Here is a 116,912-nt window from a genome sequence, read left to right as displayed (position 1 = left end):
AAGGCATCACAGAATGGGATCCACCACCCCCCGTCCCATACCCCAAAAGTACATGCAGCCCCCGAACAAATGCATTTCTCCCTTTGGCAGATTGTCCTCTCCTTACCCCCTCTCCCCCGTCCATGCCCCGGGGGGAAAAGGGGCAGGGAAGGGGGGAAAGGGGCAGTGGAAGGGGGAAAGGGGGAGGGAAAGGAGGGAAGGGAAGGGTGGGAAGGGGGGGAAGGGAGGGGGGAAACAGGGGAGAGGGGACAAACATGCGGAAATGTCAAGTCCTTTAGCGCACTCCCACCAGCAACCACCCGGACCCCATAAATTTCAACTCCTCCCCTCCATGGTCACCACATCAAGATGAAAGAGGAGCAGCCCTGGTCGGTGCATGGAAAATCCGGCAGGCAAGGGGCTGGGGCCACCGTCCCTCCATCCAACGGAAGACTTCACCTGAGCAGCAGTCCTGGGGCCCGCCAATTAGTGTCTCTCCTGCATCGCCATCGGAGGCTGTGTAGAGCATCCAGAGGGAGGCTGGGACCGCCCCAAACAGTAAGGGGTAAATCCTCCAGGGGGGTCCAGAGTCACACTGGAGGGAAGCAGTGTCTCGTACCAAAAGGCTCAATAAATAAGTCATCCAGGGTCCCCGAAAGCTGCAGAAGGCAATGTCGGCAAAGAGTAGGTGGGGGCCAGAGGTGGGGGACGAGGGGCGCAACCAGGGGGAGGGGACACATATGCGGGAATGTCAAGCCCTTCCAGTACAGTGCACTAGGTATCACTCAGACCCCCGAAAGTGCAACTCCCCCCTCTAAGGTCAAGACTCCAGAAGGGAAGATGAGCCGCCCTGGTCTGTACATGAAAGAACCTGCTACCAAGGGGTTGGGGCCATCATCCCTTCCTCCAATGGGAGATGCCACCGGTTATGAATGGGTGGGGGCCAGGGAGCGCATAAAACTGCCACCAGATGACCGGGGCAGAGAGGGCAAAGGGATGAAAGTCAGATCTGGTAGGTGGGGGCGGGGGTGAGGAGTGTCCCTCATATTACTCACGTTGGCCATCCCTTGAAGCTGAGCGCTCTGCATACCCAGGACGTTCTTCTGTATAATCTAGCCTATCTGTATACATTAGCCAGTCTTTTGTACACATTAGCCTGTCTGTATCAACTAGCCGGTCCTCTGTATACACTAGTCCGTCTGTATACCCATGGTTGTCTTTTGTATACACTAGCCTAGATGAACTAGTGTATACAGTAGACTGGCTAGTTTATACAGAGAGGCTAATGTGTACAAAAGACAGGCTAGTGTATACAGATAGGCTAGATTATACAGAAGAACGTCCTGGGTATGCAGAGATGGAGGCTAGGGTATACAGAGAGAGAAGCTAGAGTATGCATACTTGCTAGTGTATACAGACGGACTAGTGTATACAGAAGACCGGCTAGTTTATGTAGAGAGGCTAATGTGTGCAAAAGACAGGCTAGTGTATACAAATAGGCTAGATTATACAGAAGAACATCTTGGGTATGCAGAGATGGAGGCTAGGGTATACAGAGAGAGAGGCTGGGTTACACAGACTTGCTAGTGTATACAGACGGACTAGTGTATACAGAAGGCCGGCTAGTTTATACAGAGAGGCTAATGTGTACAAAAGACAGGCTAGTGTATACAGATAGGCTAGATTATACAGGAAAACGTCCTGGGTATGCAGAGATGGAGGCTAGGGAGGAAGAGCTCACCAAGTGCAGTTGGTCATGTGGAATCAAGAAGAAGTCTATCCTCAAGTATGATTTGTGAGGGGAAGAGCAAAAAGAGTAGTCCCTTTCCCCAGAGTGTTGCAGACATCAACTAATTGGTCATTCAGTAAACACTTAGTAATCCGCTTTCTAGAGGAAATGAGGAGCGAGGAGCAAGAGGCAGAAGTGTCAACCGATGGCGAAAGGGGACATTAAAGTCCCCACCTAATATCAACTGGCCCTCCCGAAAGTCACATAATCTGTGCAGGGTAGTTCTAAGGAACGTGTCTTGGTGATCATTGGGAGCGTACACAGTGGCAAATGTAAAAAGGCGCTCTCCAATGTGGCCCCTAAGAAAAAGATATCGGCCTCCAGGGTCCACCAGAGAATCCTGGAGAACCCAGGGGAGCCTGCTAGAGATTAGAATGGAGACTCCCTTGGTCTTAGAGGAGGGGTTAGTAGAGTGGTAGACCTTAGGGAAGGATCTCGACCATAGAAAGGGGAGGCTAGTATTTTTAAAATGTGTTTCTTGTATAAAGGCCACATCAGTACAGGAAGTCTTCAGTTCTCACAGGAGGATCCACCGTTTTTCAGGGGAGTTCAGTCCCTTAACGTTTAGAGAGGTGACCTTGACTGAGTCTGCCATCGCTCCTCGGGGAGGGGGTGGGGGACGTCAGAGAAAAGCAAAGAAAGTTGAACCAAGGTAGGTTTTGGGTAGGTAATGGATGGCGGGAACTAAGGGGGAGAAAGGAAGGGCAAATGGAAGGAAAGGTAAGGGGAAAAATAGGCCGGGCACCTCAACCCCAGGGGGAGAGGGAAATTAAAGGTTGTCCGCACTCAATAGTACAGGAAGGGTATACTAAAACAGCACAATTATGCTATAGCGCTTACCAGATGTACACTGGGTTTAAAGAGCTGTCCTACTTGGGTTGGTGGGTAGACAGGTTGGAGAGGGAGCCCCCGAATCCTAGTCCCCCCAGTCCCGGCAGTGGTAAATGTCACGTCTGATACCGGTATGCAAATAAAAGACAATCAGTAACATCATAGAACCAAAAAACAATAGTATAATCAAAACAGAGGTAGAGCATATAACTGTCAGCACTGAGGGGTCTCCTCGGCTCCCCCTAAACGTAGGCATGCACGAGGGAGCCCATCACAACAGAAAAGGCATGACAGAATGGGATCCACCACCCCCGCCCCATACCCCAAAAGTACATGCAGTCCCCGAACAAATGCGTTCTCCCTTTGGCAGATTGTCCTCTCCTTACCGCACTCCCACCAGCAACCACCCGGACCCCATAAATTTCAACTCCTCCCCTCCATGGTCACCACATCAAGATGAAAGAGGAGCAGCCCTGGTCGGTGCATGGAAAATCTGGCAGGCAAGTGGCTGGGGCCACCATCCCTCCATCCAACGGGAGACTTCACCCGAGCAGCAGTCCTGGGGCCCGCCAATTAGTGTCTCTCCTGCATCTCCATCGGGGGCTGTGTAGAGCATCCAGAGGGAGACTGGGACTGCCCAAACAGTAAGGGGTAAATCCTCCAGGGGGGTCCAGAGTCACACTGGAGGGAAGCAGTGTCTCGTACCAAAAGGCTCAATAAATAAGTCATCCAGGGTCCCCGAAAGCTGCAGAAGGCAATGTCGGCAAAGAGTAGGTGGGGGCCAGAGGGGGGGGTGATGGGCGCAACCAGGGTGAGGGGACACATATGCGGGAATGTCAAGCCCTTCCAGTACAGCTCACTAGGTATAACTCAGACCCCCCCCAAAGTGCAACTCCCCCCTCTAAAGTCAAGACTCCAAAAGGGAAGATGAGCCGCCCTGGTCTGTACATGAAAGAACCTGCTGCCAAGGGGTTGGGGCCATCATCCCTTCCTCCAATGGGAGATGCCATCGGCATGACAGCCCCGTGTCCTGTCAAGTGGTGCCCCTCGGACAATGTCGTCGGGGTATATGTGGAGCATCCAGGGGGAGGCAGGGACCACCCAAACAGTGAGGGGTAAAGCCTCCAATGGGGACCGGTGTCAGACAGGAGGATAGCGGTGTCTTATACAAGTTGGTTAATTAGACAAGTCATCCAGTGTGTTCCTGTGAGCAGCGGAAGGAAAGGTCGGTAAGGATTATGAATGGGTGGGGGCCAGAGAGTGCATAAAACTGCCACCAGATGACCGGGGCAGAGAGGGCAAGGGGATGAAAGTCAGATCTGGTAGGTGGGGGCGGGGGTGAGGAGTGTCCCTCATATTACTCACGTTGGCCATACTTTGAAGCTGAGCGCTCTGCATACCCAGGACGTTCTTCTGTATAATCTAGCCTATCTGTATATATTAGCCTGTCTTTTGTACACATTAGCCTGTCTGTATCAACTAGCCGGTCCTCTGTATACACTAGTCCGTCTGTATACACTAGTGTATACAGATAGGCTAGATTATACAGGAGAACGTCCTGGGTATGCAGAGATGGAGGCTAGGGTATACAGAGAGAGAGGCTAGAGCAGTGATGGCGAACCTTGGCACCCCAGATGTTTTGGAACTACATGTCCCATGATGCTCATACACTCTGCGGTGTAGTGGAGCATCATGGTAAATGTAGTTACAAAACATCTGGGGTGCCAAGGTTCGCCATCACTGGGCTAGAGTATGCATACTTGCTAGTGTATACAGACGGACTAGTGTATACAGAAGACCGGCTAGTTTATATAGAGAGGCTAATGTGTGCAAAAGACAGGCTAGTGTATACAAATAGGCTAGATTATAGAGAAGAACATCTTGGGTATGCAGAGATGGAGGCTAGGGTATACAGAGAGAGAGGCTGGGTTACACAGAGAGGCTGGTGTATGCAGACTTGCTAGTGTATACAGACGGACTAGTGTATACAGAGAGGCTTGGGTATACAGAGAGCTAATGTATAAAGAGCAGCTAGTGTATACAAAAGACATCCAAGGGTATACAGAGAGACTTGTGTATGCAGAAGACCGGCTAGTTTATACAGAGAGGCTAAAGTGTACAAAACACAGGCTAGTGTATATAGATAGGCTAGATTATACAGAAGAACATCCTGGGTATGCAGAGATGGAGGCTATGGTTACACAGACTTGCTAGTGTATACAGACGGACTAGTGTATACAGAAGGCCGGCTAGTTTATACAGAGAGGCTAATGTGTACAAAAGACAGGCTAGTTTATACAGATAGGCTTGATTATACAGAAGAACGTCCTGGGTATGCAGAGATGGAGGCTAGGGTATACAGAAAGAGAGAGGCTGGGTTACACAGAGAGGCAGGAGTATGCAGACTTGCTAGTGTATACAGATGGACTAGTGTATACAGTAGACCGGCTAGTTTATACAGAGAGGCTAATGTGTACAAAAGACAGGCTAGTGTATACAGATAGGCTAGATTATACAGAAGAACGTCCTGGGTATGCAGAGATGGAGGCTAAGGTATACAGAGAGAGAGGCTAGAGTACGCATACTTGCTAGTGTATACAGATGGACTAGTGTATACAGAGGACCGGCTAGTTTATACAGAGAGGCAAATGTGTACAAAAGACAGGCTAGTGTATACAAATAGGCTAGATTATAGAGAAGAACGTCCTGGGTATGCAGAGATGGAGGCTAGGGTATACAGAGAGAGAGGCTGGGTTACACAGAGAGGCTAGTGTATGCAGACTTGCTAGTGTATCCAGACGGACTAGTGTATATAGTAGACCAGCTAGTTTATACAGGGAGGCTAATGTCTACAGAAGACCGGCTAGTGTATACAGATAGGCTAGATTATAGAGACGAACGTCCTGGGTATGCAGAGATGGAGGCTAGGGTATACAGAGAGAGAGGTTGGGTTACAAGAGAGGCTAGTGTATGCAGACTTGCTAGTGTATACAGGCGGACTAGTGTATACAGAGAGCCTTGGGTATACAGTGAGATAATGTATAAAGAGATGCTAGTGTATACAAAAGACAACCAAGAGTAGACAGTGAGGCTCGTGTATACAGAAGACCGGCTATAGAGAGGCTAATTTGTACAAAAGACAGGCTAGTGTATACAGATAGGCTAGATTATACAGAGGAAGGTCCTGGGTATGCAGAGATGGAGGCTAGGGAATCCAGAGAGAGACTGTGTTACACAGAGAGGCTAGAGTATGCAGAAGACCGGCTAGTTTATACAGAGAGGCTAATGAGTACAAAAGGCAGGCTATTTTTTACAGATAGGCTTGTGTATACAGAAGACAGTCCGGGGAATTCAGTGAGGCTAGTGTATGCAGAGAGGATATGAGCACGGCTTAAATACAGAACAAAAGTACATAATTTAAGAGTACAGTAGAATATAGTATAAATTATTTAAGATTAAATTGACTTAGCTTGAAAAAATCTAAGTTTAAATCGTTGAGTAAATCGTTGTGTAAATCGTACATTTATCAGCTAAGTTAACTCTGAGATTATGATTAATTTCACAGTTTCATTACGCGGTCCTTTTCCACTGGTATAGTCATAATGTAATATCACTGATAATAATCGGTAATTGCTATCAGTAAATGTTAAAATTGTAAGACGGTTCACGGTTATGTGGAATTGATATGGATTTAAAAGCGGTACATTAATTTTCTGAAGCATATGGCATATGGCTTACACTGCTTTTCTCACATTTTGCTGCGGTATAAAGAAATGTTTTGTCACTGTGTTTTAACGGTGACAGTTAAGGTGGAGAAAAAGAAGTAATACAGAAAATAGAGTCAAACAGTGGAAACGTTTATTATCTCTTTAAACTAGCCTCTCTGTGTACCCCAGCCTCATTGTTTACTCTAGCATCTCTGTATACTCAAGCCTATCTGAATACTCGAGTCTGTATTCTGTATTCACTAGCCTTTCTTCTGTATGCTGTAGTCTTCTATATATACTAGCTTCTCTGTACACCCTTGCATCTCTGTAAACACTGTGTGAACTAGCCAGTCTTATGTATACACTCGCCGACTGTATACACTAGACTCTCTGAATACACTAAACCCTCTGTATACCAACAGCCTGTCTTCTGTATACACTAGACTGTAAAAACTAGCTAGAATACACCAGCCTGTCTTCTGTACCCACTAGACTCTCTGTATACACTACCCAGTTTTCTGTATACACTGTCAGCTTTGATGTATTCCCAAGCCTGTCTTCTGTATACACTAGTCTCTCTATATGCTCTGTCCTATCTGTATACACTTGACTCTCTCTATACACTAACCTCTCTATATACACTAACATCTTTGTATATACTAGCCTCTCTTTAAACTAGCCTCTCTGTGTACCCCAGCCTCACTGTTTACTCTAGCATCTGTGTATACTCAAGCCTATCTGCATACACGAGTCTGTATTCTGTATACACTAGCCTCTCTTTAAACTAGCCTCTCTGTATACTCTAGCCTCTCTGTATACACTAGCATTTCTGTATACATCACCCTATCTGTATTCACTAGCCTCTCTGTATACCCCGGCCTGCCTCTCTATATACACTAGCTTTTCTTCTGAATATAATAGTCTCAGTCTCTCTCTATAACCAAGCCTGTTTTCTGTATACATTAGCATGTGTCCTGTATACACTAGCCTGTCTTCTTTATTCTCTAGCCTCTCTGTATACAATAGCCTGCCATCTAAATAAAATACATACTTTGTATTCCCAACCTGTTCTCTGTATAATCTAGCCTACCTTCTGTATACCTTAGCCTCTCTGTATAAACTAGCCTTCCTTCTATATACACTGCCATTTATGAGGTAAACAAAGAGTCTAGTGTACATAAACGACAGGCTGTGTCCTGTATACACTAGCCTGTCTTCTTTATTCTCTAGCCTCTCTGTATACAATAGCCTGCCATCTAAATAAAATACATACTTTGTATACCCAACCGGTTTTCTGTATAAACTAGCCTACCTTCTATATACACTGCCATTTATGAGGTAAACAAAGAGTCTAGTGTACATAAACGACAGGCGAGTATAAAGAGAGGCTAGGGTACACAGAAGAAAGCCTAGTGTATACAGAACACAGGCTAGTACCCTGAGCCTGGGTGAGAGAGGATGAGGAGCATTAGGAGGGCTTGGTCTTCCACATCCGACCAAGTGTTCGGCATGATGTGGCTCAACACGTCCAGCTGGCGAAAATAAGGACAAGCATGGGAGGCACACAACACCCACTGTAAAAGTGCTAGGTTCCTGTATTACAGAAACAGAACACCAGCAATAAGGGGTATCTTCGGGTGTATACTGTGCAGAAGGCACACAACACCCACTCTAACTTCTGCACTGCAGATGCCTGTATTGCAGAAATTGAACACCAGTAATAAAGGATAGCTTCAGGTGTGTACTGTGCAGGAGGCACACAACACACACTGTAAAAGTGCTAGGTTCCCAAGCAGTAAAGACACTGTCCCTGCCTATCGCCCTCTTTCCCTGACCGCCGCAACACACTATACAAGGCCGACGTACTGGCGGCCTTATATAGTGTGGGGTGTGTACTAAACCCCCCTGAGCTATAATTGGCCACAGGAATCCTGCCTGTGGTCAATTGTGCCTCTCCTCTCAGAGGATGTCACATTTGTTCTTATTATATAGAACTTATTATGCTCCTCGTAAACTTTTCTTCAATTTGGCCAAAAGGCCGGACGCAAGTTGCCCCGGTGCGGGAACATGGGGGGAGACATGATGCACATGTTTTGGAGATGCCCGAAGTTGATCCGCTACTGGACGGAGGTGACAGGAACCATTGATCGGGTGTTTGGAACCTCCGCCGGGATGGAGGCGAAGTATTGTCTCCTGGGATTAGTTGAAGGAGTTGGAAACCCGGGAAGCAGCCAGATGGCAGTTCTGAGATGCCTATTTCAGGCAAGGAAACTGATTGCCCAACCCTGCTTAGCCTCCAATGTTGGCAATTACTTGTTTTTTTTCGCTTGTTTCCCAAGATGACCATGTTGACGTTTGTCAAGATGGTTGAGAGTGCCCGAAGAGATTGCCTATGGCCCCATCACCTTGAAAGTGCCTGATCTTGTCTGATCTCGGAGGCTAAGCATTGTCGGGCCTGATTAGTAACTGGATGGGAGACCAACTGGGAATACCAGGTGCCGTAGGCTTCTTTTTATGTTGTTGGCATTGACATGGTTTTTTTTTCCGCTTGTTTCCCAAGGTGATCATCTTGGCATTTGTCAAGAGGGCTGAGAGAGCCCAAAGAAATCTCCTACGGCCACATCACCCTGAAAGCGCCCGATCTCATCTGATCTCAGAGGCTAAGCAGGGTCCGGCCTGGATAGTACCTAATTACAGGTGCCATAGGAATCTTTTTATATTGTTGGCTTTGACCTGTTTTTCTTTCGCTTGTTTCCCAAGGTGACCATTTTAGCATCTGTCAAGGGTTTTGAGTATGTCCCGAAGCGTTCGCCTAAGGTCACATCACCCTGAAAGTGCCCGATCTCAGAGGCTAAGCAGGGTCTGGGTCAGATGGCAAACCGCCAGGGTCTATGGTGTTGGCGTTGACCTGTTTTTTTTCACTTGTTTCCAAACATGACCATCTTGGCATTTGTCAAGAGGGTTGAGAGTGTCTAAATAGAACACCTATGGCCACATCACCCTGAAAGCACACAATCTCATCTGATCTCGGAGGCCTAGCAGTGTTCGGTCTGGTTAATTACCTATATGGGAGACCATCTGTGAATTCCAGGTGCCGTAGGCTTCTTTTTATGTTGTTGGCGTTGACCTGTTTATTTTCGCTTGTTTCCCAAGGTGACCATCTTGGCCTTTAACAAGAGGGTTGAGAGTGCACAAAGAGATCACCTACGGCCCCATCACCCTGAAAGCGCCCAATCTCGTCTGATCTCAGAGGCTAAACAGTGTCGGGCCTGGTTAGTACCTGGATGGGAGACCGCCTGGGAATACCAGGCGCCATAGGCTTCTTTTTATGTTGTTGGCTTTGACCTGTTTTTTTCACTTGTTTCTCAAGGCGACCATCTTGGCGTTTGTCAAGAGGGTTGGGCGTGTCTTGAAGAGAACGCTTACGGCCACATCACTCTGAAAGCACCCGATCTCGTCTGATTTCAGAGGCTAAGCAGCGTCAGGCCTAGTTAGTACCTGGATGGGAGACTGCCTGGGAAGACCAGGTGCCATAGAAGGATCTGGATCTTTAGTGTCTTGATTGGGAGATCGCCTGGGAATACCGGATGCCGTAGGATTCTTTTTATGTTGTTGGCTTTGACTGTTTTTTTTAGCTTGTTTCCCAAGGTGACCATCTTGGCCTTTGTCAAGAGGCTTCAGAGTGCCCAAAGAGAGTGCCTATGGCCAAATCACCCTGAAAGAGCCCAATCTCATCTGATCTCGGAGGCTAAGCAGCGATGGGCCTGGTTAGTACTTGGATGGGAGACAGACTGGGAATACCAGGTGCCGTAGGCTTCTCATTATGTTGTCGGCGTTGACCTGTTTTTTTCCCTTGTTTCCCAAGGTGACCATCTTGGCATTTGTCAAGAGGGTTGAGAGTGCACAAAGAAATTGCCTACGCGCACAACACCCTGAAAGCGCACAATCTCATCTGATCTCGGAGGCCTAGCAGTGTACGGCCTGGTTAATACCTGTGTGGGAGACCATCTGTGAATACCAGGTGCCGTAGGCTTCTTTTTATGTTGTTGGCGTTGACCTGTTTATTTTCGCTTGTTTCCCAAGGTAACCATTTTAGCATCTGTCAAGAGTTTTGAGTATGTCCCGAAGCGTTCGCCTAAGGCCACATCACCCTGAAAGCGCCCGATCTCAGAGGCTAAGCAGGGTCTGGGTCAGATGGGAGACCACCAGGGTCTATGTTGTTGGCGTTTACCTGTTTTTTTTCACTTGTTGTCTGAATAGAACACCTATGGCCACATCACCCTGAAAGCGCACAATCTCATCTGATCTTGGAGGCCTAGCAGTGTACGGCCTGGTTAATACCTGTATGGGAGACCATCTGTGAATACCAGGTGCCGTAGGGGTTCTATTTATGTTGTTGGCAGTGACCTGTTTATTTTCGCTTGTTTCCCAAGGTGACCATCTTGGCATTTAACAAGAGGGTTGAGAGTGCCCAAAGAGATCACCCTGAAAGCACCCGATCTTGTCTGACTCTCGGAGGCTAAGCAGTGTCGGGCCTGGTTAGTACCAGGATGGGAGAACGTCTGGGAATAACAGGTGCCGTAGGCTTCTTTTTTTTTAAAATCAGCACAAGTTTATTGAACATCAAAAGTAAAAAAACAAAGTACAAAGGGTACAGACATCAAACTCTTCATAAATGCAGTACATTAATAGATCATACAATAAAAGAAATTCCCTGACAGCTTTAGTCTTAACTCCAAGACAACTCATTCCACACACGTATGTAAATTCTCTGCCCACCTGTCCCAGATTTTGTGGTATTTGGCTGGACACCCCCGATGTCTATATACCAGTTTAACAAAGGGTAGCTTGCGGTTTATTTCTACCACCCACTCCTGAACGGTAGGTACTGCTGGACGCATCCAGTATTTAGCCACTAGCTTTCGTGCACTGAACAATGTAGAGTGCAGGAATGTGGCCAAAAAGTTATCAACAGTGGCATCAGGAAATATGCTGAGTATGCAACTTTTTGGGTCCAGTTGAAGGGGTGAACCCATATGATCGTGTAAGAACGTAATGATCTGCCCCCAAAACGCCTGGATTATTGGGCATTGCCATATGAGATGGTAGAACGTACCAGCCGTACTAGAGCATCTGGGGCAACCCAGGTTGTAATTAGGGTGGTATCTAGCAATCTGCACCGGGGTGAGATATGACTTATGTACAATGAAGATCTGCGTTAAACGGTCAGGTAGGGTAAGTGATGCCTGTTTAATATTCTCGAGTGCATCCTCCCATTCCTCACCGTCAAAGGGACCCATATCCTCTTCCCATCTCATCCTAGCCCGTTCGGTGATTTGCGCCACCAAGCGGGCACAGAGCAAGGTGTACAGGGTCGAAATCAATTTAGTCTGTTCGTCCCCCATTATTACGTCTGTTACCGCTAGTGGCTGTACACCCGGGAGGCCCTGAGCAAACTTTGCATGGAGCGCGTGCCACAATTGCAAGTATCGAAAGTGCATGTGATGGGGTATGTCAAATTCCGCTTGCAATGAAGGGAAATCCCTTATGCCCAGAGGAGTCACCACCTGGTGCAGGTAGATCACTCCCCTAGAAGCCCACAATTCTACAGCAGGTAAGCTATGTAGTTCACGAAGCAGTGGTTTGCGCCATAACGGAGTATGTGAGTGGTAGTAGTCTGCTCCCATTAAACTAAGGGCTAGTTTCCAAATACTCCGGTGGTGTGGTAGGATCCGGGCCCGGGCATCCCTTACCCCACCACCACGAAAAATCATCTGAAGGGGAGTATGAACGTGGGATTGAGCTCCCCTGCCTACCAAAGCCTGGTATCTGTGACTGTCTGCTTTATGAAGGTGGTAACAATGTGAGATTTGCGCTGCTATATAGTACATGCGAAAATCAGGGAGAGCTAAGCCCCCCATAGATGTTGGATTTTTAAGAGTGTTCCACGCCAACTTATGCCTAGAAGGGCCCCATATGAAGGTGTTCAGAACACCGTCCAGTGTTCTGAAGAACGCCACAGGGACCATGACAGGGGAATGCCAAAGTACATACAGGAGCTTAGGCAATAAGATCATTTTGGTAATATTGACCCGTCCCATGACCCCAATGGGGAGACGGGACCAAGCCTCTCTTTCACATACAGAAGCAACGGTTCGAGGTTGCAATGGACATATTTCCGAGGCTCTCTCGTAACCCGCACTCCCAGACACTGGATAGAGAGGCGGCACACCGGTCTGGAGGGGAAAGTCGAGAGGTAAAACCTGCGACTTGGTCCAATTAATACGTAGTACAATGACTGCCAAACTCCTCTATGACCTCCAGAGCAACTCGCAATGACTGGCCCGAGTCTTCCAAATACAGCAGAGTATCATCTGCGTACATACTTACAGATTCCTCTAGAGAGCCACATCGGAGGCCTACTACCTCCGGGTGTGCCCAGAGTGCAGCAGCCAGCGGTTCCGCCGCCAAAGCATAAAGCATAGGAGAGAGAGGACATCCCTGTCGTGTGCCACGGCCTAACTGGAAGGGGTCCGACACCCAACCATTAACCGCTACTCTAGCCATTGGGCGATAATACAGAAGAGTAATCCATTCAATAAAATTAGGGCCAAACCCAAATTTACCCAAGCACTCCCAGAGATAATTCCACTCAATGGAATCAAACGCCTTGGCTGCATCTAGTGACACCACCACCTTCGACCCCATTCTGTCATGTCCAGCCTGAATATTCATATATAAACGATGGATATTTATGGCCGTGTTTTTCCCGGGCATAAATCCCGTTTGATCAGGGTGAACAAGTGACAGGATAATGCCACTCAGACGGGTGGCAAGTACTTTAGCCAATATTTTTATATCTGCCTGGAGCAGCGAGATGGGACGGTAGGAATCCGGGGAGTGGGGATCCTTTCCTGGCTTGGGTATCACTATAATAACGGCCTGCCTTAGAGTATCTGGTAGGGATTCGGATTCAAATATGTGCGTATATAGTCTCAGTAATTCTGGCACTAGTATCTCAGAGTATTGGGCATAAAAATCTAGGGGAATGCCATCCAGTCCAGGGGCCTTAGCCGCGGCAAGGGAAGCTATTGCTAGGCTGATCTCGTCCGCCGACAACGGAGCCTCAAGAGCCCTAATCTGTGCTTCGGACAGGTGGGGAAGAGAGACATCCTGGAGGTATGCCCCTGTCTCATTTCTCGGTGTATGCACTTGTGACGCATAAAGGGCAGCGTAGTAGTCACGAAACATATTGGCTACTAACGGCGGATCAGTCACTTGCGCACCCCCATGGTCGGTCAACGAAACCACCACCGGGGGTTTGGAGTCCTGATGTGCCAAGTAGGCCAGCAGCTTTCCTGCCTTTTCCCCCCGCTCGAACACCCGTTGTTTAATAAAAAACAGCTTTTGTTTAGCCTGTTCAATCTGGAGGTGTTCAACTAACTTGGTGTGATGTCTTAGCTTCTGGGCCTTAGCGGGTGTGGGGTCAGTGGTAAAGTCAGTGGTCGCCGAGTCTAGCTCCCTCAGGGCAGTGGACATCAGAGTTTTGGAGGTACGCTTCAACCGGTTGATCCGGTGTGATAAAGTGACATTCAGTTTGAAGGCCTCACAGGTACAATCAAACAAAGCCGTATCCCGATTAGTATTAAAAAAAAAAACTGCCACTCGCCCCCTATATCTTCACACTCACTCAAGGCGGTTAACCAGAAAGGGTGAAGCCACCATGGTTTCGGTCCAGTGGGCCGGATCAGTGAGAACGTTGCCCAACAAGGGGCGTGGTCCGACAACGATCTGGCACAGTAGCACGTGTCAACTAGCCTGGGTAACAATTGGCTGGATACAGCAATGTAATCGATACGATGAGTTGCAGAGAAACAGGATTAAATGCGTTTAGACGGATATTTAAATCGCCATAGATCAGTAAGGGAGAATTCTTGAAACGTGCATGCTTAGGCCAGTGTCCCCCTGCTGAGGTCCCCCTTGACCAGGACACAGTTTATCAACCCCCGGATTCAGAACCATATTAAAATCCCCCAGCCAAATCGCTGGGACATTGGGATGCTGGGCCATAAAAAAGAGCCCCTCCGTAATTAGTCTATGATCATAGGGCGGGGGTATATAATAGGCGAGAATAATGTACTGTAAAAAACACAAATGTGTACAAATATATATCTGCCCTGTGGGTCTGTCTGCAATGAAACTAAAGTAAACTGTGCCGTCTTAGCCACCAACATAGACACCCCGCGTGAAAATGACGCATGGGTGGCGTGGTAGGCCCATCCAACCCATGGGCGACGCAAAGCCAGTTGCAATCTCCCAGTGACATGCGTCTCCACCAGAACCGTAATATCCGCCCTATAGGTTTTAAGACACCCAAATACTGCCGCCCGCTTAAGTTTATCCCGGATCCCTCGGACATTCCACGTCAGTAACTTAAGAGTGCCCATGGTATGGTCTCAGCTACTATCTCAAGGGGGAAAGTAGTACTCATATCCCAGAGCAGGGCTGCACCCATCCCCACAGTTATCAACATAGATACAGAGGAGAGACATTTGCCTGTACCATAGCCAATTAAATCTTGTGCCATAAACTAAACTTACAACATAAAAACCTGTAACGTAACACTTACATCCCATCCCCACCATCCCTGCTCTCAGCCACCCCAACTTAGCTGGAGCTCTCTTCCCAGAACAAAACATTAAACACTTGGCAATGTCAGTAACAATAAGCCACGGGGGTGGACTCTGCTAGGTATGTGCCCAGCGACAAAGCCAATGTCTTCCTCGTCATAACCCGACGGTTAGGCCGGAACCGGACCATGCGTCCATTCTCCACTCCTCTCCCAGTTGTGCGGTGCCCATCACAGCAGCATGATGTACAAAGCTAACAAAGGGCATGTAGCAGAAGAAGTTCAAAGTGCTGCAGTCTCATGTAGCAAATCAAGGTGTCCTGTGACCCCGCCATTCACCCAAGGAAAGGGCCCATATAGTTCCGCTGAGTGGGCCAATCAAACTGCAGGGGGAAAAAGGGGGTAATATGTAACGAAACGGGGGTAGGCGCAGAGTGTAGGAACAGTCATCATCAAGCTCCTCAGACAAAAAGGGTGGCATCCAGCAGGAGTAGGGGGGGGGACACGGGTAGTAGCTCATGGATTGCGTTCAGTTAATAACACACAAGATGTCTGACAGCGGCCTGCTTGCACATAAAAAGAGGGGGGCCAGATAAAGTACTCACAGATCCAGCATCAAATTTAGTCCCGAGGTGGCTGATTACGAGCCGCGTCTCTCTGATCCAACCAGGACACCGCCATCTCAGAATCTTCGAAAAAGTAGGCCCTATCCTCCCCCACAACGCGGAGTCTGGCCGGATACAGCATGGCATACTTGATGTGATGTGCCCTGAGGCGCCTCTTGATTTCCACAAAGCGGGAGCGACGTTTTTGAACTTCAGCCGAGAATTCAGGAAACACTGAGATATGCCCGTTCTGGAACGGGATATTGCCTCTATCACGGGTAAGGCGGAGGATGGCATCTCTATCACGGTAGTTAAGCAGCTTAGCAATGCACGTACGGGGGGGGGTGCTCCCTCCGGTGGGGGGCGGGCAGGCATCCTGTGAGCCCATTCAATCACAAAGGAGGTAGAAAAGGCCTCTCTACCATAAGCCTTAATCAGGAGAGATTCCAGAAATTTTGCCGGGTCAGCCCCCTCAGAGCCCTCGGGGAGACCGATGAACCGGAGGTTAGATCTGCGAGCCCTGTTCTTGAGGTCGTCTTGTTTCTGGGCTAGCTGCTGGAGCTGTCTCTGCACATCCTCCTGGGCATGCTGCAAGGCGAACAAGACATCTTTGGCCGGGTTTCAGTCTCCTTGACTCTGTCTCGCAGTTTAGCCATGTCCTGTCGGATAAGTGACACATCTACTTTAACCTCCTCAAGTTTAGATGTCAGCTTGGCCTGGCAGGTAGAAATCGCCTTGAACACTTTCGCCGTATCCGACGCGGCGGGTTCTGCAGGCGGAGAGGACTGTCCGCCATGTTGGCCCTCGTGGTCCCGCCGGAACTTATCAAGTGAAGCCGCTGCTGCAGATGGTTTCTTTGTGGGAGACATGACCCTGAGCTGCACAAGGGGACTAGCGGGTACAATACTGGTAAAAACGTGGGTAAAGTAGTTAGTGGGCACCCAAGATCACTGCAGGAGATCGCGGTAGGAGCGGAGCTCAGGTCACAAGCGTCCTACTACATCGCTGTCCAGGCCACGCCCCCCCCGTAGGCTTCTTTTTATGTTGTTGGCCTTGACCTGTTTTTTTTTTCACTTATTTCCCAAGGTGACCATCTTGGCGTTTGTCTACGGCGTTTGTCTACGGCGTTTGTCTATGGCCCCATCACCCTGAAAGCGCCCAATCTCATCTGATCTCGGAGGCTAAGCAGTGTCAGGCCTGGTTAGTACCTGGATGGGAGACCGCCTGGGAATACCAGGTGCCATAGGCTTCTTTTTATGTTGTTGGCTTTGACCTGTTTTTTTTTCCCTTGTTTCCCAAGGTGACCATCTTGGCAATTTGTCAAGAGGGTTGAGAGTGCACAAAGAAATTGCCTAGGGACACAACACCCTGAAAGCGCCCAATCTCGTTTGGTCTCAGAGGCTAAGCAGGGTTGGGCCTGGTTTGTACCTGGATGGGAGACCTGGGTTTTCCAGATGCCGCAGGCTTCTTTTTATGTTGTTGGTGTTGACCTGTTTTTTTCGCTTGTTTCCCAAAGTGATCATCTTGGCATTTGTCAAGAGGGTTGAGAGTGCCTAAAGAGATCGCTTACAGCCGCATCACCCTGAAAACACCCTATCTCTTCTGATCTCGGAGGCTAGGAGGCCTAGTTAGTACTTGAATGGGAGACGGCCTTGGAATACCAGGTGCCGTATTCTTCTTTTTATGTTGTTGGCGTTGACTTGTTTTTTTTGTTTGTTTCCCAAGGTGACCATCTTGGCGTTTGTCAAGAGGGTTGAGCGTGCCTGAAAAAATCTACTATGGCCGCATCACCCTGAAAAAGCCCAATCTCATTTGATCTCAGAGGCTAAGCAGGGTTGGGACCTGGTTAGTACCTGGATGGGAGACCGCCTGGGATTTCTCAATGGCATAGGCTTTTTTTAAGTTGTTGGCATTGACTTTTTTTTTTGCTTTTTTCCCAAGGTGACCATCTTGGCGTTTGTCAAGAGGGTTGAAAGTGCCTGAAGAGATTGCCTACAGGCACATCACCCTGAAAGCACCCGATCTTGATTGATGTTGGAGGCTAAGAAGAGTCGGGCCTTGTTAGTACCTGGATGGGAGACCGCCTGGGAATACCAGGTGTCGTAGACTTCTTTTTATGTTGTTGGCGTTGACCTGTTTTTTTTTTCGCTTGTTTCCCAAGGTGACCATCTTGGCATTTGTCAAGAGGGTTGAGAGTGCACAAAGAAATTGCCTAGGGACACAACACCCTGAAACCGCCCAATCTCGTTTGGTCTCAGAGGCTAAGCAGGGTTGGGCCTGGTTTGTACCTGGATGGGAGACCTGGGTTTTCCAGATGCCGCAGGCTTCTTTTTATGTTGTTGGTGTTGACCTGTTTTTTTCGCTTGTTTCCCAAAGTGATCATCTTGGCATTTGTCAAGAGGGTTGAGAGTGTCTAAAGAGATCGCTTACAGCCGCATCACCCTGAAAGCACCCTATCTCTTCTGATCTCTGAGGCTAGGAGGCCTAGTTAGTACTTGAATGGGAGACGGCCTTGGAATACCAGGTGCCGTATTCTTCTTTTTATGTTGTTGGCGTTGACCCCTTTTTTCGCTTGTTTCCCAGGGTGACTATCTTGGCATTTTTCAAGAGGGATGAGAGTGCCCAAAGAGATTGCCTATGGGCACATCACCCTGAAAGCGCCCAATCTCCTCTGATCTCAAAGGCTAGAAAGGGTCACGCCTTGTTAATACCTGGATGGGAGACCGCCTGGGAATACTAGGGCGTTTGTCAAGAGGGTTGAAAGTGCCTGAAGAGATTGCCTACAGGCACATCACCCTGAAAGCACCCGATCTCGTTTGATGTTGGAGGCTAAGAAGAGTCGGGCCTTGTTAGTACCTGGATGGGAGACCGCCTGGGAATACCAGGTGTCGTAGACTTCTTTTTATGTTGTTGGCGTTGACTTGTTTTTTTTTCGCTTGTTTCCCAAGGTGACCATCTTGGTGTTTGTCAAGAGGGTTGAGAGAGCCTGAAGAAATCTCCTACGGCCACATCACCCTGAAAGAGCCCAATCTCATCTGATCTCAGAGGCTAAGCAGGGTTGGGACCAGTTTAGTACCTGGATGGGAGACCACCTGGGTTTTCCAGATACCGTAGGCTTCTTTTTATGTTGTTGCCGTTGACCTATTTTTTTCCGCTTGTTCCCAAGGTGACCATCTTGGCGTTTGTCAAGAGAGTTGAGAGTGCCTGAAGATATTGGCTACGGCCACATCACCCAGAATCTGTTCCATCTCGTCTGATCTTGGAGGCTTAGCAGGGTCGGGCCTGGTTAATGCCTGGATGGGAGACCGCCTGGGAATACCAGGTGTCGTAGGCTTCTTTTTTTTTTCAAATATAATTTTTTCTCCAAACAGGGGAAGACAGTCCCCCGAGTACATAATGCAACAGAGAAATACAGAGCAAAAAGCAGCTGAACAATACTTGATACAGGAATATTCACAACTGTGAGTCTGCCTTCCATCAATCATAATGATTCGAGGCATGGATAAAGTACTGTACCAAGATCCTGGGTCACACAAACCCCAGGTCCCTCCGGCATAATCCATCCAGAGGGGGGTGTGGGGCCGTCATTCCCAATTTTCCACTTTTTCCAAAAGAGAGAGGGGGTGGAGGGGGTGAGAGATAGGGGAGGAAGGCAGAAAAGAGAAGGGGTGAAAGATCAGGAAAGGAGAAGAGGACACTATGGCAGCCACTGTCCAAGAGGCCAATCAAGGAAAGCTCAGAGCACTAAGGCGATAGCAGGCGACATCCTTCCAACAAGAATATAAAGGTATTCCAGATGTCCCAGGTTTGTTTAAAAAATTCCTGTTTACCTTGTGATGTGAGGATCAAGTCCTCCATTTTTTTTAATGTCCTCTATTTTCCTAAGCCAGTGAGTAATGAAAGGGGGGGAAATTTTTTTCCAATAGAGAGGGATGCAGGATTTTGCCGCATTTATCACATGCCGTAAAATTGTTATTTTTTACTTCTTAACTGGAATCTGTGAATGGTGCAAGAGAAAGAATGCAGCCTCTTCCGGGATGGAGAAATCTGTGAATTTTTGTGTTATGCATTGGGTCTCTGTCCAGAAGTCCACCAAGCTGGGGCAGGAACAAAAAATGTGGAGCAACGTGCCCTCTTCTTCTCAACACCTCCAGCATATGTTCGAGGAGGAGGAAGAGGGGAAATATTTATGCAGCTTTGATGGTGTCAAATACCACCTGGTGAGAAGTTTAAAATTTGTCTCCTGTATCTTCGTGCACAGCGAGGTTTTGAGAGCCAAAGTGATAATGCGTTGTCTCTGTGCTGGGGAAAACGAGCAATTAAGGTCTTTTTCCCAGTTGGACAGACAGGTTAAGTGTGGGTGATCTGTTTGAGAGAGAATGTGGGCCAAAGGGCCTTCGCTCCTGCATAGAGTCTCAAACTCCGTCTGAGGGCGGGTGAAAGTTTGAGGATTGGGAATGGAATGGAGAAAATGATGTTGTTGCGCCGCTCTCCAAAAAGGCAGTTGGAAAAGCCCTGTCGGATCTGTTAGGGTTGACAAAGAAGGCCATTTTCCACCAATGACGAATTTAGACGCATGGTCTAGGTTGGAATTTCTAAGTGGGTCCTCGGTTCGAAGTTTGGATGGCCACGTATAGGGAATAGGGGGGAAGTCAAAGACGTGATTGTGTTTTGGGTAGCGATCAGGTGACTGACTTTCAATGAAGTCCCTATAGTGGGATGTGACGTCAATTCTTTGGGTAAATCCTTATAGCACCACATGGCGCTTCTTAGCGGAATTCGGGAGTGAGATTGTTCTAGTTGCACCCAGAGCTTAGAAAGTTTGTTTTGATTCCAGTCCAATACACACCCCAGATGGGAGGCCAGGTAGTAGCGTCGCAAGTCAGGGAGAACCAACCCTCCCTGTTGTTTAGACAATGTCAGCTGTGACCGCTTAAGTCTGGGATTTTTGTGGGCCCAGTTAAATTGAGTGAGCAGGGATTGAGCTTGCTTAAAAAACGGGACTGGAATCTAGATCGGGAGAGCTTGGGCTCTGTCTGGTCCCATTTTCGATGTCAAGGGGAGATGAGAGCACCCCATTCGCTTTGACTTGAGCTGAAGGGCATGAGTATATCTTACTTATCCATGCCAGCATCCGTTCACTCAGACCTATATGGTGAGGGACAGAGAACATGAATGTCGATTTGACCCAATCAAAAGCCTTCTCAGCATCAGTACTCACGAAAAGACAAGGGGTCCCAAATGACTTTGCTTTATGGACCAGGGTAAGCAACTTAATGGTGTTGTCCCTATCTTCCCTGGTGGGAATAAAACCTAACTGGTCAATGTGTATAAGGGACTGCAAGTGCTGTGCCAATCGCGTGGCGAGGATTTTAGAGAATAGTTTTAGGACCGAATTTAGGAGGGAAATCCCACATAGGCCCGGGTCTTTGCCCTCCTTAGGTATCAACGAGATGTGGGCTCTAAGGGTATCCTCAGGAAAATCCCCATTCGAGCTCAGAGTATTAAATAAATTCACCAAGCGCGGGCCGAGAATAGGGAGGAAGGTCTTATAGTATTGTGCGGTATATCCGTCAGGGCCCGGAGCCTTACCCACCTTCGGAGGTCCCATGGCTGATTGGACTTCTTCCAGTGTGATCGGGTCCTCCAAGTACTCCCGTGATTCCGATGAGAGGGTTGGTAGACCAGAACCGGTTACATATCTGTCTATATTGTCCTGTCCGGACCCTGAATCGGGCAGGTTGTAGAGATCAGAGTAACATTTTTCAAAGACTTCGGCTATTTGGGTTGGGGTAGAGGCCCTCTGGCCATTCTCATCTATCAACTGTGGTATGTAAGAGGCAGATTTCAACTCCTTTACCGACCTGGCTAAGATTTTTCCGAATTTGTCCCCTGACTCCTACGTCAGTTTACGACAAAACTGGAGTACCTCTTTTGCTTTATAATGGAGTAGGTCAGTAATCTGGGTACGGAGTGTCCCCAATTCAATCTCTAAGGTCCGTGAGGGGGCATGTTTATGTTTCGCTTCCACAGAGGCAAGTTCACTAAACAGATTAGCAAGCTGTTCCTTCCGTGTTCGTTTGGTGCGCACCCCGTGCCTGATAAGTACCCTGTGGAGTACTGACTTGTGAGCCTCCCAAATTATCCCCGGGTCGCAGTCCTGCGTTTAGTTTTCTTGGAAATAAAGGTCCAATTCCCTGGTCACATCTGCTAAAACTTCCGGTATCTGTAGGAGGCTCTCATTAAGGTGCCAGAATAGAGACCTAGGTGAGGGGTTCCTAGAGAGGGTGTAGGTAAGGGCTACAGGAGCGTGGTCGGACCAAGTAATATGGCCGATGGAGGAAGAGCTCACCAAGTGCAGTTGGTCATGTGGAATCAAGAAGAAGTCTATCCTCAAGTATGATTTGTGAGGGGAAGAGCAAAAAGAGTAGTCTCTTTCCTCGGAGTGTTGCAGACGCCAGACATTAACTAATTGGTCATTCAGTAAACACTTAGTAATCCGCTTTCTAGAGGAAATGAGGAGCGAGGAGCAAGAGGCAGAAGTGTCAACCGATGGCGAAAGGGGACATTAAAGTCCCCACCTAATATCAACTGGTCCTACCGAAAGTCACATAATCTGTGCAGGGTAGTTCTGAGGAACATGTCTTGGTGATCATTGGGAGCGTACACAGTGGCAAATGTAAAAAGGAGCTCTCCAATGTGGCCCCTAAGAAAAAGATATCGGCCCCCAGGGTCCACCAGAGAATCCTGGAGAACCCAGGGGAGCCTGTTAGAGATCAGAATGGAGACTCCCTTGGTCTTAGAGGAGGGGTTAGTAGAGTGGTAGACCTTAGGGAAGGATCTCGACCGTAGAAAGGGGAGGCTAGTATTTTTAAAATGTGTTTCTTGTATAAAGGCCACATCAGTAAAGGAAGTCTTCAGTTCTCACAGGAGGATCCACCGTTTTTCAGGGGTGTTCAGTCCCTTAACGTTTAGAGGGGTGACCTTGACTGAGTCTGCCATCGCTCCTCGGGGAGGGGGACGTCAGAGAAAAGCAAAGAAAGTTGAACCAAGGTAGGTATTGGGTAAGTAATGGATGGCGGGAACTAAGGGGGAGAAAGGAAGGGCAAATGGAAGGAAAGGTAAGGGGAAAAAGAGGCCGGGCACCTCGACTCCAGGGGGAGAGGGAAATTAAGGGTTGTCCACACTCAACAGTACAGGAATGGTGTACTAAAACAGCACAATTATGCTTTGGCGCTTACCAGATGTACACTGGGTTTAAAGCGCCGTCCTACTTGGGTTGGTGGGTAGACAGGTCAGAGAGGGAGCCCCCGGATCCCAGTCCCCCCAGTCCTGGCAGTGGTAAATGTCACGTCTGATACCGGTATGCAAATAAAAGACAATCAGTAACATCATAGAACCAAAAAACAATAGTATAATCAAAACAGAGGTAGAGCATATAACTGTCAGCACTGAGTGGTCTCCACAGCTCGCACTAAACGTAGGCATGCACGAGGGAGCCCGTCACAACAGAAAAGGCATCACAGAATGGCATCCACCACCCCCCGTCCCATACCCCAAAAGGTGAAGCCCATGCAGCCCCCGAACAAATGCATTTCTCCCATTGGCAGTTTGTCCTCTCCTTACCCCCTCTCTCCCGTCCACACCCCGGGGGGAAAAGGGGAAGGGAAAGGGGGGAGGGAAGGGGGGAAAGGGGGGAGGGAAGGGAAGGGGGAAGGGGGGAGGGAAGCAAGGGAGAGGGGACAAACATGCGGAAATGTCAAGTCCTTTAGCGCACTCACACCAGCAACCACCCGGACGCCATAAATATCAACTCCTCCCCTCCATAGTCACCACATCAAGATGAAAGAGGAGCAGCCCTGGTCGATGCATTTAGAATCCGGCAGGCAAGGGGCTGGGGCCACCATCCCTCCATCCAACGGGAGACTTCACCCGAGCAGCAGTCCTGGGGCCCGCCAATTAGTGTCTCTCCTGCATTGCCATCGGGGGCCGTGTAGAGCAACCAGAGGGAGGCTGGGACCGCCCAAACAGTAAGGGGTAAATCCTCCAGGGGGGTCCAGAGTCACACTGGAGGGAAGCAGTGTCTCGTACCAAGAGGCTCAATAAATAAGTCACCCAGGGTGTCCCCGAAAGCTGCAGAAGGCAATGTCGGCAAAGAGTAGGTGGGGGCCAGAAGGGGGGGACGAGGGGCGCAACCAGGGGGAGGGGACACATATGCGGGAATGTCAAGCCCTTCCAGTACAGCGCACTAGTATCACTCAGGTGCAACTCCCCCCTCTAAGGTCAAGACTCCAGAAGGGAAGATGAGCCGCCCTGGTCTGTACATGAAAGAACCTGCTGCCAAGAGGTTGGGGCCATCATCCCTTCATCCAATGGGAGATGCCACCGGCAAGACAGCCCCGTGTCCTGTCAAGTGGTGCCCCTCCGACAATGTCGTCGGGGTATATGTGGAGCATCCAGGGATAGGCAGGGACCACCCAAACAGTGAGGGGTAAAGCCTCCAAGGGTGTCAAACAGGAGGATAGCGGTGTCTTGTACAAGTTGGATAATTAGACAAGTCATCCAGTGTGTTCCTGTGAGCAGCGGAAGGAAAGGTTGGTAAGGATTATGAATGGGTGGGGGCAAGGGAGTGCATAAAACTGCCACCAGATGACTGGGGCAGAGAGGGCAAGGGGATGAAAGTCAGATCTGGTAGGTGGGGGGGGGGGGGGGTGAGGAGTGTCGCTCATATTACTTACATTGGCCATCCCTTGAAGCTGAGCGCTCTGCATACCCAGGACGTTTTTCTGTATAATCTAGCCTATCTGTATACATTAGCCTGTCTTTTGTACACATAGCCTCTCTGTATCAACTAGCCGGTCCTCTGTATACACTAGTCCGTCTGTATACACTAGTGTATACAGATAGGCTAGATTATACAGAAGAACGTCCTGGGCATGCAGAGATGGAGGCTAGGGTATACAGAGAGAGAGGCTAGAGTATGCATACGGACTAGTGTATACAGAAGGCCGGCTAGTTTATACAGAGAGGCTAATGTGTACAAAAGACAGGCTATTGTATACAGATAGGCTAGATTATACAGAAGAATGAGAGAGGCTGGGTTACACAGAGAGGCTAGTGTATGCAGACTTGCTAGTGTATACAGACGGACTAGTGTATACAGAGAGGCTTGGGTATACAGAGAGGTAATGTATAAAGAAAAGCTAGTGTATACAAGACAACCAAGGGTATACAGAGAGGCTCGTGTATACAGAAGACCGGCAAGGGTATACAGAGAGAGAGGCTAGAGTATGCATACTTGCTAGTGTATACAGATGGACTAGTGTATACAGAAGACCGGCTAGTTTATACAGAGAGGCTAATGTGTACAAAAGACAGGCTAGTGTATACAGATAGGCTAGAATATACAGAAGAACGTCCTGGGTATGCAGAGATGGAGGCTAGGGTATACAGAGAGAGAGGCTGGGTTACACAGAGAGGCAGGAGTATGCAGACTTGCTAGTGTATACAGATGGACTAGTGTATACAGTAGACCGGTTAGTTTTTACAGAGAGGCTAATGTGTACAAAAGACAGGCTAGTGTATACAGATAGGCTAGATTATACAGAAGAAGGTTCTGGTTATGCAGAGATGGAGGCTATGGTATGCAGAGAGAGAGGCTTAGTTACACAGACTTGCTAGTGTATACAGATGGACTAGTGTATACAGAGGACCGGCTAGTTTATAGAGAGGCTAATGTGTACAAAAGAAAGGCTAGTGTATACAGATAGGCTAGATTATACAGAAAAACGTCCTGGGTATGCAGAGATGGAGGCAAGGGTACACAGAGAGAGAGGCTAGAGTATGCATACTTGCTAGTGTATACAGGCGGACTCGTGTATACAGAAGACCGGTTAGTTTATACAGAGAGGCTAATGTGTACAAAAGACAGGCTAGTGTATACAGATAGGCTAGTGTATACAGATAGGCTAGATTATACAGAGGAAGGTCCTGGGTATGCAGAGATGGAGGCTAGGGAGTCCAGAGAGAGACTGTGTTACACAGAGAGGCTAGAGTATGCAGAAGACCGGCTAGTTTATACAGAGAGGCTAATGAGTGGAAAAGGCAGGCTAGTGTAGATGACAAGCTATTGTTTACAGATAGGCTTGTGTATACAGAAGACAGTCTGGGGAATTCAGTGAGGCTAGTGAATGCAGAGAGGCTGGAACACCGAGACTATTGTAAAAAGAAGGCAGGCTAGTGTATATAGATTACGGGCACGTGTATACAGAAGACAGAGAGGGTAGTCTATATAGAGTGGCTGGTGTACACAGAGAGATTAATGTGTACAGAAAGGCTAGCGTGTACAGAAGACAGGACTTTATTTTCTGCTAATGCAACTACTTCTGAAACATGTAAAGAGTTACAGGGCTTTTTTCATATTTTGGTGCTGTTAAAAAGGGGTGTGTTGTCAGTGGTGATATCAATGTGACAGTTAATGAAGAGAACTACAAATATACAAAATAGAGCAAAAGAGTGCTAAGTTTATTTTGTTAAGTCATTGGCTGATAGACGTTAAGTAACTGGCCGTTATTGGTTTGGCAGTACATTCTTTATTTTGATGTTAGATAGTTTTATTCTCTACTTATAGCCGAGTTTTAGACGACTTTATTATTAGCATTATTCAAATTTATTATGCAGAGTGTAAATATTGCAGTGAGACGATCTTGCTTTTGAAAGATTTGTATTATTATACATAGCATTGTTAGCAGACAGGAAAGAGAGCCAAAGCGTTAGTTGCAAAAGCTTCATAAAACTGAGAAATCGTTGCATTACTCTAAATTTAAAAGTTGTTCCGGTAGCACTGAGAAGACTGATATTAGATGAGTGATCTACACATTTCGTTTACTATTTCAGAGCGATACCGGCTAATTGTTAATATCTTAATATGTGCTGCGTGTAAGGTAGAAATAAGATGGTTTTGTGTGAGTTGGTTTACCAGGATTCAGAGCTAGTAATCTGTTTATTCTAATAATAAATATAGCAAAATAGCTCAGATTAATATTGAGACAGTATATACAGGTCGGGTTTAAGTGGAAATACACGAAATAACAGCAACAACGTGTGTAGGTTTTCTCAATCAGGTTCATTACCTGTCTTTAATCATGTAGTGAATATACCCCAACTATAGCATAAGGATGAGAAAGATAATAACTGGCAGAGGATGACATGGCAAAAAGTCAAACTGCATTAGAAATGTCAATGGGAATTAGAGATGAAATATCAATCCCCATTGGTTACTTGCAGGTAACCATTAATACAGTTACACGTACAGCAAAGTGTGAGCTAAGCAGCTAAATATTCTGCAATAGCAGAGATTAAGCATTGCAGTTGAAAAGAGATCGGAAGCGTTAGTTGCAGTAGCTTCAAAATGACTGATAAATCATTTCATTACTCTAAATGTAAAAGTTATCCCGTTAGCTCTGAGTATTAGATGAGTGATCGTTGTAGTACAAATTCAGTTTCCTATAGCAGAGAGATACCAGCTAAATGTGAGAAGAGCTGGTCACATCGGTAGCATTGCATTACTCTTAATAAGTGCAGCGTGTAAAGAAGCAATAAGATGGTTTTGTATTATCCTAAAATTAGCAGTATACGTAATAAAGGTTAATAATGAGAAAGTATATAGAGGTCGAGTTTAAGGGGAAATACACAAAATATCAAGCTTACCTTTACATTGTTCAATAGAGCGTTGCAAAGTAATACCAAGGCAGAATGTCGGAATAGCAATTAGATGAGATGATTGCTGTAATCATGAAATATCAGTCACGACGTGACTAGGTTTCTATCGTTTTTCAGTATCCTTACGTGTCTTTAAGGATGAGAAAGTATAATTACTGGCAAAGTATGACATGACAAATTGCATTAGAGATGTGAGATAGACATGAAATATCAATCCCCAATGGTTACTTACTTAACCATTAATATAGTTAACGCGGCTACATACAGCAAAATGTGAGCTAAGCAGCTAAAGGGTATACATTATTTAAGAGTAAATTGACGTAGCTTGAAAATTCCATCGTGTAAATCGTTCCATTCATTTTGTTACGCACGAAGACGGCTTCCACAGATTATCGGCACAATGTATCAGTAACCCTGAACATTAATAGTGATAGACAATTTACATTAGGATGTATGCTTGATGTGAATGTAAAATAGTTGCATTATGTGTTATTAATGTAATCAAACTTTACTGCTATCCTTTGCTACTGCAACCACTTCTCAATCAAGTAAACCGTTCCACTGCTTTTCTCACATTTTGCTGCTGTTAAAAAAATGTTTTGCCAGTGTTATGTGTTACAAATGATTATCAGTGTGACAGTTAATGTGGAGAAGAAGGAATACACAAAATAGAGTCAGAAAGAGAATCCTATTGCATAGAGGTAGCGAGAGATGGTTGCATTACTCTTAATGTGTAAAAGGTTTTAAAAAGATGGTTTTGTGTGAATTTTGCTTTAACGTAAAATGAGCTGTAGACATTATAACTATGGTTAGGTTTACAATGATTTAGAGATAGTAATCTCTATAATATAATAATCTAAGTTTAAATCGTTGAGTAAATCGTAAATTTATCAGCTAAATTAACTCTGAGATTATGATTAATTTCACAGTTCCATTACGCGGTCCAATTCCACAGGTATAGTCATAATATAATATCAGTAATTGCTATCAGTAAATGTTAAAATTGTAAGACGGTTTACGGTTATGTGATATTGATATGGATTTAAAAGCAGTACATTAATTTTCTATAGCATATGGCAGAAAGACGGCTTACACTGCTTTTCTCACATTTTGCTGCGGTAAAAATAAATGTTTTGTCACTGTGTTTTAACTGTGACAGTTAAGGTGGAGAAAAAGAAGTCATACAGAAAATGGAGTCAAACAGTGGAAACGTTTATTTGCTTATGTCATGACAGCTGTTGAGCAATTTGAGCAATAAAAGCTTAGCTTGAAAATGGCCGAGAAATAGTTGCGTTAGTCTAAATTTAAAGGATATGCCGGTACCAATGAGAAAGCTAATATTAGACTAGTTGATCTTTGCATTACACAATCCTATTATTATTATTAAGATCCTAGTGCAGAGAGATACTCAGTTAATGTCAGAGATACTCGGTTAATGTCAGAAAAGCAATAAAACTGTTTACATCGTTAGCGAGCGATAGTTACATTACTCTTAGTATGTGCAGCATGTCTGGTAGCATATGGATGATTTTGTGAACATTTTGCATTACCGTACAATTAGCGGTAGACCTCATCGAAGTGAATAGATTTAACCGGATTTTGAGATAGTACTCTCTATTTCTAATAATAAATAAAGCAAAATAAGTCAGGATGGTGTGACAGTTGATGTGGAGAATTACAAATATGCAAAATAGAGCAAAAGAGTACATGGTTTATTTTGATGTGCTTGATGTGGATGATTAAAATCGTGTAGTGAGTATAATATTTAGCATAAGAATGAAAAGGCATAACATGGCAATGAGACAAACTCCATTAGAGATGTGAGCTAGAGGAAATGATGACATGTCTCTGTGTAGCCCAGATTATCTTCTGTTATCAGTTAGCCTACCCTCTAAATTCACTAGATACACTAGCATGTTTTCTGTTTTCTGTATACATTACTCGGTCTAGGTTTCTATCGTTTTTCAGGATCCTTACGTCGTGTCTTTAAGGATGAGAAAGTATAATTGCTGGCAAAGTATGACATGGCAAAGAGACAAATTGCATTAGAGATGTGAGATAGACATGAAATATCAATCCCCATTGGTTATTTACATTTAACCATTAATACAGTTAACGCGGCTACATACAGCAAAGTGTGAGCTAAGCAGCGAAAGGGTATACATTATTTAAGAGTAAATTGATGTTGCTTGAAAATTCCAACGTGTAAATGTGGAGAAGAAGAAATACACAAAATAGAGTCAGAAAGAGAATCCTATTGCATAGAGGTAGCGAGAGATGGTTGCATTACTCTTAATATTTAAAAGGTTTTAAAAAGATGGTTTTGTGTGAATTTTGCTTTAACGTAAAATTAGCTGTAGACATTATAACTATGGTTTGGTTTACAATGATTTAGAGATAGTAATCTCTATAATATAATAATCTAAGTTTAAATCTTTGAGTAAATCGTTGAGTAAATCGTAAATTTATCAGCTAAATTAACTCTGAGATTATGATTAATTTCACAGTTCCATTACGCGGTCCAATTCCACAGGTATAGTCATAATGTAATATCAGTAATTGTTATCAGTAAATGTTAAAATTGTAAGACGGTTTACGGTTATGTGAAATTGATATGGAAGCGGTACATTCATTTTCTATAGCATATGGCAGAAAGACGGCTTACACTGCTTTTCTCACATTTTGCTGCGGTAAAAATAAATGTTTTCTCACTGTGTTTTAACTGTGACAGTTAAGGTGGAGAAAAAGAACTAATACAGAAAATAGAGTCAAACAGTGGAAACGTTTATTTGCTTATGTCATGACAGCTGATACTGGTTGAGCATTAAAACTGTTTTATTAAGATGTACGACTCATTTTATTCTCTACATATATGCTTTTCAGAGAGTTGTATAATATAGGCGACCAATAAGACATTTAAATGGCTTAATATTGCAGGGAGGAAGTATCGCTGTAAAACGGTAAGAGATTGAAAGCTTAGCTTGAAAATGGCCTAGAAATAGCTGCGTTTGTCTAAATTTAAAGGATATGCCGGTACCAATGAGAAAGCTTATATTAGACTAGTTGATCTTTGCATTACACAATTCTATTATTATTATTATTAAGATCATAGTGCAGAGAGATACTCAGTTAATGTCAGAGATACTCGGTTAATGTCAGAAAAGCAATAAAACTGTTTACATCGTTAGCGAGCGATAGTTACATTACTCTTAGTATGTGCAGCATATGGATGATTTTGTGAACATTTTGCTTTACCGTACAATTAGCGGTAGAACTCATCGAAGTGAATAGATTTAACCGGATTTTGAGATAGTACTCTCTATTTCTAATAAGAAATAAAACAAAATAAATCAGGATGGTGTGTCAGGACTGTCACATACTCAATGTGACAGTTGATGTGGAGAATTACAAATATGCAAAATAGAGCAAAAGAGTACATTTTACTTTGATGTGTGACATTTTTATTGCATGCTTGATGTGGATGATTAAAATCGTGTAGTGAGTGTAATCTATATTTAGCATAAGAATAAAAAAGCATAACATGGCAATGAGACAAACTCCATTAGAGATGTGAGCTAGATGAAATGTCTTTGTATAGCCCAGATTGTCTTCTGTTATCACTTAGCCTACCCTCTAAATTCACTAGCCTCTCTATATACACCAGCATGTTTACACTAGCCGGTCTTCTGCATACAATAGCCTGTCTTCGATATACACTAGCCTATGTTCTGAATACACTAGCCCGTCTTCTGTCTTCTGTATGCCCTAGCCTGCTTTCTGTAGACATTAGTCTCTCTGTATAAACTAGCATCTCTGTATACCCCAAACTGTCTTCTGTAAACACTTGTCTCTCTTTATAGCCTGTCTAGCCTTTCTTCTGTACACACTAGCTTCTCTGTATACACTAACCAGGCTTCTATATACAATAGCTTCACTGTATGCACTAGCCTCTCTTTATGCACTAGCCTCTCTGTATACCCTAAATAGTGTTCTGCATACACCAGCCTCTCCGTAGAAGCCAGCCTTTATTCTGTATTCACTAGCCTTTCTTCTGTATGCTGTAGTCTTCTATATATACTAGCTTCTCTGTACACCCTTGCATCTCTGTAAACACTGTGTAAACTAGCCAGTCTTATGTATACACTCGCCAACTGTATACACTAGACTCCCTGAATACACTAAACCCTCTGTATACCACAGCCTGTCTTCTGTATACACTAGACTGTAAAAACTAGCTAGAATACACCAGCCTGTCTTCTGTACCCACTAGACTCTCTGTATACACTATCCAGTCTTCTGTATACACTGTCAGCTTTGATGTATACCCAAGCCTGTCTTCTGTATACACTAGTTTCTCTGTATGCACTGTCCTTTCTGTATACACTAGACTCTCTCTATACACTAACCTCTCTATATACACTAACATCTTTGTATATACTAGCCTCTCTTTAAACTAGCCTCTCTGTGTACCCCAGCCTCACTGTTTACTCTAGCATCTCTGTATACTCAAGCCTATACACGAGTCTGTATTCTGTATACACCAGCCTCTCTTTAAACTAGCCTCTCTGTATACTCTAGCCTCTCTGTATACATCCCCCTATCTGTATTCACTAGCCTCTCTGTATACCCCAGCCTGCCTCTCTATATACACTAGCTTTTCCTCTGAATATAATAGTCTCAGTCTCTCTCTATAACCAAGCCTGTTTTCTGTATACATTAGCATGTGTCCTGTATACACTAGCCTGTCTTCTTTATTCTCTAGCCTCTCTGTATACAATAGCCTGCCATCTAAATAAAATACATACTTTGTATTCCCAACCTGTTTTCTCTATAATCTAGCCTACCTTCTGTATACCTTAGCCTCTCTGTATAAACTAGCCTTCCTTCTATATACACTGCCATTTATGAGGTAAACAAAGAGTCTAGTGTACATAAACGACAGGCAAGAGTATAAAGAGAGGATAGGGTATACAGAAGAAAGCCTAGTGTATACAGAACACAGGCTAGTACCCTGAGCCTGGGTGAGAGAGGATGAGGAGCATTAGGAGGGCTTGGTCTTCCACATCCGACCAAGTGTTCAGCATGATGTGGCTCAACACGTCCAGCTGCCGAAAATAAGGACAAGCGTGGGAGGCACACAACACCCACTGTAAAAGTGCTAGGTTCCTGTATTACAGAAACAGAACACCAGCAATAAGGTGTATACTGTGCAGGAGGCACACAACCCCCACTCTAGCTTCTGCACTGCAGATGCCTGTATTGCAGAAATTGAACACCAGTAATAAAGGGTAGCTTCAGGTGTGTACTGTGCAGGAGGCACATAACACCCTCTGTAACAGTGCTAGGTTCCCAAGCAGTAAAGACACTGTCCCCTGCCTATCGTCCGCTTTCCCTGACCGCCGCAACACACTATACAAGGCCGCCGCGCTTGTTTCCCAAGGTGACCATTTTAGCATCTGTCAAGAGTTCTGAGTATGTCCCGAAGTGTTCGCCTAAGGTCACATCAGCCTGAAAGCGCCCGATCTCAGAGGCTAAGCAGGGTCTGGGTCAGATGGGAGACCGCCAGGGTCTATGTTGTTGGCGTTGACCTGTTTTTTTTACTTGTTTCCCAAGATGAGCATCTTGGCATTTGTCAAGAGGGTTGAGAGTGTCTAAATAGAACACCTATGGCCACATCACCCTGAAAGTGTACAATCTCATCTGATCTCGGAGGCCTAGCAGTGTACGGCCTGGTTAATACCTGTATGGGAGACCATCTGTGAATACCAGGTGCCGTAGGCTTCTTTTTATGTTGTTGTGTTGACCTGTTTATTTTCGCTTGTTTCCCAAGGTGACCATCTTGGCATTTAACAAGAGGGTTGAGAGTGTCCAAAGAGATCACCTACGGCCCCATCAACCTGAAAGCGCCCAATCTCGTCTGATCTCAGAGGCTAAACAGTGTCGGGCCTGGTTAGTACCTGGATGGGAGACCGCCTGGGAATACCAGGTGTCATAGGCTTCTTTTTATGTTGTTGGCTTTGACCTGTTTTTTTCGCTTGTTTCTCAAGACGACCATCTTGGCGTTTGTCAAGAGGGTTGGGCGTGTCTTGAAGAGAACGCTTACGGCCACATCACCCTGAAAGCACCCGATCTCGTCTGATTTCAGAGGCTAAGCAGCGTCAGGCCTGGTTAGTACCTGGATGGGAGACTGCCTGGGAAGACCAGGTGCCACAGAAGGATCTGGCCTGGTTAGTGTCTTGATTGGGAGATCGCCTGGGAATACCGGATGCCGTAGGTTTCTTTTTATGTTGTTAGCTTTGACCTGTTTTTTTCGCTTGTTTCTCAAGGCGACCATCTTGGCGTTTGTCAAAAGGGTTGGGCGTGTCTTGAAGAGAACGCTTACGGCCACATCACCCTGAAAGCACCCGATCTCGTCTGATTTCAGAGGCTAAGCAGCATCAGGCCTGGTTAGTACCTGGATGGGAGACTGCCTGGGAAGACCAGAAGGATCTGGCCTGGTTAGTGTCTTGATTGGGAGATCGCCTGGGAATACCGGATGCCATAGGCTTCTTTTTATGTTGTTGGCTTTGACCTGTTTTTTTTAGCTTGTTTCCCAAGGTGACCATCTTGGCCTTTGTCAAGAGGCTTCAGAGTGCCCAAAGAGAGTGCCTACGGCCAAATCACCCTGAAAGAGCCCAATCTCATCTGATCTCGGAGGCTAAGCAGCTATGGGCCTGGTTAGTACCTGGATGGGAGACAGCCTGGGAATACCAGTTGTCGTAGGCTTCTCATTATGTTGTCGGCGTTGACCTGTTTTTTTCCCCTTGTTTCCCAAGGTGACCATCTTGGCATTTGTCAAGAGGGTTGAGAGTGCACAAAGAAATTACCCAAGGGCACAACACCCTGAAAGCGCACAATCTCATCTGATCTCGGAGGCCTAGCAGTGTACGGCCTGGTTAATACCTGTATGGGAGACCATCTGAGAATACCAGGTGCCGTAGGCTTCTTTTTGTGTTGTTGGCGTTGACCTGTTTATTTTCGCTTGTTTCCCAAGGTGACCATCTTGGCGTTTAACTAGAGGGTTGAGAGTGCCCAAAGAGATCACCTACGGCCCTATCACCCTGAAAGCACCCAATCTTGTCTGATCTCGGAGGCTAAGCAGTGTCGGGCCTGGTAAGTACCATGATAGGAGACCGCCTGGGAATACCAGGTGCCATAGGCTTCTTTTTATGTTGTTGGCTTTGACCTGTTTTTTTCGCTTGTTTCTCAAGGTGACCATCTTGGCGTTTGTCAAGAGGGTTGAGCGTGTCTTGAAGAGAACGCTTACGGCCACATCACCCTGAAAGCACCCGATCGCGTCTGATTTCAGAGGCTAAGCAGCGTCAGGCCTGGTTAGTACCTGGATGGGAGACTGCCTGGGAAGACCAGGTGCCATAGAAGGATCTGGCCTGGTTAGTGTCTTAACTGGGAGATCGCCTGGGAATACCGGATGCCGTAGGCTTCTTTTTATGTTGTTGGCTTTGACCTGTTTTTTTTTAGCTTGTTTCCCAAGGTGACCATCTTGGCCATTGTCAAGAGGCTTCAGAGTGCCCAAAGAGAGTGCCTATGGCCAAATCACCCTGAAAGAGCCCAATCTCATCTGATCTCGGAGGCTAAGCAGCTATGGGCCTGGTTAGTACCTGGATGGCAGACAGCCTGGGAATACCAGGTGCCGTAGGCTTCTCATTATGTTGTCGGCGTCGACCTGTTTTTTTTTCCCTTGTTTCCCAAGGTGACCATCTTGGCATTTGTCAAGAGGGTTGAGAGTGCACAAAGAAATTGCGTACGGGCACAACACCCTGAAAGTGCACAATCTCATCTGATCTCGGAGGCCTAGCAGTGTACGGCCTGGTTAATACCTGTATGGGAGACCATCTGTGAATACCAGGTGCCGTAGGCTTCTTTTTATGTTGTTGGCTTTGATCTGTTTATTTTCGCTTGTTTCCCATGGTGACCATCTTGGCGTTCATCAACAACACCCTGAAAGCGCCCAATCTCGTTTGGTCCCAGAGACTAAGCAGGGTTGGGCCTGGTTTGTACCTGGATGGGAGACCACCTGGGTTTTCCAGATGCCGCAGGCTTCTTTTTATGTTGTTGGCGTTGACTTGTTTTTTTTGTTTGTTTCCCAAGGTGACCATCTTGGTGTTTGTCAAGAGGGTTGAGCGTGCCTGAAAAAATCTACTTTTGCCGCATCACCCTGAAAGAGCCCAATCTCATTTGATTTCAGAGGCTAAGCAGGGTTGCGACCTGGTTAGTACCTGGATGGGAGACTGCCTGGGATTTCTCGATGCCATAGGCTTTTTTTTTAAGTTGTTGGCATTGACTTATTTTTTTTTTTTAATTCTTTTATTAAGTATAAGTAGAACAACATAAATATAACAGTCAACCATACAGCATGACCCAGGGTCACAATTACATGGTAACAAAAAATAGGCAGCCAAATAACTCTGGGTTCTCAGAGGGGAGTCCTACAGTTTCATGCAGAAAAGAGAGAAACCCCACCTCTGACATGTAGTACAGTATAACTAGTGCAGCTCCGTTCGGACAAATGTAATCATGGAGAACAACTGGGACCACAGCGAGCCAGCTTATCATGACCTATGTGAACCAGAGCAAAATATGAGCCGGTCGTGTCCAGAACCCTGGAGACAAGGCATAGTCAAAAGGGAGGACAGGGGAGAAGAGAGTGCAAAGACAGAGAGAGAGGAGGGAGGGTGGCGACGGGGAAAAAAAGAAAAATAAAGACAAAAAGGGAGGGGGGAATGCCACCCAGGGCAGACATGGCCTACGTAGGTAAATGTTAGATGTTCAGTCGTTTTCTGGGACAGGGGCACTGATCACCTCCCGAATGTAGTCTCGAGTACCAGTAAAATACCTCCAGGGCCTCCATGTAACACTAAATGCCTCTTCAGTGTTGTGAAGGGTGGCGGTCAATTCTTCCATCCGGAGAATATGATTGACTTTGGAATACCACAGCACCTTGGATGGGGGCTGAGGCTGCCTCCACAGTGCGGGAATGCAGGCCCGGGCGGCGTTCAGGAGTTGCATCGTGAGTGTTTTTTTGTATTTTCCAACAGGCTGTTCGGTCAAGTGTGGAAGGCACGCTGCTGGGTTTTCTGCGATATCTACATTTGTGAGAGTCTTTATCGTCCCGGTCACCTCCACCTAAAAGTTCCTCAAGGCCGGGCATGCCCAGAAAATGTGTCCCATGGTCCCCGTATCTGAATTGCACCTCCAACAAACATCCGGGATCGATCTATTCATTTTATTCAGAAGGTATGGGACTCTATACCAGCGTGAGACTATCTTGTATCCTGATTCTTGATATTGGTTTGCGATGGAAGCTTTATGTAGTAAGGTCAGGATCTTCCTTATCTGTTGTGGGGTAAATGTGATGCCTAAGTCCCTCTCCCATTTGTGGATAAATGGTGGGGTCAACTCCTCCTCCTGACTACTCAATAGGTTGTACATGAGGGAGAGGGTGTGTCACAAAGGTTCCCTTTTGTGACAGATGGATTCATAGGGCGTCAGGTCTCTAGGAGTGTAGGGGGCCCTTTGTATGGCAGGAAGAAAGTGACGAAGTTGATAAGCACTAATCAAGTCAAGCGGAGGGTCAGAAAGCTCAGAGACAGTTTGCGTGGTCGGGAGCCCTCCCGAGGGCCACACCTCTCCCAGACGCTGTTTCCCCACCACTGTCAACTGTCGCAGTTTCTTGTTGGTAAATCCCGGTGGGAAGTCTGGATTACCTATAACTGGAGTCATTGGTGACGCAGGGGAGCAATGTGTGTGCAGCGGAAAAACCTCCGCACAACAGCCAACGTAGCTCCCACTACGGGGTCATCTCTGAGGTCTTTTGGCAGGGAGGACAGGAGCCATGGGGAGGTCAATAGGGGACTGGATCCATGCTCAATCTCCATCTCCACCCACTGTTTGTGTGGGCCATTACAATGCCAATCAATGACTCTCGCTAGCAGAGTCGCTCTGTAGTATTGTCTCAGAACTGGGAGACCCAGACCCCCCTTGTCCTTTGGTCTGGCAAGCAATTGCAAACGGGCTCTGGGCGGTTTGCGCGCCCAAATAAAGTCCCGGAGCAGCACCTGCAGTTGTCTGAAAAAAATTGGGGGTAACCGGATCGGTAATGTCTGGAACAAGTATAAGATCCGCGGGAGGGCCGTCATTTTGAATGCATTACAGCACCCGAACCAGGTCAGTGTTAAAGCATGCCAGTTTCCCAAATCAGATTTCAGTCTATTCAGGAGAGGGACAAAATTAAGCGGGTACAATTGCGCCAAATCCGCTGCGATGTCAACGCCCAGGTAACGTACAAATTTTTCAGCCCAGTAGAATGGAAAAGCGGAGCGTAGCCTCTTGGCCTCACCATCCGGGACCGATATATTCAATACAGCCGACTTGGCGCAATTGATTTTATAGTTTGATAGGCTGCCGTATCGCTGGAGAGCCAGGAGTATATTGGGAAGCGAAATGTGTGGATTGGAGACGAAAAAAATTAGATCATCAGCGTACGCCGCAATTTTGTGGTGTGCCGAGGGTTTGGATATGCCAGTAATATTCGGGTCATTCCGAACGTGACACATAAGTGGTTCCAGTGTCAGAATAAAAATTAGGGGAGACAGAGGGCACCCCTGCCTCGTCCCATTAGTGATGGGGAAAGAGTCCGAGCACCACTCGTTTACCCGTACCGCTGCCGACGGCGTGGAGTAAAGCGACATTACCCAGCTCATCATGTTGGGGCCAAGACCTATATGTTCCAGGGTGGCCTGCATAAAAGTGCCAGGCCACCCTGTCAAAGGCCTTCTCCATGTCCGTTGACAACATAAGCAAGGGCCTTCCCTGTACATGCGCCGCATGGATTAAATTGAGGACTTGGGCCGTATTGTCTCTAGCTTCCGACTTATTTTTATTTTATTTGCTTGTTTCCCAAGGTGACCATCTTGGCGTTTGTCAAGAGGGTTGAAAGTGCCTGAAGAGATTGCCGGACACATCACCCTGAAAGCACCCGATCTCATTTGATGTTGGAGGCTAAGAAGCGTCGGGCCTTGTTAGTACCTGGATGGGAGACCGCCTGGGAATACCAGGTGCCGTAGACTTCTTTTTATGTTGTTGGCGTTGACCTGGTTTTTTTTTCGCTTGTTTCCCAAGGTGACCATCTTGGTGTTTGTCGAGAGGGTTGAGAGTGCCTGAAGAGATTGCCTATGGCCACATCACTCTGAAAGCACCCAATCTCGCCTGATCTTGGAGGCTAAGAAGAGTCCGGCCTGGTTAGTACCTGGATGGGAGACCACCTGGGAATACCAGTTATTGTAGGCTTCTTTTTATGTTGTTGGCGTTGATTCGATTTTTTTCGGTTGTTTCCCAAGGTGACCATCTTGGCATTTGTCAAGAGGGTTGAGAATGCCCAAAGAGATCGCTTACAGCAGCATCACCCTTAAAGAGCCCTATCTCTTCTCTTCTCTGAGGCTAAGAAGGGTTGGGCCTAGTTAGTACCTGGATGGGAGATGGCGTTGGAATACCAGGTGCCGTATTCTTCTTTTTATGTTGTTGACATTGACCTGTTTTTTTTCGCTTGTATCTCAAGGTGACTATCTTGGCATTTGTCAAGAGGGTTGAGAGTGCCCAAAGAGATTGCTTATGGGCACATAACCCTGAAAGCGCCCAATCTCGTCTGATCTCGGAGGCTAAACAGTGTCAGGCCTGGTTAGTACCTGGATGGGAGACCGCCTTGGAATACCAGGTGCCATAGGCTTCTTTTTATATTGTTGGCTTTGACCTGTTTTTTTTCGCTTGTTTCTCAAGGCGACCATCTTGGCGTTTGTCAAGAGGGTTGGGCGTATCTTGAAGAGAACTCTTACGGCCACATCACCCTGAAAGCACCCGATCTCGTCTGATTTCAGAGGCTAAGCAGCGTCAGGCCTGGTTAGTACCTGGATGGGAGACTGTCTGGGAAGACCAGGTGCCATAGAAGGATCTGGCCTGGTTAGTGTCTTAATTGGGAGATCGCCTGGGAATACCGGATACCGTAGGCTTCTTTTTATGTTGTTGGCTTTGACCTGTTTTTTTTTCCGCTTGTTTCTCAAGGCGACCATCTTGGCGTTTGTCAAGAGGGTTGGGCGTGTCTTGAAGAGAACTCTTACGGCCACATCACCCTGAAAGCACCCGATCTCGTCTGATTTCAGAGGCTAAGCAGCGTCAGGCCTGGTTAGTACCTGGATGGGAGACTGTCTGGGAAGACCAGGTGCCATAGAAGGATCTGGCCTGGTTAGTGTCTTGATTGGGAGATCGCCTGGGAATACCGGATGCCGTAGGCTTCTTTATATGTTGTTGGCTTTGACCTGTTTTTTTTAGCTTGTTTCCCAAGGTGACCATCTTGGCCTTTGTCAAGAGGCTTCAGAGTGCCCAAAGAGAGTGCCTACGGCCAAATCACCCTGAAAGAGCCCAATCTCATCTGATCTCGGAAGCTAAGCAGGGTTGGGACCTGGTTAGTACCTGGATGGGAGACCACCTGGGAATACCAGTTATTGTAGGCTTCTTTTTATGTTGTTGGCGTTGATTCGTTTTTTTTTCGGTTGTTTCCCAAGGTGACCATCTTGGCATTTGTCAAGAGGGTTGAGAGAGCCCAAAGAGATCGCTTACAGCAGCATCACCCTGAAAGAGCCCTATCTCTTCTCTTCTCTGAGGCTAAGAAGGGTTGGGCCTAGTTAGTACCTGGATGGGAGATGGCGTTGGAATACCAGGTGCCGTATTCTTCTTTTTATGTTGTTGACATTGACCTGATTTTTTTTCGCGTTGATTCGTTTTTTTTTTTTCGCTTGTTTCCCAAGGTGACTATCTTGGCATTGAGAGGGTTGAGAGTGCCCAAAGAGATTGCCTATGGGCACATAACCCTGAAAGCGCCCGATCTCCTCTGATCTCGGAGGCTAAGCAGGGTTGGGACCTGGTTAGTACCTGGATGGGAGACCACCTGGGAATACCAGTTATTGTAGGCTTCTTTTTATGTTGTTGGCGTTGATTTTTTTTTTTTTCTCGGTTGTTTCCCAAGGTGACCATCTTAGCATTTGTCAAGAGGGTTGAGAGAGCCCAAAGAGATCGCTTACAGCAACATCACCCTGAAAGAGCCCTATCTCTTCTCTTCTCTGAGGCTAAGAAGGGTTGGGCCTAGTTAGTACTTGGATGGGAGATGGCGTTGGAATACCAGGTGCCGTATTCTTCTTTTTATGTTGTTGACATTGACCTGATTTTTTTTCGCGTTGATTCGTTTTTTTTTTTTTCGCTTGTTTCCCAAGGTGACTATCTTGGCATTGAGAGGGTTGAGAGTGCCCAAAGAGATTGCCTATGGGCACATAACCCTGAAAGCGCCCGATGTCCTCTGATCTCAGAGGCTAAACAGGGTCGGGCCTTGCTAGTACCTGGATTGGAGATCACCTGGGAATACTAGGTGCTGTAGGCTTCTTTTTATGTTGTTGGCGTTGACTTGTTTTTTTATTTGTTTGTTTACCAAGGTGACCATCTTGGTGTTTGTCAAGAGGGTTGAGAGTGCCTGAAGAGCTCGCCTATGGCCACATAACCCTGAAAGCACCAGATCTCATCTGATCTCAGAGACTAAACAGGGTCGGGCCTTGTTAATACCTGGATGGGAGACCACCTGGGAATACTAGGTGCTGTAGACTTCTTCTTATGTTGTTGGCGTTGACAGGGTTGAGAGTGCCTGAAGAAATCTCCTACGGCCACATCACCCTGAAAGAGCCCAATCTCATCTGATCTCAGAGGCTAAGCAGGGTCGGGCCTGGTTAATGCCTGGATGGGAGACCGCCTGGGAATACCAGGTGTTGTAGGCTTCTTTTTTTTTCAAATATAATTTTTTTTCCAAACAGGGGAAGTCAGTCCCCCGAGTACATAATGCAACAGAGAAATACAGAGCAAAAAGCAGCTGAACAGTACTTGATACAGGTATATTCGCAACTGTGAGTCTGCCTTCCATCAATCACAATGATTTGAGGCACGGATAAAGTACTGTACCAAGATCCAGGGTCACACAAACCCCAGGTCCCTCCGGCATAATCCATCCAGAGGGGGGTGTGGGGCCGTCATTACCAATTTTCCACTTTTTCCAAAAGAGAGAGGGGGTGGAGGGGGTGAGAGATAGGGGAGGAAGGCAGAAAAGAAAAGGGGTGAAAGATCAGGAAAGGAGAAGAGGGGACGAGACACGATGGCAGCCACTGTCCAAGGGGCCAGTCAAGGAAAGCTCAGAGCACTAAGGCGATAGCAGGCGACATCCTTCCAGCGAGAATATAAAGGTATTCCAGATGTCCCAGGTTTGTTTAAAAAATTCTTGTTTACCTTGTGATGTGAGGATCAAGTCCTCCATTTTTTTTAATGTCCTCTATTTTCCTAAGCCAGTGAGTAATGAAAGGGGAGGGGGAACATTTTTTCCAATAGAGAGGGATGCAGGATTTCGCCGCATTTATCACATACCGTAAAATTGATTTTTTTTGTACTTCGTAATGGGAATCTGTGAATGGTGCAAGAAAAAGAATGCAGCCTCTTCCCGGGATGGAGAAGTCTGTGATTTTTTGTGTTATGCATCGGATCTCTGTCCAGAAGTCCACCAAGCTGGGGCAGGACCAAAAAATGTGGAGCAACGTGCCCTCTTCTTCTCCACACCTCCAGCATATGTTCGAGGAAGAGGGGAAACATTTATGCAGCTTTGATGGTGTCTAATAGGGATGAGCCGAACACCCCCCAGTTCGGTTCGCACCAGAACTTTCGAACGGACCCCAAATTCGTACGAACGTTAGAACCCCATTGAAGTCTATGGGACTCGAACGTTCAAAATTAAAAGTGCTAATTTTAACGGCTAATATGCAAGATACTGTCCTAAAAATGGTTTGGGGACCTGGCTCCTGCCCCAGGGGACATGGGTCAATGCAAAAAAAAGTTGTAAAAACTGCCGTTTTGGCGGGAGCACTGATTTTAATGACGATTAAAGTGAAAAAAAAAAAAGTGAAATATTCCTTTAAATATCGTGCCTGGGTGGTGTCTGTAGTATGCCTGTGAAGTGCCACGTGTTTCCCGTGTTTAGAACAGTCCCTGCACAAAATGACATTTAACAGAAATAACGTCATTTAAAACTGCTTGCGGTTTTAATGTTATATCTGGTTCCTGCAATATGTTTGAAAATCATTGAGAAAAATGGCAGGGGTAGCCCTCCCTGCCCATTACCAGCCCCTTTGGGTCTTGTACGCATATTAAGGGGAACCCCGTACCCATATTAAAAAAAGGAAATACGTATGGCCCCCAGGCCCTATATACTCAGAACAGCAGGATACAGGCGGTGCAAACAAGACAGGGACTGTGTAGGTTTGTTGTGTTAAGTTGAACCTGTTTGTAATTTTCAACTGGTACATTTTTAAAGTGTAGCTCCAGTCAAAAAAACAATTTTTAAGCTTTTTGGAAAACATAGGGAAGGGTTATCACCCCTGTATTATTTGTTTTGCCGTCCGTCTTTTTTCATTTCACTTGCTGTTGTCTCCTTCCGTTTGCAAGTAGGAGATGTTTGTAAGTTGGATGTTTGAAAGTAGGGGCCTGCCCTATTTGCTCTGCAGAAATGGCGGAACAAGGTGTTGTTTTTTTTTTTTTTTATAAATTCTTTATTTTTTCATCTTTTCTTTCCATAGATTTCACATTACATTTCGTTATATATCTACAACTTCTTTAACAACTATAACAGTCTTATAATATTTCAATCCATACCTCAATTCCACGTCATCCTCCCCCATCCCTCACCCTTCCCTCTCAGAAAAATAAATAAATAAATATACAAACTAAAAAAAAAACAAAAAAAAAAAAAACTGAGTTTTCACTATAATCCCCCCCCTCAACCTCTATCATATTTCTAATGTTTTACATCATACTTTCTCTATAATTTAGATATGGAGCCCAAATCTTCTGATATTTCTCATCTTGATCTCTCATTGTCATTGTTAAATTTACCATTTGTTGGATTTCTGCAATTCTCTGAAACCACTGTGCTCTAGCTGGAGGGCTGCTTTTTTTCCACAGAACCGGAATACATGCCCTTGCTGCTATCAATAAGTGTTTCAGCAAAGAATTTTTGAATCTTTCTATTGCCATTGGGATATCCAGCAACAGAAAAGTTGCCGGTTTATCTCCCAGGTCAATTCCTATAATCCTTACAATAGTATCGGCTACCATCTCCCAGAACACTCTAATTTTTGGACATTCCCAAAATATATGTAGTAGTGTTCCCTCTGCTCCATGACATCTCCAACATGTCTCTGATATCTGGGGGTAAATTTGATGTAAGGTGTTGGTTTTGCCACAACATTGTAAGCCCTCAAAGTGACTCTTGGTGGGCGCTGGAGCGCCCTGCTGTGAACAATTATATCAAGAATTGTAATTACATGCCATTGTTGAACAGTGGTAGAAAAATTGACCTTTGGTGGTTGTGGTGCTGGTGCCACAACACTATAAGTGCTCACAGTTACTCTGGGTGGGCACAGGAATGGGCCCGCCTGTGAAATATTATATCAAGAATTGTAATTACATGTCCCTGTTAACCACTTTCAGACCGGACCATTTTGCTGGTAAATGACCAGAGGTCTTTTTACAATTTGGCACTGCGCTGCTTTAACTGGTAATTGCGCGGTCATGCAATGTTGTACCCAAACAAAATTTGCGTCCTTTTCTTCCCACAAATAGAGCTTTCTTTTGATGGTATTTGATTGCCTCTGCGATTTTTTTTTTTTGCGATATAAATGTAAAAAGACCGCAAATTTTGAAAAAAAATGATATTTTCTACTTTTTGTTATTAGAAAAATCCAATAAACTCAATTTTAGTCATACATTTAGGCCAAAATGTATTCAGCCACATGTCTTTGGTAAAAAAAAGTCAATAATTGTATATTTATTGGTTTGCGCAAAAGTTGTCACATCTACAAACTAAGGTACGTTTTCTGGAATTTACGCAGCTTTTAGTTTACGACTGCCTATCTCATTTCTTGAGGTGCTAAAATGGCAGGGCAGTACAAAACCCCCCCAAATGACCCCATTTTGGAAAGTAGACCCCCTAAGGAAATTGATAAGTGGCATGTTGAGCCCATTGAATATTTTATTTTTTTGCCTCAAGCGATTGAATAATGACAAAAAAAAATTTTTTTTTTTTTTTACACAAAGTTGTCACTAAATGATATATTGCTCACACATGCTATGGGCATATGTGAAATGACACCCCAAAATAAATTCTGCTGCTTCTCCTGAGTACGGGGATACCACATATGTGGGACTTTTTGGGAGCCTAGCCGCGTACGGGGCCCCGAAAACCAAGCACCGCCTTCAGGCTTTCTAAGGGCGTAAATTTTTGATTTCACTTCTCACTACCTATTACAGTTTTGAAGGCCATAAAATGCCAAGATGGCACAAAACCCCCACAAATGACCCCATTTTAGAAAGTAGACACCCCAAGCTATTTGCTGAGAGGCATTTTGAGTCCATGGATTATTTTATATTTTGCCACAAGTTGCGGGAAAATTCCAAACTTTAATTTTTTTTTATTTTTTTTTCACAAAGTTGTCACTAAATGATATATTGCTCACACATGCTATGGGCATATGTGAAATGATACCCCAAAATAAATTCTGCTGCTTCTCCTGAGTACGGGGATACCACATATGTGGGACTTTTTGGGAGCCTAGCCGCGTACGGGGCCCCGAAAACCAAGAACCGCCTTCAGGTTTTCTAAGGGCGTAAATATTTGACTTCACTCCTCACTACCTATTACAGTTTTGAAGGCCATAAAATGCCAAGATGGCACAAAACCCCCACAAATGACTCCATTTTAGAAAGTAGACACCCCAAGCTATTTGCTGAGAGGCATGTTGAGTCCACGGAATATTTTATATTTTGCCACAAGTTGCGGGAAAATTACAAACTTTAATTTTTTATTTTTTTTCACAAAGTTGTCACTAAATGAAATATTGCTCACGCATGCCATGGGCATATGTGAAATGACACCCCAAAATAAATTCTGCTGCTTCTCCTGAGTACGGGGATACCACATATGTGGGACTTTTTGGGAGCCTAGCCGCGTACGGGGCCCTGAAAACCAAGCACCGCCTTCAGGCTTTCTAAGGGCGTTACAGTTTTGAAGGCCATAAAATGCCAAGATGGCACAAACCCCCCCCAAATGACCCCATTTTGGAAAGTAGACACCCCTAAATTTAGGGGTACACTAGTGAGACTAGGTAATAAATGGCGGGTGCCCTGAAACTATAAAAAAATAACTAACCAACCAGCGTCACCTGTAACAGTTATATGGTGATCACTGGTGAAAGGGTTAACTAGGGGGCAATCAGGGGGCTTTATGCGGTAGTATATGGGGGTCTCTGGCGCTATAAAAAGCTGCGGCGAACCTAAATACCTACCTGCCTAACTAGCGTCACCTGTGACACTAATACAGCGATCAGAAAAACGATCGCTTATTAGGCTGGGTTCACACTGGAGCGATGCGGGAACGCCATGAATCCGCGGCGGGTTCCCGCATCACATGCCTCCCGGCGGCAGTTCACACTGCCCTATGCGAACTGCTGGGAGTGTCAGTGAAATGTTAATGACACCCCCAGATCAGTTCGCATATCGCAGTGCGATCTGCAAACTCGGATCGCATGGTGTGAACACCCATGCGATCCGATTCTGCTGCGGACCAAAAAAAAGGGTCCCGTGCGAGTTTGCGGCGGGTGCGACACGAATTCAGCCATACTATCTGTATGGCTGAACTCGAATCGCACAGAGATCGGATGTGATTTGCACTGCAGTGCGGTGCGAATCACATCCGTTCTCATAAACCGCTGCAATGTGAACCCAGCCTTAGTGACACTGGCGACGGGGGGTGATCACGGGGTTAAACCTTTATTGGGGGGGTTAGGGGGGTACCTTAGAACTAAAGAGGGCTAACCCTAACTGCCCTAACAGTTATTACAGTCACAAATGACACCCGCCGGGTGATCAGGGGGTTAAACCTTTATTAGGTAATAAATGGCGGGTGCCCTGAAACTATAAAAAAATAACTAACCAACCAGCGTCACCTGTAACAGTTATATGGTGATCACTGGTGAAAGGGTTAACTAGGGGGCAATCAGGGGGCTTTATGCGGTAGTATATGGGGGTTCCTGGCGCTATAAAAAGCTGCGGCGAACCTAAATACCTACCTGCCTAACTAGCGTCACCTGTGACACTAATACAGCGATCAGAAAAACGATCGCTTATTAGGCTGGGTTCACACTGGAGCGATGCGGGAACGCCACGAATCCGTGGCGGGTTCCCGCATCGCATGCCTCCCGGCGGCAGTTCACACTGCCCTATGCGAACTGCTGGGAGTGTCAGTGAAATGTTAATGACACCCCCAGATCAGTTCGCATATCGCAGTGCGATCTGCAAACTCGGATCGCATGGTGTGAACACCCATGCGATACGTTTCTGCTGCGGGCCAAAAAAGGGTCCCGTGCGAATTTGCGGCGGGTGCGGCGGGTGCGGCGGGTGCGATGCGAATTCAGCCATACTATCTGTATGGCTGAACTCGAATCGCACAGAGATCGGATGTGATTTGCACTGCAGTGCGGTGCGAATTACATTCGTTCTCATAAACCGCTGCAATGTGAACCCAGCCTTAGTGACACTGGCGACGGGGGGTGATCACGGGTTAAACCTTTATTGGGGGGGTTAGGGGGGTACATTAGAACTAAAGGGGGCTAACCCTAACTGCCCTAACAGTTATTACAGTCACAAATGACACCAATGCAAAAAAAATAAATAAAAAATAAAAAATGACATTGGTGTCACTGTGACTGGGGGGCAGGGGTAATTGGGAGGGTGATCGGGGGGGTGTGAGTGTGCCTGGCATGTTCTACTGTGTAGTGTCGTGTTGGTGCAACTCACCGATCCTCTCTCCTCGGTGTCGGAACGAAAAATACCGACACGGAGGAGAGATTACATCACTTCCTCTCCTGTGTTTACATTACAGGAGAGGAAGTGTTGTGACGAAGGATTTCTATTCGTCGGGAGCGATCGCGAGGGGGTGGCCATGAATGAATGGCCGTCCCCTCATCCGGGATCGCTCCCGAACGAATACCGACCGCCGCAGGCACCGGGCGGGGGCCCGATTGGGCCCCCGACCCGCGGGAAGGCAAGGACGTACATGTAAGCCCTTATGCCTGCCCGTGCCATTCTGTCGACGTACATCGTCGTGCGGCGGTCGGGAAGTGGTTAAACAGGGGCAGAAAAATTGGGCCTTAGGCACTGGTGCTGGTGCCACGACACTGCAACCTCTTGCATATACTCTAGTTTTAGTGCAGGAATTAGGCCTGCTGCAAAGCATTGCATCAACAATTGTAATTAGACGCCCCTGTTAAACAGGGGCAGAAAAATTGGGCCTTAGGCACTGGTGCCACGACACTGCAACCTCTCCCATATACTCTATTTTTATTGTAGGAATTAGCCCTGCTGCAAAGCATTGCATCAAAAATTGTAATTAAACGCCCCTGTTAAACAGGGGCAGAAAAATTGGGCTGATGGCATCACCCAGAACCAGAAATGTTCTTCCAACATATCAGCGGAGGAGGGAGAGGATAGACAATCAACATAACAGGACAGTCACTCAGCATCAGCATAGGCAGTCTTGAAGGGATGTGATATTTCAAAAAAAATTATTCGGTTACATCAGCTTCAGGTGCTTGGTAGCTGTGGGTGATCCAAGACTGATTCATCTTGATGAAGGTCAGTTGATCAACTGATTCGGTAGACAGTCGCACCCTGTGATCGGTAACAAAGCCACCAACAGCACTGAAGGTGCGTTCCGAAAGAACGCTGGATGCAGGACAGGCCAGTAGCTCAATTGCATACTGTGCAAGCTCTGGCCAGTGATCCATCCTCAAGACCCAGTAAGCCAGAGGATTTTCGGTGGGAAAGGTGTCCAAGTCTGACCTTGCCCCTAGGTATTCCTGCACCATGTTAATCAGACGCTGGCGATGGTTGCTGGAACCGATCATACCTTGGGGCTACGGACTAAAAAATTGTCTGAAAGCATCAGTCAGACGGCTACCTTCTCCACCGCTCCTTCTGACCGATGCCTCAGCAACACGTTGTCCAGGACCAGGAGTTTGTAACCTCCCAGTCTCTGGGAACGCGTTGCACAGACCTTTCTGCAAGGCCTCCCGGAGATGTCTCATCCTCTGCTCCCTCTGTGATGGCAAGATAAGGTCGGCAACCTTACCCTTGTACCGTGGATCAAGGAGAGTGGCCAGTCAGTAATGGTCCCTCTCCTTGATCCGAAGAATACGAGGATCCTTCCGCAGGCTTTGCAGGATCAGGGAGGCCATGCAGCGTAGGTTAGCTGAGGCATTCGGTCCGGAGTCCTCTGGGTCACTAAGGACAACATGATCCGCAGCTACCTCCTCCCAGCCACGTACAAGTCCACGTGTTTCTTGGGACTGTAAATCATCCCTACAAGACTGCTGCTGCTGATGCTGAGTGCCAGCCTCCACCTCCATGCTGACACAATCATCCTCCTCCTCCTCTTCCTGTGTGATGGGTGGCACAGCAGGAACACTGTCTGGATAAAGGGGGCCTTGAGAGGCAAGGAAGTCCTCCTCTTCCTGCATCTGTTCTGCCTCAAGTGCCCTGTCCATTATTCCACGCAGCGTATGTGCCAAGAGGTGGACAAGAGGTACAGTGTCACTGATGCATGCACTGTCACTGCTCACCATCCTTGTGGCCTCCTCAAACGGTGACAGGACAGTGCATGCATCCCTGATCATGCCCCACTGGCGTGGTGAGAAAAAACCGAGCTCCCCTGACCCTGTCCTGGTGCTGTAGTCACACAGGTACTCATTGATGGCCCTCTGCTGCGTGTGCAGCCGCTGCAGCATGGACAACATTGAGTTCCACCTGGTGGGCATGTCACATATAAGGCGGTTCTTGGGCAGGTTCAACTCCTTTTGGAGCTCAGCCAGCCGAGTACAGGCATTAAATGATCAGCAGAAATGCACACAGACTTTCCTGGCCTGCTTCAGGACATCCTGTAAGCCCGGGTACCTGCCCAAGAACCACTGCACCACCAGGTTAAGGACGTGAGCTACACAGGGCACATGGGTCAGATGTCCCTGTCGGAGGGTGGAGAGGAGGTTGGTGCCATTGTCGCAAACCACCATTCCTGGCTTAAGCTGGCGTGGGGTCAACCACCTCTCGGCCTGCCCCTGCAGAGCTGACAAAACATCCGCCCCAGTGTCGCTCCTGTCCCCCAAACAAACCAGCGCAAGCACGGCATGGCATAGTTTTGCCTGCGTACTTGCGTACGCCTATGGAGCACCGCTGGTTCTGAGGACAGAGCACTGGAAGAGGCCATGGAGGAAGAAGAAGAGGAGGGGGTGGAGGAGAGAGGTGTGTCACAACCAATAGTAGCATTTTGGAGGCGTGGTGGCGGAACAACCTCCAACACTACTGCACCTTGTCCTGCATCCTTCCCAGCTGCCAGAAGAGTGACCCAATGGGCCGTGAAAGACAGGTAACGTCCCTGTCCATGCCTGCTGAACCATGAGTCAGCGGTAATATGCACCTTACCGCTGACCGCCCTGTCCAGCGAGGCAAGGACATTGCCTTCCACATGCCGGTAGAGAGCCGGAATCGCCTTCCGTGAGAAAAAGTGGCGTTTGGGGACCTGCCACTGAGGAACCGCACATTGTACAAACTCACGGAAGGGGGCCGAGTCTACCATCTGAAAAGGCAGCAGTTGAAGTGCTAGCAATTTAGCCAAGCTAGCATTCAACCGCTGGGCATGTGGATGGCTGGGAGTGAACTTCTTTCGCCGGTCCAGCAGCTGGGGCAGGGACATTTGCCTGCTATAATCGGACGTGAGTGTACTGCTAGCAGAGTGCCCGGAAGCACTTGGCTGTGACACACCTAATTCTACACCTTCATTCCTCTCAGAGCAGGTTTCAGAGAGGACTGGAGGTCTAGTGGGGTTGGAGATGCCAACTGATGAGGAGCAAGGAGAGGTCCGCTTTGTTCTTTGGTGTGGGTCTTTGAGGTACGCTTGCCAACGAGCTGCATGGCAGGTCAACATATGTCTGGTCAAGCATGTGGTGCCCAAGCGGCTGATGTTTTGGCCACGCGAGATACGCTTGAGACATATGTTGCAAATAGCAGCGGTGCGATCTGATGCACTCGTCTGAAAAAAGGCCCACACCAAAGAACTTTTAGAATAACGTGCAGAGGCAGCGCCCTGCACAGGCGGAGCTCTGCGGTGTGATTCAGTCGGTGTGCTGCCCCTAAGCTGGCCCCCGGAGGGCATCCTGCCTCGTTGGACATGTGCCTCCTCCTCCTCCTCTCTCCTACCAGGCACCCACTTGGAGTCAGTGCCCTCATCATCCCCTCCCTCTTCATCGCTGTAGCAAACCTGGCAATATGCTGCAGCTTGTGGAACATGACTGCCAGATTGCTGTCCTTCTTGAGCATCCCCTCTCTCTGCATTCACGCTACTGCCTTCCTCTAGGTGAGTGTCATCATCAGAGCCTACAAAACACTGGGCATCCTCCTGGAGCATGTAACCAACACTGTGCTCAAAGAGTTCAGGAGACTCCTCAGGAGGACGTAGTGGGTCTAGGGAAGGAGTCACTGATGATGACATTGAGACGAGGGAAGACGATGCGTTGGCAGCTGCTTTGCTAGTACCCTAAGACTGGGTGAGAGAGGATGAGGAGGATGAAGAGGGCTTGGTCATCCACTCTACCAAGTCTTTGGCATGTTGCGGTTCAACATGTCCAGCTGCCGAAAAGAAGGACAAGCGTGTCCCATGGCCACGTGCTGATGACAATGCACCGCGTCCACGACCAGCACTGTTGTCTCTAGACACAGAGCCTGCTTGCCCTCTTTTATCGGCTCGCGCCTGTCTGCCTCTCCTTGCTGGCCTTCCAGACATGGTAATGGCCTGAAGGGAGTTGGGTAAAACAGCAGTTGGGTAGTGTATATTGTGCTGGAGGCACACAACACCCACTAACTCCTGCAGATGCCTTTATTATAGAACACCAGAGATAAAGGGGTATACTGTACTGGAGGCACACAACACCCACTAAGCCCTGCAGATGGCTCTATTAGAGAACAGCAATAAAGGGTAGATACAGGTGTATATTGTGCTGGAGGCACAAAACACCCACTAACTCCTGCAGATGCCTTTATTATAGAACACCAGAGATAAAGGGGTATATACAGATGTATACTGTGCTGTGCTGGAGGCACACACAACTTCCAATAACTCCTACAGATGGCAGATGGCTCAAATAGAGAAGAGCTATGTAGGTGGATATAGCGGTGTGTACTGGGTACAGAGCATGCAGACAGCACGCACAAGCTCCTAACACTACTAACTGCAAGCTCTATTATAAAAGATAGATCACTAGCTATATAGGTGAGGTGAATATAGCGGTGTATACTGCGGTCAGGGCACGCAGACAACAACCACTACAGAAGAGCAAGATTGAAAATCGTCCGATAACGATCGGTGTATACTGTGTTGAAGGTACACAGAACACCCACTAACTGCTTCAGACGCCAACACACTACACAAGGCCGCCGCGCTGGCGGCCTTATATAGTGTGGGGCGTGTACTACACAGCCTGAGCTATGATTGGCCACAGGCATCCTGCCTGTGGCCAATCATGGCTCTCCTCGCTGCTGGCGCTGTGATTGGCCAAGCATGCGGGGTCACAGTGCATGCTTGGCCAATCATGAGCCAGCAATGCACTGTGATGACGCAGTGCATTGTGGGCCGTGAGCGCCACACGAATTTGGCGCGAACGGCCCATAACGTTCGGAATTCGCCCATAACGTTCGGAACGGGCGAACAGCCGATGTTCGAGTCGAACGTATGTTCGACTCGAACACGAAGCTCATCCCTAGTGTCAAATACCACCTGGTGAGAAGTTTAACCACTTAAGGACCGCCGTATTGCCATTGTACATCATCGCAATGGCACAGGCAGGCACAAGCACGTACATGTACGTGCCTGCCTTCCAGCGGGTGGGGGGTCAGATCGGACCCCCTCCCGCTGGATACGGCGGTCCGGTTCGCTTCAGGAGTGATGCGTGATGAGGGGATGGCCGTTGGTTTCTGGCCACCCCCTCTGGATCGCTCCTGGCCAATGAGAAGCTTCCTCCCATTGTGTATTGTATACACAGGAAGGAGGAAGTGATGTCATTCTCCTCGGGGGCGCTCTTTTTGACCGGACTACGAGGAGAAGACTAAAAGTAAGTGCACCAAAACACTACACTGACACATAGCCCCCTGATTGCCCCTAGTTAACCCTTTCACCCCCTTTTGCCAGTGTCACTAAGCGATCATTTTTCTGATCGCTGCATTAGTGTCGCTACTGTCGCTAGGTAGCTAGTTATTTTTTTAGGTTCACCGCCTGGTTTTTATAGTGCTAGGTACCCCAATATACTACCCAATAATGGTTTTAACCCCCTGATTGCCCCTAGTTAACCCTTTCACCCCCTTTTGCCAGTGTCACTAAGCGATCATTTTCTGATCGCTGCATTAGTGTCGCTAGTGTCGCTAGGTAGCTAGTTTTTTTTTAGGTTCACCGCCAGGTTTTTATAGCGCTAGGTACCCCGATATTCTACCCAATAATGGTTTTAACCCCCTGATTGCCCCTAGTTAACCCTTTCACCCCCTTTTGCCAGTGTCACTAAGCGATCATTTTTCTGATCGCTGCATTAGTGTCGCTAGGTAGCTAGTTATTTTTTTAGGTTCACCGCCAGGTTTTTATAGCGCTAGGTACCCCGATATACTACCCAATAATGGTTTTAACCCCCTGATTGCCCCTAGTTAACCCTTTCACCCCCTTTGCCAGTGTCACTAAGCGATCATTTTTCTGATCGCTGCATTAGTGTCGCTAGTGTCGTTAGGTAGCTAGTTATTTTTTAGGTTCACCGCCAGGTTTTTATAGCGTTAGGTACCCCCATATACTACCCAATAATGGTTTTAACCCCCTGATTGCCCCTAGTTAACCCTTTCACCAGCGATCACAGTATAAGTGTCACTGGTGACGCTGGTTAGCCAGTTAGTTATTTAGGTTCCCCGTCAGGTTTTTATATAGCGCCAGGGACCCCCATATACTACCTAATAAAAATTTGAACCCCCTGATTGCCCCTAGTTAACCCTTTCACCACTGATCATCGTATAAGTGTTACGGGTGACTCTGGTTAGTTTGCTTTTTATAGCATCAGGGCACCCACCATTTATTACCCAATAAAGGTTTAACCCCCTGATCACCCGGCGGGTGATATCAATTAGGTTTTAGGGTCGCCCCAGGCAGCGCTAGGTTAGTGCCAGTACCGCTAACACCCACACGCAAAGCATAAACCTCCCGTAGTGGTATAGAATCTGAACAGATCAATATCTGATCTGATCAGATCTATACTAGCGTCCCCAGCAGTTTAGGGTTCCAAAAAAACGCATTGTTAGCGGGATCAGCCCAGATACCTGCTAGCACCTGCGTTTTGCCCCTCTGCCCAGCCCACCCAAGTGCAGTATCGATCGATCACTGTCACTTACAAACACTAAACACATAACTGCAGCGATCGCAGAGTCAGGCCTGATCCCTGCGATCGCTAACAGTTTTTTTGGTAGCATTTTATATTTAAATCCGGAAGGCAGTGCTTGGATTTCTGGGTCCCGTACGTGGCTAGGCTCCCAAAAAGTCCCCCACATGTGGTATCCCCGTACTCGGGAGAAGCAGCAGAATTTATTTTGGGGTGTAATTTGACTTATGCTCATAGCATGTGTGAGCAATATATCATTTAGTGACAACTTTGTGCAAAACAAAAAGTTTGTAATATTCCTGCAACTTGTGGCAAAATATAAAATATTCCATGGACTCAACATGCCTCTCAGTAAATAGCTTGGGGTGTCTACTTTCCAAAATGGGGTCATTTTGGGGGGTTTTGTGCTATTTTGGCATTTTATGGCCTTCGAAACTGTGATAGGTAGTGAGGAGTGAAATCAAAAATTTGCACCCTTAGAAATCCTGAAGGTGGTGATTGGTTTTCGGGGTGCCGTGCGCGACTAGACTCCCAAAAAGTCCCACACATGTGGTATCCCCATACTCGGGAGAAGTAGCGGAATATATTTTGGGGTGCAATTCCACATATAACCATGGCATGTGTGAGCAATATATCATTTAGTGACAACTTTTTTTTTTTTTTGTCATTATTCAATCCCTTAGGACAAAAAAAATAAATATTCAATGGGCTCAACATACCCATCAGCAATTTCCTTGGGGTGTCTACTTTCCAAAATGGGGTCATTTGGGGGGGGGGGTTTGTACTGCCCTGCCATTTTAGCACCTCAAGAAATGAGATAGGCAGTCATAAATTAAAAGCTGTGTAAATTCCAGAAAATGTACTCTAGTTTGTAGACGCTATAACTTTTGCGCAAACCAAAAAATATACGCTTATTGACATTTTTTTTTACTAAAGACATGTGGCTGAATAAATTTTGCCCTCAATGTATGACTAAAATTTAGTTTATTAGATTTTTCTACCAAAAAAAACAAAAAGAAGAAAATATCTTTTTTTTTCAAAATTTTCGCTCTTTTTCCATTTATATCGCAAAAAATAAAAATCGCAGAGGCAATCAAATACCATCAAAAGAAAGCTCTATTTGTGGGAGGAAAAGGACGCAAATTTCGTTTGGGTGCAATATTGCATGACTGCGCAATTACCAGTTAAAGCAGCGCAGTGCGAAATTGGAAAAAGACCTCTGGTCCTTAAGGTGTTTATTGGTCCGGGGCTGAAGTGGTTAAAATTCGTCTCCTGTATCTTTGTGCACAGCGAGGTTTTGAGAGCCAAAGTGATAATGCGTTGTCTCTGTGCTGGGGAAAACGAGCAATTAAGGTCCTTTTCCCACTTGGACAGACAGGTTAAGTGTGGGTGATCTGTTTGAGAGAGAATGTGGGCCAAAGGGTCTTCGCTCCTGCATAGTCTCAAACTCTGTCTGAGGGCGGGTGAAAGTTTGAGGATTGGGGATGGAATGGAGAAAATGATGTCGTTGCGCCGCTCTCCAAAAAGGCAGTTGGAAAAGCCCTGTCAGATCTGTAATGCCGCGTACACGCGACCGGACTTTTCGAGGGACTAGGTCCGACAGACTTTCGACGGAGTTCTGACGGACTTTCCGAATGAACGGACTTGGCCACACACAATCACACCAAAGTCCGACGGATTCGAACGTGATGACGTACGACCGGACTAGAATAAGGAAGTTGATAGCCAGTAGCCAATAGCTGCCCTCGCGTCGGTTTTTGTCCGTCGGACTAGCATACACACGAGCGGATTTCTCGGTAGGAACTGGGTCCGGCGGAGTTACAGCGGTAAAATTTGAAACATGTTCCATTTCTAAAGTCTGTCGGATTTCTGCAAATCAAAAGTCCGCTGCAGCCCACACACGATCGAATGGTCTGCCGGAATTGTTCCATCGGACCTTTGATGTTGAAAAGTCTGGTTGTGTGTACGCGGCATTAGGGTTGAGAAAGAAGGCCATTTTCCATCAATGACGAATTTAGACGCATGGTCTAGGTTGGAATTTCTAAGTGGGTCCCTGGTTCAAAGTTCGGATGGCCACATATAGGGAATAGGGGGGAAGTCAAAGACGTGAGTGTGTTTTGGGTAGCGATCAGGTGACTGACTTTCAACGAAGCCCCTATAGTGGGATGTGATGTAAATTCTGTGGGTAAATCCTTATAGCACCACATGGCGCTTCTTAGCGGAATTCGGGAGTGAGCTTAGAAAGTTTGTTTCGATTCCAGTCCAATACACGCCCCAGATGGGAGGCCAGGTAGTAGCATCGCAAGTCAGGGAGAACCAACCCTCCTTGTTGTTTAGACAATGTCAGCTGTGACCGCTTAAGTCTGGGATTTTTGTGGGCCCAGTTAAATTGAGTGAGCAGGGATTGAGCTTGCTTAAAAAACGGGACTGGAATCTGGATCGGGAGAGCTTGGAAAAGATAGGTAAATTTAGGGAGTATGTTCATTTTAATGAGATTGCATCTCCTGAACCAGGAATGGAGACCAGAATGCCACCCGTGAAGCAAACTGCGGATCTTAGTGACAAGGGGGGGGGAGTTCAACATAAACGTACGCGCGATGTCCGGTGGAATGTAAGCACCTAAGTACTTAAGGGCTGTATGGGTCCATTTAAATCAAAAATTGGACTGCAAGTCTAGTAACATTTGCGGGGGGACTGCAACCCCCATGGCCTCTGATTTCAAGAAGTATCCCGTATATCTGGAATTCCCGAAGGAGATTTGGCAAGGAAACTCTGGGATTCGTCAGTGAGAACAGCATGTCATCTGCGTAGGCAGATATCTTGCACTCAATAGTACCCATTTGGAGTCCCGTTATGTCTGAGTTTTGTCGAATTGTGGAGAGAAAGGGTTCCAATGACAGTACGAATAATAGGGGCGACAGGGGGCAACCCTGTCTGCTCCCATTCCCGATGTCAAGGGGAGATGAGAGCACCCCATTCGCTTTGACTTGAGCTGAAGGGCGTGAGTATATCTTACTTATCCATGCCAGCATCCGTTCACTCAGACCTATATGGCGAGGGACCGAGAACATGAATGTCCATTTGACCCGATCAAAAGCCTTCTCGGCATCAGTACTCACGAAAAGACAAGGGGTCCCAGATGACTTTGCTTTATGGACCAGGGTAAGCACCTTAATGGTGTTGTCCCTATCTTCCCTGGTGGGAATAAAATCTAACTGGTCAATATGTATAAGGGACTGCAAGTGATGTGCCAATCACGTGGCGAGGATTTTAGAGAATAGTTTTAGGACCGAATTTAGGAGGGAAATGGGTCTGTAACTCCCACATAGGCCCGGGTCTTTGCCCTCCTTGGGTATCAACGATATGTGGGCTCTAAGGGTATCCTCAGGAAAATCTCCATTCGAGCTCAGAGTATTAAATAAATTCACCAAGCGCGGGCCGAGAATAGCGAGGAAAGTCTTATAGTATAGTATATCCGTCAGGGCCCGGAGCCTTACCCACCTTCGGAGGTCCCACGGCCGTCTGGACTTCTTCCCGTGTGTTTGGGTCCTCCAAGTACTCCCGTGATTCCAATGAGAGGGTTGGTAGACCAGAACCGGTTACATATCTGTCTATATTGTTCTGTCCGGACCCTGAATCGGGCAGGTTGTAGAGATCAGAGTAACATTTTTCAAAGACTTTGGCTATTTGGGTTGGGGTAGAGGCCCTCTGGCCATTCTCATCTATCAACTGTGGTATGTAAGAGGCAGATTTCAACTCCTTTACCGACCTGGCTAAGATTTTTCCGCATTTGTTCCCTGACTCCTACGTCAGTTTACGACAAAACTGGAGTGCCGCTTTCGCTTTATAATGGAGTAGGTCAGTAATCTGGGTACGGAGTGTCCCCAATTCAATCTCTAAGATCCGTGAGGGGGCATGTTTATGTTTCGCTTCCACAGAGGCAAGTTTACGAAACAGATTAGCAAGCTGTTCCTTTCCGTGTTCGTTTGATGCGCGCCCCGTGCCTGATAAGTACCCTGCGGAGTACTGACTTTTGAGCCTCCCAAATTATCCCCGGGTCACAGTCCTGCGTTTAGTTTTCTTGGAAATAAAGGTCCAATTCCCTGGTCACATCTGCTAAAACTTCCGGTATCTGGAGGAGGCTCTCATAAAGGTGCCAGAATAGAGACCTAGGTGAGGGGTTCCTAGAGAGGGTGTAGGTAAGGGCTACAGGAGCGTGGTCGGACCAAGTAATATGGGCGATGGAGGAAGAGCTCACCAAGTGCAGTTGGTCATGTGGAATCAAGAAGAAGTCTATCCTCAAGTATGATTTGTGAGGGGAAGAGCAAAAAGAGTAGTCCCTTTCCCCGGAGTGTTGCAGACGCCAGACATCAACTAATTGGTCATTCAGTAAACACTTAGTAATCCGCTTTCTAGAGGAAATGAGGAGCGAGGAGCAGAAGTGTCAACCGATGGCGAAAGGGGACATTAAAGTCCCCACCTAATATCAACTGGCCCTCCCGAAAGTCACATAATCTGTGCAGGGTAGTTCTGAGGAACGTGTCTTGTTAACCTTTTGGAGCGTACACAGTGGCAAATGTAAAAATGCTGCCAAGGGGTTGGGGCCATAATCTCTTCCTCCAATGGGAGATGCCACCGGCATGACAGCCCCGTGTCCTGTCAAGTGGTGCCCCTCAGACAATGTCGTCGGGGTATATGTGGAGCATCCAGGGGGAGGCAGGGACCACCCACACAGTGAGGGGTAAACAGGAGGATAGTGCTGTCTTGTACAAGTTGGTTAATTAGACAAGTCATCCAGTGTGTTCCTCTGAGCAGCGGAAGGCAAGGTCGGTAAGGATTATGAATGGGTGGGGGCCAGGGAGTGCATAAAACTACCACCAGATGACCGGGGCAGAGAGGGCAAGGGGATGAAAGTCAGATCTGGTAGGTAGGGGGGGGGTGAGGAGTGTCCCTCATATTACTCACATTGGCCATCCCTTGAAGCTGAGCGCTCTGCATACCCAGGACGTTCTTCTGTATAATCGAGCCTATCTGTATACATTAGCCTGTCTTTTGTACACAGTAGCCTCTCTGTATAAACTAGCCGGTCCTCTGTATACACTAGTCCGTCTGTATAACCATGGTTGTCTTTTGTATACACTAGCCTAGACGGACTAGTGTATACAGTAGACTCGCTAGTTTATACAGAGAGGCTAATGTGTACAAAAGACAGGCTAGTGTATACAGATAGGCTAGATTTTACAGAAGAACGTCCTGGGTATGCAGAGATGGAGGCTAGGGTATACAGAGAGAGAAGCTAGAGTATGCATACTTGCTAGTGTATACAGACGGACTAGTGTATACAGAAGACCGGCTAGTTTATATAGAGAGGCTAATGTGTGCAAAAGACAGGCTAGTGTATACAAATAGGCTAGATTATACAGAAGAACATCTTGGGTATGCAGAGATGGAGGCTAGGGTATACAGAGAGAGAGGCTGGGTTACACAGACTTGCTAGTGTATACAGACGGACTAGTGTATATAGAAGGCCGGATAGTTTATACAGAGAGGCTAATGTGTACAAAAGACAGGCTAGTGTATACAGATAGGCTAGATTATACAGAAAAACGTCCTGGGTATGCAGAGATGGAGGCTAGGGTATATAAAGAGAGAGGCTGGGTTACACAGAGAGGCTAGTGTATGCAGACTTGCTAGTGTATACAGACGGACTAGTGTATACAGAGAGGCTTGGGTATACAGAGAGCTAATGTATAAAGAGAAGCTAGTGTATACAAAAGACAACCAAGGGTATACAGAGAGGCTCGTGTATACAGAAGACCAGCTAGTTTATACAGAGAGGCTAATGTGTACAAAAGAAAGGCTAGTGTATACAGATAGGCTAGATTATACAGAAAAACTTCCTGGGTATGCAGAGATGGAGGCTAGGGTATACAGAGAGAGAGGCTAGAGTATGCATACTTGCTAGTGTATACAGATGGACTAGTGTATACAGAAGAGCATAATTGTGCTGTTTTAGTATACCCTTCCTGTACTGTTGAGTGCGGACAACCCTTCATTTCCCTCTCCCCCTGGGGTTGAGGTGCCCGGCCTCTTTTTCCCCTTACCTTTCTTTCCATTTGCCCTTCCTTTCCCCCCTTAGTTCCCGCCATCCATTACCTACCCAATACCTACCTTGGTTCAACTTTCTTTGCTTTTCTCTTACGTCTCCCTCCCCTTCCCTGAGGAGCGATGGCAGACTCAGTCAAGGTCACCTCTCTAAACGTTAAGGGACTGAACTCCCCAGGATCCTCCTGTGAGAACTGAAGACTTCCTGTACTGATGTGGCCTTTATACAAGAAACACATTTTAAAAATACTAGCCTCTCCTTTCTATGGTTGAGATCCTTCCCTAAGGTCTACCACTCTACTAACCCCTCCTCTAAGACCAAGGGAGTCTCCATTCTGATCTCTAGCAGGATCCCCTGGGTTCTCCAGGATTCTCTGGTGTATAAAATCTTGTATATAATCTTGTATGTAAATATCTTTTTCTTAGGGGCCACATTGGAGAGCTCCTTTTTACATTTGCCACTGTGTACGCTCCCAATGATCACCAAGACACGTTCCTCAGAACTACCGGCTTTTGATCGGGTCAAATGGACATTCATGTTCTCAGTCCTTCGCAATATAGGTCTGAGTGAACGGATGCTGGCATGGATAAGTAAGATATACTCATGCCCTTCAGCTCAAGTCAAAGCGAATGGAGTGCTCTCATCTCCCCTTGACATCGGGAATGGGACCAGACAGGGTTGTCCCCTGTCGCCCCTATTATTCCCACTGTCATAGGAACCCTTTCTCTCCACAATTCGACAAAACTCAGACATAACGGGACTCCAAATGGGTACTATTGAGTGCAAGATATCTGCCTACGCGGATGACATGCTGTTCTCGCTGACGAATCCCAGAGTTTCCTTGCCAAATCTCCTTTGGGAATTCCAGATATACGGGATACTTCTTGAAATCAGAGGCCATGGGGGTTGCAGTCCCCCCACAAACGTTACTAGACTTGCAGTCCAATTTTCGATTTAAATGGACCCATACAGCCCTTAACTACTTAGGTACTTACATTCCACCGGACATCGCACGCACGTTTATGTTGAACTTCCCCCACCTCTTGTCGCTAAGATCCACAGTTTGCTTCACGGGTGGCATTCTGGCCTCCATTCCTGGTTCAGGAGATGCAATCTCATTAAAATGAACATACTCCCTAAATTTACCTATCTTTTCCAAGCTCTCCCGATCCAGATTCCAGTCCCATTTTTTAAGCAAGCTCAATCCCTGCTCACTCAATTTAACTGGGCCCACAAAAATCCCAGACTTAAGCGGTCACAGCTGACATTGTCTAAACAACAGGGAGGGTTGGTTCTCCCTGACATGCGACGCTACTACCTGGCTTCCCATCTGGGGCGTGTATTGGACTGGAATCGAAACAAACTTTCTAAGCTCTGGGTGCAACTAGAACAATCTCACTCCCGAATTCCGCTAAAAAGCGCCATGTGGTGCTATAAGGATTTACTCACAGAATTGACGTCACATCCCACTAATGGGGGTTCGTTGAAAGTCAGTCACCTGATCGCTACCCAAAACACACTCACGTCTTTGACTATTCCCTATACGAGGCCATCCGAAATTTGAACCGGGGACCCAGTTAGAAATTCCAACCTAGACCATGCGTCTAAATTCGTCATTGATGGAAAATGGCCTTCTTTCTCAACCCTAACAGATCCGACAGGGCTTTTCCAACTGCCTTTTTGGAGAGCGGCGGAACGACATCATTTTCTCCATTCCATCCCCAATCCTCAAACTTTCGCCCGCCCTCAAACGAAGTTTGAGACTCTATGCAGGAGCGAAGGCCCTTTGGCCCACTTTCTCTCTCAAACAGATCACCCACACTTAACCTGTCTGTCCAACTGGGAAAAGGACCTTAATTGCTTGTTTTCCCCAGCACAGAGACAACGTGACACATTATCACTTTGGCTCTCAAAACCTCGCTGTGCACGAAGATACAGGAGACGAATTTTAAACTTCTGACCAGGTGGTATTTGACACCATCAAAGCTGCATAAATGTTTCCCCTTTTCCTCGAACATATGCTGGAGGTGTGGAGAAGAAGAGGGCACGTTGCTCCACATTTTTTGGTCCTGCCCCAGCTTGGTGGACTTCTGGACAGAGATCCAATGCATAACACAAAAATTCACAGACTTCTCCATCCCGGAAGAGGCTGCATTCTTTCTCTTGCACCATTCACAGATTCCCATTAAGAAGTACAAAAAATCTATTTCCTGACGCATCATGGCAGCACACACACTGGGTTGTGACTCCGCCTCCACAACCTGATAGGACTGGTTAGCTATAAGATTTGAAGAGGAGTCCACCGTTGCATTCTCCTTTTTTTCCTCACCTGAATGGGACATCATGTTTTGCGATCGGTTAGCAAATGGAACCCCTTACCGCACTACCCCAGCTAGGTTCAGCCTCTCCTACCTGGAAGTCCCTGTCCGTACGGTCTCTAAATGAGCCATAACGCAGGGGGCCCCACTCTGGTGGTCTCAGGGGCAAAACAACAAATCAGCAGACTTTTAAGAGACAAAACCTTAAAAAGGTTTTAATAATTTGCAGCGGTCTCCCCCCCTATCTGTTGTGGTTCCACTTACCTCCCAGGCATGCCTCCCTTTCTGCCTGCTTTCCGTTTTTCAGTTTTCAGTTTTTCTCTCTTTTCCTCCTTTTTTTTCCCCCTCTGGGCACGCTGAGCCCTGTAGTTCCACAGCGCTGTGACCTCTCCATCATGGCGGTTCCGTTCGGACGCTCGGCGCTCAGGAGGTGACGTTTTCCCCTTGCCCTCTGCATTTGCCAGCATCCAAGATGGCGCAGGACGGCGCGGCCGGCCAGTGCGCATGCGCGGCGGTGACGTCACTCCTCGGGCGACAGCGGGCTATTTAAAAAATGTCATTTTCGTTTTGAAGTGCTGCTTGTGCTTTCCACATCATCTACCATCCTGATCTCTGCACACAGCCTGCTGCCTTGCAAGACAAGTCCTCCTGATCTCTGGTAAGCCTTTTTTCTATCATCTTTATGTACTTTACCATTCATTTCTGTGTCAGCACCTTCTGCCCATACTCTGCATTGGCTCTTACACTAAAAACCTCTGGTCACAGGTGTACTCTATTCTTCCTATGGAGACCGCTGCCTTAGGGCCGGTTCACACAGGGGGCGACACGACTTGCCGTGCCGCGATCTGACAAGTCGCCCCCGTTCTGTACAATGGAACCGTTCTGAGAGGAGCGACTCGAGTCGCTCCGACTCAGAAAAAAGGTTCCTGTACTACTTTTGGGCGACCTCGGGGCGACTTGCATTGACTTCTATACAGAAGTCATTTGCAAGTCGCCGCTGAGGTTGCGGTAGGTCGCGGCGAGGCAAGTCGGTGTCGCCTCGCATCGCCCCCCTGTGTGAACCACCCCTTAGTAGACCATCCTAGAACTACAAGGTAAGGGGACGTATGTATTAGTAAGTAGTGAAGAGGAGAAAAAGAGAGCACTGCCACTAATACCTTTCATTTTGGTAGCTCTGGCAGGTCATCGGGGTCATCCCATTCTAAAAGAAAGGAACGTTCCCCCTCAAGACACTCTCACTCTCAGCGTAGTCGGTCAAGGTCTTCCCGTCATCGCAGAGAAGCGTCATCCTCACACCGAGAGGAGCACCATACCCGTCCTGCGGTTAATACCTGCTGGGTCTGTGGAGCGCAAGCATTACCTAGTAAGCTTGTTTGCCAAATCTGTCTGGAGGAAGCAACTCGGGACAAGGAAGCTGACGCTAGAGAATCTTCCAATATTATAAGAGACTCAGTTAAAGAAACAATCTTACAGGTGACAGCTTATGATCCAATCAGGTCATCTAACTCAGCCTCAACTTCTCACATCCCCAGAGGATGAGGAACCCCTGGCTCCTACAGTTTTCGACTTTGCATTAATAAACCCATTTGCGAAATCGGTTAAGGAGGCGATCGGTTGGGAAGAAGAGAGAGACGTCCCGCCTAAGTTACGGAAATACTTCCCTAACCTAAAAAAAGACCCTGAGGTCTTCCCCTTTATTGAAGAGCTAGAGGAGCTCATAAAAGATGAATGGCAAAACCAGAAAAGAAGTCCGGTTTGAACAACAGATTAGCGAAACTCTATCCCCTAAAAGAGCCAGCAGTGAACCCTCTTATCTCCGCTCCCGTGGTAGACTCCTCACTGATGCGTTTAGCGCGCCATGTAACCCTACCAATAGAAGACGCCGTAACCTTTAAGGATGTGATGGATCGCAAAATCGTTCTCGACCTTAAGAAAGCCTATTCAGCAGCGGGGGGGGCCTGTAGGCCAGCAATTGCTCTAGCAGCGGTCGGTAGAGCCATCACCTCCTGGACGTCTGGCGTTGAAAAATTTATTGTAGAAGCAGCAGACCAAGACAAGATTATTTCAGCACTGCAGGAACTCAGCCTTGCGGGTGATTTCGTAGCAGAGGCGGCGGTTGACGTTATACGGTCCTCAGCAAGAGCGATGCTAGCCTCAGTAACTTCCAGAAGAGCTCTCCAGCTAAAACCTTGGGTTGCTGACGCAACTTCCAAATCCAGCTGGTGTAAGATCCCTTATGACGGCACTAACCTGTTTGGTTCAAAATTAGATTCCGCAATATCAAAGGTCACGGGGGGAAAATCGGGTCTAATACCGTCGGACAGAAGATCCAAACAACAGAAAAATCCGCCTTTCAGACGTCACCTTCCAGAAAGGTACCAGGACGTAAGATCTTATAGACCCGGGAAAGAATTCAAACGGAATTGGCGAAGCACACAACCCTCTATTGTGAGAGTCCAAAAATCAAAGACAACCATGCCGGGAGACCAACAAAAATCTTTTTGATGCCACGCATGCCCAGCCCGCAATAGTAGGTGCGAGGCTGAGGCTATTTGCCCAAGTATGGATAGACAAAATAAAGGAACCCTGGACGATATCCACCGTTCAGCAAGGCCACAGGTGGAGGTTCAAGCGAAAACCGCCAAACAAACACTACAGACCTACCAAACGACCCTTTTCGCGCCTGAAACTAAAGCTTTTGGTCAGATACATTATGGAGTTGCTCCAGAAGCAAGCAATCATAGAAGTTCCACAGGAGCAGAGAGGAGAGGGGGTTTACTCTCCCCCTTTCTTGGTGTCAAAGAAAACAGGAAACCTGAGGCCCGTGTTGGATTTAAAAAAGTTAAACCAAATGATTCTTGTCGAATCATTTAGGATGGAGAGTCTCCAATCAATATTACTAACAATAGGGGAGAAAGATTGGATGCTCTCGGTCGATTTGTCCGACGCTTATCTACACATTCCAGTGCATCAAACCTTTCAAAAGTACCTACGCTTTGCGATAGGCAGGCAACACTTTCAATTCAAAAGCCTCCCATTCGGGATATCGACGGCACCCAGGACCTTCACAAAGGTGTTACTTCCGGTTATAGCACTATTGAGAGAGAGGGGTCTAAGAGTCCTATACTATCTCGACGATATTCTTCTTCTAGCAGACAATCGAGAAACACTTCTACGACATCGTTCAATTCTGATTTCCACACTCCAGCAATTCGGGTGGATAGTGAATTGGAGGAAGAGCAGCCTGGTCCCAGTACAGAAAATGGTCTTCCTAGGAGCCGAATTGGACACCAGATTCAACACAGTAGGGCTTCCCCAGGAGAAACTTCATCCTCTTATCCGCAAAGTGAGCAAGAAAATGCTTAAGCATTCTGGGCTCAATGTCATCAACCTTTCTAATGGTTCAGTGGTCCCAATGGAACTCGAGGATATTCCAGAATGCGTTCCTAAAACAATGGAACGGGGTGTCAATGTCACAACAAATAACAATCACCAGGACAGTCAAGGAGTCAGTACGATGGTGGACTCAAACCAGCAATTTAGCACGCCGTCGTCCCATCGTTCATCCACTCCCAGAAATAGTAACGTCGGATGCCAGTTATCTTGGCTGGGGAGCGTATCATCTAGATCGGGGAGCACAGGGCCGCTGGCCCTTCTGTCCACAAGGGATAGTCTCAAACGTTCTGGAACTCAGGGCTGCATGGCAAGCACTTCTAACTTTCAGTCCCCTCCTTTCAGGGAAGAGTGTCATCCTGCGCATGGACAACACAGTGGCTGTGAATTATGTCCACAGGCAAGGGGGCACCAGAAGCAAGGTCCTAATGCAGGAGGTACGACCTATAATCGAGTGGGCTCAAGTCTACCTCACGGATCTGAAGGCAGTATACGTACCCGCGATTCACAACCAACTCGCGGACGACCTAAGTCGAATATTTATTTCAAACAACGAGTGGTCTCTCAGTCACAAGGCCTTTACTCTCCTGACACGCAAATGGGGCGTTCCCGATATGGATTTGGCAGCAACTCCAGCGAACCGCAAATGTACTCGCTTCTTAGCAAGGACCGCCTATCCAGCAGCAACAGGGATCGACTGTCTCCACCATCCTTGGGAATTTCGCCTAGGTTACATATTCCCTCCGGTGCCCCTGATAGCCAGGTTTCTGGCCAGACTGAGGACTTCGTCTTCCACAGTAATAGCAGTGTTGCCCTTCTGGCCCAGAAGACCATGGTTTCCGACCATCCTGCAATTGAACACAGAAGAGCCTCTCCCACTTCCGCTGTTCCCAGACTTGCTCTCACAAGGGAAATTCCTACACCCGTCACCAGAGCGATTACACCTGACGGCTTGGAAACTGAAAGGGAAAGGTTGCTAGATCAGGGTTGTTCATTAAGAGTAATATCCACCTTACAACAAGCAAGGAAGAAATCGACAAACAACATATATAATAAGATTTGGAAGAATTTTTCCGCAATAGCCCAACTACAGTCCTGGAACCCCCTTTCTCCATCAGTCTCTCAGGTGTTAGAATTTCTACAACTAGGTCTAGAGAAAGGTTTAATGTCAAGCACCTTAAAAGTTCACATCTCTGCCATATCCGCAATGACAGGAATCAAGTGGGCTTTAAACCCCCTCATCCTTCAGTTTCAGAAAGCATGCCTAAAAATAAGGCCTCCTAGAAAACCAACTTTTCCGACCTGGGACCTGTCGATCGTCCTGGAATCTTTAACAAAAGAACCTTTCTCGCCGGGGGGATCAATATCCCTATGGGACTTGACACTAAAACTATCATTTCTAGTTGCAATCACATCGGCCAAAAGGGTCTTCGAGCTGCAAGCTCTATTAATCAGAGAACCACACCTAGTTTTTTTCCCAGACAGGGTCGCACTCAGACCTTCGGAACAGTTCGTGCCAAAAGGTAGCATCTAGCTTCCACTTTAATCCGGAGATCAATCTTCCTGTTTTTCTCAACACAGATGGAAATCCGCACCCTCTGGATGTGAAGTCTGCAATATCTGCCTACCTGGAGGCTACCGCTCCATTCAGGAAGTCAGAAAACCTCCTGGTCATTCCGCATGGCGCCAAAAAAGATCAAGCGGCTTCTTCAAGGACAATATCTTCATGGTTGATTAAAGTCATCAAGAAAGCATATCTAGTTCAGCACCTTCCAATACCGGAAAACCTGAAAGCACATTCAACGAGGGCGATGGCGGTCTCATGGGCAGCGTACAGCAGAGACTATTTGCAAGGCAGCAACTTGGTCATCAAAAACCACATTCATGTCACACTATAGAATAGACCCGGCTCAATTAACTACGGTTGAGTTCAGGAGATCAATTATTCAATCAAACTCATCCATATCTTGTACTTGAGTAAATAAAAAACTTCTGAAAGGCACCCTCCCATGTAGCGAGTTATTTCACAGTGTGTGTGCTGCCATGATGCATCAGGAAAACGGAAAATTGTATACTCACCTTTCCGTAATTTTCCTTTCCTGACGCATCCCATGGCAGCACACAGATCCCACCCCTCTAAGGTGATAGTTACTGAGAATGCAACGGTGGACTCCTCTTCAAATCTTATAGCTAACCAGTCCTATCAGGTTGTGGAGGCGGAGTCACAACCCAGTGTGTGTGCTGCCATGGGATGCGTCAGGAAAAGAAAATTACGGAAAGGTGAGTATACAATTTTCCGTTTTTACGGTATGTGATGAATGCGGTGAAATCCTGCATCCCTCTCTATTGGAAAAAATGTTCCCCCCCTTTCATTACTCACTGGCTTAGGAAAATAGAGGACATTAAAAAAAGTGGAGGACTTGATCCTCACATCACAAGGTAAACAAGAGTTTTTTAAACAAACCTGGGACATCTGGAATACCTTTATATTCTCGCTGGAAGGATGTCGCCTGCTATCGCCTTAGTGCTCTGAGCTTTCCTTGACTGGCCCCTTGGACAGTGGCTGCCATCGTGTCTCGTCCCCTCTTCTCCTTCCCTGATCTTTCACCCCTTCTCTTTTCTGTCTTCCTCCACTATCTCTCACCCCGTCCACCCCCTCTCTCTTTTGGAAAAAGTGGAAAATTGGGAATGACCCACACCCCCCTCTGGATGGATTATCCCGGAGGGACCTGGGGTTTGTGTGACCCTGGATCTTGGTACAGTACTTTATCCGTGCCTCGAATCATTGTGATTGATGGAAGGCAGACTCACAGTTGCGAATATACCTGTATCAAGTATTGTTCAGCTGCTTTTTGCTCTGTATTTCTCTGTTGCATTATGTACTCGGGGGACCGTCTTCCCCTGTTTGGAGAAAAAATTATATTTGAAAAAAAAAAGAAGCCTACGACACCTGGTATTCCCAGGCGGTCTCCCATCCAGGCATTAACCAGGCCCGACCCTGCTTAGCCTCCAAGATCAGATGAGATGGAACAGATTCAGGGTGATGTGGCCGTAGCCGATATCTTCAGGCACTCTCAACTCTCTTGACAAAGGCCAAGATGGTCACCTTGGGAACAAGTGGAAAAAAATAGGTCAACGGCAACAGCATAAAAAGAAGCCTACGGCATCTGGAAATCCCAGGCGGTCTCCCATCCAGGTACTAAACTGGTCCCAACCCTGCTTAGCCTCTGAGATCAGATGAGATTGGGCTCTTCAGGGTGATGTGGCCGTAGGTGATCTCTTTGGGCACTCTCAACCCTCTTGACAAACGCCAAGATGGTCACCTTGGGAAACAAGTGAAAAAAAAAACAGGTCAAGGCCAACAACATAAAAAGAAGCCTATGGCACCTGTTATTCCCAGACGTTCTCCCATCCTGGTACTAACCAGGCCCGACACTGCTTAGCCTCCGAGATAAGACAAGATCGGGTGCTTTCAGGGTGATGGGGCCGTAGGCGATCTCTTTGGGCACTCTCAACCCTCTTGTTAAACGCCAAGATGGTCACCTTGGGATACAAGCAAAAATAAACAGGTCAACGCCAACAACATAAAAAGAAGCCTACGGCACCTGGTATTCAAAGATGGTCTCCCATACAGGTATTAACCAGGCCGTACACTGCTAGGCCTCTGAGATCAGATGAGATTGTGCGCTTTCAGGGTGATGTGGCCATAGGTGTTCTATTCAGACACTCTCAACCCTCTTGACAAATGCCAAGATGGTCATCTTGGGAAACAAGTGAAAAAAAACAGGTCAACGCCAACAACATAGACCCTGGCGGTCTCCCATCTGACCCTGACCCTGCTTAGCCTCTGAGATCGGACGCTTTCAGGGTGATGTAACCTTAGGCGAACGCTTCGGGACATACTCAAAACTCTTGACAGATGCTAAAATGGTTACCTTGGGAAACAAGCGAAAAAAAAACAGGTCAAAGCCAACAATATAAAAAGATTCCTACGGCACCTGTAATTAGGTCCTATCCAGGCCGGACCCTGCTTAGCCTCTGAGATCAGATGAGATCAGGCGCTTTCAGGGTTATGTGGCCGTAGGAGATTTCTTTGGGCTCTCTCAGCCCTCTTGACAAATGCCAAGATGGTCACCTTGGGAAACAAGCGGAAAAAAAAACCATGTCAATGCCAGCAACATAAAAAGAAGCGTACGGCACCTGGTATTCCCAGTCGGTCTCCCATCCAGTTACTAATCAGGCCAGACAATGCTTAGCCTCCGAGATCAGACAAGATCGGGCACTTTCAGGGTGATTTGGCCATAGGCACTTTCTTTGGGCACTCTCAACCCTCTTGACAAACGCCAAGATGGTCATCTTGGGGAACAAGCGAAAAAAAACAGGTCAACGCCAACAACATAAAAAAATAGGATTTTTATATACAGCTTACCTGTAAAATCCTTTTCTTGAGAGTACATCATGGGACACAGGAGCTTCATTACATAGTGGGTTATATAGGCACCTCTGGTTATTGGACACTGGTTAACCCCCAATTAAGGAGAATTCCTCCCCTATATAACCCCTCCCATATGGGAGGCACCTCAGTTTTGTAGCAAAGCAATAGGAAACCACGTAAAACCCAAGAGGGGCGGGAGCCCTGTGTCCCGTGATGTACTGTCAAGAAAAGGATTTTACAGGTAAGCTGTATATAAAAATCCTATTTTCTTGATCATACATCACGGGACGCAGGAGCTTCATTACATAGTGGGATGTCCCAAAGCAATGCTCAGATTGAGGGGAGGGAGACACAGCTCATAATATATAGACCGCCAAGGACCGGAGGACCTAAACTGCAGCCTGCAGTACACTGCGCCCAAAGGCGATATCCTCTTGCCCTCTGACATCCACCTGATAGAATCTGGTGAATGTGTGGACTGATGACCAAGTTGCAGCCTTACAGATCTGAGCCAGGGAGGCCTGGTGATGTACTGCCCAAGAAGCACTTACAGCCCTAGTTGAGTTCGCTTTCACTTGAAAAGGAGGGATCTTTCCTTTAACACTATAGGCCTGAGAAATAATCTGTCTAATCCACCTTGAGAGAGTGGATTTTGATGCCGCCTGGCCCTTCCTAGGGCCTTCCGGCAAAATAAATAAGCAATCAGTTTTCCTTATCTGAGCAGTTGCCTGAAGATAGATACTGATTGCTCTTACCACATCCAAAGTGTGCAAAGATTCTTCTTCTGTGGACTGTGGGTCCAGAAAAAAGGATGGTAGGATTACATCTTGATTCAAATGGAATCCTGAAACCACCTTAGGCAGAAAGGACCTGTTGGGACGCATTACCACTCGGTCCTTATGAATAATTAGATACGGCTCTTTGCTGGAGAGAGCTGCTAGTTCTGACACTCTTCTAGCTGTGGATATGGCTACCAAGAAAACTATTACAATTTTTTAGTCAAAAGAACTAACGAAGCCTGATGCAAAAGTTCAAAAGGTTGCCCCTGCAAAGCTGAGAGAACCAAATTCAGATCCCATGGGCATACCAGAGGTTTGACTGGCGGCCTTATCCGCATAGCCCCCTGGATGAAAGCCCGCACCAGGGAATGCGATGCAAGTGGCTTCTGAAAAAACACTGACAAGCAGGGCCGTCTTTAATTTTGATTGGGCCCTGGGCAAACATTTTCTTGGGGCCCCCCTCCATTCTGAGACATACAAAAAATAGCAGGTAGACTCAAAATCAGTTTACTGCAGCAGATCACGCAGTGATTGCAATTGTTTGCCAGAGGTTACAGCCTATCCTTACTGCTCGCTGGGTGGTTGCTAGAGGTTACAACACATAATTTCTGCTTGCCGATTGGTTGCTAAAGGTTAATGCACATCATTACCACTTACTGATTGGCTGCTAGAGATTAAAGCAGATCACTACTGTTCGCTGATTGGTTGCTACAGGCTAATACACATCATTAAATAAGTGAACAAAGTGAGCTGCGCTAAAAACAAAAAATATTCCTAAAACCTAATCAAAAACCATATCAATAACCATGAGAAAAAAACAATTTTTTGTGACAAAAATGCAAGTAATGAAATTCAGATAATAAATTATATATGTGAATAATATTTTGTCATCATATAAGTGAAAAAAATATACTAGATCAAAACCAATAATGAAATTAGCATAAATAGTATTCGAAAACAACAAAGGATTTATATATATTGAAACAAAAATTGTCCAAAGAATAGTGTTAGTTCTTCCAAGGTGATATTAAGGTGTAAACACCCACAAATTCCTGTGTGAAAAATAATCCAAACAATCCTCCACCAGTGAGAAGAGGGGCCGCTTACCAGAGTTATAGATCTCAGTGTTAATGAGATCAGCAAAGCAACAGCACAGAAGTTCTGGATGAACCGTCACAGGCACCACACTGCTTCTATCTCCAATACGAAGCCTCCAGTCAGGAAACGAGGGTATCGTGGATCATATAAAAAAAATTCAAAAGGCACTCGCATAGCGTAAAACCACTTAGTTTAATGGAATAAAATATAAAATATTACACTCACATGTGTATAGAAGAAAACGATCGTATAAAAAAACGAGCCGGCCGGACTCGTGTGCCGCCCGCACTTCCTAGTTGGGCGTAGAACGCGGAGACGTCAGAACGCCTACCTCCCGTAAAGCAGGATGGTAAATTGGACCCTGTGAGAGCAGATCTGGCCGGGGAGGGAGGATCCACGGCCTGCCTACTGCCAACTTCATGATCTCTGCGTACCACGGTCGCCTGGGCCAAGCCGGGGCTACCAAAAGAACCGACTTTGTCTCCCTCTTCCCAGGAACCGCGACAGAAGCGGGCATGGGGGGAAGGCATAAATCAAATTGTACTGATCCCAGGGAACTGTCAGAGCATCCGACCCCTGAGCGAGTGTATCTCTTGTCCTTGACACGAATTTGTCCAATTTTCTGTTGAACCTGGATGCAAACAGATCTACGTCTGGAGTACCCCACCTGCGACATATGTTCCAAAACACATCGGGGTGCAGAGCCCATTCTCCTGGGCACAACTGCTGGTGGCTCAGAAAATCTGCCTGCCAATTTTCCACTCCTGGAATGAAGACTGCAGAAAGGCATGGATCATGCCTTTCTGCCCAGACAAGTATGCGATTCACCTCTTTTTGCGCAACCAGACTCCTGGTACCGCCCTGGTGATTGATATAGGCCACTGCTGTGGCATTGTCGGACTGAACCCGAACAGGGAGACCCCGTAGTCTGAAAGACCAGTTTATGAGAGCCATATAAACTGCCCGGATCTCCAAGACATTTATGGGCAATAGCTTCTCGATCGCAGACCATTTCCCCTGCTAGCACGTCTCCTCCAACACTGCTCCCCAGCCTGTCAGGCTGGCATCTGTCGTAATAATCTTCCATGGAAGAGGAAGAAAAGTTTTGCCTTTTAGCAAATTCTCGGTTTGTAACCACCAGATGAAACTCTTGCGTGTCCCTGGGGATAGACGCATAGGAAGATCCAAGGACTGGGGCTTCCTGTTCGAAGCCGCAAGGATGTATATTTGCAGAGGCCTTGAGTGGAACTGGGCGAATGTAATGGCCTCGAAGGAGGCGACCATTTTCCCTAACAGTCTCATGCACAACCGAATTGGGGAAGATCTTCTGCCCAGAATTAGGCGCACCAGATACCCAATGGCCAAGGCTTTTGGCCTTGGTAGAAACACCTTGCCCTGAGCGGTGTCGATAATCATACCCAGGTATTCCAACCTGGTAGCAGGCTGTAGGGACGACTTTTCTAGGTTTATAATCCAGGTGTTCTAGCGTTCTGGTAACACTGTGGTTCAGGAGCGCTACTGTTTTCTCTATGAGAAGCAAATCGTCTAGATAAGCCATGACGGCTATACCCTGAGCTCTTAGGTTTGCCAAGAGGGTCCAGAATCTTTGTGAAGACTCGAGGGACCGTAGCGAGTCCGAACGGCAAGGCCACAAATTGAAAATGGCGCCACTCTACAGCAAACCTTAGATACTTTTGGTGAGCTGAAAAAATTGGCACATGGAGATATGCATCCTTGATATCTATTGATGCCATAAACTCTCTCCCTTGCAGGGAGGAGACCACAGTGCGAATTGACTGCATTCGGAAGGACCGGATGCGTAAAAACCGGTTCAGATCCTTCAGATCCAGGATAGGTCTGACACTTCCATGTGGCTTTGGAACGGTGAAGAGATTCGAGTAAAACCCTGAACCCTGTTCTTTTGGGTCCACTTCTACTATCACCCCCTGGGATAGTAAGTGATCTAAGGCCAGAAATAGCGGTCTTTGCTTTACTGGGTCCCTGGGGATCCTTGACATTAGAAAGCGAGAAGGTGGAATCTCCTGAAACTCCAGCTTGTAGCCCAGAGATACAGAAGAGACCACCCACTTGTCCCGGATCTCTTCCCGCCAGGCTTCCGCAAACTGCAGGAGCCTTCCCCCCACTCGGCCGAGCGGGGGCGCCCCTTCACAAGGAAGCTTTTGGGCTCTGCTTGGCAGGCTTTCGCCCCCAGGATTTCTTATGCCCCTGGGCCCGGCCTTGAGCCTTTTCTGTAGAGGGGGGTTGAGAAGGCCGTCGCCACTGCTTAGAGCTTGATGCTCCAGGAGAGAGAGAATGCCTAAATGATGGACATTTGCTCCTTTTGACTGGAAGGAGAGTAGATTTACCCCCTGAAATTTTTTGGACGAATTTGTCTAATTCTTCTCCAAACAAACGTTCCCCTTTAAACGGGAACCCAATCAAATGCTTCTTGCATGATAGCTCAGCTGCCCAATTCTTTAGCCATAGGGCCCTTCGCATGTGTACCAACAGGAGAGACAAACGAGATGCTTGTTGGACAGAATCCAAAATCGCATCAATCATGAAACACAGAATTAGAGGTATTTCTGCATAATTCTCCACTTCCTCACTGGGAAGGAGGCCAAGCCTCTGCTTAACCTGTTCCTTGAGGAACTGACAAAACCCCACAGCTGCGACTGTAGGTTGCACTACAGCGCCAGTCATGGAAAAGGAGGCTTTTAATAATGTTTCCAGCTTCTTATCAGTTGGATCTTTAAATACCTGAGCATTATCCAAAGAACAGGTCAGGTTTCTATTCACGCAAGAAACAGCCGCATCGACAGATGGGACCCCCCATTTCTTGGTGAAACTTTCCTCCAGAGGATAAAGCATAGAAAACCTTTTAGGAGGAGCAAACAGTTTATCAGGATGTCCCCAATCCTCATACAACAATTTATCCTGTGGGATTTTCCTGACTCCCAGGGAAGAAACAGAGGATGTAGCAATCTCAGCAGCAGGCATTCTGAATGTGGTACGCACCAATTCAGTATAATACTGCACCTGTTTTCTGAGCGCCTGGGGGGAGGGGACTCTCTTCTCTTCCTCTGATTCATCCGACTGCTCAAGATCCCTGTCCCAAGATAGGGATCTCTCCTCATTGTCAGAAGTGTCATCTGAAAGAGGAATCTCAGCAGAGGGAGGGGATCTACCCCTTTTCCTGCTATCTTTCAGGGAAGCTGAAATAAAATTCATGATTCTCCCTTCAAAACCCTCCAATGTAGCCCCAGTGACGTATACCGGGGCTAAAATATTAGGAGAGGCTGCAAAACCTGACAGGGACACTGACTCATCCTGTGAGGCTGGCTCCAGTCTTGCAGGGGGGTATGGTAACCTACAGGCATTTTTAGAACCCCTAGACCTAGGCGGTGACTTACCAGTGCCCTTGTTACCTCCCCCTGAGACCCTCTTACGAGGAGACATAGTCCTAAGCTACAAAGCAGAGGTACTAGTACAAAGTACAATCACTGTTGTGCTTAAAGTCTCACAATAAATATATATGCTTAAACTGCACAACCTGATGCTGAGTAGGTGTTTTAGGTTTGCCTGGATCCAATCCCTTGGGATGCTTACTGCCCACAGCTTCTGTGTCTCCACTTACAGCCCCCTGACGCTCTGGGCTTTTTAAAACTGCCGCCTGGCGCCTGCGCAGTACAGCGCCGTGCACACCGATGTGCACGGCTCGCAACCACACCCCCCCTCCTCCACTAGCACGGAAGCGCGCTCGGCACGCGTGCATGAGGACCGCCGGTATCCAGGGGGGAAGGGAATCGCCATCGGAGATGCGTGGGACCCCCAGACTACGTGGGACCCCTGTATTACCTTCATTGTGGCAGAGATTGCAGTGGAGACGTGAGTCATCTGGGAGAACCAGGCTTCACTGAGCGTGTGTATCTGAAAGGCATGTAAGTATGCATCAGGCTGCTCTTACTCCCTCTAGTGGTGGAAACCAGGTAAGACATACAACTACTCAATGAAGAAATCCATAATATAATTTATATAGGATTAACTTCCCTTACCTGTCCTCGCCGCAGGAATTGCTGAAAACAGACAGATTCCAGCCTTCACCCATCACGACGGGCAGAGTTGTGCCAACCTTCACGGTTTTTTTGGGGTTCCTTCTCAGAAGAACCTCCTACCTGGACCTTGTAAAAGACTCTGCCAGAAACTTTCGTGCCACTATGTAAATAGTTCACCAAGTCTGGTTTTCCCAGAGCCCAGTCTTCCAATAGGAGAGAACTTGCAGGCAAAACCTCATTTCTTCGGATGACGAGGCCCGGGTACCATATCATCTTGGGAGACAAAATATCGGCCCGAGATATGGATCCGGTTTGTTGTAGCCCTTAGACCCCCGCAGGGACCTGCACAGAGCTTTCTTCATAGCACATGTTTTACGTGACCAACCACCATAGACACTGGCGAAAAAACTGAGGTGCCTCCCATATGGGAGGGGTTATATAGGGGAGGAATTCTCCTTAATTGGGGGTTAACCAGTGTCCAATCACCAGAGGTGCCTATATAACCCACCATGTAATGAAGCTTCTGTGTCCCGTGATGCATGATCAAGAAATAAGCATACGGCACCTGGTATTCCCAGTCGGTCTTCCATCCAGTTACTAATCAGGCCCGACAATGCTTAGCCTCCGAGATCAGACAAGATCAGGCACTTTCAAGGTGATGGAGCCATATGCGATCTCTTCAGGCACTCTCAACCATCTTGACAAACGCCAACATGGTCATCTTGGGAAACAATCGAAAAAAAACAAGTCATTGCCAACATTGGAGGTTAAGCAGGGTTGGGCAATCAGTTTCCTTGCCTGAAATAGGCATCTCAGAACTGCCATCTGGCTGCTTCCCGGGTTTCCAACTCCTTCAACTAATCCCAGGAGACAATACTTCGCCTCCATCCTGGTGGAGGTTCCAAACACCCGATCAATGGTTCCTGTCACCTCCGTCCAGTAGCGGATCAACTTCGGGCATCTCCAAAACATGTGCATCATGTCTCCCCCCATGTTCCCGCACCGGGGGCAACTTGCGTCCGGCCGTTCGGCCAAATTGAAAAAGTTTACGAGGAGCATAATAAGTTCTATATAATAAGAACAGATGTGACATCCTCTGAGAGGAGAGCCACAATTGACCAGAGGCAGGATTCCTATGGCCAATTATAGCTCAGGGGGGTTTAGTACACACCCCACACTATATAAGGCCGCCAGCGTGGCGGCCTTGTATAGTGTGTTGCGGCGGTCAGGGAAAGAGGATGATAGGCAGGGACAGTGTCTTTACTGCTTAGGAACCTAGCATTGTTACAGTGGGTGTTATGTGCCTCCTGCACAGTACACACCTGAAGCTACCCTTTATTACTGGTGTTCAATTTCTGCAATACAGGCATCTGCAGTGCAGAAGTTAGAGTGGGTGTTGTGTGCCTCCTGCACAGTATACACCTGAAGATACCCCTTATTGCTGGTGTTCTGTTTCTGTAATACAGGAACCTAGCACTGTTACAGTGGGTGTTGTGTGCCTCCCACGCTTGTCCTTATTTTTGGCAGCTGGACGTGTTGAGCCACATCATGCCGAACACTTGGTCGGATGTGGAATACCAAGCCCTCCTAATGCTCCTCATCCTCTCTCACCCAGGCTCAGGGTACTAGCCTGTGTTCTGTATACACTAGGCTTTCTTCTGTATACCCTATCCTCTCTTTATACTCTAGCCTGTCGTTTATGTACACTAGACTCTTTGTTTACCTCATAAATGGCAGTGTATATAGAAGGAAGGCTAGTTTATACAGAGAGGCTAAGGTATACAGAAGGTAGGCTAGTTTATACAGAAAACCGGTTGGGTATACAAAGTATGTATTTTATTTAGATGGCAGGCTATTGTATACGGAGAGGCTAGAGAATAAAGAAGACAGGCTAGTGTATACAGGACACATGCTAATGTATACAGAAAACAGGCTTGGTTATAGAGAGAGACTGAGACTATTATATTCAGAAGAAAAGCTAGTGTATATAGAGAAGCAGGCTGGGGTATACAGAGAGGCTAGAGAATACAGATAGGGTGATGTATACAGAAATGCTAGTGTATACAGAGAGGCTAGAGTATACAGTTATTCTGGGGTATACAGAGAGGCTAGTTTAAAGAGAGGCTAGTGAATACAGAATACAGACTTGTGTATGCAGATAGGCTTGAGTATACAGAGATGCTAGAGTAAACAGTGAGGCTGGGGTACACAGAGAGGCTAGTTTAAAGAGAGGCTAGTATATACAAAGATGTTAGTGTATATAGAGAGGTTAGTGTATAGAGAGGGTCGAGTGTATACAGAAAGGACAGTGCATATAGAGAAACTAGTGTATACAGAAGACAGGCTTGGGTATACATCAAAGCTGACAGTGTATACAGAAGACTGGGTAGTGTATACAGAGAGTCTAGTGGGTACAGAGACAGGCTGGTGTATTCTAGCTAGTTTTTACAGTCTAGTGTATGCAGAAGACAGGCTGTGGTATACAGAGGGTTTTGTGTATTCAGAGAGTCTAGTGTGCTGTAGTCTTCTATGTTTACTAGCTTCTCTGTACACCCTTGCATCTCTGTAAACACTGTGTAAACTAGCCAGTCTTATGTATACACTCGCCGACTGTATACAAGTAGCTTTATTCCACAGTTCACTCAGGCACTATTTTATGTATATTTTTCAGAGACAGTTGTTGATTTTTAATTTTTTCTTTTTATGTATAGTTTAAAGAGTAACATATTTGTTCTTCTATGATATGAATATTTCTACTCCCTTGATCCTGAAGAAACCGATCACGGCGAAAGATGTTGAACGTACTGGGATGGAACCTCATTTGGTCTTTAACCACTTTCAGACCGGACCATTTTGCTGGTCAATGACCAGAGGTCTTTTTACAATTTGGCACTGCGCTGCTTTAACTGGTAATTGCGCGGTCATGCAATGTTGTACCCAAACAAAATTTGTGTCCTTTTTTTCCCACAAATAGAGCTTTCTTTTAAAGGTATTTGACTGACTCTGCGGTTTTTATTTTTTGCGATATAAATGTAAAAAGACCGCAAATTTTGAAAAAAAATGATATTTTCTACTTTTTGTTATTAGAAAAATCCAATAAACTCAATTTGAGTCATACATTTAGGCCAAAATGTATTCAGCCACATGTCTTTGGTAAAAAAAAAAGTCAATAAGTGTATATTTATTGGTTTGCGCAAAAGTTGTCACGTCTACAAACTAAAGTACATTTTCTGGAATTTACGCAGCTTTTAGTTTATGACTGCCTATCTCATTTATTGAGGTGCTAAAATGGCAGAGCAGTACAAAACCCCCCCAAATGACCCCATTTTGGAAAGTAGACACCCTAAGGAAATTGATAAGAGGCATGTTGAGCCCATTGAATATTTTTTTTTTTACACAAAGTTGTCACTAAATGATATATTGCTCACACATGCCACGATTATATGTGGAATTGTACCCCAAAATACATTCTGCTGCTTCTCCTGAGTACGGAGATACCACATGTGGTCGACTTTTTGGAAGCCTAGCCGCGTACGGGGCCCCGAAAGCCAAGCACCGCCTTCAGGATTTCTAATGACATACATTTGTATTTTTCACTCCTCACTACCTATCACAGTTTTGAAGGCCATAAAATGCCATGATGGCACAACCCCCCCCCCCCCCCCCCAAATGACCCCATTTTAGAAAGTAGAAACCCCAAGCTATTTGCTGAGAGGCATTTTGAGTCCATGGAATATTTTATATTTTGCCACAAGTTGCGGGAAAATTACAAACTTTTTTTTTTTTTTTCACAAAGTTGTGACTAAATTATATATTGCTCACACATGCTATGGGCATATGTGAAATGACACCCGAAAATAAATTCTGCTGCTTCTCCTGAGTATGGGGATACCACATGTGTGGGATTTTTTGGGAGCCTAGCTGCGTACGGGGCCCCGAAAGCCAAGCACCGCCTTCAGGCTTTCTAAGGTCGTATACAGGGTCTCCACGAGGACGACAGAGTTCATTGTCTGCAGTTATGTGTTTAGTGTTTTGTAAGTGACAGTGATCGATCGATACTGCACTTGGGTGGGCTGGGTATGGCGGAGGGGCTAAACGCAGGTGCTAGCAGGTATCTGGGCTGATCCCGCTAACAATGCGTTTTTGGGAAACCTAAACTGCTGGCGACGCTAATATAGATCTGATCAGATCAGATATTGATCTGTTCAGATACTATATTACTAAGGGAATAAGTTCCTCCATTTCTGCAGTTTTCTTGATTCTCCCCAGCCATTCTGCAATGGAGGGGGGTTCTGCTGAACACCATCTGGCCGGTATACAGAGTTTTGCAGCGTTAACCATGTGCATAGCTAGCGATCGATAATAAGTCTTGGTCCGGATAGATGGTACGTTTAGGAGAAATTGTGTTGGTGTAAAGGCCAGATCATAAGTAGTTATCTGTTGTATCAGACGATGAACTGCCAACCAGAACGGTTGAAGTTTGGGGCACGTCCACAATATATGAAGATAGGATCCTATCCCATCAGAGCATCTCCAACAAAGTGGAGAGAGTTTAGGGAATAATCTTTGCAGTTTGAGAGGGGTTCTGTACCAACGTGTCACTAATTTATACGCGTTTTCCTGTGTGTGCGTGTTTAGAGGGCCTTTATGTGTGAAATCATATATAGTTTCCCATTGTCTGTGAGTCAGGGTTTGGTTGAGGTCCTGATCCCATTTTTGTTGGAACCAGGCTTGCGAGGGAGATAGATTGTTAAAAAGAAGCGTATAAGTAGTCGAGATAAGATGTCGTTGCAGTTCAGTCAGTGAGCAGAGTTCTTCAAAAGGGGTAAGTTTTCTCGTCCAATGCGTTTGTGTTTGGGGTGAGTGGAGAAAATGCCATATTTGTACATATGTCCAAAAGGGGAAATAGTTCATCTGGGACATATCTACAACTGATTCGTAGGAGCGTAGACGGTTTCCGTCATTAAAATGTCTAGCTTGAACAGTGGAATGAGGCCAGTAAGTGGTCAAGAAGTCTCTTCTCATACCCGGTGTGAAGTCAGGATTCAGTCTGAGGGGGGTGAGGGGGCTGAGTATTGAGGAAAGATTGTGTTTAGAACAGCATTCATGAAATGCCGTTAGGGACGGTTGAATGAAGGGATGGACTTTTACGCTGAGCGGAAAGCGAGACTGGTTTATCCAAGGGGATTGGGAAATTGCATAGGGAGATATCGAGTTTTCCAGTTGTACCCAATCTTTCGTTTGGGCGTGTAAATTCCAGTCAAGAATTCGAGTTAAATGACTTGCCAAATAATATTTATAAATATCTGGCAATCCCAGGCCCCCTCGATTTTTAGGTCTGGTAAGTATTGCGAAGCTTAATCTAGGTGTGGATTTCCCCCAAATGAAAGCGGAGCATACTCTGCGAATAGACGTAAAGAATGCTTTAGGTATAGCTATGGGGATCGTCTGGAGCAGATAGAGTATTCTCGGTAAAATATTCATCTTTATTATGGCTACTTTCCCGAACCATGAATGTAAACCCCTTGACCATTTATTAAGATCCTTGGTGATGGATTGAAGGAGTGGTAAATAGTTCACTGCACACCAGTCAAGGGCGTTTGTGGAGATTTGTATACCCAAGTAGATGATTTGGTGATCATTCCAAAGAAATGGAAAGTTGTTCTTGCATTGGGTGCATATGGCTGTTGGAAGTGTGACATTGAGGGCCATAGATTTTGAAAAGTTTATTTGAAGGTTGGAGAGGGATTTAAAGTGAGACAGAGTCTGAAGGAGGGAGGGGATAGTCGTCAGTGGGTCTGTCAGAAAAAGAAGGATGTCGTCCGCGAACGCCGCAATTTTGTACTGTTTCTGGTGGATTTTTATTCCCTTTATATCCGGGTGTGATCTAATACAGTTGAGGAGAGGTTCTAGGGTTAGAGGGAAACCCTGCCGGGTTCCGTTGGTGATAGAGAAGGCGTCTGATAGGTGGCCATTCACCCATACCTTTGCTGTAGGGTTGGAATACAGTGTATTAATGAGGGTAATCATTGAGGGTGGGAGGCCTAAGATCTGTAGCGTTTCGGTCATATAGTCCCAGGCCACTCTATCAAACGCCTTCTCAGCGTCAAGGGATAGGAAAAAGCCTGGTTTGTTTTGTGATTGCAGCCAATGATGAATGTTTAGGGCTTTAAGGGTGTTATCCCTTGCTTCCCTACCTGGGATAAACCCCACCTGATCCAAATTAATCAATTGAGGGAGTAAGGGGAGGAGTCTATTGGCCAAAATTTTTGCAAACCATTTTAAATCTACATTAAGTAGAGAAATCGGTCGGTAGTTGGAAACTCGGGACTCATCTTTATCAGGCTTAGGGATTACGGAGATATGGGCAGTGAGCAAATCTCTAGAGGGAGTTTGGGATACAGAGCATGTATTAAAGGCAGCCAAGAAGTGGTCAGTCAATAAGTCACTAAACGTTTTATAATATCCCGTCGTCAGTCCATCGGGGCCAGGGCCTTTATCTGGTTTCATTTGGGACAATGCTGTTTGTGCTTCTGCTGTAGACAAGGGTTCCTGAAGTATAAGGTAGTCTTCTGCGGAAATTTGTGTGGTTAAATGCTGTTTTAAAAAAGTAGATATCAGGGTTTGTCTGTCTTGAGGAAGCGACGGGTTGGTACTCGGGTTGAGGTTATACAATTTATGGTAGAAGGAAACAAATTGGGAAGCTATGTCAGGGGTAGACGTCAACTTGCGTCCCGAGGCATCTGTGATAGATTGTATTGTTGACGCTGCTTTTTTTTCCTGTAGAGCTCTAGCCAATCCCCTCCCGGCTTTGTTTCCGTATTTGTAAAAGTATTTTTGCCATAGGATATATTTTCGTTTTATTTGTTTACCTAATAAATCTAGCATTTCATTTCTGGCTTGAGTGAGCGGCTAGGGATTGAAGAGCTTGAGATTGTTTATGTGCTTTTTCAAGCGATGTGATATTATTAGTCAAGTCTTGGAACATTTTATGTCGCTCTCTTTTCCGTTGGGCCATTGCTGCTATAAAAGTGCTTTGGATGACGCATTTGTGGGCTTCCCAGTTGTTTAAGGGCGACGTCTCGGAAGATTTATATTCTGTAAAGTATTGCTGAATAATCTGTTCCAGTACCATTGGGTCTGTAAGTAACGAGGGATCAAGACGCCATACCGGGGGGGGGGGGGGGGGCGATTAGGTACATCTGGGAGGGAAATGGATAGTGAAATAGGATGATGGTCTGATAGGATCATGGGATCAATAGAAGTGTGGTGAATGAAGTGGAGATCTTTCTGAGAGCTGAAAAAATAGTCTAGGCGGGAGTATTTGTTGTGCGGGACAGAAAAGAATGTGAAGTCTTTAACTAAAGGATGGAAGGTCCGCCAGGTATCGTGTAGAAGAAGTGTATGCAATTGGGTCTTGATAGATCGGAGGGCCGCGTAAGGTAGGGACGATTTCCCATTGGATGTGTCTAGAAGTGGGTTTAAGGGTGTAGTGAAATCCCCTCCAAGGATCAACGTGCCTTCAGCAAAGGGGATCAGAGTTTGTGATAGTTTACGGAAGAACATCACCTGTTGGGTATTTGGTGCATATATATTGGCCAGGGTGAAGAGTTTTCCCTTCAAGGTGCCCTTGAGGCAAAGAAATCTGCCCTTGGGGTCCTCTAATTTATCAAGTACACGGAACTCACAATGTTTGGCGAACAACGTTGACACACCCTTTGATTTTGCATCTTTATTCGTTGCGTGATATGCTACGTTAAAGTAATGTGAATATACTTTCGGGATCGCATCAGTTCGAAAATGTGTTTCCTGAAGGAACAGGATATCTGCGTTGGCTTTCTGCATTTGTATTAAAAGCCTAGCTCTATCAATTTCCTTTCTCATGGTTATTTCCGCGTTTGAATATGCGAGATCTGGTGTAGCTAAAAAGTGTTTTACTAGTCCGGGTTTCGGAGCTGACGAAGGTAGGATAAGGTAAAACCCAAAGCTATGGGAGGAGCAAAAGTAGGAAGATATAACAGGGTGGGAAAAGAGAAGGTGGGAGGGTAAGGAGATACAGACCCTAGGTGGCCCAGTGGGCACAGTATTCTATATTTACAGAATGTCAGTTTAGGTCGATGGATCTGGATGTAAAACATTAGTAACAAAAATATTTAGTCTGTAAGCAAAAGTCAGTCCACCGTATGGGTGGTGGTAATATTGCAAGGAAAATATATCATAAATAAGCCGTCAGACTTATGGCCTCCTAGAGAAGTTGAGGTGTTAATAGCCTATACTGGGAAACCTCCTAAGGGAAGATGAAATAATAGATGCATGTGGTAACTCATTTGTAGGTATCGTGAGGAGTTATGGAAATAAGCCAATTGGCAAACCTAGCAGTGTATGTGCGGTAAGCATTCGGCCAGGTTCTGGTCCGCGCTAATAAGGTAGGGTCAAGTCAAATGCTGAATGGGTTGATTCAGAGTTAGGCAAGCTATTAATGACCTTAACAGGAACTAAAAAGCATTTGCAGTCAGGAGCATATTTACTATAATGTGTGCAAGCTTGTGCTTCCCGACAAACAAACCCAGATAGATAAAAACCAAAACATAGCCAAAAATAGGCATTACAACGTCCGGTTACTAACTAAATGACAATGCTATTGCTGACAAAGGAATGCAGGAGTAGCCTTTGGGGGGTGCATTTCTGAAACATAGCTTGAGGCTAATCGTAACAGTTCATCTCTATGGGTACATCAGTGTATACAGCTTGACATGTATGGGGAACAGCATGGTATTCTTAACTGTCTCTGAATATAGTTATCAGCTATCACTTTATACGGTCTTATGTAATCCATCCCAAAACACAAAAGTCAGCGTTTCCACTAGACATTATCCCGTAAGATGGGAGGGATGGGGCACCTAAGAGGGGGGAGACAAGCGGCATCCAACAGCCTATGACACATTTTAACATTAAGGTGGTAATTTCCTCTCCGTTCTTTAAGTGAACGGGCCTAGTGTATGGGAAGGTTGTCGGTTGGAGAGCGTATTCCATATTGGGATTAGACCAGTGAAACCTGTATTATGGTGACTAGGTAGGGATAAGTCTCCTATTTATGCTGGGCAGCATTACATATTCATAAGCTCTAAAGTGATTGTCCTTACTCACATGGCCACGGACAGCATAATACCCTCAGCCAGCTAGCAGCAGGAAAGCAAAGTCAGTAGGTCATGTTGTCCGCATGCAAGTGTAGACGCAAGTGTCACATTCCAGTGGAATATATGGCCTATCTATATATTATATTAACATAGGGAGCCAATCTCACGTGTGGAAAGGGAGAAAGGCTGAGGCTGCATTATTGAATGTCAAACATTCCGGGAATGCGTCTCGAGTGGGGAGTGGGTTTAAGAGGTTGATCTGCTCATTCTATGTGAATCAACAGCACTGCGGACCTAGGTCGTGGGCATGGAGTCACACGTGCGGAACCACAGAGAGGCAGGTTTAAGAGCGGGATCGCCGTCTTAGTGGGGTATTATAGGAGACACTAAGGCCCGTGTTATGCGATCCCTTCGGGGGTACAGGGGCATATACCTGTATCGCCGTCTGCAGAATACATCAACAGCGTTCAGACAGGAACATAAAAAAAAAAGGAAATAAAGACCAAATGGTAAAACAGATTATTCTGAAGAGTCCGGTGCTGAAGGCCAGCAGGGAGTCCCATATACTCACAAACACCCATCAGGTTGCGGAATTGCCGATAAGCATTAAGTCTGAGTCTCCTTGAGATCTTGAACGTCCGAGTTGAAATCCCGGTCCGCGAGCAGGGAGATTGCGAGACAGAACAGGTATCATATGATCATCTTTGTTCCCGGGTATATGCGAAACCGTTCTAAGTCCAGTTAAGCGTCTTCAATTGTCTCTTGTCCAATAGGGGATCCTGAGGAAAAAGCGGATCGGTGGTCAGGTCGACATGTAGAAAGCGTCATTCTGTCCTAGCACTGGGAATATAGGACCCGCTGTGGGCATAACAGTGGTAGAGTGGGAGAGTATATCTCCACCCCCCGAAATGAAGGGGTGAGGGGGGTTATTTGTTAGGACAAAGGGAGAGCAGACTAGATGCGGTGATATACTGTGATACCAGTTATGTGAGCATTCCTGTTCTTTGCAGCAATAAAAAGTGTTTAAACACCCTTAAAGTACCCATCTATCCTCTGAACTGGTAGAAAACAAAAAATTTAGGAATATCATTTGGTAAAAGAACAAGATGCAACTGAAGTACAGGGAGATGTAGACTATTTGATATCTTGAAACAAATCAGTCACAGAACCAAATAATAGGCAAATTCTTCAGCGATCCCTGCGGGCTCTTCTGGGGAGAGGGCCGTTCGCTGATCCTCGTTGCTGTCTGTTTATAGTGGTACCTTGGAGGTGGCTTGGAGGGGACGGAGACCGGCGGCGGTCTAAGGGATGCTGCTGATATTTCCATTAATTCCTCTTGTTCCCTACGGTAGAAGGGACGTTGTCGAGTGAAGTCTGCATACCAGTTTGGTAGGTCAACGTACGGAATGTCTAACAGTCGGCAAAAGTTGTCCAGCTCTTCCGGTACCCGTAGCAGAGCAGTGCGGGAATTGCGTGAAGCCTGTAGGCCGAACGGGAATTTCCAGCGGTATGGTATTCCGTTCGTGCGGAGAACCTCCAAAAGCGTGCGGAGGTCTCTGCGGTTCCTCAGTGTTATGGCCGATAAATCCTGGTAAATGTGGATTGTTTGGCCGTCATGCTCCATGTCACTGTGCTGACGCGCATTGTGAAGGATTTCTTCTTTCAAAGTGTAATCCACGATACAGCAAACGACATCACGCGGTGGGTCAGCCTCCTTGCCTTTGGGCCTAAGGGCCCTATGGATACGATCCATCGCGATGGGAGTCTGCGGAGGCCTGTTCAGAAGGCGGTTGAAAATGGAGGACACAGCAGAGGAGAGCTGATCGTTGGTAACAGACTCGGGCAGTCCTCTCACTCTTAAATTGTGCCTGCGTCCTCGGTTATCGAGGTCTTCGACATGCCTTTGAAGATCTCTCAGGTGCATCGTATGTTTGTCCGTCAGATTTCCAAGGTTAGTCAGCTCAGTCTGATGGCGATTAGTAGTGTTTTCTACTGCCTGTACTCTGCCCGCAATGGCCTGAATTTCATGGCGGAAGTCTGTGATGGCCGCTGACAGAGTATCTTTAATATCCGTTGCTACAGCGCGTAGATCCGAGATGGTCAGCTGTGGGATGGGGAGTGGGTTCTGAGTAGCCCACGTTTAAGTAGAAGTCGGGGCCGAGAGGGAGAGAACAATATCCGCGGAGTTCCGTGTAGTGTGTGAGGTGGCGTCCGCCATATTGCTTCTGTGAGCTTGGAACATATCAGGGATTTGGCGGCTGTTCCGGTTGTCAGTTTCCCTCGGGGAATGGGAACGGGAGCCCGAAGTATCCCGGGATGAGGTACCCATAATAGCAAATGGTGAAAGCACCTCGATTGCTTAAAAAGTTGAAAAAGGAGGCCTCGGTCTGACGGAGCTATAGCCTCAGGCAGCCATCTTCCTCAGCAGGCAAACCATGCCCCCCTATTTTTCTTTTTCACTTCCAATATTTGGTGCCGCAAATGTCCCTGTCTTTTGTACACATTAGCCTCTCTGTATAAACTAGCCGGTCTACTGTATACACTATTTCCGTCTGTAAACACTAGCAAGTCTGCATACACTAGCCTCTCTCTCTGTATACCCTAGCCTCAATCTCTGCATATGATATGCATTTATTATTGTTTTCTGCTGCCTAAAAACCCCGATTGTGGGGGAACTTGTTCCATTTTAATCTCTGCATACCCAAGACGTTCTTCTGTATAATCTAGCCTATCTGTACACACTAGCCTGTCTTTTGTACACATTAGCCTCTCTGTATAAACTAGCTGGTCTTCTGTATACACAAGCCTCTCTGTATACACTTGGTTGTCTTTTGTATACACTAGCTTCTCTTCATACATTAGCTCTCTGTATACCCAAGCCTCTCTGTATACACTAGTCTGTCTGTATACACTAGCAAGTCTGCATACACTAGACTCTCTGTGTAACCCAGCCTCTCTCTCTGTATACCCTAGCCTCCATCTCTACATACCCAGGACGTTCTTCAGTATAATCTAACCTATCTGTATACACTAGGCTGTCTTTTGTACACATTAGCTTCTCTGTATAAACTAGCCGGTCTACTGTATACACTAGTCCGTCTGTATACACTAGCAAGTCTGCATACACTAGCAAGTCTGCATACACTAGCCTCTCTGTATACCCTTGGTTGTCTTTTGTATATACCAGCCTCTCTTTATACATTATCTCTCTGTATACCCAAGCCTCTCTGTATACACTAGTCCGTCTGTATACACTAGAAAGACTGCATACTCTAGCCTTTCTGTGTAACCCAGCCTCTCTCTCTGTATACCATAGCCTCCATCTCTGCATACCCAGGACATTCTTCTGTATAATCTAGCCTATCTGTATACACTAGCCTGTCTTTTGTACACATTAGCCTCTCTGTATGAACTAGCCGGTCTACTGTATACACTAGTCCGTCTGTATACACTAGCAAGTATGCATACTCTAGCCTCTCTCTCTTTATACCCTAGCCTCCATCTCTGCATAGCCAGGACGTTCTTCTGTATAATCTAGCCTATCTGTATACACTAGCCTGTCTTTTGTACACATTAGCCTCTCTGTATAAACGAGCCGGTCTTCTATATACACTAGTCCGTCTGTATACACTAGCAAGTCTGTGTAAACCAGCCTCTCTCTCTGTATACCCTAGCCTCCATCTCTGCATACCCAGGACGTTCTTCTGTATAATCTAACCTATCTGTATACACTAACCTGTCTTTTGTACACATTGGCCTCTCTGTATAAACTAGCCGGTCTTCTGTACACACGAGCCTCACTGTATAACCTTGGTTGTCTTTTGTATAGACATAAGACAAGTATTTACACTAGCCTCTCTATACATTAGCTCTCTGTATACCCAAGGCTCTCTATTATACACTAGTCCGACTGTATACACTAGCAAGTCTGCATACACTAGCCTCTCTCTGTGTAACCCAGCCTCTCTCTCTGTATACCCTAGCCTCCATCTCTGCATACCCAGGACGTTCTTCTGTATAATCTAGCCTATCTGTATACACTAGCCTGTCTTTTGTACACATTAGCCTCTCTGTATAAACGATCCGGTCTACTGTATACACTAGTCCGTCTGTATACACTTGCAAGTATGCATACTCCAGCCTCTCCCTCTGTATATCCTAGCCTCCATCTCTGCATACCCAGGATGTTCTTCTGTATAATCTAGCCTATCTGTATACACTAGGCTGTCTTTTGTACACATTAGCCTCTCTGTATAAACTAGCCGGTCTTCTGTATACACTAGTCCGTCTGTATACACTAGCAAGTCTGTGTAACCCAGGCTCTCTCTTTGTATACCCCAGCCTACATCTCTGCATACCCAGGACGTTCCTCTGTATAATCTAGTCTATCTGTATACACTAGCCTGTCTTTTGTACACATTAGCCTCTCTGTATAAACTAGCCGGTCTTCTGCATACACGAGCCTCTCTGTATACCCTTGGTTGTCTTTTGTATACACCAGCCTCTCTTTATAAATTAGCTCTCTGTATACCCAAGGCTCTCTATTATACACTAGTCCGACTGTATACACTAGCAAGTCTGCATACACTTGCCTCTCTGTGTAACCCAGCCTCTCTCTCTGTACACCCTAGCCTCCATCTCTGCATACCCAGGATGTTCTTCTGTATAATCTAGCCTATCTGTATACACTAGCCTGTCTTTTGTACACATTAGCCTCTCTGTATAAACTAGCCGGTCTACTGTATACATTAGTCCGTCTGTATACACTAGCAAGTCTGCATACTATAGCCTCTCTGTGGAATCCAGCCTCTCTCTCTGTATACCCTAGCCTCAGTCTCTGCATACCCAGGACGTTCTTCTGTATAATCTAGTCTATCTGTATACACTAGGCTGTCTTTTGTACACCTTAGCCTCTCTGTATAAACTAGCCGGTCTTCTGTATACACTAGTCCGTCTGTATACACTAGCAAGTCTGTGTAACCCAGCCTCTCTCTTTGTATACCCTAGCCTCCATCTCTGCATACCCAGGACATTCTTCTGTATAATCTAGCCTATCTGTATACACTAGCCTGTCTTTTGTACACATTAGCCTCTCTGTATAAACTAGCCGGTGTTCTGTATACACAAGCCTCACTGTATATCCTTGGTTGTCTTTTGTATACACTAGCCTCTCTTTATACATTAGCTCTCTGTATACCCAAGCCTCTCTGTTATACACTAGTCCGTCTGCATACACTAGCCTCTCTGTGTAACCCAGCCTCTCTCTGTATACCCTAGCCTCCATCTCTGCATACCCAGGACGTTCTTCTGTATAATCTAGTCTATCTGTATACACTAGGCAGTCTTTTGTACACATTAGCCTCTCTGTATAAACTAGCCGGTCTTCTGAATACACTAGTCCGTCTGTATACAATAGCAAGTCTGTGTAACCCAGCCTCTCTCTTTGTATACCCTAGCCTCCATTTCTGCATACCCAGGACGTTATTCTGTATAATCTAGCCTATCTGTATACTCTAGCCTTTCTTTTGTAAACATTAGCCTATCTGTTTAAACTAGCCGATCTTCTGTATACACGAGCCTCTCTGTATACCCTTGGTTGTCTTTTGTATACTCTTGCTTCTCTTTATACATTAGCTCTCTGTATACCCAAGCCTCTCTGTATACATTAGTCCGTCTGTATGCACTAGCAAGTCTGCATACACTAGCCTCTCTGTGTAACCCAGCCTCACTCTCTGTATACCCTAGCCTCCATCTCTGCATACCCAGGACGTTCTTCTGTATATTCTAGCCTATCTGAATACACTACCCTGTCTTTTGTACACATTAGCCTCTCTGTATAAACTAGCCAGTCTTCTGTATACACTAGTCCGTCTGTATACACTAGCAAGTCTGTGTAACCCAGCCTCTCTCTCTGTATACCCTAGCCTACATCTCTGCATACCCAGGACGTTCTTCTGTATAATCTAACCTATCTGTATACACTAACCTGTCTTTTGTACACATTAGCCTCTCTGTATAAACTAGTCGGTTTTCTGTATACATGAGCCTCACTGCATAACCTTGGTTGTCTTTTGTATACACTAGGCTCTCTTTATACATTAGCTCTCTGTATACCCAAAGCTCTCTATTATACACTAGTCCGACTGTATACACTAGCAAGTCTGCATACACTAGCCTCTCTGTGTAACCGAGCCTCTCTCTCTGTATACCCTAGCCTCCATCTCTGCATACCCAGGACATTCCTCTGTATAATCTAGCCTATCTGTATACTCTAGCCTGTCTTTTGTACACATTAGCCTCTCTGTAAAAACTATCCGGTCTACTGTATACACTAGTCCGTCTGTATACACTAGCAAGTATGCATACTCTAGCCACTCTCTCTGTATACCCTAGCCTCCATCTTTGCATACCCAGGACACAGGGCCGGTGCTACCACTAGGCAAACTAGGCAGCCGCCTAGGGCGCACTGCTACCTAGGGGAGCGCCCGGCTGCTGGTTTCCCTCCGCGTTTGCATGCTATGCAGGCTGAAGCATGTAACTAACTCAGTCTGACCGGTAGTGCAATTAGAGGTGCAGCACAGCACTGGAGCCAGTGCTAGAGGAAGCAGAACCAATGCTTCCTGTATAGCGGCCCCTTCTGTCACATGGGCAGGGCAAAGGGGTGGAGTCAGGGGTGGAGCCAATGGGGACGGCAAAATTAGGTTTCGCCTAGGGTGTCAAAAATCCTTGCACCAGCCCTGCCAGGACATTCCTCTGTATAATCTAGCCTATCTGTATACACTATCCTGTCTTTTGTACACATTAGCATCTTTGTATAAACTAGCCGGTCTTCTGTATACACATTAGTCCGTCTGAATACACTAGCAAGTCTGTGTAACCCAGCCTCTCTCTCTGTATACCTTAGCCTCCATCTCTGCATACCCAGGACGTTCTTCTGTATAATCTAGCCTATCTGTATACACTAACCTGTCTTTTGTACACATTAGCCTCTTTGTATAAACCAGCCGGTCTTCTGTATACACAAGCCTCACTGTATACTCTTGGTTGTCTTTTGTATACACTAGCCTCTATACATTAGCTCTCTGTATACCCAAGGCTCTCTATTATACACTAGTCCGACTGTATACACTAGCAAGTCTGCATACACTAGCCTCTCTGTGTAACCCAGCCTCTCTCTCTGTATGCCCTAGCCTCCATTTCTGCATACCCAGGATGTTCTTCTGTATAATCTAGCCTATCTGTATACACTAGCATGTCTTTTGTACACATTAGCCTCTCTGTATAAACTAGCCGGTCTACTGTATACATTAGTCCGTCTGTATACACTAGCAAGTCTGCATACTCTAGACTCTCTGTGTAACCCAGCCTCTCTCTCTGTATACCCTAGCCTCCATCTCTGCATACCCAGGACGTTCTTCTGTATACACTAGCCTGTCTTTTGTACACATTAGCCTCTCTGTATAAACTAGCCGGTCTTCTGTATACACGAGCCTCTCTGTATACCCTTGATTGTCTTTTGTATACACCAGCCTCTCTTTATACATTAGCTCTCTGTATACCCAAGCCTCTCTGTATACACTAGTCCGTCTGTATGCACTAGCAAGTCTGCATACACTAGCCTCTCTGTGTAACCCAGCCTCTCTCTCTGTATACCCTAGCCTCCATCTCTGCATACCCAGGACGTTCTTCTGTATAATCTAGCCTATCTGTATACACTAGCCTGTTTTTTGTACACATTAGCCTCTCTGTATAAACGAGCCGGTCTACTGTATACACTAGTCCGTCTGTATACACTAGTAAGTTTGCACACTCTAGCCTCTCTCTCCGTATACCCTAGCCTCCATCTCTGCATACCCAGGAGGTTCTTCTGTATACACTAGCCTGTCTTTTGTAGAACATTTGCCTCTCTGTATAAACTAGCCGGTCTTCTGTATACAAGGGCCTCTATGTATATCCTTGGTTGTCTTTTGTATACACCAGCCTCTCTTTATACATTAGCTCTCTGTATACCCAAGCCTCTCTGTATACACTAGTCCGTCTGTATACACTAGCAAGTCTGCATACTCTAGCCTCTCTGTGTAACCCAGCCTCTCTCTCTGTATACCCTAGCCTCCATCTCTGCATATATATATTTAGACGGGGACCGGCGCCACTGTTAATTGGCTACAATGGGGTATGTACAGAGAATGAGTACACGCACACCACTGGCCACCAAAAGAACACAATGGTTACCAGGGTAGGTAGCAAGCCTATCCAAAAAAGTAGAATGCAAGGGAGGAAGGGAGAGTAAGCAGAACAAAACCCTTATAGTAACATCTACTGATATATATTACTAATAAGGTACCAATATCAATGATGATGCACGCCCGTGCCTATAGTAAACCAAAGGGGTTCCACAGATGATAACTATGCGTCCACGAGTCTAAGTACATACATAGACGTTACCCAAAAACCTCAGGGATTACTACTAAAGTGCATATAATACAAAATTATACATAAAGTGCAAAAAGTGATATACAAAGTATAATCATTAACCACTAAGGTAATTAGTGTATTATAAAGTGACCACAGTATAATTAATTAGAACTAAAAATACAGTAAAGACAGTGCACAGAGCCCTCAAAATGAACTAATTAAAAAGTGTAAAAAATAATTAATAAAAAATGTGAAAAAAATGTGAAGAGACGTGAGAAAAATTTATGGTAAACAATTCATAAAAAATTAATAAAAAAACCCAAAAATAGTTCATATACAGCCAGAATGGCAATCTCCTACAAAGTGCAGTCCATAAATCAGAAAAAAGAAACAAAATTATTAATTGTACACGAAATCTTCAGATAGGTGCAGTAGGTAAAAGCGACTGGTGCTCAAGAACATAAAATTCAGGTGACTTCCGTGCTCACCCCCTTAGCTCCCCACTCACCGGAACTATGAGTCCACGAAGGGCAATCAGGCCTGTAGATATCACACAGCAAGAGTCGGTGCACAGAAGAAGGATTTGAAGAAGGTTGTATTCCACTCTCTTCTTGATGTACAAGGAAAGCTGGTGCTGATAAATCAGGGTTTCCTCAGGAAGAAAAAAGGGGGGAGGATTTCATAGTGCAGTAATTCCAGGTCTCAAAAAATAAGTTTTAAAACCATAAACTTTATTCACACACCAATACAAGAGATGTGTTTTTTCAAAAAATAATAACAAAAGATATATATTAAAAAAAATCCACAAAAAAACCCTAGGGGGTGTAGTATATAAATATTGTACAACCCCAAGATGACTCAGAGAACATACAGTCTATTCCAGAGAACACAATTTTTTTTTTTAAAAGACAAAAATATTAAAAGAAAAATGTATAAAAAGAGGAAGGATAATCAAATAATGTATAACCAAAAGGTATATGGTAACTAGTTAATATGTGCACATCTCCTATGCCTGAAGCCCTAAAAAGAGCCCAGGTAGTGTGCACACACACGCGCTAACAAAAGGTGAACAGGGGGAGTTGAAAAAAGGGGGGGGGGTACACTGCAACTGTCTACTCCTCAAGAACAGGGTCCGCTGTGTCCAAAGCGGCGGGCTGGGGAAAAAACATCCGCCGCTGGTCCTCACACGAGGGTATAGACCTGCCACCTGTGTAGGAGCTGACAGTACCCGGCCGTAGTACAGAAACAAGCACGTTGATAGCTGGAACTAGCGTGCGTTCCACTCTGCGTTCCACCTAACTCAAAAAACAATCCGGAAGTGGCGTGCGTGATTGCGTCATACGCGTTTCGTCATAAGACGTCCTCAGCGACGATAGCACGCACCCACACAGCCACGGTTTAAGAGTCATGAACAAACCCACCCATAAATTTGATAGGTTGCTCGATTTTACAGGACCTGCCTACCCGGGATAATACATCCATAGGAGACCTTGTTTCAGGAGGGGGCATTTTTAAGTCTACCAATCGGATAGGGGGCCAGACGGCACTTTTGGACATACCATATTGTATAACCAAGCAGTATACAAAAATAAAAAAGATAAGAATAGAAATAAAATATAAAATAATATAAACATACTTTACTCATAGCACGTATTAACAACTAATTACTTTCAGTTAAGTGTGCATATAGGGGGTGGAAAGCCCATATATGTACCGTGAATGACTGAACCAGTGGTGGTTAGCAAAACCACTACTAATTACCATAAGGCTAAAGGGGGAAACACAAGACAAAACCAAAGCAGGTATAAATTAAATTAAAACAACTAAATTAATTAATATGGATATCATAACACGCTTAGAGCTAGAATAAATTAAAGTGGCCATCTAGTGGCTAATACCCAAAATGCAGGTACAAGTATGGAACCAGTACAAAGTCAGTTATTGCCTGGTAAAACTCATCAACTAGCCAGAGAGTAGGAGAAATCCTACATGAAAAAGGACTTTATGGAAAAAACCTTTTTAGAAAAGACTTTTTAGAAAAGACGTTTTAGAAAAAAAGAGAGGGTTTTTGGAAACAAGGGGGATTTTTAGAAGAACCACCTGCCATCCCGATATAAAGGAAAAGAGAAGGGGGAAACGAATCAATATGACACAGTTCCCTATGGAACACCGAGCCCATTAATAAGTGTATTCTCATGTCTCTTGAATAGAGTACAAACATAATCCCTTTCTCATTTAACTTATACATCGGGAGGCACTTAGAAGGCATATATATATACATATATATATATATATTTAAGATTAGTGCGACACCAGCAGCTCCAGCCGCCAGTTAATTAAAAAGTGGGTGAGACTGAACACCTATACTAAATCTTAGTTAATTATCTACATCAATAAATCCAGCAAAAAAACAGATGAGGTGCAACTGGTGGGAGATAACAAAAAGAGTAAAAAATTACAAAGAAAGTGTTACAAGAGGCAACTTGCAGAGGTTTGTTAAGAAAGACTGTAACCGAGGGGAAAACCTGTATCACAAGGAAGGCCCCAGAGGCTGAAATATTAAGGGTTAGCTATGAAGCAGTTTAGATCGATGTCTAAGTTCAACCCCTTAGGGGCTATAGTGTCAAGACAATATATCCAAGCTGTTTCATTTTGGGATATAAGTTTGGTATTATTACCACCCCTCCAATTCTTCACCACACAGTCTATCCCATAGAAGATAAGTTTTGATGGGTCTCTTTGGTGGAACTGATCGAAATGTCGGGAGAGATTATGGTTAGGGAAACCCTTTTTGATATTATTAATATGTTCCCTTATCCGGACGAACAAGGGGCGAGTAGTTCTCCCCACGTATTGCAGTTTGCAGGGACATTCAATCACATACGTGACATGTGTACTCCTACATGTGATGAGATTACGTATTTTATGCTCTTTATGGTTCGTCCTAGATTTAAAGGTATCACGTTTGCGGGGTTGGGCCTTGCTAACAGTGCACGGGAGGCATCTGTTACATCTATAAAAACCCTTCAGATCATCAAAAATCTTGATGGGTCTAGGAGGGTCAATGAGATTGTGTACCAGCAGATTACGGAGCTTAGGCGCTCTTCTATATATAAAGGAGGGTCTCTTGGGGAGGATATTAGCCAAGGTTTTGTCTTCTTGCAAGATAGGCCAATACTTTTTTACGATTTTCTCCACATCACGGTATTGTGTATTAAAACCAGTGATGACAGATACATCCATTTTTGTTTGTTCTTTTTTATTTTTAATGAAGAGGGTTTTCCTATCCATAGTAGCGATTTTATCTTTCAGCTTGACTAATGTCCCTTGGTCATACCCCTTCTCAACAAATTGTGCAATTAGCCTATCTGCCTGTGCAGTAAAGTCCAACAGGGAATTGCAGTTCCTACGGATCCTTATAAGTTGTCCTTTGGGGACATTTTCTTTCCACCTTGGGTGGTGGCAACTTGACTTAGGGATATAGCCATTCCGATCTGTACTTTTAAAGTAAGTTTTAGTACTCAAAATGTCCCCTTCTTTAAAAATGTCGAGGTCAAGGAACTCAATTTTTTGTATGTCGGATTTTCCACTAAAAGTTAGCCCATACTTGTTCTGATTCAGACTATGGAGGAATTGGCTAAAGGACTCAGCTGTACCCTCCCAGAGCACAATGAGATCATCTATGTATCTTCTTAGGTATTTCAACTCTGGTATATTTCTAGCATAAATATATTCCTCCTCCCATAGGTCCATGAGAAGGTTTGCCACACTCGGGGCATACCGTGCTCCCATGGCTACCCCCTTTGATTGCACATAGTATTGTTGGTTGTACCAGAAATAGTTACATTCCATGGCCAAACATAGGCCCTCGATTATATACTGTACTTAGTCATGCCTCATGTCGGTCCGTTCGTACAGGGCTTTTTCTACACCAAATAGCCCATCACGTTGTACAATGCTCGTATACAGGGAATTCACATCGATGGTTGCTAACAGGTAATTCTGGATCCCGGAGATGGTCTGGAGATCTTCTATAAGTTGGGAGCTGTCCCTCAGATACGATCTCCCCATAGGCACCACCGGTTTCAAAAATTTGTCCAAGTATTCACCTAGATGTGAAAAGACAGAATTGATTCCACTGATAATCGGCCTACTAGGGGGTTTTATCAGTCTCTTGTGAATTTTGGGAGTGTAATATATAACGGGGGTCTTGGTTGAGTTTGAGATCAGGTACTCCGCTTCCTGGGGGCTAAGGATACCAGCATCTTTGCCTTTCTCTACAAACGCTCTCTATTTCTGCTCATACTCGCATTTAGGGTTTTTCTTCAATATCCTGTAGGTGTCCTTAATATTCAGAAGGTTCTCCATTTCCTCTTGGTACTCCCGTTTCCCCAAGATAACAAGGCCACCACCCTTGTCAGCCGGTCTAATGACCACATCCTTTTTCTTCCCTAGTTCTTTTATTATCTTCCACACTGCTTTTTCCTTCTTATCTCTGTTCTTTTCAAGTTTCCTCAAATCATTTTCCACCATCTTGCAGAAGGCTCCCATACATTGGTTCCCTGGAGTGTTTGGGTTAAAGGTAGAGTTGTTTTTCAAATTAATTTGGGCGTAACACGTTATAGAGGGTTCCCTAGTGTCTGTATTAAGTGAAAAATGTTTTTTAAGGTTAATTTTCCTCATAAATTTTTTCAGGTCAATGTAGGTTTCAAATTTGTCCAAGTCCTTTGTCGGGGCATATTTCAAACCTAGATCTAAAACCTCCAGTTCTTCTGTAGAGAATTGGACTTGGCTAAGATTATAGATGCCTTGTCCCACTATGTTCTTCTTCTTTTTCTTCTTCCGTCCTCCCCGGCATCCTCTGGTTCGTTTCTTCTTTCCCCATATCTCTGCGTAGGTTCCGTCCTTCCTTGAGGGTATTCTCGATATCCCTTGGGGGTCTGTTGTTCCATGTATGTTGTAGTATCCTCTCGGTTGTCCTGAGTGCCAGGGTATCTCCCTCTGGACTCCCCTCTGTTGGAGTTCCTGCCTCTCCATTTGGGTGTTCTGTATGGAACCCTTGTTGCCCATCTTCCAGGGGGTCTGTCGTTTGGTACATTTCTGAAAAAATTCCTTGGTTCCCTATTGGCCCTCCTCGGCGTGTATTCTCTTCTATAAGGCCGCGTACACACGCGGGGACTGTTCGCTCAACTTTGTCCGCTGAACAGTGTTTCGGCGGACAGTCCGCTCGTGTGTGGGCTTTCAGCGGACAGTTTCAGCGGACAGTCTGACGAACAAAGTTTTTCGGAAATTCCGAAAAACTGTCCGCTGAAACTTGGTTTGAGCGGACAGTCCGCCCGTGTGTAGGCTTGTTCGTCAAACTAAGTCTCGCGCATGCTCAGAAAGAATTTACACGCCGAAGGTTGCATTGCAGTGTATAGGACGTCGTTTTCTAGTCCCGTCGTACGTGCCGTTCACGTCATCGCGCACGGTTTCAGCGGACTGTTCGTTCGTCGTGTGTGGGCAAGTCCGTCCATGCTAATTTTGAGCGGACTGTCCGCTGAAACTGTTTGACGGACAAAGTTGAGCGAACAGTCCCCGCGTGTGTACGCGGCCTTACTGTATGAGTTGTTCCTATACGGGTAGGGGTCATAATGGTCATCTCTAATTGGTGAGAACCGATTACGAGTGGGGACACTATACCTAGTTCCCCCATACTCCAAAGGTTCCTGGAATTCCAGTCTCCTGTTCTCAACTCTAGGGTAATATTGTTCACGTACTGCTGTTTGAGGTTCAAGCCTTTGTCCATTGTTAATAAGGCCATTGAATTGTACATTAGAGGGCACATTTATAGCACTGTCCATTACTCCTTCCAGGGTGTCATCCACTGAGCCTTCATCCAATTCCTCCCTGTTTTCAAGGAACGAAGTTTGCCACTTATAGACTTTGGACTCATTATAATCTATGACATCCCTTTTAAATTTCTTCTGTTTTTTAGCCTGTATATCCCCATCGTATTTTTTTATAGCAACCTGTAACTATTGCTCTTTTTCCTTAAAATCCTTATGGTTTAAAAACGGTACTAGTCGTTTCTTAATTTCTGCTATATCTGCTTCTACTCCTTTCAATTTAAACTCTCTCCTTTTAGTTATTTTTTGTAGCAGTTCATTCTCACATTTATTAAAGAATGTATACCATTCATCCATAAGTTCAATATTATCAATATTGTCATTAGGATTGACATCCCATCTTAAACTCCTTGGGGTCATTTTGGCACTAATGTACATTTCAAGAGTGGCTATATCCCACCAGACTCTAAGCTGTTTTTCCATAGTGTGTTTCAAATGTTTCATTAGGCTATACATATCCTGGGAGTTGGTAACCACTTCTTGGTTAAAAATGCCTTCTATATCAATTTGTCTGTTGCTCATATAGCCAAAGATATCCATAGCTGCAGTCAAAAAACAAACCCCTGATAGAGGTTGTCTGGATAGTAAAAAATATACTCAGATCTCACAGACCCCAGACCACGCTACGGAGGCTAGGATGAGTCTAAGAGTGAATGGAAGGGCACGCAGACAATGTCGCCACCCCTATAGATCGCAGCCCCAAAAGGGGATGCAACCGGTAAGAGAAATATATATATTTAGACGGGGACCGGCGCCACTGTTAATTGGCTAGGATGAGTCTAAGAGTGAATGGAAGGGCACACAGACAATGTCGCCACCCCTATAGATCGCAGCCCCAAAAGGGGATGCAACCAGTAAGAGAAATATATATATTTAGACGGGGACCGGCGCCACTGTTAATTGGCTACAATGGGGTATGTACAGAGAATGAGTACACGCACACCACTGGCCACCAAAAGAACACAATGGTTACCAGGGTAGGTAGCAAGCCTATCCTAAAAAGTAGAATGCAAGGGAGGAAGGGAGAGTAAGCAGAACAAAACCCTTATAGTAACCTCTACTGATATATATTACTAATAAGGTACCAATATCAATGATGATGCACGCCCGTGCCTATAGTAAACCAAAGGGGTTCCACAGATGATAACTATGCGTCCACGAGTCTAAGTACATACATAGACGTTACCCAAAAACCTCAGGGATTACTACTAAAGTGCATATAATACAAAATTATACATAAAGTGCAAAAAGTGATATACAAAGTATAATCATTAACCACTAAGGTAATTAGTGTATTATAAAGTGCCCACAGTATAATTAATTAGAACTAAAAATACAGTAAAGACAGTGCACAGAGCCCTCAAAATGAACTAATTAAAAAGTGTAAAAAATAATTAATAAAAAATGTGAAAAAAATGTGAAGAGACGTGAGAAAAATTTATGGTAAACAATTCATAAAAAATTCATAAAAAAACCCAAAAATAGTTCATATACAGCCAGAATGGCAATCTCCTACAAAGTGCAGTCCAGAAATCAGAAAAAAGAAACAAAATTATTAATTGTCCACGAAATCTTCAGAAAGGTGCAGTAGGTAAAAGTGACTGGTGCTCAAGAACATAAAATTCAGGTGACTTCCGTGCTCACCCCCTTAGCTCCCCACTCACCGAAACTATGAGCCCACGAAGGGCAATCAGGCCTGTAGATATAACACAGCAAGAGTCGGTGCACAGAAGAAGGATTTGAAGAAGGTTGTATTCCACTCTCTTCTTGATGCTGGATGCTGGAAAGCTGGTGCTGATAAATCAGGGTTTCCTCAGGATGTACCCAGGATGTTCTTCTGTATAATCTAGCCTATCTGTATACACTAGCCGGTCTTTTGTACACATTAGCCTCTCTGTATAAACTAGCCGGTCTACTGTATACATTAGTCCGTCTGTATACACTAGTCCGTCTGTATACACTAGCAAGTCTGTGTAACCCAGCCTCTCTCTTCGTATACCCTAGCCTCCATCTCTGCATACCCAGGACATTCTTCTGTATAATCTAGCCTATCTGTATACACTAGCCTGTCTTTTGTACACATTAGCCTCTCTGTAAAAACTATCCGGTCTTCTGTATACACAAGCCTCTCTGTATACCCTTGGTTGTCTTTTGTATACACTAGCTTCTCTTTATACATTAGCTCTCTGTATACCCAAGCCTCTCTGTATACACTAGTCCATCTGTATGCACTAGCAAGTCTGCATACACTAGCCTCTCTGTGTATCCCAGCCTCTCTCTCTGTATACCCTAGCCTCCATCTCTGCATACACAGGACGTTCTTCTGTATAATCTAGCCTATCTGTATACACTAACCTGTCTTTTGTACACATTAGCCTCTCTGTATAACCTAGCCGGTGTTCTGTATACACAAGCCTCACTGTATACCCTTGGTTGTCTTTTGTAAACACTAGCCTCTTTTTATACATTAGCTCTAGTGATGGCCGAACAGTTCGCCCGGCGGTCGGTTCGCGACGAATTTCGGCTGTTCGCGGTCCGCAAGTTCGGCGGACTATTGGCGCCGTTCGCCCGGCGGACTTCCGTGTTTTTACTGTGTAAAAGAACTTTGACCTGATGACACATCCATCATGGGGTACAGGACAGCCAATTGAGACATTACAGCACCATGTCACTTGGACATTCCCCCTAACCTATAAATACACCCGATCCGGCGGCCATTTTACATTCTTTCTTCTGTCACTATAGGGAAAGGTTGCTGTGTGGAGTAGGGAGAGATAAATCGCTAGCTATTTGGTACACAAAAGTTATTTTCAGGACTGGTATAGGTGTTAGGTGTATATAGGTTTGCTGTGCTACTGATTGTTGCAGCAGCCTGAGTGTCTTTTGTCAGTTTAGAGAAAGGGACAGAGCGCTGTGTGCTGCTATTTTAGGGACAGCCAGATTAGTCATCATCATCATCATTAGCTGTTACTATCAGGTCCACAAAAGTGCTATTCGAGTAACCAGTTATCGTTCCAGTCTCCTCTGTTTTGCCAGTTTGTATAGGGACAGGAAGGAAGCAGTGTGTCAGGCAGTGAGGGTCAGTTTAAACAGTAGCTGTTACTATTAGTTCCACAAAGGTTCTTTTCAGGACTGGTATCAGTGGTATGGTAATAATATTGTACACGTATAATATTCTTTCTTCCAAATATAGAAAGAATATTATACTTGACTGCTGCCCTATACTGCAGCAGTCCTTCATCGGTATAGGGACTAAGAGTTTTGTCACTGTCACTGAGTTTTGTGCTGTGCTGATTTTCTCCTGGGGGTTCTTATTATGAGGGGATCACACCATCCCTGTGTTGATTTTCTCCTGGGGGTTCTTATTATGAGGGGATCACACCATCCCCGTGCTGTGCTGATTTTCTCCTGGGGGTTCTTATTATGAGGGGATCACACCATCCCTGTGTCCAGTGCTGATTTTCTCCTGGGGGTTCTTATTATGAGGGGATCACACCATCCCTGTGCTGTGCTGATTTTCTCATGGGGGTTCTTATTATGAGGGGATCACACCATCCCTGTGCTGTGCTGATTTTCTCCTGGGGGTTCTTATTATGAGGGGATCACACCATCCCTGTGCTGTGCTGATTTTCTCCTGGGGGTTCTTATTATGAGGGGATCACACCATCCCTGTGCTGTGCTGATTTTCTCCTGGGGGTTCTTATTATGAGGGGGATCACACCATCCCTGTGCTGTGCTGATTTTCTCCTGGGCCTGCTTATTATGAGGGGATCACACCATCCCTGTGCTGTGCTGATTTTCTCCTGGGGGTTCTTATTATGAGGGGATCACACCATCCCTGTGTCCTGTGCTGATTTTCTCCTGGGGGTTCTTATTATGAGGGGATCACACCATCCCTGTGTCCTGTGCTGATTTTCTCCTGGGGGTTCTTATTATGAGGGGATCACACCATCCCTGTGCTGTGCTGATTTTCTCCTGGGGGTTCTTATTATGAGGGGATCACACCATCCCTGTGCTGTGCTGATTTTCTCCTGGGGGTTCTTATTATGAGGGGATCACACCATCCCTGTGCTGTGCTGATTTTCTCCTGGGCCTGCTTATTATGAGGGGATCACACCATCCCTGTGCTGTGCTGATTTTCTCCTGGGGGTTCTTATTATGAGGGGATCACACCATCCCTGTGTCCTGTGCTGATTTTCTCCTGGGGGTTCTTATTATGAGGGGATCACACCATCCCTGTGTCCTGTGCTGATTTTCTCCTGGGGGTTCTTATTATGAGGGGATCACACCATCCCTGTGCTGTGCTGATTTTCTCCTGGGGGTTCTTATTATGAGGAGATCACACCATCCCCGTGCTGTGCTTCTCCTGGGGGTTCTTATTATGAGGGGATCACACCATCCCTGTGTCCTGTGCTGATTTTCTCCTGGGGGTTCTTATTATGAGGGGATCACACCATCCCTGTGCTGTGCTGATTTTCTCCTGGGGGTTCTTATTATGAGGGGATCACACCATCCCTGTGCTGTGCTGATTTTCTCCTGGGCCTGCTTATTATGAGGGGATCACACCATCCCTGTGCTGTGCTGATTTTCTCCTGGGGGTTCTTATTATGAGGGGATCACACCATCCCTGTGTCCTGTGCTGATTTTCTCCTGGGGGTTCTTATTATGAGGGGATCACACCATCCCTGTGTCCTGTGCTGATTTTCTCCTGGGGGTTCTTATTATGAGGGGATCACACCATCCCTGTGCTGTGCTGATTTTCTCCTGGGCCTGCTTATTATGAGGGGATCACACCATCCCTGTGCTGTGCTGATTTTCTCCTGGGGGTTCTTATTATGAGGGGATCACACCATCCCTGTGTCCTGTGCTGATTTTCTCCTGGGGGTTCTTATTATGAGGGGATCACACCATCCCTGTGCTGTGCTGATTTTCTCCTGGGGGTTCTTATTATGAGCTGATCACACCATCCCTGTGCTGTGCTGATTTTCTCCTGGGCCTGCTTATTATGAGGGGATCACACCATCCCTGTGCTGTGCTTATTTTCTCCTGGGGGTTCTTATTATGAGGGGATCACACCATCCCTGTGTCCTGTGCTGATTTTCTCCTGGGGGTTCTTATTATGAGGGGATCACACCATCCCTGTGCTGTGCTGATTTTCTCCTGGGGGTTCTTATTATGAGGGGATCACACCATCCCTGTGCTGTGCTGATTTTCTCCTGGGGGTTCTTATTATGAGGGGGATCACACCATCCCTGTGCTGTGCTGATTTTCTCCTGGGCCTGCTTATTATGAGGGGATCACACCATCCCTGTGCTGTGCTGATTTTCTCCTGGGGGTTCTTATTATGAGGGGATCACACCATCCCTGTGTCCTGTGCTGATTTTCTCCTGGGGGTTCTTATTATGAGGGGATCACACCATCACTGTGGCCTGTGCTGATTTTCTCCTGGGGGTTCTTATTATGAGGGGATCACACCATCACTGTGGCCTGTGCTGATTTTCTCCTGGGCCTGCTTATTATGAGGGGATCACACCATCCCTGTGCTGTGCTGACTTCCTCCTGGGGGTTCTTATTATGAGGGGATCACACCATCCCTGTGCTGTGCTGACTTCCTCCTGGGGCTGCTTACGGTGCAGGTGTCAGTGCTGTATATCACGGTGCTGATGTCAGTGCTCTCTGTCACGGTGCTGCTGTCAGTGCTGTATATAACGGTGCTGGTGTGAGTGCTTAAGGTCACGCTGCTGATGTCAGTGCTCTCTATCACGGTGCTGCTGTCAGTGCTGTATATCACGGTGCTGATGTCAGTGCTGTATGTCACGCTTCTGATGTCAGTGCTCTCCATAACTGTGCTGCTGTCAGTGCTGTATATCACGGTGCTGCTGTCAGTGCTGTATGTCACGCTTCTGATGTCAGTGCTCTCTACCACGGTGCTGCTGTCAGTGCTGTATATCACGGTGCTGATGTCAGTGCTGTATGTCACGCTTCTGATGTCAGTGCTCTCTATCACGGTGCTGCTGTCAGTGCTGTATGTCACGCTTCTGATGTCAGTGCTCTCTATCATGGTGCTGCTGTCAGTGCTGTATATCACGGTGCTGATGTCAGTGCTGTATGTCACCCTTCTGATGTCAGTGCTCTCTATCACGGTGCTGCTGTCAGTGCTGTATATCACGGTGCTGGTGTGAGTGCTTAATGTCACGCTGCTGATGTCAGTGCTCTCTATCACAGTGCTGCTGTCAGTGCTGTATATCACGGTGCTGGTGTGAGTGCTTAATGTCACGCTGCTGATGTCAGTGCTGTATATCACGGTGCTGCTGTCAGTGCTGTATATCACGGTGCTGATGTCAGTGCTGTATGTCACGCTTCTGATGTCAGTGCTCTCTATCACGGTGCTGCTGTCAGTGCTGTATATCACGGTGCTGATGTCAGTGCTGTATGTCACGCTTCTGATGTCAGTGCTCTCTATCACGGTGCTGCTGTCAGTGCTGTATATCACGGTGCTGATGTCAGTGCTGTATGTCATGCTTCTGATGTCAGTGCTCTCTATCACGGTGATGCTGTCAGTGCTGTATATCACAGTGCTGGTGTGAGTGATTTATGTCACGCTGCTGATGTCAGTGCTCTCTATCATGGTGCTGTTGTCAGATGACTCTATCACGTTGCAGGTGTCATTGCTGTATGTCACGCTGCTGATGTCAGTGCTCTGTATCACGGTGCTGTTGTCAGATGACTCTATCACGGTGCAGGTGTCATTGCTGTATGTGACGCTGCTGGTGATCATCTCCTGCACCCTCTTCTTTGCCTACCCTGGTCCCTGACCTTCCCTCTCCTCCATTGCCTTCATGCGCTCCACAGTCCTGCATTGTCAGAACAATTTCACATATAAAAAAAGAATGCTTGTAGTTGTCGATCCCAGATTCACCTCATACATGTGTTATGTCATTGGCCATGTGGTGGGACTATGTTTGCACAGCTAATAATTATTTTGTGGCTGCAAATTTGACCTATAGGTTTGCAAAGTTTGCCTCCCATTGAAGTCAATGGGGCCCGCCGCGAACGTTACGGTTCGTGAACTATCGGCCGCGTTCGCGGTTCGCGTTCGCGAAACGTCCCATCGGAAGTTCGTCCATCACTAATTAGCTCTCTGTATACCCAAGCCTCTCTGTTATACACTAGTCCGTCTGCATACACTAGCCTCTCTGTGTAACCCAGCCTCTCTCTCTGTATACCCTAGCCTCCATCTCTGCATACCCAGGACGTTCTTCTGTATAATCTAGCCTATCTGTATACACTAGCCTGTTTTTTGTACACATTAGCCTCTCTGTCACGTACCTAGTGGTGAGCCCGGAATGCAGAAGGAGACCTCTCTTGTGTCCCCGACTCACGGCCCCTGAGGATGGTGACAGGAGGCACGGAAGTCAGAGGTAGCACGAGTGCCTGGCAGGATCAACAGCCGGTGGATGGATCTGGCTGATTTCAGGAACTGTAGCTGGACAAGCAGGCCCCAGTGACAGCAGACAGGAACCAGTAGACAGCAGGAGACCAACAGGAACAGGTGGACCACTCAGGGGCAGGCACACAGAAGAGTCAGGCAAGCCGGGTCAAACCAGACAGTCAGCACAGGAACAGATGCAGCGGGCAGAGGCAGGAACGTGGAACAAGCCGGGTCGGTAACGGATGAGCACGGATGGACCAGGGGATGAGACAGGTGCAGAGTCGTAGACAAGCCGGAGGTCAGAGGCAGGCAGAAGGCAGGGAAGGTCGCAGGTCAGGCTGGGTCGATACACAAACAGATCAGATTCAGGTAATAGTCTCAGGAACGCTGTAGATCAAGCAGCAAGATCAGAAGGGAGAACTGAGTTTAAATAGCCCGCCTGGCGCCGGTAACCGTGCGCGCACGCGAACGCGCGCACCCGCGCGACCGCGATCGCGCGCAACAGCGCAACCGCGAACACACGCACCAGGCACCCGCAGGCGCGCACAGACAGGTGACGGACCACTGTCCCCAGCCAGCCTTTCCTGACACTCTCTGTATAAACGAGCCAGTCTACTGTATACACTAGTCCGTCTGTATACACTAGTAAATTTGCACACCTAGCCTCTCTCTCTCCGTATACCCTAGCCTCCATCTCTGCATACCCAGGACGTTCTTCTGTATACACTAGCCTGTCTTTTGTAGAGCATTTGCCTCTCTGTATAAACTAGTCGGTCTTCTGTATACAAGGGCCTCTATGTATACCCTTGGTTGTCTTTTGTATACACCAGCCTCTCTTTATACATTAGCTCTCTGTATACCCAAGCCTCTCTGTATACACTAGTCCGTCTGTATACACTAGCAAGTCTGCATACTCTAGCCTCTCTGTGTAACCCAGCCTCTCTCTCTGTATACCCTAGCCTCCATCTCTGCATACCCAGGATGTTCTTCTGTATAATCTAGCCTATCTGTATACAATAGCCTGCCTTTTGTACACATTAGCCTCTCTGTATAAACTAGCCAGTCTACTGTATACATTAGTCCGTCTGTATACACTAGCAAGTCTGCATACTCCAGCCTCTCTGTGTAACCCAGCCTCTCTCTCTGTATACCCTAGCCTCCATCTCTGCATACCCAGGACGTTCTTCTGTATAATCTAGTCTATCTGTATACACTAGGCTGTCTTTTGTACACATTAGCCTCTCTGTATAAACTAGCCGGTCTTCTGTATACGCCATTCTCTCTGTATACACTAGCCTGTCTGTATAAAATAGCCTCTCTGTATACCCTAGCTTATCTTTTCTGTGCACTAGCCTCACGGTATACCGTAGTCTCTCTGTATACCCCAGCCTCTCTGTTTACACTAGCCTTTCTTCTTTTTACCCTAGTCTCTCTGTATATCCAGGCCTCTTTGTATAGCCCCGTCTGTTTTCTGTATCCCTTAGCCTCTCTTACTCTAGCCTATCTGTACACATTAGCCTCTCTGTATACACTAGTCGGTCTTTTGTATACACTAGCCTCTCTGTATACCCTTGGTTGTCTTTTGTATACACTAGCCTCACTGTATACCCAAGCCTTTCTGTATAAACTAGCTCTCTGCATACCCCAGCCTCTCTGTATGCACTAGCCTGTCTTTAAACAATAGTCTCTCTGTATACACTAGCCTTTCTGTACACACTAGCCTTTCTGTATACCCTAGCTTGCCTTTTGTATAAACTAGCCTCCCTGTATCCCCTAGCCTCTCTGTATACACTACCCTCTCTGTATACTCCAGCCTGTCTTCTGTGTCTATTTACAAAAGCCTGTCTTCTGTATCCCCTAGCCTCTCTTACCCCAGTCCCTCTGTACACACTAGCCTCTCTGTACCCTAGCTTGCCTCCCTGTATACACTAGCCTCTCTGTATACACAAGCCTGTTTTCTTTATACCATAGGCTCTCTGTATACCCCAGCCTCGCTGTATACACTAGTCCGTCTGTATACACTAGCAAGTCTGCATACACTAGCCTCTCTGTGTAACCCAGCCTCTCTCTCTGTATACCCTAGCCTCTCTGTATACCCCACCATCTCTGCATACCCAGGACGTTCTTCTGTATACTCTAGCCTATCTGTATACACTAGCCTGTCTTTTGTACACACTAGCCTCTCTGTATAAACTAGCCGGTCATCCCTTTGCTGTGCTGACTTTCTCCTGGGGCTGCTTATTATGAGGGGCTCCCACCATCCCTGTGCTATGCTGACATCCTCCTGGGGCTGCGTATTATGAGGGGCTCCCACCATCCCTGTGCTGTGATGACTTCCTCCTGGGGCTGTACCTCTGCCGTGCATATTATGAGGGGCTAACACCATCCCTGTGCTATGCTCATTATGAGGGGCTCCCACCATCCCTGTGCTATGCTCACTATGAGGGGCTCCCACCATCCCTGTGCTGACTTCCTCCTGGGGCTGCTTATTATGAGGGGCTCCCACCATCCCTGTGCTATGCTGACTTCCTCCTGGGGCTGCTTATTATGAGGGGCTCCCACCATCCCTGTGCTATGCTCATTATGAGGGGCTCCCACCATCCCTGTGATATGCTGACTTCCTCCTGGGGCTGCTTATTATGAGGGGCTCCCACCATCCCTGTGCTATGCTGACTTTTTCCTGGGGCTGCTTATTATGAGGGGCTCCCACCATCCCTGTGCTATGCTGACTTCCTCCTGGGGCTGTACCCCTGCTGTGCATATTATGAGGGGCTCCCACCATCCCTGTGCTATGCTGACTTCCTCCTGGGGCTGCTTACGGTGCAGGTGTCAGTGCTGTATATCACGGTGCTGGTGTCAGTGCTGTATATCACGGTGCTGGTGTCAGTGCTTTATGTCACGCTGCTGATGTCAGTGATCACTATCACGGTGCTGGTGTCAGATCACTCTATCACGGTGCAGGTGTCAGTGCTCTATATCACGGTGCTGATGTCAGTGTTTTATGTCATGGTGCTGATGTCAGTGCTCTATATTACGGTGCTGGTGATCATCTCCTGCACCCTCTTCTTTGCCTACCCTGACCTTCCCTCGCCTCCATTGCCTCATGAGTCCTGAATTGTCAGAATTTCACATATAAAAAAAGAATGCTTGTAGTTGTCGATCCCAGATTCACCTCATACATGTGTTATGTCATTGGCCATGTGGTGGGACTATGTGTGCACAGCTAGTAATTATTTTGTGGCTGCAAATTTGACCTGTAGGTTTGTAAAGTTTGCCTCCCATTGAAGTCAATGGGGCCCGCCGCGAACGTTACGGTTCGCGAACTATCGGCCGCGTCCGCGTTTCGTGTTCGCGAAACGTCCCGTCGGAAGTTCGTCCATCACTAGTTCAGAGGGAGCCCAAGCAGTATCTCACAGATAATGTTTACCCAGTCTTACAGGACCTAGTGGCTAAGTGCCAGATGTGGAAAACTCTACCCCTGACACCGGTGGGTAGGGTCAACTTGCTCAAGATGACGTTTCACCCGAAATATTTATATGTCTTTCGAAACACCCCGGTCCCGATCCCCAATTCATTTTTTAAGAAGGTAGAACAGATAGTGAACACCTTTATATGGGCCGGGGCGACCCCAAGAATAGCACAAACTACCCTCCAATTGCCCCTGTCACTTGGGGGTCTAGCCCTTCCCTGTATGAAGGAATATTATTGGGCAGCGGTACTGGTTACGGTGCGGTGGTTGTTCATGCAGATCCGCTCCAACCCGTCTGTTAATCTGGAGGCGGCAATTTTAGGCTCCCATGCTGCATTGAGTAACTTAGTCTTTAGAGGGCCGAAGGCTCACCCTGATGTCACTACCCCTATGCGAACTACGCTTCGGGTTTGGTATCAGGTTACGACTCGATTGAACCCGCCCGCCGCACTGTCGCCATACACCCCACTGTGGGAAAACCCAAAGTTGAAACACCTCAGCTCGGTCCCGGACCCTGCCCTTTGTGCTAGGTATGGTGTCACAACTCTGCAACAGGTGATGCCGAGGGGATCACTTATCCCCTTTGATTCCCTTAGAGAAGAATACCAATTCCCCTCCAGAATGATTTTTCGCTACATACAATTACGCCACGCACTGAGAGCACAATTTCCATCAGGAGTAATCTTACCACATTGTCGAGAAATTTATCATGGCCCAGGCGGCGGATCGTGTCTTCTCCTCTCTTTATCTTAGGATCTCGACGGGGTCGGCCAGGGGGGGACCTAGCCTCTTCCAGAAATGGCAGGAGGACCTCCCCACCCTGGCGACTGATGATTGGGAAGAGGGGATACAACAATATTTGCCATTGATGATATCAGCTAAGGACAGGTACATAAGGTTGAAATTTATTCATAGGGCATACTATACCCCGCAACGCCTTTCCAGAATATACCCAGGATACTCGGATAGATGCCCGAAGTGTACCACTTTATACATGTGGTGTGGGAGTGCCTGGTTATAAGATGATTTTGGGAAGGTGTGGTGTGGGAGATCAGCGAAGTTGGGGACCTCTCGTTGGGGTTAGATCCGGTAGTTTTACTGCTGGGCGTGTGACAGGGTGGCGCCAAATACATATAAACAGCTGTTTGTGTTTTATACGGCGTTCTAGGCCAGAAAGACTATTCAGTGGAAGAAATCGGACCCACCTAGTGTAGCCCACTGGAAATCCCTGATTGATTCTGCCCTCCAGCTGTACAAGGTACAAAGTTTACTAAGATCTGGGGATGTTGGGTGCAAGAGAGAAGCGCACTATGAGACACAGGGCTGACCTGTATTGATGCGTTGGTCCCCTCACCCCGACCTACTGTAGATGGTTAGGTGCTGTATTATGATCAAATGGCCTGACCCTTTATAGCAGCCAAATTAAGGAGTTGTCCCCTACGAATACTGGGATAAGTGCAGTGTGGATATGTTCTGCGGAATATGACTGCTAAATCTGAAGGTACGCTATACTCCATAGCTTGATTCTGCTCTGATCCTTTTTTTTTCCTTTTTTGTGCTTGTTACATTGTATTTTATATTTTATATGTAAAAAATATGATGTGATGCATTGCTGTATCCGTTAAGAGACCAATAAAAATGTTTCTGTTAAAAAAATAATAATGCATGCCAATCAGTGATGCCCATTGTGGGCACTGATTGGCATACATCGTGGGCACTGATTGGAATCCCTGGTGGTCTAGGGTGGCATACCTGCTGCTGGGCATCCCTGGTGGTCTGGTGGAGTCCCTGGTGGTCCAGTGTGCAGCACAGACCCCCCCTCTCAGAGGAGCAGCCGATCGGCTCTCCTCTACTCGCGTCTGACAGACGCGAGTGAGGAACAGCCGATCACCGGCTCTTCCTATTTACACTGTGATCAGCCGTGATTGGATAAGACTGAGGATGGTCTATGACGTCCAGTCAGGATTTTGAAACCACTTTGCCGCCGTCATTTGACAATGGGCGGGTGGCAAGTGGTTAATGTGGACTAGAATATAAGTGTCTTAAATATTGTATATTGTATATAACATCCAACGTTAATCAAGGATCAATAAAAGTCCAAAAATAGTGCAAAACTGTATATCTCTTGTGTCCATAAAGTGCAGAGTGCAAAAAAAAATCCAAAAAATATGTGCAAATAATGCAAAAAAAATAAAAAATTGTATATGCAAAAAACTGTGGAAAAATCTGAGCAAAGCAAAGCTGTTTTATATATGCCACATAAGGCTACCAGCTATATAAATAATGCGCTCAGTCAATATGTATCAGTTCACAGGAACCATGAGGTAGATCAAAAACAGATTATAGGTGAGTCACCTATAATTTGTTTTTGATCTACCTCATGGTTCCTGTGAACTGATACATATTGACTATTTATTCGTGACCCGCTACTCAGGTAAAGTGAAAACACACAGATTTCAATAGGTGCTATCTTAAATTCAGTGACTTGAGTCTTGCAGTATTTTTTGGTGACTCTGCTACACGACTCCCATTGTAAAATCACCAGCTAGGGGTACGTTTTGTCTTAAAGAGGAAGTAAACCCTGATGGGTTTACTTCCTCTTTTTTTCCCTGCAAAGGTAAAGCATAATGGACTACTATGCATCGCATAGTAGCTCATTATGTGTCACTTACCTGACACAGGAGCCAGCGAAGTCGCCGCTGATCCCTGTAGTCCGCTGCATCCATGTTGCTGGTGGCGTCTCGCAGCTCCAACGAATCACAGCGGCGAAGCCGCGATGACGTCACTCCCGCGCATGCGCACGGGAGTCGCGTCTCGCAGCTCCGCCGCTGCCACTCGGCGAAGCCGCGATGACGTCACTCCCGCGCATGCGCACGGGAGTCGACAAATTAGGCAAATCCATTCATGGATTTGCCGCATTTAGTGCGCCTGCACGCCGCTGTCTACGGCGCATGCGCCGTAGACAGCGGTGCCCATTTTCGGGCAAATATCTCCTAAACCATATAGGTTTAGGAGATATTGCTTGGACCTACAGGTAAGCCTTAATCTAGGCTTACCTGTAGGTCCAAGTTGTTTGGAAGGGTTTACTTCCTCTTTAATCTTTGAGACTTCTGATGTAGTGTTTTTGTTTTTTGACCCACCCCCCTCTCCTCCCTAGTTATCCTTGCTGCCTAAAAGCTTACTCCCCAGCACATCCCATACACACCTGCGCATAGTGGAAATGCATGTTCCTGCTTCACTTTTTTTTGTGTTTCCCATGTAAACAAGCATCACTTGAATGGGCTGCCCTATAAGCGACAAACGCCCCAAAGTAGTTTAAAGAAACTTTTTGATCATGGAGCATTGCGCGTTTTGGCAGCAAAACCTTTCTGCATGTTTCCAAAAAGGCAACAAATGTGCATAGCGTGTGCGCTTCCATTTAGGCAGTGTCTGAATCCATCTACACATTTCTGAACACGCAACCCACACAGAAAATGTTGTATAACACTAGTCAGACAGCTTAAAAATAATTCAGAAGTCAAGAAACACGAGACATCAGATCTGTATGTATTCTTTTTTCCAAATAACTTTGTAAAACTACAACATAAGCATAAACAAATGTGTCATTGCATTAAAACCATTATACAGCAGCCTCACTATATCAGTGAAAGTACTCACGGACAATTCCACCATTAGCCCAGGAATAGTTAAGAGCTCTACTGCATTCAGTCAGCTTGGATCAAGAAGCAATCATGAAATTAAGGAAGTACAGTTCCAGCTTTCACTGTGAAGAAAATATCACTTCCTGTCAAGCTGTGGCAAAATAATAACTAACTCTGACCACTAGATGGCAGCAACGTTAAACCAACATTGCAGTATAATCTGTAACAGCACATAAAAAATATGGGCAGAACACTCTGTCTGGCATAATTTATTATATCACTACCTAAATAACTACTGCTATGCAGAAAAAACATATAAAGAGGAAAATGGAATCCTAGCTAGTCCGAGATCAAAACTGTCGGTTACAGGTCTGAGATAAATTCTGGCGGTCTCATTTTTCACAATCTTGACCTCCACCTTTCTAACCTTGCCATCCCTGCTAAGAGCATTAACAAGTCCTACGGGCCACTCATTCCTGCCCTCTTGGCTGTCCTTCAACATAACATCACCCACTTTTACATTTGGACGATCCTCAGTCCATTTCCTAAGGCGTTGCAGATTTGACAGATACTCTTTTCCATCTTTTCCAAAATGTGTCTGCCAAGCATTGTACTTCCATTGTTTTGCATGAAATTGTGTTGTACTTATGGTTCCAGATGGAGCAGACAAAGAGTTCACCTTTTGAGCCAACAACATTGCTGGGATAAGGGCCATAGGTGTATCTGAGTCTGAGGACACAGGAACTATAAGCCTGGCAATAGCCGTAACCTCTGCCATAAAGGTGCGTAAAGTCTCATGGGTCAACTGAGCAGGTTTGGTTTGTAGCAACATAGCATCCAAGATTCGACCTGGCAATACCTATAAGTCTCTCCCAGATGCCACCCATATGTGAGGAGTGTGGAGGATTAAAGACCAATGTACATCCTCCGTCTTGGAGAAAGTCTTGCAATTGTGATTCGCTGTCACAATTGTTAAGTTCTTTGCAGGCTCCCACAATTTGTTCCTCTCACTCCCCCCCTGTTCTACCCCCCCCCCCCCCCAGTGCTCTCCACTCCCCCCAGTGCTTTCCCCCCTGTTCTTTCCCCCTCAGTGCTCTTCACTCCCCCCCCAGTGCTCTCCCCCCTGTTCTTCCCCCCCTGTGCTCTCTACTCCCCCCAGTCCTCCCCCCTGTTCTTCCCCCCCAGTGCTCTTCACTCCCCCCCTGTTCTACCCCCCCAGTGCTCTCCACTCCTCCCAGTGCTCTCCACCCTTGTTTTCCCCCTTCCCCTTGTTCTTCCTCCCCCCAGTGCTCTCCCCCTGTTCTTCCCCCCCCCAGTGCTCTCCACTCCCCCCCAGTGCTCTCCGCCCTTGTTCTTTCTCCCCCCAGTGCTCTCCCCCTGTTCTCCCCCCCAGTGCTCTCCACTCCCCCCTGTTCTCCCCTCAGTGCTCTCTACTCCCCCCAGTGCTCTCCTCCCTGTTCTTTCTCACCACCCCAGTGCTCTCCATCCCTCCATTCTCCCCACCCCTGTTCATTATGGCCCCCTGGTGCTCTCAAGCTCCACCCATCTCTCTCCAGCCCCCCGTGCTCTCTACCCCCCTGTGCTCTCTACTCTTGTTCTTTTTGGCTCCCCCAGCACTTTCCATTCCCCACCCCTGTACTCTCCACTCCCCCCTGCATTTTGCCCCCACCCATGTGCTCTCCAACCCTGCCAATGCTCTCCACCTCCCATAATGCTCTCCAATCCCCCATGCTTTCCCCCCTGTTCTTTCTGGCCCCCACTGGTGCTCTCACCCCTACTCTTTGTACCCCCCCAGTACTCTCCAGCCCCCGTGCTCTCCATCCCTGTTTTTCTGCCCCCCCAGTGCTCTTCGCCACCCCACATTCTTACCCCCCTCAGTGCTCTCAGCCCACCATGCTCTCCACCCCTGTTCTTTTTGGCCCCCCCAGTACTCTCAAGTTCCCCCCAGCACTCTCTGCTCCCCACCCCTGTGATCTCCACTACCCCCTGCTCTTTGCCCCCACCTATGTGTTCTCCAACCCCGCCAATACTCTCTGCTCCCCCTTCTCTCCACCTCCGACCCAGTACTCTCCACTTCCCCAGGACCAGAGGACAGGCGGACTGGGGCCGGAAAATGGTTATGGTTATAACTACTATGTAGTTTTATGGCATTATAAAACGTTCTTTAAATAAAGCTTGGTTTAATACGTACCGCTGTCTTCCTGACTCCGTAAGGACGATGCTTCCCCTGGCCTCAAGAAAACCTACGCAAAACCGACAAGGCCTGACCACACTTGGATGCTCCAGGTCTTCGTATGCGACGATACTAAGGCATCTGGTCACGTGTCGCATCTTCGACCGGGCCTCCTCGACAAGTTGCTTGATCTCAGCCTCATCCGCATTCTTCACGCAAACTCTTCTCAGGTGTGTTCAAAGCGTGGTTTGAATCTTCAAGCACACCTTGCAGACCAAGGGGATCCTTGTGGTTCTGGGGAGAAAACATTTTAGCAATTAGGTAGATTCCGGTTTGATTGACAGAAAAAAAAATTATAATGCCAAGGTTTGAAAATTAAAATCAAATTGGCTACATGTACAGTAGCTACTGACACTTAAGAAATCCCTCACTCCATGAAGTCCAGTGCTGTATTTTTTGGACGAAACCTCAATTGGATTTGAGTGGAGTCAGTGGCGGAACTACCGCCATAGCGGCACATGCAGCCGCTATGGGGCCCGCAGCTGAGAGGGGCCCGTGGGAAGGATGAGGAATGCATACTGTGGAGGGGGGCATCACCTCCCGCACGGTCCCCCAGCCAGCGGAAGCGAGGAGAGGAAGAGGCAAGCTGTCTGTACGAGCAGAGAGCTGT

At 46.4% G+C, this 116,912-nt stretch overlaps 24 pseudogenes; 20 read left to right on the top strand and 4 right to left on the bottom strand.

The window, feature by feature from the left end:
* Positions 1–8,694: 8,694 nt before the first annotated feature.
* On the top strand, positions 8,695–8,813 carry LOC143989985 (5S ribosomal RNA; annotated as a pseudogene).
* Positions 8,814–9,508: 695 nt separating this feature from the next.
* On the top strand, positions 9,509–9,627 carry LOC143989965 (5S ribosomal RNA; annotated as a pseudogene).
* A 99-nt stretch (positions 9,628–9,726) lies between these two features.
* Positions 9,727–9,845, top strand: LOC143989286 (5S ribosomal RNA; annotated as a pseudogene).
* A 158-nt stretch (positions 9,846–10,003) lies between these two features.
* On the top strand, positions 10,004–10,122 carry LOC143989397 (5S ribosomal RNA; annotated as a pseudogene).
* Positions 10,123–16,670: 6,548 nt separating this feature from the next.
* Positions 16,671–16,789, top strand: LOC143989321 (5S ribosomal RNA; annotated as a pseudogene).
* Positions 16,790–18,318: 1,529 nt separating this feature from the next.
* On the top strand, positions 18,319–18,437 carry LOC143989308 (5S ribosomal RNA; annotated as a pseudogene).
* Positions 18,438–33,140: 14,703 nt separating this feature from the next.
* Positions 33,141–33,259, top strand: LOC143989148 (5S ribosomal RNA; annotated as a pseudogene).
* A 99-nt stretch (positions 33,260–33,358) lies between these two features.
* LOC143989316 (5S ribosomal RNA) lies at positions 33,359–33,477 on the top strand (annotated as a pseudogene).
* Positions 33,478–33,907: 430 nt separating this feature from the next.
* Positions 33,908–34,026, top strand: LOC143989184 (5S ribosomal RNA; annotated as a pseudogene).
* Positions 34,027–34,343: 317 nt separating this feature from the next.
* Positions 34,344–34,462, top strand: LOC143989657 (5S ribosomal RNA; annotated as a pseudogene).
* Positions 34,463–34,561: 99 nt separating this feature from the next.
* LOC143989218 (5S ribosomal RNA) lies at positions 34,562–34,680 on the top strand (annotated as a pseudogene).
* A 161-nt stretch (positions 34,681–34,841) lies between these two features.
* LOC143989058 (5S ribosomal RNA) lies at positions 34,842–34,960 on the top strand (annotated as a pseudogene).
* A 3,528-nt stretch (positions 34,961–38,488) lies between these two features.
* LOC143989971 (5S ribosomal RNA) lies at positions 38,489–38,607 on the top strand (annotated as a pseudogene).
* A 317-nt stretch (positions 38,608–38,924) lies between these two features.
* LOC143989926 (5S ribosomal RNA) lies at positions 38,925–39,043 on the top strand (annotated as a pseudogene).
* A 100-nt stretch (positions 39,044–39,143) lies between these two features.
* LOC143989041 (5S ribosomal RNA) lies at positions 39,144–39,262 on the top strand (annotated as a pseudogene).
* Positions 39,263–39,425: 163 nt separating this feature from the next.
* Positions 39,426–39,544, top strand: LOC143989028 (5S ribosomal RNA; annotated as a pseudogene).
* A 160-nt stretch (positions 39,545–39,704) lies between these two features.
* Positions 39,705–39,824, top strand: LOC143989978 (5S ribosomal RNA; annotated as a pseudogene).
* Positions 39,825–40,163: 339 nt separating this feature from the next.
* Positions 40,164–40,283, top strand: LOC143989609 (5S ribosomal RNA; annotated as a pseudogene).
* A 562-nt stretch (positions 40,284–40,845) lies between these two features.
* LOC143989934 (5S ribosomal RNA) lies at positions 40,846–40,964 on the top strand (annotated as a pseudogene).
* Positions 40,965–41,013: 49 nt separating this feature from the next.
* LOC143989903 (5S ribosomal RNA) lies at positions 41,014–41,132 on the top strand (annotated as a pseudogene).
* A 27,526-nt stretch (positions 41,133–68,658) lies between these two features.
* On the bottom strand, positions 68,659–68,777 carry LOC143989113 (5S ribosomal RNA; annotated as a pseudogene).
* A 318-nt stretch (positions 68,778–69,095) lies between these two features.
* LOC143989052 (5S ribosomal RNA) lies at positions 69,096–69,214 on the bottom strand (annotated as a pseudogene).
* A 694-nt stretch (positions 69,215–69,908) lies between these two features.
* Positions 69,909–70,027, bottom strand: LOC143989234 (5S ribosomal RNA; annotated as a pseudogene).
* A 6,613-nt stretch (positions 70,028–76,640) lies between these two features.
* Positions 76,641–76,759, bottom strand: LOC143989200 (5S ribosomal RNA; annotated as a pseudogene).
* Positions 76,760–116,912: the final 40,153 nt, after the last annotated feature.

This window comes from Lithobates pipiens, unplaced genomic scaffold, assembly GCF_037356315.1.
Source record: "Lithobates pipiens isolate NorthernLeopardFrog02 unplaced genomic scaffold, aLitPip1_a1.2 Scaffold_1, whole genome shotgun sequence".
Taxonomy (NCBI): domain Eukaryota; kingdom Metazoa; phylum Chordata; class Amphibia; order Anura; family Ranidae; genus Lithobates; species Lithobates pipiens.
This window is presented reverse-complemented; position numbering and strand designations above follow the sequence as displayed.